Raw genomic sequence first — 144,179 nt, 5'->3', positions numbered from 1 at the left:
TCTTATAAGGGGATTTATGTTTTTAAAGTCAAAATTGGTAAGGATTGTTTTATGTTTTTTGCACCATCTACATATACTTGTTGTATGGATGTTTAGGTATTGTTGCATGATAATCCTAGTTTAGTAAATTATGCTTATTTTCTACTACAACATTGTACTGTATTAACTGTAGTGTCGTATCGGATTGTGACAAATGTTATTTAACAAAGAAATAATGTTTTGTTACTTAAAATATGTTTTTAAATCATGAAATTTGGAATAAATTCATGTCTAATCTCTCAAATTTGGAATTATTTTTTTAGTATTATAATTTCAATATATTTTGTCTCTTAGGGCCACTAGTAGTATAAATGACACTGAGAGATTAAGATAATTATGCTTATACAATATCAATTGAATTTAATATAATATTTTCATTAATAAAGATATCAGTTAGAAATTTTTTTGCAACAAATTTATTAATAAGTGAATTTTATTTCACATATTAACTAATGATATTTTAAGAAAGACTAAAATAACAGTTTTTTTCTTCACATTATTGGACTAAGAAAATTAATTTTAAATTTGAGTGACAAAAAACAAATTTAACTCATATTTGTTGGATTAAAAATATATTTAATTTTTGTTTTATCATACAAGAATGAGAAAATTTTTTGTTATATAAACATCATTCAATTTTTTTTATCCATAAAAATTACAATGACAATAATAAAATTTGAATTTAAGATTCTATTTATATTACTCTCAAACCACTACCAATAGACCAACCCTAGGTGGAGCCAAGGTCGACCCTAAGTGTGAGACCCGCTGTCCTTTTCTCTCTTCCACTCTCTTCTCCCTCACTTCACATTACTTTCTCCTTACTTCTCCTTGCCTCATCCATTGATTTCCTTTACTTCTTGCTGTCTCAAGGTGTTGATTCTCAGAGGTTGAACTTGCTGAGGTGTGGGCGTTTCTCTCCTTCTCTTCCCCCGTTCAAGCCCTTCTCCACTTCTCTTCTCCGTTTCCCTTGCCGGAAGCTCGGATTCTCGCATCGAGGTAAGGGAAGCTAGTAATTTTCTTTCTTTTGTCGCTGTTTTTGGTTGTGGATGAGTTCTAGAAACTCATTAGATGCTTATGGATGGTTGATTCGTGGCTGTGTTGAATGAGAACCTGTTTTTGGGGGTTTCGGGGTTTTTGAGAAAATTTGGGGAAATCCGTGATTTGTTGTTGCATGTTGAAAAAGGTAGTATTTTTGGGTTCTAGGATGGAAATGTGATGCTTTGGACCGATTGCATGTGCCTGGGAAGTTGATTTTGCAGGTTTTTGGGTGAAATTTTCGAACTGGGGAGAGTTGCTGTTCAAATTCGCGCTGAGCGCAGTTCTTCGCGCTGAGCGCGACTTGAAATGGGGACTCACTGGGTGAATCGCGCTGAGTGCGGGGAGAACCGCGCTGGGCGCAATAGACCTCTGTAGGTCTCTGGTTGAGACGCGCTGAGCGCGAACTTGAACGCGCTGAGCTCGCATTTGAAGTTCCGAAATTGACTTCATAGTCTTCATGAAAGTTGTAGCCTTGGATGTTAGCTTTCCAATGGCGCTGGAATCACCCAAAAAGGAGTTTTAGAACTCCAGTTATGGCTGTTTTAGTGAAGAGGGGTCGAGCTGTCAGCTTTGGTTATAGCGGTTGCGGTTTTCATCATTTTTAACAAGGTAGATGAAGGAATTTGGACTTGGTGTCTTAATGAGAGTTGTAGGAAATTTGATTATCTTTCATATGAGATAAGGATGAGCATGGTAGGAGTAGTATAACTCCTGATGCGCTGTTTGCTGTGATGGTTGCCATTTCACATTTAGTGATTTGGTTAAGTTTAAAGTTGTTTTAGGTGCTTAGGTGTATTGGTGTTGTTTGGGTGAGTAAGTTGTCAAGATAGATGAGTTGTAAACAAGATGGTTGGGTCGTATTATGTGTTGAACATGTTGTGCATTGTGAAGTTGTTGATCATGTTGTTTTAAGCTGTTAATGATGAATGTAATTGAGCTGAATGATGATATTGATGTACTGTGCTGAGCGCGACCCTTGTCGCGCTGGGCGTGAGACTCCTTGGGAGTCTCTGCCTCGAGGGTGCTGGGCGAAATTTTGGTTTACGCTGGGCGCGAGACCAAGGGAGTCTCTGCCTGGCCTGCGCTGGGCGCAATTGGGTATTGCGCCAGGCGCGAGAGAGCTTTGGACTCTCTGGCTTAGTCTCGCTGGGCGCAGGCACGCTTGCGCCAGGCGCGCTGGCCCCTGAAGCCCTCTGGTTGTGCCACGCCAGGCGCGACCATGAGCGCGCCGGGCGCGTATAAGGATGTGAAGTTATATGCTGAATTTGTTGATAATATTGTTTCATGCTGAACTAAGCCGAAATCGATGAATATGATGTGATGACTAGCTGAAATTGCTGTTTGATGATGTTGAGCTGTGTTAGGTGTATGTTGCTGTAAGATGCTTAGATGTCTTGTAAGACGCTGAGTTGTGCTATGTGATGCTAATGCTAAACTTTATTGTTTGAGTCGAGCTGAATTAATATATGCTGATAGTTGTTGAATTATGCTGTAATTGCCGAGCTGAGATGTAATTGATAAATATGTTGTGCTGACTAGATGTAAATGCTGAAATATGATGTTAAGTTGTAATAGATGTATATCGCTGTGCTGAGCTGGGCTGTTATTGATGATTTTAAATGCTGATTTATAATATGGCTGTGCTCTAGAATGATGAGCCGAGTTGTGAGTAGTAAGTTGTGTTGAATACTACTTAGCTGTGCTGTATGCTAATTTGTTGAGCTGTTTTGCTGTGCTGTTAGTTGTTGAGCTGTATGCTGTGTTAGCCACTATTGTGGTGCTGTTATAGCCGCTATGTCGGTGCTGTTAGCCACTATTGTGGTGCTGTTATAGCCGCTATGTCGGTGCTGTTAGCCACTATTGTGGTGCTGTTATAGCCGCTAAGTCGATGCTGTGCTCCGTGCTGATAGGAGCTGTTGTAAGCCGTAAGGCTAAGCTGTTGTAGGAGATCTCCGAGCTGATATGCGTGACGACGCATTTTGTGTTTACTACTATCTATCGATGTGTACTGTTGTTATTATTGAATGATGTGAGATGTGTGTTGTTATGTATATATATATATAACTGATGTTGTTAAGCTAATTGATGTTCTAATAGTTGTAGCTGTTTACTATTCTTAAATTTATATATATGTATGTTGTTTCTTTTCACTAGCTTACCCTTATTGTTTCCATGTGGTTTGGACTGCGATGATCATACTATGTATGGGAGCAGAGCAGGGATAGGTTGGTGGCTTGTGGCAGGTCGGTAACTGACAGATAGAGCTTATTTCTTATGGATGTTTTGGTGTTTTAGCTACTTGGTGTAGCAGCTCTGGATGTATTGTTGTACATTTTGAATCTAGTCAGACTTGGACATGTATATATGTATTTTCTAGACACTATATGTATACACTTGTTCTTTTCTGTCCGGTTTCAGGTGTACGGTGTAGTGTGTAGTGACCAGCCGGGTCGTTACACTTTAGTGCTATCAGAGCATTTCAAGTCTAGTGGACACTCTTTGGGGGTGGTTCCTTTAGGCTTTTGTTGTGCTGAGCTCTGTGTTGTGTTGTCTTGCTGTGCTGTCTTGCTGTGTTTTTTTTTGTGCGCTGATTGTTGTGTTATGTTGTTGTGTTGTTGACGGTTGTTTGGTCTAGTTATTGTGTACTGAAGATGTTGTTACTTCTGTAGACAATGACTATAACCAATGAGCTGATAGCCCGTGCCATAGAGATGGTGGCTATGGCTATGCAGCAGCAAATTTTTTATTTTGCTAGGATGGACACTAATAGAGCTGCAGCTGGTGCAGCAAGGCCCTTGGGGTGGTAGGAGAGCCGGGATCTAGCTGAGTTCTGGAAATGTCGTCCTCCTCAGTTCAAGGGAGATGCAGACCCAGAGGTAGCTGACCACTGGATCTGTGAGATGGAGAAGATTTTCACTGTGCAGGGATGTTCTCAAGAGAGGAGGCTGGCATATGCTGTCTACATGCTGGTTGGGGAGGCTGAGCATTGGTGGAGGGGTACAAGGTGAACTTGATCTGTTTACCTTGGGTGGATATTGACATAATCTTAGGGATGGATTGGTTTTCTGCTAATCGCATCCTTATAGATTGTGTCAATAGGCGGTGGATCTTTCCTCAGATGGAGGAGGAGCTGTTGATTTCAGCTGGTCAAGCTGAATCATTGTTGAGGGATGAAGCGGAGTGTTGTCTTCTGCTTGCTGCCATGAGTGTGGAGACCGAGAGGGTCATTGCTGAGATTGATGTGGTGAGGGATTTTGATGAGGTGTTCCTTGATGAGGTGCCTGGGTTGCCTCCTGTTAGGGAGAGGGAGTTGAGCATGGACTTGGTTCCAGGTGTGGGGCCAGTGTCGGTGGCTCCCTATAGGATGGCTCCTGCTGAGCTGGTTGAGCTGAAAGGTCAGTTTGAGGACTTGTTGGAGAAATAGTTGGTGCGGCCGAGTGTTTTGCCGTGGGGTGCTCCCGTGCTGTTGGTGAAGAAGAAAGATGAAGGTAATCGACTTTATGTGGATTACCGGTAGTTGAACACGTTAACCATTAAGAACAAATATCCACTTCCCCGGATAAATGACTTAATGGATTAGCTGAAGGGAGCATCGATTTTCTCGAAGATTGACTTGAAGTCAGATTCTCACCAAATCAGGGTAAAAGAGGGTGACATACCGAAGACTGCTTTCGGGACTACGTATGGTCACTATGAGTATGTTGTGATGTTGTTTGGTGTGATCAACGCCTTAGCCGTGTTCATGGATTGCATGAACAAGATCTTCTGGCCGTTCTTGGATAAGTTTGTTGTGATGTTTATTGACGACATCCTTATTTATTCAAGGACCCCGGAAGAGCAAGGAGAGCACTTGAGGGTGGTGCTGGAGATTTTGAAGGCGAAGCAGCTGTACGCTAAGCTTTCAAAATGTGAGTTTTGGTTGGATGCGGTGAAGTTCTTGGGACATGTGATCTCAGTTGAGGGGATTATTGTTGATCTGGCTAAGGTGGAGTCGGTGTTGCAGTGGGAACTTCCAAGAAACTATCACGAATATAAGAAGTTTTGTGGGTTTAGCGGGTTACTATCGAAAGTTTATTGAGGGATTCTCCCAGATAGTAGCGCCTCTAACCCAGCTGTCAAGGAAGGAGCAACCGTTCATTTGGATTGATGCCTGTGAGCGGAGTTTTGATGAGCTGAAGAGGAGGTTGACTACTTCTCCTGTGCTGGTGTGGCCCGGTTCTGGTAAACCCTTTGATGTGCATTGTGATGCTTCTCACCAGTGTCTGGGGTGCGTGCTGATGCAAAACAGGAAAGTAGTGGCATATGCTTCAAGGCAATTGAAGAATCATGAGAGGAATTATCCCACTCATGACTTGGAGTTAGCAGCTGTAGTGTTTGCCTTGAAGATATGGAAACATTATCTTTATGGTGCTCGGTTCAGCGTCTTCAGTGATCACAAGAGTCTAAAGTACTTGTTTGATCAGAAAAAGCTGAACATGAGGTAGAGGCGGTGGATGGAGATTCTGAAGGATTATGACTTTCAGTTGATGTATCATCCTGGTAAGGCCAATGTTGTGGCGGATGCGCTGAGTAGGAAATCCATCCACATGTCTGGTATGATGGTGAAAGAGCTGGAGCTGGTGGAGAAGTTTAGAGATTTGAATCTCTGTGCGGAGTTAGCTTAGGATCACATTAGTTGTGGGATGATTGCCATAACTAGTGAGTTCTTGAGGCAGGTTAGACCGAAACAGTTGCAAGATGTCGAGCTGGTGAAGATTCTTAGGTTGCTGAGTACCGAGAAGGCTGTTGGTTTTGAGCTGGGCGGAGATGGAATCTTGAGGTGCAAGGGCAGGATTTGCCTACCTCATGATGCTAAGCTGAAGAAAGCTGTGTTGGAGGATTTGCTGAGGGCTGATGTGTTAGACCACTTGGGAAGCTGGGGAGGAGGTCATATCGCTAGTTGAGTTCATGTATACAATAATAACTTTCATGCTAGTATTGAGATGATGCCTTTTGAAGCCATGTATGACAGGAGATGTAGAACTCCTCTGTGCTGGTATCGAGATGGTGAGTCAGTGGTTGTGGGACCGGAGCTGATCTTATAGATTACTGAGAAGGTGAAACTGATTTAGAAGATGATGGAGACTGCTCAGAGTAGGCAGAGATCATATCCTGGTAAAAGGCGTAAGCCTTTGGAGTTGCTGAAGGGTGACATGTAATTCATGTGTTCCTGCTGAGGAAGTACGTTCATGACCCGAGTCATGTGGTGGAGCTGGACGATGTGCAAGGGAAGGAGAATCTGACCTTGAGAAGTTGTCAGTAGCTGTGGTTGATCATAAGTTGAAAAAATGCTGAGGGGCAAGTCCATTGCCCTAGTGAAGGTCCCGTGGGATGCAACTACCGGTGAGGCTACTTGGGAGATGGAACAGCAGTGCCGTGAGCGATACCCGTTTCTTTTCCCAAGTAAGTCTGTTTTCGGGGACGAAAACTCTTGTTGTTGGGGAGATTGTGAGACCCGCTGTCCTTTTCTCTCTTCCACTCTCTTCTCCCTCACTTCACATTACTTTCTCCTTACTTCTCCTTGCCTCATCCATTGATTTCCTTTACTTCTTGCTGTCTCAAGGTGTTGATTCTCAGAGGTTGAACTTGCTGAGGTGTGGGCGTTTCTCTCCTTCTCTTCCCCCGTTCAAGCCCTTCTCCACTTCTCTTCTCCGTTTCCCTTGCCGGAAGCTCGGATTCTCGCATCGAGGTAAGGGAAGCTAGTAATTTTCTTTCTTTTGTCGCTGTTTTTGGTTGTGGATGAGTTCTAGAAACTCATTAGATGCTTATGGATGGTTGATTCGTGGCTGTGTTGAATGAGAACCTGTTTTTGGGGGTTTCGGGGTTTTTGAGAAAATTTGGGGAAATCCGTGATTTGTTGTTGCATGTTGAAAAAGGTAGTATTTTTGGGTTCTAGGATGGAAATGTGATGCTTTGGACCGATTGCATGTGCCTGGGAAGTTGATTTTGCAGGTTTTTGGGTGAAATTTTCGAACTGGGGAGAGTTGCTGTTCGAATTCGCGCTGAGCGCAGTTCTTCGCGCTGAGCGCGACTTGAAATGGGGACTCACTGGGTGAATCGCGCTGAGTGCGGGGAGAACCGCGCTGGGCGCAATAGACCTCTGTAGGTCTCTGGTTGAGACGCGCTGAGCGCGAACTTGAACGCGCTGAGCGCGCATTTGAAGTTCCGAAATTGACTTCATAGTCTTCATGAAAGTTGTAGCCTTGGATGTTAGCTTTCCAATGGCGCTGGAATCACCCAAAAAGGAGTTTTAGAACTCCAGTTATGGCTGTTTTAGTGAAGAGGGGTCGAGCTGTCAGCTTTGGTTATAGCTGTTGCGGTTTTCATCATTTTTAACAAGGTAGATGAAGGAATTTGGACTTGGTGTCTTAATGAGAGTTGTAGGAAATTTGATTATCTTTCATATGAGATAAGGATGAGCATGGTAGGAGTAGTATAACTCCTGATGCGCTGTTTGCTGTGATGGTTGCCATTTCACATTTAGTGATTTGGTTAAGTTTAAAGTTGTTTTAGGTGCTTAGGTGTATTGGTGTTGTTTGGGTGAGTAAGTTGTCAAGATAGATGAGTTGTAAACAAGATGGTTGGGTCGTATTATGTGTTGAACATGTTGTGCATTGTGAAGTTGTTGATCATGTTGTTTTAAGCTGTTAATGATGAATGTAATTGAGCTGAATGATGATATTGATGTACTGTGCTGAGCGCGACCCTTGTCGCGCTGGGCGTGAGACTCCTTGGGAGTCTCTGCCTCGAGGGTGCTGGGCGAAATTTTGGTTTACGCTGGGCGCGAGACCAAGGGAGTCTCTGCCTGGCCTGTGCTGGGCGCAATTGGGTATTGCGCCAGGCGCGAGAGAGCTTTGGACTCTCTGGCTGAGTCTCGCTGGGCGCAGGCACGCTTGCGCCGGGCGCGCTGGCCCCTGAAGCCCTCTGGTTGTGCCACGCCAGGCGCGACCATGAGCGCGCCGGGCGCGTATAAGGATGTGAAGTTATATGCTGAATTTGTTGATAATATTGTTTCATGCTGAACTAAGCCGAAATCGATGAATATGATGTGATGACTAGCTGAAATTGCTGTTTGATGATGTTGAGCTGTGTTAGGTGTATGTTGCTGTAAGATGCTTAGATGTCCTGTAAGACGCTGAGTTGTGCTATGTGATGCTAATGCTAAACTTTATTGTTTGAGTCGAGCTGAATTAATATATGCTGATAGTTGTTGAATTATGCTGTAATTGCCGAGCTGAGATGTAATTGATAAATATGTTGTGCTGACTAGATGTAAATGCTGAAATATGATGTTAAGCTGTAATAGATGTATATCGTTGTGCTGAGCTGGGCTGTTATTGATGATTTTAAATGCTGATTTATAATATGGCTGTGCTCTAGAATGATGAGCCGAGTTGTGAGTAGTAAGTTGTGTTGAATACTACTTAGCTGTGCTGTATGCTAATTTGTTGAGCTGTTTTGCTGTGCTGTTAGTTGTTGAGCTGTATGCTGTGTTAGCCACTATTGTGGTGTTGTTATAGCCGCTATGTCGGTGCTGTTAGCCACTATTGTGGTGCTGTTATAGCCGCTATGTCGGTGCTGTTAGCCACTATTGTGGTGCTGTTATAGCCGCTAAGTCGATGCTGTGCTCCGTGCTGATAGGAGCTGTTGTAAGCCGTAAGGCTAAGCTGTTGTAGGAGATCTCCGAGCTGATATGCGTGACGACGCATTTTGTGTTTACTACTATCTATCGATGTGTACTGTTGTTATTATTGAATGATGTGAGATGTGTGTTGTTATGTATATATATATATAACTGATGTTGTTAAGCTAATTGATGTTCTAATAGTTGTAGCTGTTTACTATTCTTAAATTTATATATATGTATGTTGTTTCTTTTCACTAGCTTACCCTTATTGTTTCCATGTGGTTTGGACTGCGATGATCATACTATGTATGGGAGCAGAGCAGGGATAGGTTGGTGGCTTGTGGCAGGTCGGTAACTGACAGATAGAGCTTATTTCTTATGGATGTTTTGGTGTTTTAGCTACTTGGTGTAGCAGCTCTGGATGTATTGTTGTACATTTTGAATCTAGTCAGACTTGGACATGTATATATGTATATTCTAGACACTATATGTATACACTTGTTCTTTTCTGTCCGGTTTCAGGTGTACGGTGTAGTGTGTAGTGACCAACCGGGTCGTTACACTAAGGAGGGCTAAGAGGGAGAATTGCTCTAGGTCAATGGAGGAACCAAAACCAATTTAAATATAAAGAAAAAATTATTTTTCTACAATAACACTTCAATTTCAACTAATCAAAGTAAAGTTAACAAATTTTCAATTTATACTAAAAAGATCAAACACCTGTTCACATGTAATTTTTTTTATCTACATTTATTTAATTAATTATGGGAGAAAAAATATGAATTAAATATGTTTCTGGTTTCTATAATATACTCATTTTATGTTTTACTTCTTATAATTTTTTTTAGTTTGTTTTGGTCTCTATAAAATATTATTTGTCAATTTTAGTCCTTGATGTTATTTTTTTAAATCTTTATTAAATGTAAAATTTTGATAAGATTTCTATAATATCTTATTTTATAATTTTAGTCATTAATTTTCTCCTATAAATGTTTGTCATGTTATCAATAAATAGCGTCAAGGCTAAAACTATAAAATAAAATTTTACAGGGATCAAAACAGCATTTTTTATAAAAATTAAAATCATAATATATGTATATTATGGTGACTAAAAATATATTTAAATAAAAAGATGTATGTAATAAAATGTGTCATTTTTAATAAAAATAAATATTTAATTTTGAGTCATGATTTGTTGACACTTACACTAAATTTTATGTCTTTAATAAATTTTTTTTGTATAATATCAATTTAACCGACCCAATCATTGAATCATACGATATTATATTTAATATCATGTTTATTAAATTTTTACATGATTTGAACTTGTTTATATATGTTATTAAAAATAATATTTACACATAATTTAAATATCATATTATACGTTAAAATAAAATAATGTAATGAGTTATTAAATAATTTTTGAATCATGCAAAATTTAATATACATAATCTTGATTATAATATCAAATGATTTAACAATTGGATCGATTACATTTACATTATATATAAAAAGTTATTAAAAATATAAAATTTAATGTATGTATTTAAATTTATACTTAGTATCATATATGTATCAAAAATAGAGGGAGAAAAAAAAATCGTTATTCATTAGTTCGTCCTAGACGCGTAAATTGTTAAGAACGGGCTTGGGTGAAGCATTATTTAATTTAAGAGACAAGAACATTGATTTTAAAATATATGATGCCAGCTCGTTGCTCATGGATCTTAGAATTGTAAAAAATTAATTTGAACGTAATACTTTAATATATTAATCAATTTTTTCTCATGCTTAAGAAGGATATATAATTAATTAAGACAAAGATCTCATCACATCATAAATATTATGAATTAAAGCATCAATTGATTTCTCTATTTTTCCTTCTCAAAATATATATCTTGTTACATTATTAAAAAACAATGTAATAATGTGTCGTATAATTAAAGAAATATTATTATCTGGTATAATATCTATTATTTATAACTACATATAAAGAAAATATTGTTTATTTAAGGCACCTTTACACTATAACTAATTTATTTATATTTATTTTAAATACTTTTATTTTATCCTTATTTGTTATCTGTACAACATTTTCTGTAAACACAAAAAATTATAAACCAACACTTTCTATTATAACTGTTGTGATACAGATCTCTTCTAAATTTTATTTTACTTTTTTCTCTTTTACATTTTATTTTTATTTAATAAAATATATTAAAACATGAAATATTAATATTTTTTTATGATTTATAAATATGATCTACATAATATCCTAATTAAAACTAACAACTAAAAACTTATATGCATTGGTGAAATGTAACTTTCATTGACCAAACTAACATAGGCAAAAATCTAACTTAAGAACATCAAATCAATCCCAAAATCTAACAATCCATACAACAAAATAAAAACAATGATTTTATCAGTCATTAAAATGATTTTTAATCGTTTATTACAACGAGAATAAGTCATTACCCCGTGTTGCTGCACTATTATATATAATAAAAACAATGCAACAGTATTGATTAAATTCTAAATAAATTTTTAATCAGTCATAATTAATTTTCATTGACAAATTGAGTCATATATTAAATGATTTTACCATATTAATGATTATTTATTTACTATCTCGTGCCCACGCATGTTTTAAATTAAATGCTAAATTGATTTAAAAACACTAATCAATATCTTGTATCAATATTTATCTTATTAATAATGAATATTTATTAGTTGAGAGTTGAGAAATAATAATTCTTTAATTTTAGATTTAAATTTTAGGTGTCTGGAATTATGATTATTATTATTATTTTATAAATATAATTCACGTTATGTCTCAAAGTTAAACTAATCTATAATTATAAGGGAGTTGTTACAGTACCCTCTAAAATTGAGGAGTTTTAATACATTTTTTTATGTAAACTTATAAAAGATTTAAAAAAATTAATTTAATTATAATTTAGTTTATTCATTGATATTTTCTTAATATTTATTTTAGTCTTATCCTTGACTTTAGTTAGTTTTATTAAGATAGTTTTACCTAATATAACTAAAAAAATAAAGATACTTAAGATAATAAAAAATATTTTAAATTAAAATAATTAAATTATTTTTAGAAGCATAGTTAAGTGACGTAATTACATCACTATAGAAAAGTATCATTTTCCTGCGAATTTTTTTGCAAAAAAATATTCGCAGAAAGTTTTTGTAAATTTTCCTGCAAAAAAATATTCACATAAATTTTTTGCGAATTTTCCAAAAAAAAAAATATTCGCAGAAATTTTTTGCGAATTTATTTGCGAAAAATAATTTATAGATATTTCTTACAAATTTTGCTACAATTTTAATAATCATAAAAAAAATTTCATGGTAAAAATTTGCAGAAAATATTGTAAGAATTTTATTTTCTTTCTTGTAGATTTTCTTGTAAAAATAAATTCGCAAGTAATGTTTACTAAATGGTAGAAAAATTTTGCAGGTAACTTTTCTTGCGGATTTTCCTGCAAATTTTAATCTGCAAGAAAAATAAAAAATATATTTAAATTTATAAGTTTAATATTTTAAAAAAACTTCAAGTCCCACGTCGATTGAAAATAAAACAATTAAAGAGTATATAAGTTGGGGCAATACTTACCTTACAAGTTGATTTGTATGGTTGAGTGTTAAGCTTATAATCTACAATCTTATAATTTAAAAGAATATGTATCACATGTTGGAGGCATGGAAACAAATGTTTCGGATGAATTCATTGTCAGTATTTGAAAGTTGAAGAATTATTTATAGAAATTATAGTAATTTCTTTAATTTTTTCGTAAAAAATATTCCTGCAGAATTTCTTGCGAAAAAATTTGCAGGAAACTTTGTTGCGAATTTTCTTGCGAATTTTTTTTTGTAGGAAACTTTCCTGCAAATTTTTTTTTGCAGCAAACTTTCTTGCAAATTTTTTTCGCAAGAAATTTTCCTGCGAATTTTAAAATTTGTAAAAATATATTATCTACGAAGGTATTACTTGCAGATAAAATTTCGTAGAAAAATTTGTAGGAACAACGTTTCCTACGAATTTTTATGAAAAATTCACAAGAAAAATCGCATGTAATAAGAAAAATTCTAGTAGTGCATGTAATTTATTTTTATTTTTAATATATTTTGAATAGTAAATTTTATTACTTTTTTTATACTTTCCAATTCACTAAATTACTTTTAACATTGTGTCTTTTTAAATATCATAATTTAATTATATTCTTATAATATATTTTTAACGTATTACTTTTGATGTTATTTTTACATTTCTATCAATTATTATTTTACTTATTGCGATATAATTTATTTTTTAATGTTTACAACAAATGATTTTGTCTTTAAAGACTAATATGTATATCTTAAAAGTAAATTGTAAGTGTATAAGTGATTTTTTTTTTGAAAAAAAATATACAATATTAAAATTAAATTAGTGAATTAAAAAATAAGAATAATATGCAATACAATAAAAATTATTGTTCATAATATATATTAAAAATTAATAATATTTTATAGAAGTAAATTATATGTGACTACTTTATTTCCGTAAAATAATAAATACATTACTTAATTAAATTACAAACCTAATTAAAATAATATAATTATTTTAATTTAAAATATTTTTTTATTACTTAGTTGTATTAATTAATATATTTATTTTTTATTTATTACAGCAACAAACTAGCTAGAGATAACATATTAAAATCTAAGAGAAAAAAACACTATAAATCTTAAACCGCAAAACATTAATAATATTTTTGGAATTAAAATATTAACCAATTTAATCCTTTTTAAGAATGAATTGATGTAGAGAAGGATTAAATTCACTATCTTTTAAATTTCAGAGAATAATTAATGTGATTGACCTCAAATCTTTTGTGGATGAAAAAAAGCATTTTATTCTTTTGGAAGAATTTATAATTTATATGGAGTAAAACCAATGAAAAAATTTAAAGGAGTTGAATCACTTGAAATTGAAAATGTAAAACATTTTTTTTCTTCTTATTTCCTCTCTTATCATCGAAGGAGTACGTGTTAGTAATTCTAACAACAACAAAAAAACTAACAAAGGAATAACTATTCACCATTAAAATTCTTTGCTGAGAGATAGGGGAAAGAATAATAAATAATTAAATAAAATCTAACACCTTGCCCATGAATATTAGCATGGTAAGAATTAAGAAATTACTTTAGACGTAGTTCAAATCAACATCAACATCAAATCTTTGGACAGATTATTTTCGTATTAAGCATCTCAATGCAAAAAGAAATGAAGAAAATTATGAATTCAAAATAACTTGATTTTTCTTAAACTCTATCTCTTAAATCTTAATCGACATCTTATTAAGCGGATAAAATCGCCTCCTTTCTTTTCTTAAAGTTAATGTTTCGATCATTCAAAATATTATTTAACATTTGTTAAACCGTCACGCCTTTGTCTTTAAAAAGACGTCTCAACATGTTAAGAAGAGACTACCCTTAATCTCAACTCGTAAGCGATATAGAACATTTTAAATATATTAATGTTTCGACCATCCAAAATATTGTTTGACGCTTGTTGGACCGTCACGCTTTTATCCTTAAAAAAGCGTTTGGTAGGTTAAAAAGAGACTATCCTTAACCTTAACTCGTAAGCGATGTGAAACATTTTAAACATATCCAAACAGTAACAATATCCATATATATATATTACATGTGTAGTAGGATTATTTTGATTTTGCTATCAAAATATATATTTTTTTTTTTTTTGGGGCAAAAGATGGGTGTACGTGCGTCTATGCATGGATCCGAATGTTACCTCTGCGCGTCCATGTCCGCATTTGCATTTGCATGTCCGTGGCCGTGAAACCCAAACAAAGAAAATGAAGCAAATATAATTTTGACACCAAAACAAATCGTTTTTAAAAGCTTAAAACATTATTTCTTAGAAAATTATGTAATACTGTTGCTAAAACAAGCGAAAAATCCATACATTTTAATTTTTTAGTTCGAGACTGTGTATCAATCCCAAACTTTTCACGCACACCAACCACGCACTTTATGGCACCTTTTGCAACCATCACGAAAAGCAAATAAAGTTTCAAAAGCCCGAAAATATTGCACAATGAAAACTGTAGAGACTAAACCCTAGACTATAGAGAATTTGAAAATTTTGCGAATACGCGAAAATGAACAAAACCAATAATTAACAAAAAGTTACCGTTGAATAATAAAACACTTGTTTTTTTTTCATTAAGTTATTAATCAGCCAATTAAAGTTTAATAATAAAATACGTTGCTCTCAAGTCTTAACAGAAACCTAATAAACTATAATTAATAATCCAAATAGCAGTTTTTATAAACTATATATACATTACCTAGCGTCGTGGCACGTAATTCCGTCATCACAATAAAATGCTACCTATTAAGAAAAACAACACTAGCAAGATTAGGAACAAGAACATAAGAACTTGGTTCCACAAAAACTGAAAAAAAGAGATTGGGAACAAGAACTTGGTTCCACAAAAACCGCAAAAAGAGACAAAGCAATGAAACAGTAGAAACCTACAAAACATAAGAACTAAAGTATCAAATGCATTCAAGAAACGAACATGAAATCTAATAGCAAAGTTGAGAAGTTTCACTTTAACTATAAGAAAGAGGGTGTAAGAATAATAGACAATATAATTTTAGATATGTAAAGAGCAAAGACTAACAGGTAACGAGTCAATACCCGAACCACCACAAAGCAAAGCAAGTTGCTCTTTCTTGGTTCGTTCTTGACTCAAACCCTTTTTCTGTCTCAGCCTCTTCCTCTACTCTAGAATGCTCTATACACCCAAATATAAGACCCCCTATTATGCTTTCTTTCAAAAAGAAAAAATAATTGTCTATTTTTTTGTGATCAAGTCTCAAATGAAAAAAAAATGGTTCATTCTTCATGCAACTCCTAGTGCATCTTTGATCTTCTGAATGGTGCATGAGATGAGGTTATGAACAGTTTCAACTGACTCCACAGTGAACTTGGATGTTTGGTTGCCATTCTGCAACATTTGTAGCCCAACTGTAAGAAGGCAACTGCCACCACCATCACTGCCATCGCTGTTGACCGGATGGCCATCTGGCAGAATAGCAAAGCCTGACGGACGGAGAGCAACAAAGGACGAATCTCCACAGCTCATCACCACGTTCAAGGATTGCATGTTGATCGGCGAATACACCACCATCGAGCCGGAGGCATCAGTCCATGACTCTTGCAGATATTGCACATTGCTGTCTGTGCTATTAGCAGTCTACATATGACACAAAAGAAGAGAATGTTAAATGCAATGTGACGATCTTTCTTTTCACACACTAAAGCCATGTTTGGATAAACTTCTCAACAGGATAGGAAAATAAAACGGTAAAATAAATTAAGTTTCTTTACTGATTAAAATCACAAGATAAAACAAACTTCTGGACAAGTAAACTGAAAAAACTTCAATAAATTAGGCTTATTCATTTTACTTTTTTATTTTGTTCTCTTATAATAAGCCCTAAACTCAAAAACATGCTTTCTTAATTCACTCAAAAACATGTCTCAAATAAAATAAAAACAAAACCTTGCAAAGCATGTGATGCAATAGAAAACTTACAAGGATGGAAACACAATTTCCATCTTCCTGTCCCTTGGGAATCCGGATCATCTCCTGCATTGGACCACCGTTGGACAGCATGTCCCACTCACCTCTAAACTGTCCACTACGCAGAAAGTCAAACACCTTTTGGCGTGACACCGGCATCCAAACAGAAGTTGATGCACTCAGCACAATGCCAGGAGCCTCATTAGGGTCGTCCCCATTTTTCCTGGCCATGATCCTCATGTCATCGCCCAGATTACCAATAGGAAGGATGTCCCACTTGCGTGCAGATGAAGCACAGATCCCTGAGCAGAAGTACTCGGCCATGCGCTGCGCAAGCTTCAGCATGCTCCTCCTACCGGCTTGGTTCATGACTGGTAAGAACAACTTCCGTCAAAATGCAAACTTCGCCGCATTCATCAAAGAGAACAAGTGTTCTTAAGGATGTGACAATGTGACATACCTGTGGGGTCGTCAGATGTGCCAGGAGTGGACATGAGGATTGCCAAGCATTCACACTGCCTTAGGAGGGTGGCAATCCATCTGTGAGCACCAAAGCCAATGCCAGAACTAACCAACGGCCGACAAAGTTGGTGTATCACACTCTCATCATATTGGGAATGTTCAACCCAAGTAATCTACAACAGTGTAATTTAGCTTCAGTTAATCTGATGAATAGTATAAATTCAATGCAATATTAAAGAAAAAATTTTAAGATATGCAAACTTGACTAAAATAGGCCTCAAACACTCAAAAGGATACCATTAAAAACCTTAATTAAAAAAAGGTAGAAAAATTAAAAGAATTAAATATAAATGGAATTAGGGAGGTTTATTGCATACAGTAACCATAGCCAACACTGAACAACAAAGGAAATGTAAAACTGCTAGGTTAATAATATTAAATTAATATCCAAAGGATTAAAAAATGAAACAATTTTCAAATGGTATGCACGGGTAAATCACCACAATGAAGGATTGATCATATTAAAAAGCATGAATTATCAAATTAACTGGCAGTGGCACCATATATACTATAATAGTATGGATGCATATCATTATCATACAGAACAAAAAATATATTAATAGAAGGGTAGAAATAAAAGGATTTAACTCTACTAAAGTGTAGACTATGCAGTCCAGAGAGTAAAGTTCAGAGTGATAGTCGTTGATTGAGGAATCAATGGTAGAGATTTTGATCAAACATATGTACATGCACAACAAATTATAAGTTATGAAATTGTTACAATGTCAACTATTAACTTGAAATTGGTAATAGAGTGGAAGCATAGACTATATAAGTATATATATTCTTTACACAATAAAGATTGAAAAGACCTAGGATTTTTTTTTTTGTTTGTACACTTACAAATAGATGCCCCACAAAAGCCTCAACTATTACTAAACTAGATAAACCTTGTTTCATGCGTTTCTATGAGTTGTAGACAATTTAAGTACAGGCAACATGACACTCCAACAAAGTAATTAGGAGATAATAGAATTTAGGGAAACTATAGGGAAAAGTATAGTAAAACAATAGCAAAAAAACTATACATCGAGATTGGGTTCATTCCATGTAGACCAGTCATGGTAAAAAAAAAAAAAAGAGAGAGAGACACCCTTAACCACAAATGAAACTGTAAATATGATGGGGAATCAAGTAAAAGTTCTAGATAAACTAAAATGTCAGCCATAACAAATCATTCAGTTCATGCTAAACTTAATAAAGAACTCCAAAAATGTCTATTAAATGTTGAGCCTCAAGCAAGCATGAGATGATGCAATGCATACAAAAGAAAATAAGTATCTAAAATATATTATTATAGAACTCACCTTGGAGAAACCATTGGGCATATCCTGAATAACACAGCCAGAAGGAAGCCTCCTGCAGCTCACTAGTGGGTGCAAATTGGCAGCATTACGAGCAATGTCCAGTGAAACATCAACCACAGCCCATACACCTTCTGCATGCTGCTTACAAAACCTGAGGAAACTCAATTGACGAGCAGGGACGAGTGGAGAAAGCAATTGTATCTCGGCAAGCATCTGAAAAGCATTGCGTAATTAGTTCCAGCCAAATATAGCAAAGAAACCAAACAAAAAAGCAGAGAAACATAAGCATACCACTTGCAAAGCCCCACTTCTGGTACCACCAGTGCCACTAGATATTACATCAAGAGTGGCAGCACTAGCAACAATAGATGCAAACATCTCCAACCATCGATCCTGTTGACATAAATGATAAATCAAAAAGATATATGCATTCAACTGTGGCCAATTCAAGACCAAATAATCATCATCATATTCAGTCACAAGTTATATCACCATACCAAATTGTTCAACAAGAAAATATCTTCAAACTATGGGCTAAATTTTATGAACTAAAAGATAAATATGGCCTACAATAGAGTGAAGCTTCTTTTGAATCTACTCTTGATTTGTTAATAACTGCTCTAAATTTCTTATAAAATCAATTAAACTTCATTTTAAGACTAAGAAGTTGGGTATCATACCACGTCCATCAATGTTTCCACAAGGGCCAAACCGTTGGCTAATACTACTCCAGTTCCTCTAGTAGCTTCAGTTACATAACCAGCAGGTTTTGGTCCAATATAAGGAGAACACATTCTTGCATACTCCTCATGGTTCAGCACTTCATTCCTGCCATCAGAACTCTTAATCCAAAGAGGGCTATCAGCCTGAGTCATCTTAACCAATTCATCCATAGCACTTAATGCAAGATCTAAAAGCATAGTTCTCTCCATCTGGACATCATTTCCCATCATTCCCATTGGTGATCTAGAACTCATGTTAGCCATCATAGGTGAGGAGCCCAAAACCCCATCTCCCACATCGAGTCCCATTGGCAACGACATCCCAAAATTGCTTGGACCAGCAATTCCATTTCTTCCTATAGCAAGCTCTAGACAAGAATTTGAGGCCGGCAGAGGCATGGGGCTGGCCATTGATGAGAGGGGCCTGCCCAGGAACTTGTTTGCTAATGCGCATATTCGGTTCAATTCATCCTTTAGCCGAGCATTTTCAATTCTAGTCTGGTGTTCCTCCAGTGAAATTTGACCAGGAATGGCTGGACCACCACAGCTGTTACATATCGGATTTGCCAAAGCTTCCTTCATGACACTGTTCTCAGCTCGGAGCTTGTCATTCTCCTGCTTAAGAATCATGTTCTCATGACGTTCCATTTGCGTCTGAATCAACAAAAGCAATTCATTTAATGTAATATCATCAATGCATCAACAAACTGCATACAAGAGAACAAAATACTAATGTATGTAAATTGGAACCAAATCACATCCCCCCCCCACAAAGATTTTAAATTGCTGTCAGTTTTGTTGCGATCCTTTTTGCCAGAAATTAAGGACAAAGCGCCACAATTGTGATCGCGATACCGTTTCAGACAAAATCACCAAATTAAGGAGTAACTTTTCCGCCGAAAAAATAACAACTGAGACCCAAAGGTTTTAATTGCTGTCAGTTTTATTGAGATCCTTTTAGCCATAAAAGGCGGACAATGCGACCAATTGTGAGCACAATAAAATTTCACCCAAAATCGCCAAATTAAGAAGTAGCTTTTCCGCCGAAAAATAACAACAAAGATACAGAATGTTCCTTTTTAACCAATTATGATTTTTTAATTAAGGGGACAAGTAACTGGCAAATGATTTTAATCTGTTCCAACATGCCTTCATTTGGGTTCGTCGGTTCTGAAACCAGAACTTGACTTGCTTATTCTCCAAGCCAAGCCTCTTGCTAAGATCTGTTCTTTGCTTCTCATCAGGATGAGGACACTCCTTGAAGAACCTAAGATGTAAACAGCAAAATACAACATAAAATCAACCCCTAGCAAACAATTCAATAAAGGATAATCACATTTGTAAGAAAAATATAGCAAAACTTTATAAAGCCATACGCTTCAAGCTCCTGAATTTGTTGAGGAGTGTGTCTATGGTATTTCTTCTTCTTTTTCTGTGGCTGATCATCACCACCATCTTGATCATCACCAGATCCACCATCAAAATTATCACTTCCAGAGCGGCTTTCATACTCATCATCCCTCATCCTCCCCAGCAAATTACTAGTATCAAAACTTTCTCCAATTAGACCCATTTCACTATGGCCTTCCATTTTCCTATGCTGCAGATTAATAGTCCCATTAGCAACAATAACAACAACAAAGATGAGAAATAAGATGCACAAATCTAATTCATAACAATCCATACAAAAGCAAACAACAAAACTTGATACACAGGGAGTTCTAAACCAAAGGGGAGATCAATCATACATCAGATAAACACAAGCTAGAGGAATTTTGCTTTGAAATGTTAATGGGTGAAGAAAAAAGAGGTGGCTCAAAAGTGTAAACACTAGCCATGAAAAGGTTAAAAGGAAAAGTATGCACCACAACTCTTGCACCCCCACCAACCACTGTTCTCACTATAGCTGCTAAACAAAACCCTCAAACCCTATAAAAAGTTATGGATCTTTTTCTCTCCCAAACCCAAACTCAAACTACCATTGTTTTTATATACCAAAACAACATGCAAGTACTGTATTCTCTATTTCGTTCTCTGGCCCCTTGTTTTCTCCAGGCTCTTTTCTGAAATTGTCACTATAACTTTTTGTCAAGGCACTTTTTCATTTCCGTGGATTCTTCGCTCAACTTTTTGACCTTAACCCGAAATTGGGTCAAACGTTCACAACATTGGAAAAAGATATACTCATAAACAGAACCCAAAATATAAAAAAACGCTTCCTTGTCAACGCTCCATGCATGAGTTTCACCCCCACTCCTCCCTAGAATTAAGTCATTCCAGATTCAGATGCACGAAAAAACAAGATAAGGAAAAACCCTTTTTTTCTGACTCAATGTTCACACCTGTTTCTCCAATTTGCACAACCCTCCAAATCAGAAAAAATGAAAAGTGACGAACTACAGTAAATGCCCTTGATTTTTTTCTTCCTGTGGTTCACACCTGACCCGGTCAGGCCAATTCTTTGTCACTACTAAAAAAAATTTTCCAAGGAGAAAACCCAAAAAAGAGTCTTGTCCAAAGCCATTGCACAAGCCAAAAACAATGAGCAAGTGAGGATTTTTTATGAAAAAAGACAAAAACAAAACACAAAACACAAAAACAAGATTCACACTGCACCTCACTTTTCAAATGCATGACACCAAATCATAGAAAAAGACCCAGTTGACTCACACCACCACCCCTCCCTCACTGATACAAAGTAAAAAAGTTGAACCACACAGAAACGAAGCCAGGTACGGTGACAAAGTTATACCTTTTAGTTTAGCAGTCCCAAGCAAAATGCAGAAAAACAAATTCTTTCTTATTTGTTTAAATTTTCAGATCCTTCCACTCTCTCTACCTGGGATCTGTAGAAGAGAAAAGGACAGAGAAAGTATCATATCATATGTTATAATGCTATTACATAAATAATAAATAACTTGGAAGAAGAAAAAAAGTATTTTTTTTATTCAACACTAGTAAAAAAATAACATAGCTGACTTACAATGACTCAAAGAATCAGAATTCAGAAAGTCAATGGCTTTCAACTATCTGAAACCCAAATCAAAACCAAGACCCTTTGAAGCAAAACTCAAAACTCAAAACCCAAATCCCATTTTGAATCCAATGTCTGTCTCCTTGGTTGGTTCTCTTCCTTCACTAAATGGCATGCAGAGTTTCTCTCTCTAAATCTTCTGAAATCTGATAGACCCTTTCTCTATTCTTTCTCTCTCTTCATATTCTCAACTTTTACTTTGGACATTTGGCAATATATAGGACCTGAAGAGGGAGAGTGAGAGAGGCGTGTGGGGCCCACTGACAAAAACAGCGGTTCGCAATGTCCGCGAGGCGCGTGAGACACGCGCGCGTGGGATGTTTGTCCTTCGACGCTGTCTGGGTTTTTAGATTGCCCTGTGTTTCCGCGGCAGCGCTACAGTGCGGGCAGGACCACAGAAGAAATTTTATGTTACCCAATGAGAGTACTCGAGGGCAGTTTTGTCTTTTCACAGAAAGAGTATTTCTGGCGTGACCCTCTCCGGGATTGACAAAATCCGAATATTCAATTATCGGATTTTGCTTATTTTCTCCTTTTTTTTGCAAAACGGGAAAAGAATAAAAAAGAAACGAAAAAAATCCTAGTTTGCGTAATTTGAATCCTATTTTTTACTATATTCGACGTTGACTTAGAGAAGAAACAAAATCACAAAATCCTCTCGTGTTTCAAATTTTCTTCAACTTTTTTCTAATAAGGTAAGAAAATGACTTACTTAAATTGTTAGTCAATGCCGACTTCACATGATAAGGAAAGATTTATGACTAGACTGCCACGGATACATTTTGTTTTTTTTTTTAATTTATTTTCATGTCAATGTTTGCACAATACTTTATATTATTATAATTTAATAAAGTTTGACTTAATCGTATTATTAAAAAGTTTGACTAATTAAATAATTATTCACACACTGAAAATTTTTCAACAATACATGTGATACAATATAATTAAATATAAGTAGTATAAAGAAACTATAATTTGATTTGTGAACAAATGAAAAAAAAATTCAAAGTAAGATTATATTTAGTATTTGTTTCCATTAAAATGCGTGACTTTCGTGGCTTTTTTGTTAAAAATACAGACCGGGTGGAAAATGCTTAAGAAAACACATTCTTGGAAGTCATTTTTATAAAATAAAAAAATAAAAATAAAAATGATTCAATGTTGTAAATTTAGCAAATCATTCCAAAAATGACAATCCTATTTATATAGTGTAACATGTTTACTTTTATCATTTGAATCTACTATCTAGTATATGGTTAAAAATTATCTATATATTAACGAAACGTTGTTATCCTTTGTTTATTAATAGTGCATAAGAATCAAATCGTCACTCTTTTTCCAACTATTCCAATCAGGATTTGAAAAACAGAAAAATTCAAGGGTGAGAAAAATCTAATATGTTATAGCCAATCTGCTACAATATATAAAATCAAAAAATAAAGTCTAGTTTTGGACAAAACAAAGTCTAATTTTTGGGGGAAAAATCACATAAATATTAGAGTACTACTAAAAGAATTTCATTTAATAAAGACATTAATTTAGTTTGTTCTTTTTTAGTATTAATTGTGTAACAAAAAAGTTATCAATAAATTTGCACTAATAATATGATATAATGATATTATATATCAGTTTTCAATTTTAATATACTATTATAATTTGATTAAGATAGATGTGGATGGTATCTTTCATTGTTGGATGAGAATGCATCTTATATTTTTGAGGTATATATAATAAAGGGTATGATAAAAATAATATATATAAAAGATAATTCTCATTTTATAATATTATAAGGTTGAGTTAAATATAAATTTATAATTTAAAAAGATGATATAAGCGTTGATGTGATTAGCTAATTAGCTAATCAAATCTTATTGATTAGCTAATCCGTTAATCAAATTTTATTTTTCATTGTAACATCAATTTATATTTCAGTATTTTTTGATATGGTTGTTAAAAATAACTATTCTCACTATTATATAAGATATGTATCACAAGTATTGATAATCAATTCATAAAACTATTATTCTACATATACATGCATATTTGTACATGGTATCAGAGAGCCGGTGTAATTCTAGAGATAGAGAAATAATTAATATCATTTATCACATGGTGAGAGGCTCCTGAGTCAAGAAGCCATGAAGTATCATCTTGATCGCCAGTGACAGATCCAGAAATTTTAGATAGTGGGGATAATATTTATTCATATATCTATAGTATTAAAAATTTTATAACTTTTAAAAACATAAATACATATCATAATTATTTTTTACAAGCTTTTATATCTACGATTACTATTAAAGATGAAAATAAATTAGGTTATACTAAAATTTATTATAATTTAGTAGGTTTGAACCTAACTTTCTTTAAAAATATATATCTTAAGTATGACTTATTTATCTATTATAGATATTTTTTTAAATGTTTGGTTAGAACTACAATCCTAAAGACCTACTTTATAATAATTTAACACTATTAAAAATATATTAAAAAAATATGTTAAATTTTATAAAAATCAAGTTTAATTTATTTATGATATAAACATGTTTTTAATATCTAATATATTTTTAGATAATAATTTATTTTAAGATATATTTTATAATAATAATTCTAAATGGAACATAAATTTTTTTATTTTTCTTATTTTAATTTTTTTAATCAACGTATACAATAAATAGAAAACACAAAAGGTAAACATGTATATTGCAAATTTTATTTTATTAGAAATTAATTTTTTTAAAATATTAATATATGTTAGTATTAATATATATATATATATATATTATAATTAAAAAAAAATTTAAAAAATTATTCATTATTAAGGAGTATATTTTATCGCATAAAAGAATTAACATCCTTCAAAAGTTTGACAGACATCAAATAAATGAATATCTTTTTCAAATCTATATTTTATATATATAATAATTTAAACATATATATTTATTTTATTATAATATAATATTTATTTTTTAAAATATATTATTTTTTTGGATAAAAAAGTATGTATGTGTCAAATAGTAGTGGGGGCAAGTGCCCTCACTTTTCACAACGTGGATCCGTCATTGTTGATCGTTGCAATTGACAACATTGACCTAATGATTAGCTTGATGACAAGGATGATCAGCTGGGTAGCCATGAAGACGATAACATGTTTTGGTTGTGTGGCCTCTACGATCACAATACTGGTAAACAAGAATTGGATATTTGGAACCCTCACTATTGTCATTGAAATGATTTCGACTTGAAGAATTATCAAGGTGAGAGTGATTTTTCTTCTTCCCGTGAAAGGCGCTTTGGGAGTGGGTCGTGTAGTTGGTAGTTACAGGAAATGATTGTTGTTGACGATTATATTAATTAACTTATCTAAATTGTTTTTTAACTTATGCCAAATTCTTGAGAGAGATTTTCTCCATATTGGACAGAAAATATTCTTTGGTAATGAACTAAAACTTATTTTAGTTTATGGATAAACCTTTTTCATTTTTTTAATTTCTTCTCTTATAATTGATTATGAAAAGAAATTATCCAAACAAACATTTAACGATATATAGTTAAATACTAAAGATTTAAACTCAACATCACTACTTGAGTTAAAATAATCCTACACTAGTTAATCCATGTTCTCCATATCAGAACTCATTTTCCTTGATTATAATGAAAACTAGTGATTACCATAATAAAAAATGTAGAGTTGTCAAGCAAGTCACAACAAGAAAACATTGCGGTTACCATAATAAAAAATGTAGAGTTGTCGAACTAACAAAACGTTGATGCTTCTACAAGTTTAGTTCTATGATACTACACTTTTCCACTTATGAAGATGCGTTTTAGAATCTCCTAAAGTTAACATGCATCCTTTTGTTTATGACTTTTCCCTCATGTTTTATCTCGTGGAATTACTTAGTCATCACGGTAAGATAATTAATAGTCATTACCGTTTCTTGGTTTAATTATTGCATGGGAGGAGAAAGTGAATGTGGTGATTTTTATATAATAACTATTTGTTCTATCATTGTTGTATATATGGAGAAACTATAATTAGTTCTCACAAGTGTATCTTTCTTCTTGGGGATGCGCTTCTAAATAATTTAATTAGATAAACACAAAATGAAAGAGAAGGAAAATGATGAAGTACAAGATACTTTCCATTTTAAAGTTTATCCAATCTATAAGCGAAAAATATGGTAGGGTTAATAAAAGTTTAAGTTTCATATATTATCAATATGATGATTTTTGCGCTATTAACCAAACAGAAATTGTCCTGAAAATGAATTTTAATTATTACAAAGTTAATAATATCTTACTATACATAAAATATTAAATTGGATGATGGTGTAAAAAAATATTTAAATTGTGAATTTATTTTAACTAAATTAATAAAAACTAATTTTTTATTTCTTTAAAATAAGTTAGATAAAATATACATAAAATTTTGATAGAAGTATAATATATATATATATATATATTTATATATTTATATATATGGTTTTTTGTTACAAGGAATTGTAAGTTAATACTCATAGGAAACAGATTTTTAATTGAATTTGTGTATTTACTTGAGTCTCCATGATTCGACTATAAATAACAAATTACTCTATTTTTCTTAGTGTATAAATTAATAATTAAAAAATATATGTTTTGCCCACTTTCAACTTCATGTGAGAATAAAAAAAAAAGTGCATAAATGACTTATTTAATTATAAATAAGGTTATTGTTAACTAAGCATCAACCATAAGTTCACTATCTAATCGGTATACAGATACAAGTATAAACATTCATTATCTTTATATGACTCTACCTTAATAATTTTTTTTTATAGAAAGATATTTGATGTAATTTAACTAACCTGAGAATTATATTTGCAAGCAATTACTACTTTATCATAATGACTTAAATTATAATAGGCTAGTAAAAATTTTATTTTTTTAATTATCTTTTTCATTTAACAATAGAAATTAATAATATTGTATAGCAAATGGAGAAAGATGAGAACAGTAAGGGATGAAATATGAATTGTGAGAAAGATTCTTATTTTAGTATTTAAGAAATGATAATAATAATAAAATTAAATTAAAAAATAATAAATAAATAAATAAATAACTAAAAACTCCTTGTGATTTGCAAGGTACGTACGTTGTTAATACTGAAGTAAATATTCTTTGGAGTTATTTTTTTAATCAATTCAATAAAAAAGAAATCTTTGTGTTCTTAATTTGATAAAAGGAAAGGGAAAAATGCTTTAAACTCGTATAAAAATGGAATAATTGGATGAATTTTATTTAAAATATTTATTGATATTATTTTATTAATGTTGGTGTAGAATGTCACTAAAAAAATATTTTTTAACCTAAAAAATAACATTGACTAATAAACTATAATTTTCTTGCATTTTTATGATTTTTTTCTCTACTTAGATTTTTTATTCCTTCTTAGTATCATCAATATTCTTTTAATTAGGTCTGTAACGTGATTTTGTTGGTGTGTAAAGTTAAGGTCAAAAGTAAAGAAAACTTTATACAAAATTATATCTTTCATCTCTTTCAAGCATATTATTATATTAGGGTATTACAAGAAATGTTACATATATATAGTGACATACAAAAAGTGTCACTATAGGTATAATATATGTAGGTATATATTTATTTGACATATAGTTACACACAATTTTAGTGTTGATTTTGGATAAAATTTAACATATTTTGTGTGTCACTATAGTCTATACTCATATTTTTTAATAATATATTAATATATATTGTAGTTATTGTGTGGGTAAAAGTAATTTTTAGTGATATGTATAATGTCACTATAAGGTGTGTGTCACTATATGACAATTTTGTTGTAGTGAAGTTACATTTTTCTTTAATTTATTATAATTAAAACTATACATCTTTGTAATTACTTTACAGTTGAGTTTGATAATATTTATTTGTATATCTAGTTTAACTATAATTAGGTTTTTTAAGTGGTATATTTCTTCATGGAAATGTGTTTATAAGTAATTTAATTAGCTAAAAACATAAGAAGATAATTAGGGCATGTTTGGTGGCAATAATATAAAAGGATAAGATACAATAGTCTTATATTCAGGTGTTCCTTTTGCAAATGTGATACGATAATTTTATCTAATTAACTTTTTATTCAATTTTGTTGATATAATGTATTTCTTATTTTGCGAGGAGAATTGAGTTGAGAAAAAAAAAAGATATGCTCTTTCTCTACACCATATTCTCTCTCTATATTATATATTATTATTATACTAGTTACTATTTTAACATATGTAATACCCATGCTAAATGTTTATCATATATATTAAAATTTATAATAAATTATATAAAAATAAATTTATATTTTAATACATAAATTATATTTAAAATTTAAATAAATAAATATTTTTAAATATATAAATTATATTTCAAATTTATGATAAATAATTTATATTATAGCATAATATTATTTTTATTTATTGATATTTATTTTAAAAATACTAAAATTTAATTTATCAATAATTATAATAAATAAAAATTAAATTAAATATGTAGTTAAATAAATTCTAAAAACTTTTTCATCCAAAAATAACTTCTAAAAGTGTTTTCGCCTAAAATAGTCTTTCAAATTTAATATATGTACAAGTTGATTATATTATGTTATATATTATATTATCTATATAATTTAATATAATATATATAATACAATAAAAATAATATTTATATTATATTATGCAAAATATATATAATACAAGCATGACATATACAATATTATATTAATTTATAATATATATATATATATATATTATTATTATATATATTATATATATTTATTATAATTTATAATATTCATTTATATAGTGATATTATATATTAGTTTATATAACATAAATTTTGCATTCAACATTTTATTTTATACATAATTATGATAATTTTGACATATAAATTTAAAAATTTAATTAATTAAAATATTATTAAAAATACAAATATACAAATACTTTTTAGAGAATAAATATTTGAATAGTAATTATAATTTTAAAATATTATATAATTTGAGGAAAATCAACTACATAAATAAAAAATAATTTTGTGCAATATATTTAAAAATTATATTTTTATTATTTATAAATTTTAAACAATTAAGTTAAATATTAATTTTTTAAAAAAAACTGTAATTTTAAGAGACGGTATCTTTTTAATTTAATTTTATGTTAAATTTAGCATAATACTTTATATTATAATAATCTAACTAAGTTTGACTTATTAAATAACGGTTGACACTTTGAAAACTTTTCAACACTACATGCAGTATAATATAATTAAATAATAGTATAAAAGTAGCATTTAATTTTTTTAACAAATGAAAAATATTTTTTAGAAGTAAAATTATATTTAATATTTGATTCCATTAAAAAATTGTGTGATTCTCATATTTTTTAATTAAAAAAATTATCACTTTGATCAAGCAAAATGATTGCAAAAAAACACATTCTCTGAGGTGATATTTAGGGATTAGAGTAGAATAAGCTTTAAATAACGATATTTATATAGTCTGAGTTATTTAAAGTTTTGTCAATTAAAAGGTCAGGTTAATTTAATTTTTTTCTTGCTTTTGCATGTTCTATGTGGCTCTTCCTCATCAGCAGTGGAGTTTTTTGTGATGAGAGCCATTTCTCGTAAAGCATTGAGAAGTAAAACCTTAAGCGAACAATCATGGTTTTAAATATGGGTTAAATGCATTGGAATGTGGTCGTATAACTCCTACCCTTTGCATTCTAACCAATGATGTCTTGTTAATATTCAAAGCATGAGAAAGAGATCGGAGGGTTGTTCCCTTTGATAATGGGACTTCACGTAGTCTTTGCATGCATGGTTTAACTCAATTCTTTTTCTTCCACAGTTCATTCTTTTGTTATGACAAACATCACCCAATTCCTTAAATTCACTCCAAATGCAGTATATATGTTCAGGTGCCCACGTTAGAGGGAATGCTATTGCTTCCTAAACTTTTCTAAGTGACAGTTTTTCACAACTTACTTATACGTTAATGGTGGTGCTATATGAATTTCAGAAGACGAAACTTCTCTGGATGGTGTCGGTCCAAGAAACAATATTCAAGTCTCTTTCTATTGACATTAGAATGGACAACTTTTTTGTTCTTTCTTGAAGCTAGTTCTAATTTACGGTAAAGTGAATGAAAGTGAAGGCTGCACGTTTTAATGTTTTGGAAACCTTTTCTCCCATATTCAGTTATTATCATGCTTAATGCAAAATACGGGGAAAAATTAATTTCATAAAAACTTTTCTCAAAATATGATTAAAGTTCTCGTATATTTAAAACTTAAATCAATGTTTAGCGATTCAACGCATAAACAATAAATAAGTAGTTGATACTTTAAATGTCATACAAAAGTTTTAAAGTCAAAACAAAACTAACATCTGAAGCAATATTTAAAATAAAAATTTGTATGTCAAGTTTGATTAAAATAAGATATTGTAATGATTCGTTATGATTGTCACATTGCGAAATAACATAACTAAACAATTAGAAATGTATATTCAATAGCATGAATATATATATATATATATATATATATATATATATATATATATATATATATGTGTGTGTGTGTATACACTACTGTGCACTAAAGGTGGCCTAAGTCACCTATGAGATTAACCTACTGACTATCTTTCAAATACTATAACCCTCCGGTACTTGATTAAGAATTAAGTTTTCAACTTCGTACTTTACTCGAATTGGCCGCTTATAATCGGTATAACTCAACCTGACTCTTATACAGTAGTCGCTTTATACACGTGTGCCTCGACCTTGCCAACACACAAGACCAACTAAGTCCTAGAAGAGAACAACACATCATCCACTCCAAGGGACAACTTCCTGAGGAAGATTTTTCAATAAATTGGACTCTCATAACACTACAACACTATCTCAATCTGCACAATGGGATGAATAACTTCGAAAACATCTCCCCTAATCTTAGTGATCAATACAACTCATCTTCACAGCATAACAACACAATTATCATCTCATCATCTCATTCAACTCACAGCTTAAACATCATAGTCATCTCAACAACTTAGATATCATCTCTACACATCTACACAACTAGGGTTCAACATACAACTTTCAACTCATAACTAAGTTTTCTCATCATATACAACAATCATCATTATTCAACATTTTATCATTTATATCAACACACAACATTTTCATCAAATAATACAACTCATATACTACATATTTACAACTCATCTATCATGCCAACTTACACACATAAACAACATAAATCAACCTAAGCACCCAAAACAACTTTAACACAATCACTTATTATGAAATGACAACCTTCACATCAAATAACATATATGAAGTTATACTGTTGCTATCATTCTCATCTTTATCTCATATGAAAGACAAGAAGATTTCCTACAACTCTCATGAAGACATCAAGTCCTAATTATATCATCTACCTTCTTAAAAAATGTAAAAACCGCAACAAGTAGCCTAAATCCTAATAGCTTGACCTTTTCTCACTAAAAATGTCATAACTGGAGTTCTAGACCTCATTTTTGGGTGGTTTCAATGCTATTGGAAAGCTAACATCCAAGACTACAACTTTTATAAAGATCCCAAGACCAAATTCGATCATCTACTCTTGGCACTGCAGTGCTCAATTCAACACTTCAACTCCAACTTTCTACCAACTTCATTTTCTCCTGGGGTTGTAGCACCCAACTTGGAGCTGCAGCTCCAGGTCTCTGCCAAATCAATTTCTCTCAGGGTTTCAGCCCCCAACTTGGAGCTGTAGCACCATATCTCAACCTCCTTGTTTTCTCCCACAGCTACAACGCTGGTTCAGCACTCTAGCGCTAAATGTAGAGCTTTTGCACTTTCATGACTTCTCACCTTCGTTTTTCACTTATAATCCCTCAAAAACCTGCAATCCAAGGAGACCCAGCACATGCAACTACACAAATACCACACTATCATCAATATACAACACATAAAATATCACATAACCCACATGCATCAAGAATCTAACTCAAACCAGCACATTTTCTCACTTCCACTCAACACCTCACTTTCAACTCAAATGCTACACAAATTAATCCCCATTCAGCCAACCCATCAAACAACACCACTTCCATGCAGTGACAGATCTCGGCCCTCCTGTTTTCTCCCACAGCTGTAGTGTTGGTTCAACAATCCAACGCTAAATGCAGAGCTTTTGCACTTTCATGACTTCCCACCTTCACTTTTTACCTATAATCGCTCAAAAACCAACAATTTAAGGAGACCCAGTACATGCAACTACAAAAATACAACACTACCATCAATATACAGCACATAAAATATCACATAACCCACATGCAATAAGAATCTGACTCAAACCACCACATTTTCTCACTCCCACTCAACTCCTCACTTTCAACTCATATGCTACACAAATTAATCTTCATTCAGCCAATCCATCAAATAACACCACTTTCATGCTACAAGCAACTATTAATGGTGAATTTCTAGCTTCCCTTACCTCAGAGGAAGAAGAATTTTGATTCCGAGCTATAAGAAGGAAGAAGAGAAATGGAAGTGAAAACCCGACTCAGGAAATTTGAAGTGTCCTTGCTCTCCTATCTTTAGCAACCTTCAAGAATCACAATAAAGTGAATGGGCTCAACACATTTGGGATTCAAAAGGAAGAGTGAATGAGAAAGAAAGAAAAATGAGAGGGGAAAGGAGCAATAATAGGGGAAAATTGTGTGGGTCTTACAAATATTCTTTTTCTTGAGTCTATGCTAACGTTTACATTTGTAACATTTTTTTTTCATAGTTTTTGCTTTACTTTTTACAATTAATTACAAAATGCCTCTTGATAGACCAAACTAATTTCAATATGGAAAAACATGTAAGTTAATGTGGTTAAGAGCTTTTTTTTTTTTGGTATAATGGAGGACTAAAAGCTCAAAGTAAAAACTTTTATAAAAAAAAAGGTCACAGTTGAAATATCAACATGTGAAGAAACCTGAATTCAAGAGAAGGGAACTGAGACATGTAACGACTCAGCTGGTCACTACACACACCACTGTACACCGGAAACGCCACACAGAAAGGACAAGTATATAAATCATAGGATCTAGAATATAAATATATACAAAGTCCCTATCCGACTAGAGTTAGAGTGTACAAAAACAAAATACATTATCAACGGCTACACCAAGTAGCTGAAAACAACAAAGCATCAACAAGGATCCAACTCCGCCTTCCAGATGCAGACTCACCATTAGCCACCTGCCTAACCCTGCTTTGCTCCCATACATAGTATGATCATCGCAGTCCAAACCACATGGAAACAACAAAGGGTAAGCTAGTGAAAAGAAATAACATACATATATATAAATATATGAATAGTAAACAGCTACCCCTATCAGCACACCAAATCAACCCATCAATCAACTTAACAAAATTCATTTAAAATACCACACCATTTAGCCATAACGGCACACATCTCACACCTTCAACATACAACTCATCGATTTTACAGCATAATCAGCAATAAGCACACAATGCGTCGTCACGCATATCAACTCGGAGATCTCCTACAGTAACTCAACCATTATGGCCTACAACAACTCAGCCTTTCGGCCTACAACAACTCAACCATTATGACCTACAACAACTCAGCCCTTATGGCCTACAACAACTTAACCCTTATGGCCTACAACAACTCAGCCATTATGGCCTACAGCAATCAACATTCAACACAACACAACTTTTACAACTCAACATATCAACTTGCAACACAACACAACTGTACAACTCAACATCAACTTGCAACACAACACAACTATACAACTCAACATCAACTTGCAACACAACACAACTGTACAACTCAACATATCAGCTTGGAATACAACACAACTGTACAACTCAACATATCAACTTGCAACATCATCTACTAGTCATCACATTATATTCATCCATTTCAACTCAACTCAGCATAAAACAACATAAATCAGTACATAATAATTTCTTATCTCCGCACCCGGCGCACTTGTAGTTGCGCCCAGCGCAGTGCAACCTGAGAGCACCAAGGGGCCAGCGCGACCAGCGCAGGAATGTCTGCGCTCGGTGAAACTCAACCAGAGAGCTCAAGGCTCACCCACGCCTGGCGCAATACCAATTGTGCCCAGCGCCTGCCAGACAGAGACTCCAAGGAGTCTCACGCGCCCGGTGTGCCCAAACCCGCGCCCAGCGCGGGGAAGGCAGAGACCTCCCCTTGGTCTCGCGCCCAGCGCAATTCAAATTGCGCCCAGCGCCCACCAGGAAGAGACTCCCAAGGAGCCTCACGCCCAGCGCGACAGGGGCCGCACTCAGCGCAGCACATCAATATCAGCATCCAGCACAGCTAGGTAGTATACAACACAGCTTACTACTCACAACTCAGCTCAACAATCTATAGCACACAAGATTTTAATTCAACATGAAAATCATTTATGACAGCCCAGCTCAGCACGACAATATATATCTATTATAGCGTAGCATTACATCATTAGCAGCATATACAACATACAACATATTCTACACATAATACAGCTCATCCACCTTGTTTACAACTCTTCTATCTTGTCAAATTACCCATCCAAACAACACCAATCAACCTAAGCACCTAAAACAACTTTCAACTTAACCAAATCACTAAATGTGAAATGGCAACCTTCACAGAAAATAGAGCATCAGGAGTTACACTACTCCTACCATACTCATACTTATCTCATATGAAAGATAAGAGGATTTCCTACAACTCTCATGAAGACACCAAGTCCTAATTCCTTCATTTACCATGTTAAAAATGATAAAAACCGCAACAGCTATAAACAAAGCTAGCAGCTCGACCCCTCTTCACTAAAACAGCCATATCTAGAGTTCTATAACTCCTTTTTGAGTGATTCCAGCGCCATTGGAAAGCTAACATCCAAGGCTACAACTTTCATGAAGACTACAAAGTCCAATTCTGAAAATCAAATGCGCGCCCGGCGCATTAAAAGAGCGCCTGGCGCAATTCTCAACCAGAGACCTACAGAGGTATATTGCGCCCGTGTGGTTCACCCCGAGCCCGGCGCGATTCACCCAGAAACTTCCCATTTCAAATCACGCCCAGCGCTAAGAACTGCGCCCGGCGCAAATTCAAACAGAAATCCTTACCCACTTCGAAAATTTCATCAAAACCTGCGAAAAACACCAGGAAAACAACATGCAAACCATCCAAAAGCCAGCATTTTCATCAAGCATCAAGAAAAACACTTCATTTCCAACATGCAACCATCAACAAGTGAAATCCCCAAGATTTGTACCCGAACCCCGGAAACCCGAAAACGAAAATTTTTCTTCAATCACAACCAAGAATCAACCCCTTCAACAACTATTGAGTTACTTGAACTCCATGACATCCAAAAACAGCGAAGAAAGCTAGCTTCCCTTACCTCGACACAAGAATTTCCGAGCTCCGGGAAGAAGACAATGGAGAAGGAGAAGAAATGGAGAAGGAATTCGGCTTCCAGCTAGCTCCGCACGGCTTGCGTTCGAGAATCTCCGTCTCTAGGAGTCCACAACTTCAGCTATAGAGAAAAGAAAGTTGAGAAAATGGGAGAGTGAAGAGAATGAGGGAGGGAAAGTGAAGGAGGAAAAATTAAAGAGAGAAAAGGGGTCTCACAAAACACATAAACATCTTCAGAAAATAAACACTCCTTCTTATCTAAACTATCGACAACTTGATTTGTTTATTGAAAAACATGTTTCCAAGTCATACTGTGATTATTCTCGACAATATTAACCACTTTATTCTCTAAAAAAAAAAAAATAGTGATGATATATGTAACATTCATCATTTAATACAGTCAAGAGTTAGCGACACAAAAAATATGTGAGAAACTACGACGTTATTTTTTTTTTCTTCTCCGTATCAATTTATAAAATGTATATAACTACATATATATTTATTTAACTTCATATATTTATCATGATTCGAATTCATGTTTTGCAGATACACATTTGAATTGAGAAAATGTTATCAATCTTCATGAGACTATTTTCAGTCACTCAAGTTAAAGATATTCTATTAAGCATATGTTGCGATTTTGTTGGGATACGATGCATAATAATTCGACTAGAAGCACTAAATTAATTTTGTAAAATTTTTAAAGATTGTGGAAGAAACACTAATTTGATTGGCCGGTTATAAAAAAAAATATTTTATATATTTTTATTTTAAAATAACATTTTAACTATTTTTAAAATTGCTTAAAAAAAACTATTTTAAAATATTTTTCTGTTTTAAATATTTATAAATAATTTTTTTTGTTTTAATATTTTAAAAAATGTTTTTATTTGTTTTGATTTTTGTTTTAAAAATTCAAATTATTTTCATTTTTAAGAAATTAAAATTATATTACAATTTAAAATAAAAATTATTTAATAAAGATATTCTTAATCTTTTTAAAATAAAACAGTTTAATTTATTTTACTTTTCTATAATCTATATTGTTTTTTTATTTATTTATCTGAAAGATTGATTTGGTAGCCCTTTAATGGTGAAGAGGGCCGGGACACCAAGATATTTCTCATGAGTAGATATTATCTGAAGCAAGTTCTCAAAGCTACTTGTTCCTTACCTGATTATTAACATTATTAGAGAAATAGGCTCTAACTTTCTATGAATTGAACTTTTTGCTCGAGTTAAAAGTGTAAATGATTTGGAATGATTCAAATTTAGATGATTTTATTATTTAATTTGGTTAAAAATTAACGGGTTTGATTGGATTGAATTTGTGTATTTTTTTATTGTAAAATTTAATCTAATCCAATTTAATTACGAATGAATTGCATTAGATTAGGTTAATCGAGTAAACATAATTAAATTTATTTTTTTTTTAAATTTAAATATCTCAAAATTGGTTTGATATATTTTGCTCCAAATGAAATATTATCAATCCAAAAAAAAACTATGATACAAACTAAATTTGTTAATTTGTTACATTATTATCAACTAAAATAACTAACAATATTACAAAATAATTTTTAAAACAAATATGTTTTTATTGTCATAATGTTATCCACCTAAATATAGCAAACACTAATATAATCTTAAATGCAAAGTAAATTTGAAGCTTGTTGGACAATTGCATAGTTGTTCAAGCATTGAGCATCACTAACACTAACTTTAGATTATTATTATTATTACTATTATTATTATTATTATTATTATTATTATTATTTATGATTGGATCGGGTTGGATCATGGATCAACAACACACAACTTGTTGCTCAACCCATATAGTTTCGAAATTTGACTGGGTTGAGTCAATTATAACATGAACCTTTGAAAAACCTGAATTAAACACATTAGGTTGGTTTAGATAAGTTTTGATTGACAGATTACTCATATATCTACTTACACTCTAACCCGAGCTCTCACGTAAAAGGTTCAAAACTTGATTAATGATGTTAGCTTACTCAATACTTGTCTTCATAAATAATAAGAGATATTGTATGCAAAGGCAAGGTAAAATATATTAAGATCATCCCTTAAATTTTGGATGGGTTTCCAGAGCTTTTGGTTAGCAACACCTTTAATCAAATGGAATAGGCCTTCAATGTAGAGCACAAACAAATATAAAGAAATGGAATCTCCTTGTCTAATTCCCCCCTAGATGGAGTGAAGGAGTCAAGCAATTCTTCATTCCATAAAACCCTCATATTAACATAGGAGATGCACCACATGAACAAAACTATTAGACAACCTAATATCTTGAAGGGTATTAGTGATATAATCTCACTTCAGTTTATCATAAGCTTTCTCTAAATCAACTTTGACAACTAACCTACCCCTATTGCTCCTTTTACTTTTCATTCGGTGAATTACTTCCTAGACAATGATAATATTGTCACTACTATGATAATTTAGGTATAAAGCTACATTGGTAAGGATGTATTAAGGAATCCATAATAGGTCTCAACCTCCAAGATAAAATCTTTGTAATGGTCTTATAGAATATATTACAAAAACTAATGGGCTTAAACTATTTCAAATTAACCACACGGTCAACCTTAGAAAAGAAAAAAAATAATGAGAGTTTCACTTAGAGACCCTATAAATTAAAGATCTACTTCAAAATTCACTTTTCATTGAATCCTATATATCGATTTGAAACCATTTACAACTTTAATTAGTTTCATGCACGAAAACTATTTTAGATAATTCATAACAATATTGCGTATTAATATAAGATTTATTTGTATCATATTATCTTAAAAAATATTTTTAAAATCAATATATAAAATTATGATTTTTATTATGATTTTTATTATTCTTAAAAATTTAATTCGTGTATATATGTGTACATGTACTTAAATTATATTTATAATTATAATTTTCTAGAAACCACATGTAAAATATTGAGTGGTCCATTGATGAGAATGCAAGCTAAAGGGAGTGACGTGTCCGAATCAGAGTGCCTCACAAGCAACAGTGGCAACCCAACCAATCATAAAATCAAAAGAAACGCCACGTTGACCAAAATCAAAAGACTAGCGTACACGCATTTGCATGATACATTAAACGTAGCATATTTGCTGGATTTCTTGACGCCATACCAACCTTGCATTTGCTTCATACCACTCTATCCACTTAATATACACTCCTTTCTATCCTTATTAAATATATTAAGACATAGTTTTTTTTTATAAAAATAATAGCATTTTTTAATTAAGCATTTAATAATTTTTATAAATTATTTTTTTTTTATTAAAGATTGCAAAAATATGCAATACATGTTATTGAATATAAGAAAAGAATTTGAAGAATAAATGTTCTTACTCATTTCTTAAACATTTCAATTATCATCTATCAATTTTGATTTGTATCGGTGTATAAACTTTGATATGAAATACCTCTCATAAAAATTTAATACTAAATTACAATTTTAATCTCCATAGATATAAAATCAATAACTTTAGTTCCTCAATTTTAACTTTACAATTTTAGTTCCTTGATTTTATAAAATATATAATTTTAATCTCCTTACTACATGTACATTTGTTAATAATTTAAATTATATCTTCATCGCAATCTAACATTAAATAAATGATAGAATAATTAATATTTAATAATATTTAACTTAAATTACATTTTTTAGTTTTCATTTTCATCTCATTTGACTACTCTTATGTGATTATAATGAGAATTAAAAGTGATATTTATCCCGAATATTATAAAATATTAATTGTTATGTTATTTATTTAATATTAGATCATAGTAACGTCACAATTTTAATAATTAACAGATGAACGTTTAGTTAAGGATCCAAATTTCTAAATTTTATAAAATTGAGAGACTAAAATTACAAAAATAAAAATAAAAGTACCGAAATTGCGAATCTAATATTATAAGAAGACCAAAAGTATAATTTAGATAAAATTTAATGATAAATAAGAAACATAAAATTAGTAATTACATAATAATTTTGTTTTATAAATGTAATAGAATTAATTAATATAATATTGGTTAAAAATATCTTATAATAAAAAATAAAAGAAATATTTATATATATATATATACTTTTTTACTTATATAAAAACTAAATAAATGATTTATTAAAATTAATTAAAATTATAATCTTTATTAGTAATATTATAGATATAAATTTTATTCTAAAAACACTCATTAAAATAAGTAACTAAAATTAAAACATTTTAGATAAAAGATTATCAAAATAACATAACAATGCTCTGTTGACTATCTTCATAGGATAAATTAATATAAAAAAATAATAATAATAAAACGCAGCTGTTAAGTAACGAGAGTTGGCGACCAATTTTTCGTTTACAACAAAACTGTAGAATTGGGTACATGAGTTTGGATTGATAAACAATTTGTTTGACCCTTTGACCAACCCAATTAGGATTAGTTTAAATGTTGACTCATTTAAATATAATTTTTGACTCAGTTTATTTAACATGTAAGTTATACGGACTAGGGTTAGGGAGTTAATGTGTCAATCTTATTTTTATTCAAAAGGGTCAATTTATAGATTTTTTTACAAGATATTAATTGTTTTATGTTTTTATCGTTTAAACGGAGTATTTAGATGATTACAACTTGGTATATGAATAATATGTAAAGATCTCTGTTTTATTATTTTTTTTTTATCAATAAGAATTATCATAACAACATTAGGATTCAAATAAAAAAAATTATATATATATATATATATATATATATATATATATATATATTATCCTAATTTTTTACTATTGTTCCTAGTGATTTTCTATCTTAGTATTTAATTATTTATAATATTTTCATGTAAAAAGTTAAAAATATATAGTTTTTATGTTTGATTGATGTTATAGTAATTATATAATTTTATTTTTTATATTTTACTATTTCACTTACTTATATTCGTATTTTTCTTTATTTTTTTTAAATTTCATTAACTTATATTATTTATTAGAATTTTAGTCAGTATAATATACATGTTTTATATTTATTATATATAACTAAATTTATAATAAATTATATATAGATAGATATTATGTTTAAATAATATATTATATTTAAAATTTGTATAAATAGATATTTTAAAACATATAAACTATATTTTAAATTTGTGATAAATGATTTATATTGTAGTACAAAATCATTGTTATTTATTAATAATTTATTTTTAAAATATTAAAATTTAATTTATAAATAATTATGATAAATAAAATCGAATTAAATAAGAAGTTAAATGAATTTCTAAAAACTCTCTCGTTGAAGAATAAACCCTAAAAACACTCTTGTTTAAAAAAAATTGTTTATATTTAATATATAAGGATTGATCTTTTCAACTATTTTTTTAAGAAAAATAACTTTTTATAAAAAAAAAATAACTTTTTATATCTTTTTATTATTCAACATGTGGACTAAGTGGGCTTGTCAAGAACTTTGTAAAAATAAAGTCCATTTAATTAGTGTTAGTTTAACATGATCAATTCAAAAACATATTAAAATAGACTTTACTCGTGTGAGGATAATATAGCTAGATAAGTCTCTTTACTCCTATTAATTAGGACCTAAGATTGAATATGACTTCCATCATATTTGTTTTATATCTTTTCATACAAACTTGTTTTGGAAATGAGATAAATAATGTGTAATCTCACCTCAAAATTTAGTGATTGACTTTATCCATTACATATAGTCATACATACCCAAATATAAACTTTTTTGTAATTTTTTTTAGAACTAACTAAATAAACCTAACTAACCTATATATGATATCCACCTCCATCTAAAACTTGATTTGATAATTATGTATCATTGATAAACAATTTGTGATCTTGTAGCAAATTCTTGAGGATGATAGTTATTTATCTGAATTTAATACTCAATCCATCTCACATGGTACCAACAAAGTCCTAAAGGAGAAACAACACAAAATTCATTTCAAGGATCAACTTTTCAAAAGGGTTTTCAACAAATTGGGCTCTTGGAGCATCACAACACAATATCCACACAATGAAATATGCAACTTTCAAAAACCTCTCCTCTAGTTCTAAATGGTCAACACAACTAAAAAACATGACAATTTTATGGATTCAACATAACTACAAAATCAACACACAACTTTGCATCTCACAACTCAATCATCATAACTTATACACAACTCTGAAATCAACAAACATTTCAACAACACATTGTATATTCAACTCAACTACACACCTAACATATAATTAACATGGTCAACACACATCTCACTTCACATGTCTACTTTTCATCTAACAACTCATAGCATAATCATCATATACTACGTCATAGAATAACTTAAATCAACAAGCAATCAAAACTTCATCAACCATATAATTTTATTTTTTATATTTTAATATTTCACTTACTTATATTCGTATTTTTCATGTTTTTCTTCAACAACTAACACTCGACACCTTCCAGGCAGGGAGTTATTTGTCTCGTCCACATTCGACACTACACAACCTGCGCCCGACGTGGCTAAAGCAGAGGTCCCTAAGACCTCATGTTTGGTGTGGTAAAATACCATGCCTAGCCCATCTCAAGTAGAGAGTCACTGCTTGACCCTTGCTTGACATCACCATATTGGCGTATGACGAAATCCAAACAAAGAGTTTTGGCTTGGGCACGCTTGGTGCTACTCAACTTTGGACCCGATGTCACCAATCTCAAGGTTCCCATGCTTGGCACCATTCAACTAAGCCTAACACTGTCCCAATTCGAGACAAGTTTCTCTTTTCACGCTAAGCGCTACTAATCCCATGTTCGACATAATTGAGATAGATAGCCTCAAATTAGCATAACACTTGACGCCATGAAGGCACGCTTGACATGGTATCAGAATTCTACATATGCAAAATTTGATTTTGAGCCTAAAACTTGAAAAGCAGCAAAGTTTCAACACATGCTACAAGGAACAATGATTTTACTCAATACAAGCAACTCAAATTCAACTAAAAAACCAACATGCAACAACTTTTCAACTCAAGTCACCACATTCTCCATCAAGAACATAAATCCCCAATTTTCATTACTCAAAATCTTCATTTTAACTCCACCATTTCAAATTTTAGAGAAATTTATGCAACAACCAACCATGCATCAATCAACAAATAGACAACTCCACTCGAGTGCAAAAATCTAGCTTCCTCTTACTTTAACTAACTTGGTCTGAGGTAAAAGAGAAGAACGATCAAGACTTCGCAACAAAATCAACTACTTGATTAAAGGTTTCCACCACCTAAATCACGATAACATAACTTAGAAAATGATTTGAAGAAGGAGAGAAGGAGATTGAGAGAAAAAGAGCTCATAGATCCAGAAACTTTCTCTCTATAACCCTCTCGCTAGAAAGTTGAGAAAAATAAGTTTATGAGACTTTATTCAAAATATAAACCTTATATATTTTTTCCTTTGAGGTCAAACTAGGTCTTTACCCAGAGAATTCCCTTTCACCACCATTGAAGTTCTAAAGGAATCCTCAAACCCTTAAGTCTTTCAACTCTGACAACTCAACTTAATAACATAAGACAATACTAATGGTAATATAATACTATCACAATTTACAATGTTACAAATGTGAAAGTTACAAAACGATAATGTTGTAGTTTATTTTTGAAAATAATAATTTTTATTTAAATTAATTAAGTGTAATTATCGAGTTCTCATCTACTAAAAAAATTGTGCAGTTATCATAATAAATAAATGATAAAAATGTCTTAAAATTTGTGTACATGAAAATGATAAATCCTCTTTATATATTGTTATTGATTATAAATTATAAATTTTTATTACCAAATTTTTTAGAAAAATATTTTTTTATATACATGATATCGGTAAAAAAAAAAAAATATAAAAGATACCAGCTAAAAGTTGAAATATTTCCTTTATCTCTTATCTATACGTAAGAAAAAAACATAACAAAAAAAGGAAAGACGGTACTTTGTTGTCCGAAATTTTATCATTTTTTTTTTATATATTTTAATTACCGATTTCACAAGTGAATAATTCTTTTATTTTTTTTACTGTTACACAAGTGAATAATTCTACCACTGAGCATATCCCCCGATCATTCGTATATATGATTTTTTCAGATAATTTATGACTAGGATGTCATGAATAATTTAATTAAAAAATGTAAAATCACTACATAATTATGGGTTTCGATTTTGAGTTCGGATGAGGAAAAAAAAAAAAAAAAAGAAACACAAGACAAATTTGAAGAAATCGTGGGTTTACCCAAATAACTGGTTTAGTCCATTTTAAAGAAAATCATTCACAAAAATACGTCCTTTGATTAAATTTATTTTGAAATTTTTTTATAAATTTTATGGTGAGAAATTAAAAAAAAAAGACACAATAAATTTATATTATATTAATCAACTATGCTCGATGCATAAGGTCAAATAAGAAGTTTTATTTTTTCAATTTATGTTCCATTTTTGTGTATCATGCTGACATGATAATAAAACTTAAGTTTCATTTTTTTTATAATCAAAAGAGATTCAAATTAAAGAGAGTATAAGGGGTACTCTAACCCGTTACAAGAGACACAGAGACATAATTAGAATCAAAGCTAGAATAGAAATTATGAGAAATACAAACCCGGGTTATAATACCAATTTGTGTAACTAAAAGAACAACCAGGGACAGAACTACTAATTCACTTTCACGAAAGCAATTTAATATTGTCCAACACTTCCTTGCAATCTGGAGTACCTTGCTGAAAGATAATAATATTTTGATGAAGCCATAGTGACCAGATAATAGAAACCCAGACCACCCGCAAAAAGTGAGAACGTTTTTTATATATACCAAGATTCGTCCAATATAAATAAAGAGAAATTAAAGAATTAGGAAAGACCACCGCAACCTCCAACCAATTAGCAACAGCTAACCAAGTATTAAAAGTCATCGAGCACATTAGAAAGAGATGAAGAGGGTCTTCAACAAACAGAGAGTAAAAAGAACAGAAATTGTTATCCAACTCCACACCACGTACTTGTAACAATAATTTGCACGGGAATGCATTCAATAACACCTGCCAACAAAACACCAAGCACTTGATCGGAGCCTTGCAGCCAAAGGTACGCACTTTTCACCGAGAATACACCGTCCTTATCATAAATCCATCTCCAATAATGTTGCCTTGAAGAGATAATCTGCAAGCCCTGAAGCATATCCAACAAGGTATTCACACTCCTAACTTCATGGACAAAAGGTTCTCTTCTCCAATTAACCTGCCACACCCACCTAGATCCCCCCCAAGTTCCATATTTATCTGCCACCACTGACAACGAGTCCAAGGCAAAGGAGTACAAACGAGGAAAGACATCCAACAAGCGCAAACCACCTATCCACTTATCCTCCCAAAATCGGGTTATAGTGTCATCACCAATATAATGTTCAGTCTTTTCGTCCAACCAAAAATTTTCTTATTGTAGCACTCACACTATATCCTTCCACCACCAAGAGGCCCTCCTATCCACATTTGAGCAATTAGAAAAGGACTCAATACGACCATACTTATCATGAAGAACTTTAGCCCACAACATACCCGGAGAGAGCATGCACCTCCACACCCATTTCCCTAGTAGTGTCTAATTGAACAATCTGACATCTTTGATTCCTAGTCCACCCTCAACCTTTGACTTACACACCGTTTCCCATTTTACCCAAGGAATCTTTGAGTCATCCTTGACACCTCTCCACAAGAAATCACGTTAGATGGCCACAATTTCCTTAATTACCGAGTTTGAAACTTTAAAAAAAGAAAGGAAATGGATGGACATAACATTCAAAGCTGAATTAATTAAGGTCACTCTCCCCCCAATGGATAAAACTTAAGTTTCATATATTTGATTCGGCACTTTACATTAAATTAAAAATATGTTTAGATAAATATTTTAAAGAATTTTTTAATTAAAAAATACTCTTTATTTTTAATAAAAAAACTCTAAAAAATATTTATAATTTGTATTTACACATGTTCTAACTCTAATAATTAACTTATGTGTCATTTGTTTTAGGGAAAGTAATAATTTATTTGGAGAAATATATATTATAAGTGTTTTCCATTGTTTTGTTTGTGATATAGAACTCGAAGAATTTTGATGTCATTATTATATATTTGTGGATTTGTTTAGGCTAAAAATCATTGAGTCTACTGTCTCGTCACTATTCCACGTTGTTTCCTATGATTCATCTTTGTCAATCGGTTAAATGTCCATTATTTCATAACCATTAGCCTCCATCAACGACATGATCCCATGAATCTCACCAAAGGCAAGTCTTCTTTTCATAACTCTAGTAAAAAATGTCTGATTAATTTTTCAATTTTAAATACTTATAATAAATTCTCACGATAACACTAATATGATTAAAATTTATTATATCTTTCTAAAAAAAAATACCTATAATAAATTCTAATCCGATCAGTGTTATCGTGCAAGTCTAACTTATTAAACTCATAATTAAAAATTATAATCAAATATTGTTTTAAATTGATTTTTATATATTAAATATGAATTTCTATATTGTATGAAAGTATTTGTAAGAATTTTTTTAATTAGAGAATTTGTAAAAAAATTATTATTTTTTATCTAATTTGATTTTATTTATTATAATTATTTATGAATTAAATAATAATATTGATATAATATAAATTATTTATTGTAAATTTAAAATATAATTTATTAATTTATATTCTTAAAAATATTTATGTATATTAATTTTGATTATAATTTATATATTCAAACATAATATATATTTATATACATAATTGATTATAAATTTTAATTATATATAATAAATATGTTTGTACATTGTACAATATAGAGACTAAAATACTAATATTTATAAATGAAGAAAATACAAAGAGAAAATAAAACAAGTTAATTTATCTAAAAATTAAAATTAGTTTGGATATAAGTCAATTTGTAATTTTATTATATCAGCTTATCTAGTATATATATATATATATATATATAAATTTATAAATAACTTAATTTTAACTTATTTAAAAAAATTATTTTATTTTATTATTATTTATTTTAAAAGGAGTTTATGAAAAAATATTCACATATCCTTACAGGTAGTTTGAATAAAATTGAGTTCAATATTTTTAAAATAGGATCTAAAAATTGAGTTTAGAGAATAGAAAAATATATTTAAATGAAGAGACTTTATAAAATAAAAAAATAGTTGATCAATTTTTTCAATAAAAATTAGTCATAAAAAAATGATATGTCGTATTTTGAAAAGAAAATTGATACTAGTATGATTCTTCTATCTCTGTGGGCGAATTAGGTGATCTTATATGGAATATCACATAACATTTCTAAAAAAAAAAAAAAAAAGTAGATAGCATCACTCAAAGTTAAAACAATGGTCAACAATGGTCAACGGATGAAGAAACAGATGAAATTATCCCAACAACAACGAGGCTTTGCCCGAAAGCGAAACACCGCGTGCCGCGGCCACAATCCACTGTTCCAATTACCACTACAACTACACGATGGAGCCAATTAGAAGGCGCCACGTGATAGGATAAATACCGACAATTATGTAAACATTTTAAAGATCACGTGTTTTTCACGTGATATCCTCACCCGACAAAGACAAAGACTCGTTGGCAGTTTCCGCGTGAAGCGTCATTCCAAGGCTTGTAAGGGTGGGACACAATCTCACGCATTTCTTTTAATTTTCGCTTTCATTCATTTTCACGTAAACACGCAAAATATTGACTTATTTTTACTTCAAAAATATTCTTTTACCTATAATTTTGTTTTTTTTATCATTCAAAATCAAAGATTCTTTCTCTTAATGCTGCCTTTCATCCATTTTGAAACAAACACGCTAAATATTAACTTATTCACTAAAAAATATTTTCTTACCTGTAAATTTGTTTTTTATCATCAAAAATCAAAAAACTATTAATCTGTTTTTTTTTTTTAATTTTATACACACGCGTATTAATTTAATTTTCTAGTTAGACATATTTTAGAAATTTTTTAACATTATTATATGCAACTAATTTTACTGGTTAATCAAATTTTATATATTTTTAACTTATTTAATTTAATTTATTATTTATCATATTTATTTTGAATTAAAATTTAATATTCTTAAAATAAATCATCAATAATTAAAAAATTCTTATGTTACAATATAAATTATTTATCTTAAATTTAAAATATAATTTATATGTTTAAAAATATTTATTTATATAAATATAAAATATAATTTATATATTTCAATATATATATATTTTTATATATATTTTTATTATAAATTTTAGTTATATATAATAAATGTTTAGCCTATAAAATCTACATGCTAAAAATGCTAGTTTAGAATAAATTTTTTAACAAAAAAAAAAGAATAAAATATAATTTCTAAAAATTTAACTAGAAAGTAGGGAATAATACCTTATACAACAACTAGGTAGTAAAAAGCTACCAATCAACTAAATACAACATCAACCCTCCTCCTGAGTCCCAACCAAAAAGAAGATCACTCAGTCCGGCAGAACACCTAATCCTGATCTGCTCGCATACCAAGGTATGGTCATCGTAGTCCTAACCACATAGGGAAAACATGCTAGGGTAAGCTCACAACAATAATCATAAAAAAATAGCATCAACATATAATAAACACCAATAGAATTCTACTTTCAACTTGCAACTTAAAGCAACACAACATCTACAATAATAGATACACAATATCATCTAATAGCAACAACATTTTCAACACATCGCACTTTATTCAAATTGGCCACTTGTAATCGGTATAACTCGGTCTGACCCCTATACCGTGGTCGCTTCATACACGTGTGCCTCGACCTTGCTCACACACGGGAACAACCAAGTCCTAGAGGAGAACAACACATCATCCACTCCAAGGGACAACTTTCCAAGGAGGGTTTTTAAACAAATTGGGCTCTCAAAGCACCACAACTATCTCAATCCGCACAATGGGATGAGTAACTTTGAAAACTTCTCCTCTGATCCTAGTGATCAATAACTCATCATAACACAATCACATAGTATTTATCACAATAGCTCAACTATCAACTCATTCATACAACATTATATACAACTTAAATGCAAAAACTAATGCAACATCAACTAATGCGTCGTCACGCATATACAGCTAGGAGATCTCCAACAACTGAGGTTGAGTAGTCTAGGTGGCATAAACCCTACCGAATCCAACGTTTGACCTATCTCAACCAGGTCAGGTATAGGGCATCGTTAGGAATTCTGAAGAGAACCAGGTATATATAATAATAAGCGATTACTCGGGTGTACCACTTAGACTCGGAGGTCCAGTACTACTGTCAAGACAGAAGGATTTGGGTATGAGCCTACCACGGCCTTGGCTAGCATCACCAATCCACATATAGAGTTAGCCTATCCACTGTTTTTCAAGTACCACGCACCCTATAGTACTTAATCAAAGACTAAATCTCTAACTAGATACCTTACTCAAATTGGTCATTCAACCATGACATGGATCGACTACTTCCATGTTGCCCACATAGTACTAAGGGATTCAACTTTAAAACAACTTTCAAATTATCTCATTAGTACTATGTATCTCAACATAGGACATATATCTTCACCATATGTCCCCAACTTTTCAACTTTACAACAATAGGCAACTTTACAACTTTACGACAATAGACAACTTTACAACTTTACAACTATAGGCATCATAACAACTTTACAACTATAAACATCATAACAACTTTACAACAATAGACATCTTTACAACAATAAGCAACTATAGTTATCAATCTCAACTTTAACAACTTTAAGGCAACTTTCAACTTTACGGCAATAGGCATCTTTATACTACTTAATTAAACAACTAGAACAACTATAATCATTACAATATCAACTTAATGCAACTTAACAACTTTAAACAACTTTACAACAATAATCTACTTCAACTTATACATCTCGAATTATTAATAATTCAACGATAGACAACATGTAAACAACTTAGTTTCATCAACCACATAACCTATAAACAACTTAAGCCAACAACTACTCAACTCATCTTCATCAGGCAACTTAACAACTTTATAAACAACGTCAACAATATACAACATATTTGACACAAATTACAAATCAACCAACATATTTAAAGTTCATCTATCATGCCAACTTACACAATGTAAACAACATAAATCAACTTAAGCACCCAACAACTCAACCATTTCAACAAAAAAACACAATGCATAAAGCTTCCCTAACCTGAATATTGGCTCCAAACAGCTAAGAATTCGGGAATAAGAAAAACTTTCCTCCGAGTTTGACTCCCGAACTTCAATCCTTCAAAATCAAGCTTCCTAGCGGACAAGTCCTTCTCTCTAAACTTCTCTCTCTTCCTTTCCCTTTCTCTCCCTCCTTAGCGCCTATTTATAAAGGTCAGGAGTGGCCAGAATGACCTGTTTTGAATCTGGAACGGCCCGTTCTGGGATCCTTCATCATGAGTAAAATTCACATGCAGAACAACTCGTTCTAAAACCAGAATGGCTCGTTCTGGCACGTCTAGAACGACTCGTTCTGGAGTTGAATTTAACTCACAACAACCACGTTTAGAATGACCTGTTCCAGTCTAGGATTTATAGGTGAATTTAATAGTTTGGAACAGCTCATTCCAGTTTGGAAACGACCCGTTCTAGACTATAAAATCACTCATGACCTTCTAAAATACTTACTACGTTATACTTAACTAATAAGTTATTGGTGTAAGTAATGCTACTTCAAATAAAATATATTTAAAATGATCTTATTACATAGATCGATCATAAATTTTCTTATTTTCGGTTGTTTAAAAGAACCGAGCCATACTGATACTTCATTTTCTCATTATTTTATATCTCAAAATGAATTGTTGATTTGAGAAGAGTCAAAACAATTTTTTAACTTAAAATAATTTTTTAACTACCCAATTACATATAGACTGTAATAATAAATCTATAAATTGTATAATAATAATAATATTTTTTTTGTAAAAATAATAATAGCTTTAAAACTTACATTAAATACAATTTTAATTAATCAATAATATGTGTTAAACTCTTAATTTAATTTTCAAGTTAATAATATTCATCATAAAAAAATTTAATTTAATGTACCAATATAACATATTTCATAGTGATAATGAGTTTAAATCCATAAACAAAGTTTTAAATTAAACTTTTATAAATAAAAACATATAATTAAATTGAAGTGTTTATTTGAGTAAAAAAAATCGTAATTAAAATTAGAAATTCTATTAAAGATAGTGAACAATTTATTTTTTGAGCATACTATCCTAATTAATTCCACCTTTGAAGTATTTTTAACATAGCGATGAGATTAGTCACGACGATGGATATTCCTGGAAAAAAAAATGTAAAAAAAAGATGATTAAAAGGAATTAAGGTTGGTAATAATGCTGTAGCGAGAGTTACGAAGTTGTAACGTCTCCTTCCACCACTTGGTGACATCCACCTTCCAATTACTTTCCTTTCTCAATTCTCAGATTTAAGCCCTCTTTGCCTTTGCCTTTGCCTTTGTGTAGAAAGAAAACTTGAGACTTCTCACCTCCCAAGTCAGAGTCTTTCAAACGATGTCGTCGCGGAGAGATCTAGAAAGTGGTGGCGCAACCAAGAACAGCAACATCACCTACTCTGCTGCTCCCACGTCCTACGTTTTCGATTCTCAAGTCCATTGGACATCGTGGCTCGTGCCTCTCTTTGTGGCAGTTAACGTTGTCGTTTTCGTTGCGGCCATGTATGTCAACAATTGTCCCAGCAAAAATTTCAACTTTCAAGGGGACTGTGTTGCCACCTTCCTGGGTCGCTTCTCCTTCCAGCCCCTTAGGGAGAATCCCTTGTTTGGGCCTTCTTCGTGGACGTAAGACCCTAATTCCTCACTTTTCTTATGTCTTTCTTTCATTTACTTCTTCTTCTTCTTCTTCTTCTTCATTTTGCCTCCAATTAGGTTAATTTCATGAATCGGGTGTTGATGTCTTGTGATCTGCTTATGTTAATTCTCTAGCACTTGGAGCTTCTTCTTTTGTGGATACTGGGTGGTGCTAAGTGAGATCAAATTTTCTTTTTTGATATATCAACATACACAAATTAAAGGGTAAAATGTATTTTAGCTCCTTCAATTTTTTTTTTCATCTAAATTGGTCTTGGGGCCTATTTGGATTGGACTTCCGAAGGAAAATCAAAATAAATTTATTTATAAGTTAATTAATTTATAATTTTAGAAAAATTAATAAAAGAATTTTAAATTAATTAATTTATGAATTTGGAGAAGTTAATAAAATAGAGTTTTTACAAATTAGTTCATGGATAAATGCTTCTACAAACAGGCCATTAGTCTCTACATTTTCAAAATTAAGGAACTTTGGATACTAGGTTGAGGGGCCGAATTCAGCTATCTTCAAAATTATGAAGACCAAACTAATCGATGTTACTAAAATTAATTTTGACTAACCTAAGGTATATTTTATTCTATGTATAAATGAATAATTAGATTTGCCTTTTATTGAACAATCATAAATGTTTTATTTGTCTGGGTGTTTTTTGCTGGTAATAAATTAAATTCTTCCTTATTATCCTTCTACCCTTGAGTGCAAAAGATCAAATAAATAAAACACCCATTTTCTAGCCGTGAAGGGCTAGTTTTTTCAATCGTTTAAGTCGATGTTCTTTGTGCAAACTCTTGTCAAATATGTTGTTCTAGAGTTTTCCAAAAAAATAAAAATGAATTATGTATTGATTTAATTTTTGGATCATTGTTGTAGCTTAATAAAGATGGGAGCACTTCAATGGGATGATGTCGTGAATCATCATCAAGGATGGAGACTTGTCACTTGCATTTGGTTACATGCTGGAGTTGTTCATTTGGCAGCAAACATGTTGAGTCTGGTTTTCATTGGCATTCGCCTTGAACAACAATTCGGGTTTGGTATGTTTTTCTTTTTTCTACTAAACTCACCTGTGTCAGTTGAAGAAATGTCATGTGTGTGTGATTCACAAAATTAGGAATAAAAACATTCGAGTTTCAGTTTTATACCTGTGGACCTGGTCATGCATTTGGAACTGGAAGTGTTGTTCTTTGAGTTCTGTTATCTGTGTTCTTCAAATTTTGGTTTTAAATGGTTATGGCCTGACATTTTGTAAAAATATTGGCAGTGAGGATAGGAATCATTTACCTATTGTCTGGATTTGGAGGGAGTGTACTGTCTTCTCTATTTATTAGAAACAACATCTCTGTTGGTGCTTCTGGTGCTCTTTTTGGACTTCTTGGAGCAATGCTTTCAGAACTTATTACTAATTGGAGTATTTATACCAATAAGGTGAGTATAGTGTCATCAGTTCCCATCCTATTTTTGATTAGTATGCTCGTTCATTCCTTAACATGAAGTGGAAAATGATTAATGTTACAAAACTTTTTTGACAAATTATTGCAAGAATCATCATGAACAGTTGATAGGTTTCTTTTTTTTTTTTGTTCGCTTGCTATAACGCTGAATTCAGAAAACATCCTGATTGTTTAATTTTAAGATTCACAACTTTTTGCACACACTAATTAATCACTTTCAGTCTTTTCTTCTTTTCCCATCTATTAGGCTGGTTAATACTTATATAATATATTTGACATTCATTTATAAGTTTCTAACTCCCTTTCTCTGCATTTTGTAGGCAGCTGCTTTGTTCACACTCCTGTTTATTATTGTCATCAATCTCGCCATTGGAATGTTGCCACATGTTGATAACTTTGCTCATATTGGGGGATTCCTCACAGGATTTCTTCTTGGTTTTATTTTGCTGCTCCGCCCTCAATTTGGGTGGTTAGAGCAGCGGCGTCTCCCAGCCGGTGTTCGCCTCAAGTCAAAATACAAGGCTTACCAATATGTTCTGTGGATTGTTTCTATTGTTTTATTGATTGTTGGGTGAGTTCCTCTGAAAATTCTCACAAGCAATATTATTGTTATGATTCAGATGTTTGGTATAGGAGAGGAAATTATATTAATTTGCTATATGATAATTTTGTAAACTAAGTTTGTTTGGAAGTCTTTTCCAAAAGTATTTTTGAAGGAAAAAAATGAAAAAAAGTTTTCCAATAGACTAAAACTAACTTATACATAAGTTAAAAGTAAGATTTTGGAGAAGTTAACAAGAGAAAATTTTTATATATTAACTTATACATAAGCCACTTTTAACTTATGAAAAAGTTTATTTCATTTTTTTTCTCCTTATTTTTTCTCTTAGAATTGCTTTTAAAGAAGTGTATTGGTTGAGTTTGTAGTTTGGCTTCAACTTACGCATTTATCTAGTTATCACAATGAAGCTGATCTCAGTTCTCTAATCAATGAATTCATTTGTTGAATTGCAGGTTATGCATTGCTCTTGTGATGCTATTTAGGGGTGAGAGTGGGTATGATCACTGCCATTGGTGTCACTATCTAACGTGTGTTCCAACTTCTAAATGGAAATGCAATGACAATTAAACAAAAGAGGCACGAGCTATATTCCTTGTTATATGTATAGCAATAGCTCTTACAATCTGCGTTTGTTCTGTTAATTTTTTTTTGTTAATTTCTGTCTAAAATCAGTCGTTGATTTGACTGTGGATTTATGTGTATTATGCATATATAAAGAAATTTATTTTGTACATGAAAATTCATTTACATTATCCATTCATATTGTGCGTTGAATAACTGTTGCCTAGTTCATTTTGGACTTCAAATTTATCTATTCCCCGTGATCTTTGTGATCATGCAACTTCTGTTCTGGCAGTACCAACAGGTAAATTTGGTAAATGGGAGACAAAAAAATATGAAAAAAAAGGATAACAAATCTAACGGTGTAATAGAAGTTTCTCACGTCTTGAATAAATTGTGCTTGTTCCTTTGATTCTCTTTCACCTTGGTAACATGGGCATATTGAATTAAACACGGTCCAAAATCCAAATTATTGTCTTTAAAAGACTATTACTGGAGGGTAACTCGGTACTCAAACTTCTTGTATACATAATAATTTTAAGAGTAACTGATTTTAATTTCTCAAATTTAAGATAAATTTATTTTTAATTTTTTAAATTTAAAATTATTATTTTTAGTTCTTATAATTTTTAAAAATTTTATTTTAGTTTCTCTTGTCATTAATAATATATTTGAAAATTTATATATAATCAGTTGAGCTTAATGAAATATTTTAAATATCAGAGATATCAGTAAATATATTTTATGTAACAATATTTGACAAATTTTTTAACAAAATTTGAATAATAAAGACAAAAATAAGTTTTTTTTTTTTTTTAATTACATGAACAAAAAATATCTATTTTAAATTTGAGAGAATAAAAATAAATTGATCTTAAATTTAAGAGACTAAAAACATATTTAAACCTAATTTTAATCAAGTAGTGTTTCAACTTTGAATAAACAACATATCGTATATTTATAGAAAAAAAGAAATTAATTTTTTAAAATAGTTAAAATTAAATTATACACAAATTAAAATATCTTTTTATAGAGAAATATGAAGAAAAACAAATTTATTTTGGTTTTTGTAATTTAGATTATATATTAGTTAGTTTTAATTTATGAAAATTTATATACCAAAACAAATTTATGAAAATTTAATTATTTTATTAGTTTTTCAGGCCTATAAATATTTATCCCAAAATTTAGTCAAACAATATCTTAAATTTATTCGTATAATTCTGCACTGCACAAATAGACATTTTGTCGTTACTAACTGCAAGATAAGTTATGGATGGTATCATTCTTTCACAATTGTTCTCAATTTTACAATTTAATTTTTTCAATTTTGTTTGAAGTTAAAAACATCCTATAAAGTTAGAGGTGAGTATTGTCAAGGTTCATGAATTATTCTAAGTAAAAAATTGAAATGAATAATAATTATATTTTTAACTACTCTAACCAACTCAAGAAGAAGAGTTTTTAACGGTGTAATGTTGAAAAGATTAGAAAAAGTTAAAAAAAAAAAAAGGGTTCCTCACAAAACTGAATTTGAATCAAATTAATCTTATAAAAACAGTTTAAAAGATAAAGATTAGTTTTACTTATATACACATTTATATTATTAGTTGATATGAGATATTTCATAAATAATGAGTTGTTGAGTAAGAATTATTTGAGAGGAGAAAAAAGGGCCATTAAAAATGTTCTTTATTGTGCAATCTTCAATGAAAAGGCAACAAAGGCTTTTGCCAACTTATGTATGGGTGAAAGTGGCCATGTTTATAGCCACCATGTGCATGAAATGATTATCCTTTATCATCCAAATGTTGAGGCCTTGAAGATGACCCCACAAGAAAGTTTTGGAGTTGATTTTTGTTCCCAACTCCTTCACGGGCTCTTCTATGAACTTCAATAATTCTTTTACCACTTTCATTTGATGTACTTACATGTTCGGTTTTAATCATTTAAACGATTATATTCTTTGAAGATTAAGAAAGATGAGAGTTTTTCGATGGGACCGTCAACCATCCATAGTCACTTGCATATGGTTATAAGTTGCGATTATTCATTTGGCAACAAACATTTGGTTTTCACATATTTAATTTGAGTTTTCACATTAACTAAGAACTTAATTGAAAATGATTAAATATGTTTATAATTTTTTAATTTATTTTTATTTTCAGTTATAGTGCTTAAATAAAACTTTTACTTGTTTTACTTTTTAAAATTTTCTTCTTTTAACATTTTTAGTGCATGTTTAGATATCCATTTGCACATTTGCAAATTGAAATTCCCTCTTTCCAATGCACTAAAATAGGAAGTAACATTTTGTAACTTCTCCGTTCAACGTAAGTTTGGTGAGTTTAAACAATAAACCAAACACACTGTTAGTCTTTATTATTAAGTAATTTCATTAAACGAAGACATAATAATTATGTCGACAATCAAATCACCTTTCACCTCATTAAATTTTCGCTACAATTCTTATTTTTTAATGTTGAAAAACTACAATCAAAATAAATTCATCACAAAAAAAATAGTGAGCAACTAATTTAATAATGAATGATGTGACACTTCGAGTTTCATTTCTAGAAAATTTTGAACTTGACAAATAAATAAAAAAAAATATATATATATATATATATATATTTCTGTGGCAAATATTATTTGTAAAATTTGATTGAAGAAATCTAGGAATTAGGATAATATTATTAATAGTATTAAAAAAATATAATTACTCAGTATTAAATAGTATATTTTAAAATCTAGAATCATATTTTTTTTTATTACTGGGCTATGCCCAAATTTTGTTTTCTTAAGAGTATAGAATCATATTTGGGCTTGTAAAAAGTAGAGCCCAAATTATTGCATGGAGCTTTGAGTCTTGGTTGATGATATATACACCTCCATTTTTTTATACATACACCCCTTTTTTTTAAGAAAATATTAAATTCCTAAATCATCCTTAATATTATTTGGAATAAAAAAAATTATTCTGGAAAGTGTTTTTCAAAGGTTGATGATATATACATTTCCTTTTTTCTATAAGTACACCTCCTTTTCAAAAAAAAATAATTAAAATTTTAAAATATTCTTAATTTTTTGCTTTTTTTTTTAATTTTACATTCACAACATTTAATTTAGTACTTTTTTTTACGGATCTTTCTTTTTTCTTCTTTCTTTCTTTTTTCAATTTTTACATGCACCCCGTTATCTTTCCTTCACCCTACCTATTTTGGTAGCATGTAAAAATTGAAAGAGAAAAAAAAAAAGTGTGTGAAAAAAAAGAAAAAAGTAGAAAATTGAAAGTTAAAAGTATAAAATTAAAAAATATATATATAATATTTTATAATTTTTTTAAAAAAATAAAGAAGGTGTACTTATAAAAAAAAACAAGAGGTGTATATATCATGAGCCTTCCGAAAAGAACTTTCCGTCAGAATAACGGAAAGTACTTTCCAGAATACTAAAATTACTATTCCAGAAATAACTTTTTGTCAAAATAATTATGGAAAATACTTTCCGTAACACTAGAATTACTATTGTGAAAAATTCTTTTCGGAATATTAACAGTGTGTGTATTTGTTACCATAATTCCGGAAAGAACTTTCCGCAATAGTAATTTTAGTGTTACGGAAAGTACTTTCCAGAATTATTCCGACTGAAAGTTATTTCCGAATAGTAATTTTAGTATTCGAGAAAGAACTTTCCATAATTATGTACAAATACACCTCCAAAAAAAATTTTCCAGGATAATTTTTTTTTATTTCAAATAATATTAAAGATAATTTAGGATTTTAATATTTTTCTTTAAAAGGAAGTGTATGTATAAAAAAATGGAGGTATATATATCATCAGCCTTGAGTCTTTGGGGGGGGGGGGGGGTTAATACTTTGCTTTCCATTGTGCAGCCCATTACTAGCGTACATGCATCAGAAGGGTAGTCAAGGGCCTCTTTTCCATATCTTAAGAATATAGGCGACCTTCATTATCTTGATTAAATTAATAAACATGGTGATTTAATAAATTAATTTAATCAGGATACATTTGTTATAATTATCTTGATTGTTATAATTTTTCTTTAATAAACTTTATTACTATAATTAATATACTAATATATTTTTGAGATTTAAGAAATGAAAAATAAACTATAGATTTAGGGTAAGAAAAAATAATATGTATGTGACAACAACCTTCTTTTCTATAATAATACTTTTTTTTTCTCTTCAAAAGTTAAGATATTTATTTTTATAATTCTTCTCAATTAATTAAGGCAACTTTGACACTGTTATTATTTTATATAAAGCGCATATAAATTTATATCCTCTTTATCTACTATAGTAAAACTCACCTTTTTTATCCTTTTTCTCTATGACTTTAGAGTCTCTTTTGACTTTTTACTCTTTATTTGTCAATATTGTGTAATATCAAAATGAAATACTAACAACTTTTAGGGGTGCATTGAATTTAAATTATATATAAAAAAAAATAGCACAAAATGATTTTAATTTGTAGATTTTAAAAAACTTTATTGAAATTTAATGACTTTTAAGATCTTTTTCAAAACACTTTGTAAAAATGTAGTGATTTTGAAGATTTTTTTCATCAAGATTTTGTGAGATAGATTTTAACAAATTTGTATTTCAAGAAATAACAAGAATTTATAAAATCTGAAAGGATTTTATTAAATTTCACATCACAAGACGATATGATATTTTTTTAAAAAAAATAAGATTAATAAAAAAATATAAATGACAATATTTGAGTAAAGAAAATAAAGTCAATAAATTTTCAATCTTCTAATAAATAATTAATTCTAACTAGAAGAAGAAAGAGAAGGAAAAGAAAAAGATAAAAAAAATGTAAATGTACCAAAAAAGAAGAAGAAGAAGAAGAATAAATAAACAATAGATGAAAAAAAGAAAAGAGAATATGAGATAAAAAAAACATGAGAGGGGGGAGTAAGAGAAAGAAAAATCATGCTAAATTTCAAAGGTTTTAGTAAAATAATTGGATGAGTGAATTATATGTAAACTCTGAAAAAAAAAATAACTCACAAAATTTATCCTTCAAAATAATTCCTTAAAATTTCTCTGTTTTTGAATATCAACAATTTTTTAAACTAAAAAAACAAAATTTAAATAAATAAATAAATATATATATATATATATATATATATATATATATAAATATGTCTATTTTTGTTATTTTATATTTTCCAGTTATTTTAACAAATAAGTTTTCGAATACTTATAACTCAATAAGTTAGCTTAATAGATATAATCCTTTAACTTTTTTTTGTTTTTTTGGCTTTCAACTAGTTTATCAACTAAATTTTTGCAAAATATATCCATATCATGAAATTAAGAGCTACTATTGGTCGTGTGATCTCATGCTTTTTTGTGCTTCATTATTCATTGAATTTAGAGGTTATCGACACCTGCGCAATTGAGGAATTTATATCCACTTGGTTTAAGTATAAGAGTTAGAGTAGAGAAAAAGAGGACAACCGTTTTTAATGCCAAAAAGTTCTATATATTTTGAGTTTCAAAAGTTTGCATATTCTTTATGACACATTCAATTCCAGTTCAAACCCATTTTTACTTTTCTTGAGAGTTGATGGACAACAATTAATCATTCGATAAACTGCCATGTTTAAATCATCTGACAAGTAGCCACACATTAAAATTCTAAGCACCAAACTCAACCATCAACTCTATTCCATTTTATTTGTCATATGACAATATTCTGTTTAATACTTTTATAATTATAGATCGAAATTTATTAGATTTAATATGTTTAAAAATCTCTTATATCATTTAATGAATCACTCTTAATTTAGTAGTAAAATTTATTAAATCTATAATTTTAAATTAATAATAAAAAGAATATTCACAAAAATGGTGGCTAACATTTCTCATATCCTACAAATTATTCCAAAACCCCTCAATTCATCTTGGCACTACAATGGCCCACTTTTGTACTTAATTATTATGTTTGGTGGTTGTTGGATCGGTAAACTATGATCTTACCCATCCTTGAATGCCCCTCGTGCATGCACGTAGATTTTTGACGAGGTATGTGTATCATTTAATCAAATTATTAATGATGACGCCATGAAACTTTCCAAATGTTTGTACCTCTTTTATTTTTTTAGGTACATGTATATGTCACACCATCAATAGTACTATATATTATATGATCCACCTATCCTCTTTGATCGTTTATACTGCTGCTTTCTCGTGGTACTACATGTTCACGACAGGTGAAAAAACAAATCAGCTAATTCATGATTAAATGACCCCATCATAAACTTTTTTCTTTTTCTTTTCTACTGTTACTTTTATGCGTTGATCTGTATTTTTCATTTCAGGTGAATAATTATGCTCAGACAAGATCTAGTTTGTGACACCTTTTTCTGGTTGTTAAACTATTAGTTTAACGGTTCATTTCAAAGTGATTCAAGTCTTTGGTGTGATTGATAAAAGCTAATGATTTTGGCATAATGAAAGACACCATATATACTTTAGAAAAGTAGTGAGATAGAAAAGTTGATTTTTAAGTTGCCATTTGACACAAAGGTGATATCAGAAAGAGAAAAAGTGTGTCTGGGTTGGAATGGTGTGGTCCAAAACTGGATCACAGAGAGAGAACCGGATCTAATGGGAGTAACTACTGCTTCTGAATCATTCTCATTATCGATTGTCTTCAACTGCATGGCCTACGGTGAGCATCCAAGGCCCTTTCATAGTCACAAGAGAAACAAAAGACACAACACAACAAAGCAAAACTGAACAGAACAAAACAAAGGAAGGAGGGGAGTCATGCTGTCTCATATGTCACTTCGTGTGTGCAATCTTTTGTCCTTTTCTTTGGTGTCCATATCTTTAAAAAAGGACCACCGAAAGGCTAAACTATAAAGAAAGATAAGATATATATAGTTTCCCTGAATTCACGTGGGAAAAATATAACGGGGGTGAACTCGCAACAATGGATAAATAAAAAATAAAAATACTAAGCAAAACATATCATATCATCTCTTACTATAAACAACATGTATTTTCCCTCGAAGTAATCATGTTCAAGTTAGGTAGGATCATTATGGAGAATAAAGTTTTCTCTCATAGTATTTGACACATTGTATATTCAAGACTCAAATTCAAACTATACCACATATTTACCAGTTATTTATGGTATTTTTATGTGAATTAAAAATATTATTTGACAATGATGAATGACTAATCACTCGAATTACTAGGATTTATTTAAATAATTAATCTTTTTTAATTGATATTTTTCTATACATACAAACATAAGGATTAAACCCTTAATCATATGCTACAAAGTTATCTATTAATCATGTTACAAGTTATCTATTAATCATGTTACATTATGTTTTAAATCTATCAAGTTGGTCATGATCATTTTTGGCAATCAAAATCTCTTTTTGAGTATTTAATATAATTTTATACTCAGAACTCAAAATCAAAATTACTAATTAAGTGGAACAACCTCACACCTCATATTTACTAAATGTTTATATATAGTATTTTTGTGTAAAATTAGATATTCTTTGACTTTGAGCGAATGACTAATCACTCAAACTAACAAGTTCTATTTAAATGATTGATCTCACAATAGATATTTTTCTATACACATATATGTAAAGATCAAACTTTTAACTATATGTTGTAGAGTTATCTAACAACCATGGTACACCATGTTGTATATATATCAGCTCACAATATCTTCACACATGATTTTTTGTTCACACAAAAATAATGTACTTTTATGCACCAATATTGCTTATTTTGATACGAGAACGGATACAAACATGTACATTTAATGGCAGTGGGAGGTCAAATCGGAGAAAATGACTGCAGCTATTTGAGGAAAATTCTCCGAACTCCTTTATGCAGTTCATTTGGAAGGAAAGATTACTGGTTGGCATAGACTAATCAAGAAAAATCAAAGCAAAAAATCCAAACAATTTTACGATAGTGGAGTTCTCTAATGAATAAGACTGGCCCTATTGAAAATGAAAGTTTCATTAATATGGTTTTGTCTCTTTTCTTTATTCAACAAGATTGTTCTTGCAAGAAAATTAACAGGACATGAGCACAAGATATAAATTCAGGATTTGGTAGTTCACCTGTCCCAAATTAAAAGCTTTCATGAATACGACAGGTTCATCATTGTTTAACCACCTTATCATTTGGCAAGTAATAGCTATCATTAGATTAGCAGGCTACAAAAAATTGCAGAGATCTGCAACACACTACAGGTAAAAGTGGATAGTGTTTATTAACACGCATGTTAAGTGGGAATTTCGAAATGAATTTGAAAAGATCATTTTGCTAAAACTTGCAGTTCTTCACCACATTGGATTAATGCTTTATTGCTAAACGATAAAAATATTGATTGAAAAAATACATAGTTTTATCGAGTTTTTATGTAGAAGAAACCCGCATAGTAGTTTGCTTATATTTTAGTTATTAAAAGAATTTGGAACTTTGTAATATAAACATCACTTGTGCGTACAAAATTCTTCTAACTATGCACATCATTGTTAATACATGTCAAGCATGTATCTTATTTTACAATTCTGTTCATATAACATTATCCTTATTTTATAATCATCGATATTTCCGAGGGAAGGGACTAGTTTAATGTTAAGTAGCTTGTGATGTGATGAATCCCAATCATAACCAGCTTTGAATTAATGAAAACATTCAAAACATTATATTTCAACATAACAAAAATAAGTAAAAACATTCAAAACATGTAATATTTAAACATAATAACAAAATTAAGTGAAACCCAATCATGAGTCAACAAGGTGGCCTTTGATCGTGTGGGGACAAAGACTATATAGTAATACAGGTCAAATACTTACATCCTAAAACTGCTGTCATACACAGAAAAACCAAGCAAAGGAAGCCAATGCGTCTTCATTTTTTCTTTTCCTTTTCTTTTTTGGGAAAATAAAAGGGACCTCAATTGTCTTCATTCACAAATCTTGTGATGTCACCTTAAATTGGCACTACCATTTCTGTTCAAGCTGCTTGTGGTGGCATAGGCCTTGCTCTTAAAATCAGAATCCCTATCTGAACTAGGCCCTACTTCCCAAAGACCCTGAAGAGACCTTCTTGTGGAACCGTATCTCTCAAACTCCATTCTTTGCCTTGGAGCACTATGTGACCTAGCCTTGGCTCTTGAAGATTCAGTATTTGCCATGTAATTGGGATGACCAGAGTAGCCACTGAACAAACTCCATCCACACTCACTCTTTGTTGGTGTGAATGGACCTCTCCTTGAATCACTTCCAAGCCTAGATGAGGCAGAAAATGTTTGAGGACTATCCTCAACATTTCTCAAAGCTTCTTCTTTTCCTTTGTGAAGTTTCAGAGTGCCAAAGGGTAGAACCTCCCTAGAAGAGAGGCTTGGATTTAGAGCCTTGGAAGAACGTTTTGATGGAGACTCATATGCCAAAAAATTGTCATTGTTGTAATCTGAAGACAAATGATGATGTGATGTTGTCTGAAATGAGGAGCCACTACTATGGTGTGAGTTCAAGTGTGGCTTCCAAGTATCTACTTCAAGAATCTTGTCACTCTTCTCATCATCAGCGTGCCCTTTTTTCAGTGATGCATCTCTAGCTTGGCTCCAAGAATTTTCTTCCATCCAACTGTCTAACCAATGAGAACCAAACCGGCTTTTCTCCAAGTCAATGTCCCTAAAATTTGCATTGGAACTACATCTCTGCAAGTTGAAAATCCAAGGGTCATAACTAAGCAGCATAACAAGCTTGTTTTGTTTGGAGTAATACGGTTGAAGACAATGAAAATGTTTCAAAGCACATATATACTATTTTCATTCAAATCATATTTAGTTCCTTTAATCTAATTTATGGTGAAGAACTGTGCGTACCTTGAGAATAGAAGATCCATCATATTTCGTACTATAGGCACGAAGTGAGTGCTCATAATCTTCAGGGACCTACAATCATTCCAAAAAAAGTTCAAAGAAAAGATTAATGGTTATTATGATCCATTCTTTTGATGGTAATAAACAAAATACCGATCATCACCAATCTTTTAAGGCACGCTAATTGATATGTCACATCTTTAATGATTACCACAATGGCATGACCCAACCTAAATACTATCTAAGGAAGAATGCTTAATTTGAAACAAGCTGTTTTGTACAGGGTGGAAAGTTATTGTGTAGCAGATTACTAATTTCAACATTTGGTGGGGTGATAGAATCATAGAAAAAGGAAAAGTACATTAATAAAGATAACACGTTTAAAGAAAGTGAGATGCTCATGCCATCGCATAGTTAACATAAATACACAGTGTATATACATATATATATGTTCGCTTTGCTTACAGGGTAATGAGAAAGTGAAGACTTGAAAGAATGCATGTTATCTGACAAGTTCACACGAGTTGCACGTGCCCGGGACTGCAGTCGCACCAAAGTTTGCATGCGCCTTAGCATATCCGCAGTTTGCTTTCTTACAATGTGCCCCCTTACCAATGCTTGCAACTTCACCAATGCTTTAAGTGCTCTCAATGCCCTCCTTGCCTTCCAAATTCATATAAAAAAAAATATCACTAAAAATTAAAAATCCATATAAAATTCGACATTCAATTTGGAAAAACCTAAAAGTAAAATATCAAATGACTTGGTGGTTATAACATTTAACTAGAATTAGATTTTCACTTTATATTAAACGTAAATGTATATTATTAAAAGTTTATATCAAATATAAATATACATTAGATGAAACTCTGACCATATTAAACTTAATTATTACTTTAAAATGATGTTTTAATTAAACTTGTAATAAAATAAGCATACCCTTAAGAGGATAGCATAAAAATGGGAAGTAGATAAGTATGGAATGTCAGAAAGGTGCAGAATATTAAAGACATGAGAAAGAGGGGGAGGGGGTTGAGGTTGATGGGCGTAATCATTAGTAAACATAAATACACAGTGGAAAGCCATCCATTATTGATGCTCCTTTATATTCATTGAAGCTTCCTATGTCGCATGCCCCACCATGGTAGGACGGCAAAAGGTGAAAATTTTAAGTTCAACGAATATTGTAGCCTTAATGTCCCACAAACAAAACCTTACAGCTTATAACTGCTGCTTCGTGTGCTCTTAACAAAAGTAGCTTCCCCTCACGTGAAGGTGTAAAAATTCACTTTTAACTTTAACCCCACGAAAGCATGGCCTTTCACTTTCGGCTTTGCATTTGTCAAACCCACGGAAACACAAGTTTAACACATATCGATGAATGCACCCCCATACCAAGAAACTATGACATGATCCATGATATCATGATCCTATTGATCTCCATGTAATACATAGCTCAGTTTTTCAATTCTAAAAAAATGACATTAATTATTCTATAACGTATGTTCTCTCCCATCATACTATGACAATTTAGCAAAAACAGTTGTTACCAACTTGCGCGTGACTACTGTTACTCGCATTAAGTGATATATAGGAAGCCTAACGAATAGGGATGATGACTATAATGTTAGAAATTTGTTTGATTTAATAAAAAATATTTTATGCGATCATATATACATATATATATATATATATAAAAGTATGAGTAATATTTAATTTATTGAATCAGATACAAAATAATATGTATATATATATATATATATTCATTTAGTATTCATATTTATATTTATTTTAAATATTTATAAATTTTATTTTATTTTTAAAAAAAATTATTTGACATTTACATAATTTTTATTCTATTTTAAATAAAACTTAATGTAACATATTAAAAATTTAACGAAAATCTAGAAACTTATATCCACCCCATTGTCATTCTTACTAACGATCAAAACTTAGGTCCATGATCTATGAAACATGTTTGATTATGGGTTGGCGCAGGGCCACTTCATCTTTGGTGTTATTTTTGGGTACAAAGGGACATTCTACTTTGGTCACCAGAAAGGAAAGTATCGTAACTCACCAAATGTGTGGGGCTCACTTATATTCACACTCCCAAAAATTACCCTTTTCCACTACTCAGAAGTCAGAAACTTTCTTGCCCTTAGCCTTTGTGTTGTCACACACTAAAATCCCAAAACAAGGTTACTAGACATTAAAATTCCACTAATGACATGACTTTAACAGTGTATATAAATAAGAGTGATCATCTTCTTAGAATTTAGTTTTATAAGATTTAATTACACTGAAACCTTTTTTTATATTTAAATACTATGAATTAAATTGTTTAAATGATATATATATATAGCTTCTTTTCATGATGTCAGGTTGTTAAGATATAAAGTGATTCTTTCAGTTGAGATTTTATATCTAAACTTGGATCAAACCTCATTATTTAATTAAAGAACATAAATAAGTGTTTACTTGAGCTAAAACTTTGGTACCATGCTACCACTCTAGTCTCACTGCAACATTTTCTTGAGGATCCAAATCACACATAAGCATACAACACAACCAAAGTACACGACAGAAAGCAGAACAGAACACACCCCACAACACAAAAGTGACTCAACACAAGAAAATTGCAGCGACCACGTGATGTGAATGTGAATACATATGGCAGTCAACACTCAACAGCCATAACATTAAAATAGATAATAGTATAAAATAAAATCTCGTGTTAATTTTTATCTTTCAGAACAAAATAATTTTAAGATTAAAATGATATTTCACACTTCTAAAAATTCCAAAAGAATATTTACATAGAGAGAGGATTTTACAAGTTACAATTTTTATTTTTTAATTTTATATTCCTATCCAGTCTTGCTAACGTTTACAATTGGGATCCTGCAGAGATTAGTCGGCGGAACCCAAAATTGCCGAGTTCTTAATAACATGTACCAAAGTTTTAACACAAACTAAAAAGAAAGAAAATAATAAAATTTTTATTTTTATTATTAAAAATTAAAAAATAATGTTAAATATGAGAATAAATACATAAATGATATTTTAAGGAAAAAAATGTTTCAGTTTTGAGTTGTTAGACATGATCTAAACGATGGAATTAACTTTCATTGGAAAGAGGCAGGGCAAGGGTGTTGTGTGTTGTGACAGGGAACAGGATGCTTTGGATAGGTGAAAAATTTAAGAAAAAAAGAAACAGCGTTGAAAATGAAGCAATAATATTTGACTAGGGTTTGTTTCCCCAGAAAACCAGTGTGGGGGAAATTCCATTTCTATGAGAAATTAAAATTAAAATTAACATTATTAGTACTTCATTGAAAAGCATGCACAGATGGTCAGACTCAGAGAGTCAACAAATTTGAAATTATCTGACGCGCTGGGAACGTGGGAGAAAATTCAAAAAATAAAATCTATTTCTTAAAGTAATTAGTTTTACAAGAAAACAAATTGCCGTACAGTAAAACAAGTGATACAATAAATAAATTGATTAAAAAAATATTACCGTGAAAAACATACGCGTTAAAAACTTTTAACCATCTTTATTCTAAAATTAACGAGTAACCAAAGTATCTTAAATACTCAAATTTAATATAGTTTCGTTAAGTATTTTCAACACTTTTCTTAAGTGTTACTAAACATCAACATTTAAAACGTTAATTAATCAAACATCGTAAAATGGCACTTAGATTAGAAGTAGCGATTTCACTTCCCGAGACATATTTAGAAGACTGAATTTGTTTTTGTTTAACTACTTAAAAAAACAAAATTTTAATCATATTATATATATATATATATATATATATATTTTTAGTAATATTATGTTATTTATTTATTTAATTAAATAAAAATAAAATAAAATAATTAAAAAAAATGATTTGTAAAATTTTTTATATATGTATGGATAATTAACTCGTTAAAAAAAAAAACAGAATTTTCACGTACCAAGTATCCTCGGAACGCCGACTGAATCTTGACGGCGGCGCAAGTTTCCTCCGCCGAGCGGCGGTCCTGCGGCGCCGTGGCAGGGCGGCTAGCGGGAGCAGCGGTGGCGGTGGTGAGCCTGACGACCTCGGCGGCGGCGTGTGCGGCAGCGAGAGCGGCCTCGGCGACTGCTGCGGTGGCGGCGGCGACGGCGATGGCATGCTTGTTGGCGTTGAAAGAGTGGGTGAAGGGAGCAGAAGAGGTGGTGGGGTTGTGGGTTGCGGTGTGCTTAGAGAAGGGCCAAGTTTTTTTGGGCTTGGGAGCGGTGGTGTCGGGGTTTGGCGGATTGCGGTGTTTTTTGGCGCCGAAGAGTCGACGGAGAAAGGCCATGAAGATTGAAGGGAGTTTAAGGCATTGGAAAGTGAAAGAGAGATAAGAGAAGGAGTTGGAAGAAGGGAAGACTTAAATGGACTTCGGATTTGGAAATGTTTTTACTGTTTTATGCTACCTTCCCACCTTATCACGCGCTGCCTCTTTCATTTCTAAATTCTAAATTAGGGATTATATTATTATTATTATTATTATTATTATTATTATTATTATTATTATTATTATTATTATTTGAATCATAATTTATTTAAAATAATACTTATTATCATTATTATTTAATAATAAATTTAAACTTTATATTTATAACATTATAATAATATAATATATTTATTTTGAATTTATTTTATATTAATTAATGTTTATTTTTTGAGTTTATAATAATATAATATATTTATTTATTTATTTTAGAATTTAATTTGTATTATTTTTTATTTTCTAGGTTGATAGTATTGTATTTATAATAACTAGCAGGAAAAAGGCATTCCGTGCTTATATTGTATTGAAAAAAAAAATTACTCATAAAAAAGTAGTTATTAAAAATAAATAAAAGATAAAATGATCCATATAAAAATAAAAATTAAAAGTAATTATTGAAAGTGAAATCCTTTTATATATTAGTATAAATTCATTATTTTCAAGATTTTAAATTTGATTAAAAATATTTTTTTCTAATTTTTTAAAATAAAAGGGTATAATAGTCCAAAAAAAGTGAAGACCAAGGTGGTTACCAAAAAGTGTATCTCCTTTATATATTAGTATAGATATATTAAATTATTAATATTTATTTTAAAATATTTATTTTTTTAAAAAAAATAAATAAATTTAATTATGTTGATCTAATTAATTTAATTCAATCTATTTGTGATTAAGTTCAGTTAGATTTTTTAAAAAAAAATTGTACATACTTGATTCAATTCAACTCATTAAATTTTAATCGAATTAGATAATGAATTTATCTAAACTCAACTTAATCTAACCTGTTTACACCTCTATTCAAAATTATAAATATATACTCATTATCAAGACAATGTTATATATTTTTTTTTTTTGTAAAGATAAGAAAGATTATAAAGATAATCGCAATAAGGATTAAACCTAGATCCTCATGCTTCTAACGACCTCAACCCCTCCCCACTCAACCACCAGGCTAATCCTAGTGATTTTTCAAGACAATGTCATATGGTATTATAAAAAAAAATTATTTATTTATATTAACATAAATATTAGCAATTAAAATTAATTATTTAAATTTTTTAACAAGTTAAATTATTTTTTTTATAAAAATTTAAATTAAAACATGTTTATTTTATATAAGATTTTTTTTTCTATCTAGTCATTCTAAAGTACTAAAACATATTTTTTACATTGCGTTATATATATATATATATATATATATATAAGCTATTGCGTTATTATATTTTTATTATGATTAAAATTAATTAAATAATTGCGTTTATATGTCAGTGCACCATGGATTCAACTCACATGAATCATAAACCAAGTGAATTGAATTAAATTTAGCCTACAGTCCATTTATGTGAGCTAATTTTTCCAACTCAGCCCAATTCAAACTTATGTTAAAAGAGTGTGGCTCATCTGCAAGAACCTTTATTGATAGTTATATTATAACGTTGGAATTTAAACTTGAGCATTAATTACGTTGAAATAATCTCACGTTAATTCATCCATTTGGTCGCAAACAACTGAGAATGAATAGAATAATAAAAACTAATACATGAAAATATTCATATTTTTAATTAAAGGAGGATAATAAAAGAAATAAAATTAAAACTAAAAAAATATAAATAACTCTTATGCAAAACAATAATAAAAATAGAAGTTTTAAATATCCATTTGATTCTTATAATTTTATGAATTTTTTCCTTTTATTTAATATAGATAAAACATTTCATTTTATTCTCTATACTTGTGATTTTTGCTTTTGTTTAATCATTATAATTTTATCTTTTAATTTCTATAATTAGAAATGAATCAAAGACTCTATCAAGTGGACAATTTTTATTAATAGTAGATTTAAATTAACATTAAACTATATTCATTAAATACATCATACCATTTTATCTAATTTATGAGTATCATTTTTTAAATCATAAAATTCACAATATAAAATATGGGAATGTTTGTTAATAATAGTTTATAAGTTAGTTGAAAACTTATAAACTATAAGGCATAGTTTTAAAAACCGGACCGGTCATCGAACCGGTTAAGGTATTGGGTCAGTGGGTCAAAGGTTGAACCGGTGGGTCACTGGTTGAACCGCATGACTCGATTTTTATTAACAAATATTCATATTAAATATATTTATACTTATAAATTTTAATAAATTCATATCTTATTTTAAATTTAAATTTTTCTATCTTATTTAAAATTATTTTTATTTTTATTTTGTAAAAAAATACATAAAAAAATTACATGTTAAACGGTATATTAATACAAATTAAAAATATAAATAATATGTACATATATAATATGCTTGCAATTAATATCACAAAATAATATATGTAATATTTACATAGATATTGAATTATTAAATATATAATTTAAAATTAATAATATATTATAAAAGTTATTTAAGTTGTATATATTGCAAACAAATATATTAGAACAAGTAGTCATTGTTATATTTAATAAGACTCCTTGCTTTTTCATTAAGAGATTTAATTTTCATTATTATTTTTGTGATTTATGGTCCCTTAAAAAAATTAAAAAAAAAAAGTGGTTGAACCGGTTTGACCCACTGGTTCACCGGTTGAACCGGAAAATTGACCGGTTCAATCCGATTTGAAACGGGTCGACTGCATAACCGATCCAACTTCAGATTCGGACCGGCTGGACCACCGGTTCCCGGTCCAACCGGTCCGACCGGCCGGGTCGGTCCGGGTTTTAAAACACTGCTATAAGGTGTGAATGTAAAATAAAATAAATGAATTTATAATAAGAGCAAGAGAATGATATAATAAACAAAATAGTTTTTAAATCAAAAAAGATGAAAATGATTTAAAATAAATTAATGTGAATTAAAAGAGACAAAAAAAAAGTTAAGGACTTATAAATTATAAACTACTTAACTAGCTTATGAAAACGAGTTATAAGCTCATATAAACTCTAGTGCTAAAAAAGTTTATTTTAGTCATATTAGTTTATAAACTAATGAAAAGAGTTTATAAACTTCTTAAATGTCTTGTCAAACATATTCTATACATCAACTTTTAATAAATCACTAAATATAAGATCAAACAATTAATTAAACATTAATCTTTCATCTCATTTTTAAGTTTATTTTCATGATCTATACTTACCTAAAAGTGATCTATCAATTATAACAATTAAACCAATAAGAGTTAACCTCAAACAAATTAAAAGATCGATTAAAGAACTAGTTAATTTTTTTATAAATAATTTATATATTTATTATAATAAATATATTTTATCATAATTTATTTTCTCAAAGAGTCAAGGAAAAGGGGGAGTCAAGGTCTATGTTTACCCCTTGATCCATCTTCTATTTAACAAATAGACAATAGAGACTAAGAGCGTTTAGTAGAAGGAAAATTTTTTCTTTATTGTGGGAATTGCTATATATGATGGTACATTGGTATAAAAGTAGATTAGGATTAACAGGATTTGTTGAATGCCTCGGTGGCGAGTCATACTAATGGTGACTCATTCTGTAGAGGTCACCCAACAATAGCTAGGTCTTGTATAGTCAGTTGACCGACGAGTAGAGTTTATTTTGTGTACAATTATGTAGTGATGTAGATTGTATATGTGTACATGACATGTATATAACATAGTTTTAAAAACCGGACCGGTCATCGAACCGGTTAAGGTACTGGGTCAGTGGGTCAAAGGTTGAACCGGTGGGTCACTAGTTGAACCGCATGACTCGATTTTTATTAAAAAATATTTATATTAAATATATTTTATACTTATAAATTTTAATAAATTCATATCTTATTTTAAATTTCAATTTTTCTATCTTATTTAAAATTATTTTTATTTTTATTTTGTAAAAAAATACATAAAAAAATTACATGTTAAACGGTATATTAATACAAATTAAAAATATAAATAATATGTACATATATAATATGCTTGCAATTAATGTCACAAAATAATATATGTAATATTTACATAGATATTGCATTATTAAATATATAATTTAAAATTAATAATATACTATAAAAGTTATTTAAGTTGTATATATTGCAAACAAATATATTAGAACAAGTAGTCATTGTTATATTTAATAAGACTCCTTGCTTTTTCATTAAGAGATTCAATTTTCATTATTATTCTTGTGATTTATGGTCCCTTAAAAAAATTTTAAAAAAAATAAAAAAAAGTGGTTGAACCGGTTTGACCCACCGGTTCACCGGTTGAACCGGAAAATTGACCGGTTCAATCCGGTTTGAAACGGGTCGACTGCATAACCGATCCAACTTCAAATTCGAACCGGCTAGACTACCGGTTCCCGGTCCAACCGGCCGGGTCGGTCCGGGTTTTAAAACACTGGTATATAACCATAAGGGTTTTTATATTTATCAGTTTATTTTCTACCCTATACATGTATAGTTTATATGATTTCCTATATAGTTGTTGCATATAATAATCCTATGCAAGTTGTTGTCTATTTCACTACATAATAACTGAACCGTATTAAGTGTAGTGATCTGATAGATCGTCACATTATTTGAGAGTATGTTTTTATCTCATTAACTATGCAAATTAAGCTAGTGTAATATTTTTATGGTAGTAAATCATTTTCTTTACTCAAGAATGTTAGATTTCCATCTACCCTCATAAAAACAATTTGATGAAAAATTTATATAAAAAACATTTTCACCAAACTATATTTCTTAAGAATATTTTTTTTAATGACAAACCAAACAAGAGAAATTAATCTTTCCAATTTCAAATTTATGAAAAAGTAAAACTATTTTGCTCACAAAAGTTCTTAAAAGAAAAAAAAATGATATATACAAAAGATTAAAATGAAAGAAACAAAAACAATATATAAAAAATTAAAATGGAATGTTTTTATCTAAAGGACAAATTTATGAAAGAATATTTAAATCAAAGTAGATTTCCCCCGTCGTGATAAAGCCTTTTTTTTCTTTCTTGGTTTGATTTCTACTTAAAAAAAAACCTTTCATTTTTAGTTTCTATCATATATCAAATGAATGAAGTGAACTATTTGTACCCAATTTTTATTTCCTTTATCCTATATATCCTACATTCTTTATTTACCTAAACAAACATAGGGTTTGCGAATTTAGATTGATGCAGCTTTTGGTTAGCCGTTCGTACGCTATGAAAAGTAGTAAAATAGTACTAACGTGTATCTCATTTCACTCCTTTCGATTTTCATTCAAACCTCAAAGTGAACATGGGCCTATACTATAGATTCTTTAAATAACCTTTAAGATACTCACAAGAAGGAACAAAAAAACAACAACACATTCTTTTATTAAGGTATTTTTTTTTATAGATATGCACTGAAATATACGAATTGGGTATGGGTATTAACTTTTTTATACCAACTTGTTTTTGGTCCATTATAAAAATAAAATAAAAATAGGTGATTACTTTTTAATGAAAAAGTAGATAGTTTAGGTGAGCATGACTGAAACATAAACACGTATTGGTACAGTCTCAATTATAATTCAACTAAACTGTTCACCCATTTCAGACTAGGAAATGAAAAGGTACAACAATTTTGCTAGAAAGAAAAAATACACTACTATAAAAAAAATCAAATAAACCGCTTTGGGATATTAATAAATATGTTTGATACAGCATTTGTTTTTCAAGGTACAATATTTTGTCTTACCTAGCTCATTGTATGTTCTAATTAATTTTCGTCTACCATGAGAGGATGATAGCATTAATCTCTAGTTATTGCATAATTTAAATTTTCAACAAACACTCTTCATTAAATTTGAAGAATGTTGAACCCATAATATTTTAAATTTGAAGAATGTCTAACATATATATAAATCCCACTATCTTATATAAATGAATTCCTCTATGATCATTGTTAATGATAGAGATGTTTATGGGGCATGATGAAATGAATTTACCTATATAAATATTATGTTACGTTAATTAAAACAATATTTATAAAGTCAAAAAATTATATTATTATAATACATAATTATTTTAAAATACATTTCTAAAAAATATATAATATTAGAACGGATTCAAACGGGCAAAAGTATAATTCGAATTTATATATATTCTTGAAATATATTAAATATAATTTCTTAAATTCGAAACCGTAAAAAATATATTTGGATCGAGCCAGATTAGTGAACGCGACAGATCATAAACATCCTTAGACAATGAATAGAAAGTGTTTTCTTAGAATGAAAAAGTTTGGTAAAGATTTATGTCACTAGTGCGTCTATATCGTAGAAATTAATGCGAATATTCCAAATGGAGGTTCAAACATTAGTATTCAAGGGTGGAAAGAAGGTGAAAACATTTATTTGAAAAGAGTGGACTTTAATGACAAACTAGCCACTCAGAATTAGTAAAATTTTACTATTTTCATGGAACTCAATTCACTGCACTTCTCAATTGTCATAGGGGCTGTTGGCCTAGGTGAACAGTTGGACCCACATATCATAAGTAATCCAAACTACGCATAAATAAAAGATATTCAAAATTAACCAATTGTTAAATAATACTATATTCCATTTCTTTAAGTAAAATTTTGTACTCAAATTTTATGAATAAAAAAAATATATAATTAAAAAACTCTATTAAAAATGACCAGTGAAATTCAATATAAGAATTAATTACCAACGAAATCTATAAATAATAAAGTAATTGAAAAAAAATTAGACTCTAGTAATAGTCCTGGTGCACAACTTTGGAATTTGGATGAAATACGTAGAGCTCCCTAATTTCCGCAAGCAAATGGTCAATTAATGACCGCAATAGGATAAATATGAGGAAACATGTTTCACTTGATTTTTTTTATCATTTTTGTTTTTTGTTTTTCTAAGTGTAAAATACGATAATATTTTAAAAATAATTAAATTATGTTTGCCCTCTTTATTTTAAATTATACACTCTTTACTCTATAATGAGATATAAATTCATTTTAATATAAATGAGCTTTTTAGATATATTGAGATTTTCAATATAATTCACAGTTAATTTTAAACATTTAATATCAGTTTTGTTAAATTACATGTATGTTGAAAATCATATCACTACTACTTTTACCTACGCAATAAATATAATATATGTTGGTATATTGTTAAAAAGTGTGGGTATAAACTATAATGACACATAAAATATGTTATTAAATCTAATTTAAATTCAACACTAAAATAATGTGTGACTATATAACAAATAGATATATACTTATATATATTATATTTATATATTATAATAATGACACTCTTTGTATATTGTAGTGTATTCAAATGAAATAAGACTATTATTGATGTTCAAACAAGTTCCCTTTTTTTTTTTAATAACATTTCCTTCATTCTTATTTCTTTTAACTACATGTGGCCTATAGTTTTAACCTTTCCTATATACTAGTATGTAGAGTAGTTCAAGAATGTAAGGATGCTCAAGTCATAGCTTAGCTGAACTTCACGTTAATCAAATCCAACATTTTGGTCGGTCCATTTGTTTGGAATACTCAGACTTTATCTGGTCATGATCTAACTAATGATCAAGTTAAAATTGGACAAAACTAAGTATTTAAGACAAAATTCACGAGTTTAAACAGGAGTACGTTAATTTGAATAAGCTTCTTTATATACTTTTAAGGAAAAAAAATGAAATATTTTTCATAAACTAAAATTAACATATACAAGTTATAAAATATATTTTAAAGAAACTAATAAAAGAAAACATTTACAAATTAGTTTGTGTATTATGAGTTAATTTTAGCTTTTAGAAAAATTTATTTAATTTTCTTTCTTATTTTTTAATTCTTAATATACTTTTAAAAAAGTTTATCTACGCATATTCAAAGTCTTTAAAATTTTTAGAGAACACTAAAATTAAGAAACGCTTTTTATTTTCTAGACTTTGGATATTTGAGAATCATATTTGATCTTGAGTCAACTCATGATAAACCCACACTAAGAATGACTCCTTTTTCATTCACTAATTATGAAATGTTAGTAAATTTGCAGAATACGTTCCAAAAAGAAAAGTTTTCGGATAGTGATCGATATTTTACAATTTATTTCTATTGTGTCTAATTAATTTGACGGCAACAAAATATATGTTTCTCTTTTCTTTTGAGAAAAAAAACTGTTGTATGATAATCAAACGAATCTTATTAAGCTACTCATAAATTATAACACAGAAAATACCCATTTTCTTTTGGTATATAAAATACATTTGGGGGCAAGACTTAATCACAGCATCACCCTGTATTGGCCAAAGTTTTCATCTACCGGGCTCAAAAATGTACTCCTTCACTTGGCCCAACACAAAGGCAGGCTGACACAGTGACACTACATTATGTCCAAATTCAAATTGGACCAAATACTCCTTGCAAGTAGGGGTGTGCAAAAAATCCAAATTGATCCGAAGCGCTCCATAACCGATCCGATCCATATTGAAAAATCTGATCTATTTTAAAAAAAAATCCGAACCGAACCATTTTATAAAACCGGTTTAGTTATCCGATCCATTTTTACAAAGTGGATCGGTTCGGTTCAGTTAGGTTTTCTAAAAAACCCGATCCATATATGAGTAAAAAAGTGGATAACTGCACCGCACCGAACCGATCCAATTTCAAAAAAACTGATCCATATTTTAAAAAAACCAAACCGATCCACTTTATAAAAAATGGATCGGTTAACCGATCCATTTTTATAAAACAGTTCAGTTCGGTTTGGATCGGTTTTTTTTGAAAAAACCGATCCATGAACACCCCTACTTGCAAGCTCTTAATGAGTAGTTAAATATTGAATCATAATATATATATATATATATATATATATATATATATATAATAAAATTATCAGCTATGAAAAATTGTATAATTAGTTTGGCACAAAAATATATTTTTCTTATATATCCAATATCAAATTCACTATATAATTAACCACTAAGATTATTTGTCTAATGATTGAGAGGAATGAATTAGAATAGTTAGAAGCATAAAGGCTAAGTTTGATCTACATTGCATTACAAGAAATGTTACATACAGTGACATATAAAAAAGTGTCACTACAGATACAATATATGTAGATATATCTATTTGACACATAATTACATATAATTTTAGTATTAATTTTAAATGAAATTTAATAACATATTGTATGTGTAATATGTCACTATAACATATACATACACTTTATAGCAATATATCAATATATATATTATATCTATTATGTAGATAAAAGTAATTTTTAATGACAAATATTATGTCACTATAAAGTACATGTCATTATATGATAATAATTTTTTTATATTAATAATTATTTTTATAATCTTTTCTATCTTTAAAAAAATTGTTATATAATTCATAGAATTACTCAAATAATAAGTTCACCTAAGATGGTAATATTAAAATTCAATACAAGTATGAAACCCAAAGGTAATCACACAAATGGTTGCTACCCTGTACATGTAACGTTGTTACCATAAAAAAGGAAAAAATATATACTTTCATTTTCCTCCCTCATTAATGTTCTACATGTGAAACCTGCAAATTTTGTACATTATAATTCATTTTTTAATTTAAAAATTCGTTTCATTTTATTTCATTAGCTTAAAACTATAAGTCCACAACACATGTATCATTTGTCCATTCACTTAGGTAAAACAATAAATTAAAATAAGACATTTATTTATTTGATTAAGATGCTTTAATTTTTTCACTGAAAAGAGGATATTTTGACCAAAGATATTTAACCATAAATTAGTTTAAATAATTAACTATTAATAACCAAAAACGAATAGTAAAAGTAAAACTTAATTATTAGAGAACACTAAATACATATGCCTTTCCAAAAACAAAGGAAACTTCCATCTTTATTTCACTCGCATTCACTTCCTTTTGTCATACATAACATTGTATGGTTTCTTCAAAGACATAGAAACCAAGTGACAAAGTCAAATTAAAAGCAAAACAAAAGAGAAACCAAGAGGATGGTTTCAACATTATTCATGATCTTGTAGCATCCACTTCATAACAAGCATTAATTTGTGCCTGTAAAACAAGATTCATGAGTAATCATGTTCAACAAGATTAAAATTAAGAAAGAAAGAAGAAAAAAAACTTGGTAGACAATGTAAAAGAAAAAAAGTTCAACTAATTATCTAATCATAAACTCCACCATCTTTCATTTTAGTCTTTATATCTATACATTTACACTACTAAAACATAAAGTTTGTTCGTGTAAAATCTAAAACCTAAATTTTTTAAGTATAGAAACTAAAAGTCTATTTAAATGCAAATTTAGAAGAATTTCAATAAACTCTCAAAAATTCAACTATTCTTATTTAAATAGATTCTAAAACAAAAGTTGAGACGCAAACATATAAGAAACAAATGAGTAATTAAACCGAGGATCAATGAAGCGAGAAACTTACCACAAGCAAGTGGTGGTAGTTGACACTGAGAAGGGAGTTGAGAAGCGACCCTAATGGTGTTGCATAGGCAATCACGGTCCACGGAATGAAGTGCATTGCAGCATGCAGCATTAGGGTTTGTGTTGGCTGCACCAGGCACCACAAAGGGTGCACAAACATTCAGGTTAGCTAGCTCGTTTGAGCAGGCACCGCTCTGTGCCCTAGCCATGTGGGTCCCATGTGCCACAACCAAGACCAGCAACACTGCAGAAACTAAGAGAGACTTTCCTGATGAAGCCATTTATGACTTTAGTTAATTCAAACAACTTGTCGTTATAATTTGTTTACTATACTCTTGCTGTGTATGGTTTGGATGTGTAGTGTCCCTATTTATATGATGAAGTTTGGTAGTGATCAATGCATGGCTCGTTCATTTCGTGAGTCACCTACTATGAGTTTTTAGGTCACAACTTTGGTGTTGGATGCAAACTGTTACATGAGGATGATCATGTGAGTTCAATCGTTTTTCCTCTCTTCCTTGGCATAATGCTTATCTTCACTTTCTTTGAAGTCTGATATTATGAGGTGATATGAGTGCACACATTTGCTCTTATACTTTGGGTATGAGTGTATAAAACATAGGTTTGAATAAAGTTTATGCAAAGTTATGCTCGAATGATTTTTTTTAAAATAAATATATATAGAAAAAAAGAAGATATAAAAGAATTTAATTTCTTCTAAGTTATGATTAATTTATGTTTAAGCCAAAATCAATTTTTGAAAAAGTTAAATGATAACTATTATAAATTAATTTATATATCAATTAATTTAACTTAAGGGAGAAACTTAATTATTTTATCTTTTTTGTATTTTACTAAATATGTATTAAAAATTATTCAAACATAATTTGTGACCAAGCAATATATTTTTCTTCCTTAAAATTTTCACAATAATTTTTATAATAATCAAATAGAAAGAGAAGAGATCGAGAAATATAAAATAGCATAAGTTATATGAAATTAAAGGAGAGAGATGGAGTGTATTTTAAAAATATTACAAAAAAAATCATATATTAATAATTTGGTATTAGATTCCCATTTTTTTTGTCATAACTTCTTTCTATCTAATAATATCTTTGATTTTTATATTTTAGAAACAAATAAGAGTGTTACTTTTAATTATAAAATTATAATCTGTATTCTTAACCGTACTAATTATTTTTAAATATATTAATTAATATTTTTGTATTTTTAATTTATTATGAGTCTGAGTTATTTACTACTTTTCATGAAAATAAATATATTTATTACATTACTAACACTATAGTCATACTAATTAATTGAAAATTAAATATAATATTATTTAATTTAAAAATATTTTTAAAATAATATTTCAAATTATGACGTTATTTTTGTTACTTAAAATTAATTAATTTAATTACTTATGTGAATTAAATATTTATTTTTGGTAGTAATAATTAAACTATCTATTATTATTTGAACCATTAAAATCAACTTATTAATGAAAAATTCAAACAATGTGTTCATTGTAATTCCGACAAACAGAAAAATTTGCCGACATATAACATTTTATCCTTGGACTATCTTGTAATTAGGGATGATAAATAAACTCGTACATGTGGGTAATACCTGAACCTGTCCCGACTTTGACGGGGAATATCCGGTTTGACTGGGTACGGGTACGGTAAAACCTGATAAATTAAACCGGATACGGGTACGGTATGGGTATATACATACCCGCCCCGTACCCGTACTCGTACCTGATTTAATTATATTAAAAAATTTTAATATTTTATTATGTGTAATTATTTATTATAATGTAAAATATTTATAGTTGTATAATTATTAAGAAATTTCTTGATTAAAATATGAGATAAAAAAATAATCTAATTATAATTATAATATAATAAAAAAAAATTTAAAAATATTATATATTTAAAAAAAATTTTTACGGATACGAGTACGGGTACAGGTATACCCGATACCCTACGAGAACGGGAATGAGGATGAAAATCACATACCCGGTAAGTACAGGTACAGATATGACGAGGACGAAGACGACTATCATAAAACCTGTACTCGACCCGCCCCGTTGCCATCCTACTTGTAATATTAAAAATAATCCTAGTTAAACTTTTCATTGTCATTAAAGGCAACCAGTCCAAACCATTTATTATGATATGCATATATTTAAAGGTTCAAAATATGCTTTTGTAGGATACTGGATTTTTAGCCTTGAATGCATTACAGTAGGCAAATGGAAATATGATTGATTTACCTCTTTTGAGATCATATGTCCCCACAATTCGGATTGAGTGACATAATTAAAGACATGCAATTTATAGGTCCTTAGAATCAGAAAATATTACAGACTTTACCCCAAGAAAACTTGCTTATTGGTTTGGATAATGAAATCAATAGCTCCTTAGAATCAGAAAATATTACAGACTTTCCTGCACAATTGAGAAGAACATGGTTGGAAGATAACCAGTCCATACCTAAAATCACATCTAATTGTGATAAAGGTAAGCAGATCAAACTTACAAGAAATTTTTTATCACCAATAAAAATAGGACAGTCTGAACAAACTCTATTGGCAATTACAGATTTGTTTGTAGGGGTTGAAACAATTAGATTATTCTTTAAAGAAGAAATTGGTAATTGGAGGTGTTGAACACAATCATTAGAGATAAAAGAATGAGTTGCGCCTGAATCATACAGTACATTTAAAGTTTTGCCTTTAATGAAACATGTACCTTGTATTAGATTGTTGTTTTGAGCAGCTTCAGTTCCAGTTATGGTATAAACTCTCCCAGTTGTAGGAAGTCTCGGTTTGGTTCCAGAGGTATTCGTGTGCGCCTTTGATTGTCCACACTCCGAAAACACATGACCCGGCTTTCCATACTTGAAACAAACAGGTCCTTTGAGATGACAGTCTTTAGTATAATGACCCTGTCCACACTTAAGACACTTAGCTTGATTATTCATGGGTCTACTGGAATTTCCTGTAAATTGAGAAGATTGGGTTTTCCATTGAGGTCGATCATAAGGTTTTCCTTCATTATTCCTTTTTTTATTAAACTGAGGGCCAAAGGATTTTGGTCTATTGTCCTTATTATGATCAAAACCTTCCAGAAATCGACACTTGTATATTAATGTGGGAAAATCAGAGATTTCTAATATCCCTACTTCCTTTCTTAATTCTGGTCTAAGTCCATCCTCAAATTTAATACACTTCATTCTCTCATCAGGGTGATAAAAGAAAGTAGAGTATTTTCCCAATTTCTCAAACTTAGAAGCATATTCTCCCACTGTCATGTTCCCTTGTTTTAATTGCATAAATTCTATTTCCTTAGCCCTCCTAACATCATTAGGAAAATATTTTTCAAAAAATTTAGCTCTGAATACTTCCCATGTAATAATTATTCCTCCTCCTTCTAATAGTCTCCTAGTACTATCCCACCAATATTCTGCTTCTCCTACTAACATAAATACTGCATAATTTACTTTTTGGTTATCAAGACAGTTCATGGCTCGAAATATCTTTTCTATTTCTTTAATCCATAATTCAGCCTTTTCAGGATTATACCCTCTGTCAAATTGGGAAGGTTTATTACTTCTAAATTCTACCAGTCCTTGTGACTCCCCCATTCCTTCCGATCGTTGATTCCTTAATAAGGCGGCAGCCATGTCTCTAATAGCCTGCACAGCCTCAGTCAGTTCTGTATTTCTCCTTTCGACCATCTGAAATTTATAGATTAGTTTATTATACTAGAAACATGGTTAGCACATTTCCCCAAGTTACACATGGAACGTTGCTCTAATACCATTAAAATGTAACGTCTAGTCGTGTTAATAATAACTTTAATATAATTATAATATACTTTATATAATTAATATCATTATACATAAACCAAAATTTTATTTTTCATACCCTGGCTTACATATAGTTTTTTTTATTTTTTTATATATGCATCATATTTTGTACAAAAGAAAAAGGAAAAAAAATAATGGACATTCTTATAATCTACTTAATTCCTAACTAATTATATAATGTCTACATATCAGGTTGATATAAGTTCACTATTGGGTTAACATGATTGGTTGGAGGAAGATAAAAGGTGACTACAATTTGTCCATCTATGATAACGGGGTTTTGTTGGGTTGGTGAAAACATAAAAGATGATAATCCTATTCCTTGGAAGGTAACTGCATTGGCAGATGCGTCCATGGCCCAACTGGTACACGGAAAAACTGCTGTGATAACGGAAGAGAAAGGACCCGGTAGAATTGGTAGATCCATCTATTTATTTAATTATTATATTACATAAAAAACATAAGGAGTGAGAACATTTTTCAAAGAAATATTTATAATCATAAAGCGCGTAGCAATAGTTAATATTAAACAATATATATAAAATTTGAATTACATTTGCAGTGACTAGTCATGATAAATGAGCATTATAATATCAACCAGTGCAAGAATTTTTAATCATAACTTCTTACTCATTTAAATTCCCAAGGTCAAACCTCCAGCTACAAATAATTCAAATTTTATCTTCTATGGCCATAGAGTAATATTTTTCTTTAAAATGAGTCAAAGACATTTTAACAAAATTATATTATAATTAATCATAAAAACAATCACGCTAAATAAATTTGAGAATTTATCATCATTTAAGCTTTAATTAAATAACATATACTTAAATAAAATATATTAAGAGTACCAGTTAATTAAATGACAATGATAATTATTATAAAATAATTAAACAATATAAAATATGAACATATTAATAATTATTATGGATAAAAATAATCATAGAATAAGAAAATAAGTGAGGTTAGGGGCACCTCACTAGATAAAAATAACATAAATAAATAAACATAGGAGTATATAAAATTAAAGAGTTCCCCCTTACATTCTTATCCCCGTAATTGTGATTCTTATCTCGACACATTCACATTCCCTTTTTCCTAATTGCTTATATATATATATATATATATATATATTCGCTGCACCTGCACATTACTTTTTTTTTTAATTATTTATATAAAAATATATAAGGCCATGGTAGGATTTGAACCCAGGACCCAGCGCATGTTGTCCTTAAGCACAACTACTGAAATCACTGAACTATTTTATTTTATATGTCTATAATATCATGCAAATTTATAATAAGTTATTTTTAGTAGGTAATATTTATAATATAATTAGTTAGCGCATACACACACACACACACACACACATATATATATATATATGTATGTATATATATATATATATATATTTTACTGAACATAAAATTTAATAAAATAAAACACTATTTTATTTATTTATTTTATTAATTGAATCATAATAATTATAAATATTTTATAATTTTATTTCACTAAAAATGTTATAATAAAACTTTTATATATATATATTTATAGTGAAAATATTATACTTATTCTCTTATATATATATATATATCTATATCTATATATATATATATATATATATATTATCATAACTAAAATTTCAGTACACTTAATAATAATGTTGAGAATATTGTTATCTAAAAACATTAGGATATTACATCTATTAATAGATAGCGCTTCTAAAACAATGCTATCTATGTATATGCAAATAGAAAGCACTTCCTTTTAAGTGCGCTATCTATGTTTAAGTACTTAGATGACGCTTTTAAAAAGAAGTGCTCTCTATCTTTGAATGTATAGACAACACTTTATGTTAAAGCGTTGTCTTTGGTTTATCTTATAGAAAGTGTCTGTAGCAAAAACGTTTTCTATATTCTAGCCAATAGAAAGCGCTTCCTTATATAAATGCTATCTATATGTTTAATTTTTTTTTAATAATTTTTTTTCATCATTGACACTTGTTGATTTTGCTATGCATGCAAAAATAAATCCCAAGACATAGAACTATAACAATCAATCAACAATGTAGCCAAATTTGATTCAAAAATATAATGTATAATGTATACATTAAAATTAAAAGATTAGTTTATATAAACCAAACATGTATTACATTTAGTTTGTTGCAATAATAGTTACATATATTTAAACACAATCAATGCTTGTTTATTACCATGCAACTCCTAGTCTTAGACTCAAATAAAAAAAAGGAAATGTATATAGACCTAACATATTACATTTAGTTATTTGATGACATTAACTTGAAAGTAACATATAATCAATGCTTGTCCAATATCATGTAGTTCTCGCTCTTAGAATATTCCACAGCCCATTAGTTCTGCAAAGAAAAGAAAAATTATAAGTCACCAACTAGATACAATATAAAAGAAAATGTATAAAGATTAAAAAAATAGCATAAAAGAAAAGTGGCATGGCCTAAAAATGCTATAGCAGAACATACTAACCTACAAGCATTTTTTAATGACATATAAACACCAATCTTCTCTAACTTCTGTGATTTGATCATTAGAAAATCGTTGCACGCTGCATCTAGGGAAGTACTGAAAAAAAATAAAATAAAATAAAATAAACCAACTGAGGTTATACATAAAAGGAATTATAAGAAACTAATATATTTTATACATCTTTTGGAATTGCCCCCCTTCACAATAGGTGATAATTTCCTTCATATACCGACAAATGTAATATCCACAATCGTTGCCATTTGATTGCTTCGGACACTATAACCAAAAGGCAAAAATATCAATATAATTAAAATAACATATTTTTTCATAAATAAAATAATACAAAGATAGCATTTTTTAATAAGCGCTCTCTATATAAAACCTTATTATGACGCTTATTTAATTAAACGTTCTTTTAATGTTTTATGTTTTAAAACACAACACTTATTAATTAAGCGCTATCTAAATAGTGCTATCTATTGCCACTTTTGGTGTAGTGAATTTTCATAATAATTTTTATAATAATCAAAGAGAAAGAGAAGAGATAGAGAAATATAAAATAGCATAAGTTATATGAAATTAAAGGAGAGAGATGGAGTGTATTTTAAAAATTACAAAAAAAAATTATATATTAATAATTTGGTATTAGATTCCCATTTTTTTTTTGTCATAACTTCTTTCTATCTAATAATATCTTTGATTTTTATATTTTAGAAACAAATAAGAGTGTTACTTTTAATTATAAAATTATAATCTGTATTCTTAACCGTACTAATTATTTTTAAATATATTAATTAATATTTTTGTATTTTTAATTTATTATGAGTCTGAGTTATTTACTACTTTTCATGAAAATAAATATATTTATTACATTACTAACACTATAGTCATACTAATTAATTGAAAATTAAATATAACTATCATTTATATTATTTAATTTAAAAATATTTTTAAAATAGCATTTCAAATTATGATGTCATTTTTATTACTTAAAATTAATTAATTTAATTACTTATGTGAATTAAATATTTATTTTTGGTAGTAATAATTAAACTATCTATTATTATTTGAACCATTAAAATCAACTTATTAATGAAAAATTAATTGAAATAATGTGTTCATTGTAATTCCGACAAACAAAAAACTATAAACTGTTTGCCGACATATAACATTTTATCCTAGGACTGTCTTGTAATATTAAAAATAATCCTAGTTAAACTTTTCATTGTCATTAAAGGCAACCAGTCCAAACCATTTATTATGATATGCATATATTTAAAGGTTCAAAATATGCTTTTGTATGATACTGGATTTTTAGCCTTGAATGCATTACAGTAGGCAAATGGAAATATGATTGATTTACCTCTTTTGAGATCATATGTCCCCACAATTTGGATTGAGTGACATAATTGAAGACATGCAAAATGAGTTAGAACTAATTATATTTAGTATTTGTTATATGTAAATTATAATTTTAACAGTAGTTAGATACTCCCTCATTTTTTTTTTAATTTCTTGGCTGATTTTAGAATTTGTTTTCATTTATTTGTTTTTTTTAATTTAAGATAATACTAATACTTATCAATTATACTCTTATTTTTTTTACCCAACTTAATTTTTTTATGGACATAGTATACATAATGTCTCAAAACTGATAACTATAGTCAAGAAACGTGACTTTCACTGGACACCTAACTTTTATTTAATTCACACATTTAACTTATGTATTTATTATAAAATAAAAATGAAAAAATATATAATAAAAAACTTCAAAAGACAAAAAAATTATTGCATTTCTCAATTCATATATAAAAACCTTAAACTTATGTTTAAAAGAACTGAGATAGTATGACAATGCCAATGAAAAGCACTTCGATAACCCATAATTTTTTAGCAGTTAAAACTGAATTTGCAATCAACAAAATTTGCTTGTACTAGCCCCAAAAGAAAAAATAATGAAAGTAAAAATACAAAAGAATAACAATTAACAAACTAAAAAAAAAAAAAAAAAAAAACTAAAGTAGCAAAAGAGAAAAAACTTAAATAAAGGGGCCTCTAAAAGACTAAAAGTGTATTTAACTATTATTGTCGGAAGTGGCTGGAGATGTCCAATAATTCTTCACAGCAAATAAAAGTTTCTCTCTTTCAAGAGGCCCATCTTCATGATCCACGATTTGACTCTCCCAATCCATGCCATTGACTATACTCTTAACCTTCACCAATATATCAACATCATCTCGTATGATCACACTTCCTTCAGGTCTAAGAATCCTATCCATTTCTAACAAAATGTCTTCCAATTCACATCTACAACGCATGAGCAGATTTATAAGATTCTAATGAATCAGAATACTTTAAACAACATAATCTTAGATTTCAAATCATGAAATGCACTTCTAAGATTGTAACTATCACCATAGTATATAGAAAAGTCTACTTTTGCTTATATCTAATGTATATGAAACTTTTGACAATAAACCCCTACTTTATAGTACGAGATTGTAAACATTTAATTACTTTAATTCACAAAACCCTCACTTTAATCTTAACTTTACAAAACATCTTTCAATATAGCTTTTTTTTATTACACTTTCTTTCTTTCTTTCCCCACAAGTGTCCTTTTAAGTAATCATGTTTGAGACACTGTAGGACATGTGAATACTTTTTTTTTTCTTTTTCTTTTTTTTGCAGAAATTTAATCTTTGATTTGCTACGCTGTGGGGAGACTAAACCCGTATACTAAAACAAACCTTATTGAAATCCTTTTCATTCAGAAAATTAGGATTACATTGGAGTTTACTAAAACATTCAAGTTTGACTTGATAGCTGAAACAAATCTAAATATTCAAATTTTGTTGGAAATAATCTTGCAAACTAAAACATGCAACATAAAATAAATGTATACCTGTCATTGTAGAGGCTGAAAACTGAATCACCATGAATTAAGTCATATGTTCTAGGATAAGTAGACATTGCTTCACACCTGAAACATAATCGATGACCACAAACATTTTAACTTCAGAGTTAAAAAAAAGAGGGAGATAATTTAATCAAACAAAGACCACAAGAGAATACTGAGCTAACCAATTATGGTATGTTCCAATCAACCCCCTTTCATATATTGCACCAAGTGTGTCAACCTTGGCCTGCACAGGAACCACATTCATGACCCAAACAGGAGAATCTATTAGTGCAGCAGCAAATCCACCCAAGTAAGCATTCATGTCCAAAAGGTTGCGGTATCTCCCAGCTTTTCCTAGTTGATTATTAACCTTCTTGTAATATGATATCCTTTTCTTCCACAGCTCATTATCTGTTGAGAAAGTTTCGGAAGTGACCCCCTTTATGGTCCCCTTAGAAATCCTTGGTGGTGTTGCTTTTAGTCTGGCAGGCCATTTTTTCAATGCCCCACCTGCAGTTTCTTCTTTGTTGGACACTTCAGGCAGAGGACTCAAACATGTTTGCATATCTGTGTACCTGAAAAGCGAACAAAATTAATAAGTAAAGTTAAATAGCTCAATAAGTTGCAATAATTTCATTCAGTATTATCAAAAGGCCTTATAGTTTAAAACTATGCATTTTAAAGAATTTAATATTTATGGATTCTCCGTGTTAAACTTTTTAGAATGTCATCAATTAATTCAAATTTATGGTAAGTATGACCCTTAAAGTAGTTATTAACTTATCATAAGAGTTAACAAATTTATCATACAAGTCAAATATAAAATTCTCTATTTAAACAAATTCATGTAATTGATAAAAAGTATTTATTTCTTTCTGGGTGAGTGACTAGATCTCTCTTTTTAATCACATTTTTTTTTATTCAGAAGACTCAATTTTGAGACATTATTTAAAAGGATATTATTATCTTTCAGATCAACAACTTATTGGTATAAAAACTCTTAATCTATGTGTGAACATGGACTATTTTTTCTAAGCTTAAATATATTTAATATTAAATTTATAAAATAAATTTGTTAATCATTCTTCAAATTTAAAATTAATCTTTTAAGTCTCCTAATTTCAAAAAAGTTTATTAGTCCCTCAATATCACTAATAAAATTACTAACATGGGCTGATAATCACTAATAAAATTATTTTAATATGATATTTTTACTAACAATAATAATTAGAATAATTAGAAAATAATTTTGTGTAACATGTTAAGAGATAATTGATTTTTGATGGGAAGATTCTCAAATTTAAGGAAAAATACTAAACAAATGGAAATATTTACTTGAAAAAGAATGGCAAGGATAATGGGAAAATGAAGCACATACCAGGCTTTGTCAGGGTTACTCTGTGGCTTGCAGAAAGGTCTGTTTTGAGTGAGCTTAGATTTGGCTTTGCAATCCAAATGGTTTTTTGCTTTCTGCCAAATGGCTATGTCATCTTTCTCCACTAGCTTGTTCCAGCACAGGCTTTTAGCTACATTCTCAATTTTGGTCTGCTCTGCATTCAAATCCTCCTGTGTTCTTTCCCATCCTTTCCAATGTTTTCTCCACCGGATTGGTGGCCCAGATAGAATCCAATACCCACCAGGCCGTAGAATTCGATCAATTTCATTTAAATAAAGCCCATCTAAATCAACAAAACAAGTGAAAATTATAAAATAAGCAAGTTAATGATGAATCATCAAGCTTCATTCATTATAGCTTTAAATATAGAGTGAATTACACAACACCCACACCCTTGAGCTTTCATCAAATTTCCTTTCATACCTTTTCCTTTTACTTCTACATTAAAAGAAGAACTCTTAGTTCTTTGAATATTTTTTAAAATAATGTCTATCACCATTTAATGATTAAGTGACAAATATTTAAGAATAAATTACACCATACAACTTATTTATTTTTTAAGGATTATAGCAACTTTAATAAAAAGGTCTGGGTGCAATATTCTTTAAACAATTAAGGATTGTTAATATAATGTCTAGGGGTATCAAGATAATGTTTCTCATACAATTAAAGAATTAGTGTAAGGGTAAAAAAAGTAAGAAGTGTAAGTACACTTAAAAAAAAAACAAAACTCTAGAGGTGTTTATATTATTTACTATGTATTTTAAATTTAAATATGTAACATTCGTGACATAACATAACATACTTAGAAAGTTGTGACATAATGAAAATTTATAAACTCAAAAACCTATTAAACTAAACCTTCTTTTTATTCAATTTTTCTTATGATGAAAGTAAAGTATTACCATATTCAGCCCATGGAATGAGGCAGCGAGAACAGTGTGCCATGTCAAAAGCTCTTGAAGGGAAAGGCAACCTCTTAGAGGCTAGGACCCCAATAATTGCAGGAACCCCTCTTTCAAGAGCAAACTGAACTTGTGCTTCGTGGGTGTCCCTTGGTGCAATTGACATTGTTATGATCTCACGTGACAGAAGATACGCACCCCAACTAGCAACCTGCATCACCAAACTTTAACTAAGATAACTTTCAAGATTTCCCTACTATTGCACAATTCATCAATCAAATCTAGTAAGTAATCTTCCCAAGATGTCATCGGGACATCACATTTAATGTAATCTACCAACAATAACATGGAAGGATAGCATAATCAAACATTATTATGTATCATTCTATACATTAATCGAAAAGCTACATTAAGAAAATCACAGGTTGTTTGTGACCGACCAGACAAATGCCTCGTTAGGGGGGAAAGACAAAAAAAGTAAACTAGTATATTACAAATAATCAACCATAGGTTTAGGCCATTCCTTTATGTTATTTAATTCCCTTTCCCACCAAAGTATAGTTAAACGGGATGAAAGATCACAATCACAATCACAAATAACAATATATATAATATATACTTTGGAATCTAGTTGTAGTACAAATGCTGTTTGTAAACATTTTACCCCGGGAAGCACATTCCAACTGGCCCGGTTCATTTCTTCATTTCAATATGGACTTTGGTTCTTTCTTTATTTTTTTATTTTTGAATTTAGACATTACAGAAAGAGAAAAAAAAATTATGGATGGAATCTCGAGTACCCTTTCTATATTTAATCCATAGACATGGTCATGTCATGATACCATATGGTTGTATGGGTTGCGTCGCAGATTTCTAGGCGCCGCTCAAATGCAAAGACAAATGCAGTGTCAGGAGAAAGCCTTCCATGCTTTTGTAATTTTCATATTCTATTTTAATCGATGCACCGAATTAAGCAAAAGAAACAAACATAGACCACGGATCAATGTATTCATGATAAAACGAACACGGACAATGTATTGAACTATTTTTAAGACATGTTATAATTTAACTTTTATTTCTAACAACAATAAATTGATTTTCTTACTGCAACAAATCTGATGGCTAAAAACCTAATTAGTACAATTCTAGCATCATATTAAAAATTAAATATTCTAAAATTTAAACTATCAAATGAACGTCCATTTGGTATGTTTATAAAAATTACAAGTTAAATTTTTATATCTAGTATGAGAATTTTAAAAGTCCTTTGAAGAATTTAACTGTCTCAAGAACACGAATTGTTTTTAATTTAATTTTTGACATAAATATTCCTAAATTTAATAGATAAAACTTGGGTATGTAGTTGGTTGCAACTAAGATTTGACTTCATTAATACACACATTTATGTATATTATGTGAAAATTTAATTGATTCTGACATGGGTCCCGAGGATTTTGATAGAGAAAATCCATGAGAGAATCATTACTCTTTTGGGTGAAGGGCAGACAGGCATTTTCACTTGGTTTGGATCCATTTGAAAGAATTAAAGACGAAAGTTTGGCATGAGAGAAACGAACAAATTAGAGGCCTCGTTACCAAAAACCCGTCCCCAGACCAAGACAAACTCTCTCTTTCAATCTCAATTTTCGAATCTAAACCATTTCCACCATTCTCTTCCTCACTTAATCACTCACACTCACTCCTCTACTTAACCATCTTCTAAAGTTACGAACAACAGCTCCTAAAGACCTTTTCATCAAGACTTAAAACAATTAACACGAATGTGAAATTGAATAAATTACTTAACCGTTTAGTAATGTCAAAAGATAAAGAACCCATTTTATTATAGCTTAACATATCGTCAAGTCATGACGTGATGTGGCATAGGATAAATCCCAATAAATATTATCATGTGTAACAATAACTTTTGTAAAAAAATAAGTCACATAAAAGTAATATATTATTATCTAAAAGTGTAAAAATTTGACCATAGAAAAAGCTTAAAAATTTTATACTAAAGTTCCATACAAATTAAACTTTACATTAACTTACTATAAAAAAAAAAAAAAAAACTTTTGAAAAGTGGGGCCCGACACGGTGGAAACAGCATGATTATTGTACCAAAAGTAAAAACAGGAAGAAGGACAAAGACGCTCAAGAGTGAAGAGACCCCTTCATTTTCCAAATAAAAACGATTTTTGTGTTTTTTGTTTTACATTAGTAATAAGAAGTAATAAGAATAATGTGGGTTGCTGTGGTGTAGTGGTTATCACGTTAGTCTTACACACTAAAGGTCCCCAGATCGATCCTGGGCAGCAACATTAATATTAACACACAAAATCCATTTTCATCTCCTTTTTTTTTAATTTAAAATTAAAACTGAAAACAAAAATATTAAAAAAGGAAAAGAAAAGCGTAGGTACCCCACAGCCAGTATCCACCGCGGTACGGACGGAACCGTCTCGGAGGTTAACCAAGCGAGCAATGTCGTCGATGTAGTTATCGGCGCCGTCGGGGAACATGGTTCCGCCGCCGGGGAAGTGGAAGCGGTCGCCGTCGTAGCGGATCCAGTTCTGGACGGCCTTCTCGACGGTGAGCTGGCGGTGGGGGACGTTGGCGTACCAGGCGACGTCCCTGCTGGCCGGCCACGGGAAGGGGTTGCGGTAGCCGTGGGGCGCGGGGACGCGGCACTTCAGGGCCTCCGCCGTCCCCGGGCAGTGGCGCTCGCGGTACACCATTCTGTGGCGCGAGTAGCGGAGGGAGCGCGCGTGGTCCTCGCAGGGCGTGTACTCGGTGAGCGAGGCGCGGCAGGGGGGGAAGCGGGGGCTGGCGGCGGAGGGAGGGAGGTTGGCGGCGGTGGCGTTGTGGTGAGAGGAGAAGTCTAGGTGGGTGGTGAGCGTGGGGTTGTGAGGGCATGGTGTGGGTGTGGTTTTGGTGGTGGTGGTGGGTTGTTGGTATGCGCCGAGGAGGTAGGAGAGGGTGCAGAGGAGGGCGAGGAGGGTGTAGAGGTTTGTCTTTTTGCAGGGCTTGGTGGGTTTGGCGGCGGCAGGCATGGTGGTGGTGGTGGTGGTGGTGGTGTCAGACTGAGAGTGTGAGGGGATTGGTGGAGAAAGGGGTTTAAGTGTTAGAATTTGTAAGAAAGGGAGTGGTCGTGTGTGTCATATACTACATACTTACACAACACTGGGACCCCCTTTCCACACCCACCAATCGCAACTCACTACTACATACATACATATAATACTTCTTCATCATCTTACTCCTAATCCTAAATCTTAATCAATCATTATATAATATATATTCATAATATTTAATTTACTTTTTAAAAATTAATGATACTTAATTATATATATTATATGAAAACTGGTTAGACATCGTATTCTTCAAAACTACCGGATTATTTTTCGAAACCAGGTTGTGTTTTTCTAACGCCGGATTCACTGCTATCCCTGGAAATTGGAAAATGCTAAGTGCCAACTACACTCAATTCTCTTGGTTCAAATTTATGAATTAAAAAATATAAAGAAAAAACATTTTTTTCTTCTAAAAATACTCATTCAAATTCTTTAACAAAATTATATAATCGATAATTTCATATTAATAATATAGTTATAAAAAAAACTTTGACATTTTCATCTTCTTTATAATAACTATTTATTTGGATAAGAATTGAAATAAAAAAAAATAAAGAGAAAAAAAAAAGAGAGAATAAAATTTAAAAGCATTAAATATATGTTTTTTTTTTTATCAACATACATTAGTTTAATTGGTATTATAGTTGATCTTCAAACTTTAAAAATTCTAAGTGTGAGACCTGTAGCCTTCTCCCCCCTCTCATTTTTCCTTTCTTTCTCATTCCCTCTCTTTTTTCCATTTCCTTCTTCCAAACCTCTTTCATTTCTTGTTGATTCTTAAGGTTACTGAGCAATTGGTGCGCTAAGGAGCTTTGAAGCTCGGAGTCAGATTCTCATTCCATCTTTTTCTTCTTCTTCAACATCGGAGTAGCTCGAAGTTCATTGTTCACTCCTTTTCGAGATAAGGGAAGCTAGAACTCGAATTTGTTGTACCTTTTGGGTTGCATGTGGTTGGATCATCATCTAAGGTGTGATTTGGGAGCTGAGTAGTTGAGTTGGGTGGGTTGCATGTTGTTGGGCTATGGTGTTCTTGAATGTGTTGGGTAAAAATGGGAGATCATGAATGTTGATGCATGCATGTCAAAGTTTTCGTGGTTTCTGGGTTGCTTGAACGAGTGTAGTAGTAATCATGGGTGTAGATCATGTTTAGGGGGAAGATTGGTGAAGATAAGGAGAGGATCGAAGGTGAAAACCATAGAATTTCAGAAATTCTGAGACTTACAGCCATGACCGTGGAGGAAAAATGAACTAGTAGAAACTCATAGCCATGGCCGTGAATTCACAGCCATGGCCATGGGGAAAAATGTGGAGGCAAAAACTCACAACCATGGCCGTGGGGAAAAATGTGGAGGCAAAAACTCACAACCATGGTCGTGGATTCACAGCCATGGCCATGCTGGAAAATGGAGTGACAGAAACTTGCAGCCATGGCCGTGGAAAGGAAACTAAGCTGGCAAAAATCTAGTGCTGATTTGAGTGCTGCAGCGGTGAGGGTAGATGACCGAATTTGGTCTTAAGGTCTTCATGAAAGTTGTAGCCTTGGATGTTAGCTTTCTAATGGCGCTGGAATCACCCAAAAAGGAGGTCTAGAGCTCCCGTTATGACCTTTTTAGTGAGAAAAGGTCAAATTGTCAGCATTAACGGTTGCGGTTTTTATAAGTTTTAACGTGATAGATGAGGGAGTTAGAAACTGAGTTCTTCATGAAAGTTGTAGAAAATGTTTTTTTATTTCATATGAGATAAGGATGAGAGTGATTGTAGTAGAACTCCCTATAGGTTGTTTTATGTGAAGGTTGTTAGTATAAAAATATGTGATTTTGATAAATTACATGTGACACATGTTGTATGATGGGTGAAATTGGTCAACATGAATAGAATGATTGTGTCTATTGCATGTTGTATGTTATAGGATGATGATAATAAGCATTGTAATGTTATCCTTGTGCACTTGAAATGGTGAGAGCATTGATATGCTATTATTGTATAAATTGTTAAGCATTGATATGTTGTTCTTCGTTGAGATGTTAAGCATTGATATGTTATTATTGTATAAATTGTTAGGCATTGGTATTCTATTCTTGGTTAAGATGTTAAGCATTGGTATGTTGCACATGATTGATGGTATTGATCTCTTTATGCATTGACTGGATGTAATGTATATAGTAGATGTATGGTGGGGTGTGGATGCTAAGAATGCGGTGTAACATTATAGCATGATGGGCGTAACTTAGGGTTTGAGGAGAGAAAATTATTTTGAAAATTGAAGATCTCACATAGGATATCTTGGAGTGGTGCTCGGGTAGGCCACTGTTTGGAAAACCCTCCTTGAGTAGTTGTGTCTATTGGAGTAGGTTTCGAGGTGTGTTGAGTCTCCTCCAAATCCTTAGTTAGTGGTTGAGTAAGGTAGGAGGTCGAGGGCTACAACCCTTAACCAAGTACCTAGAAAAGTTGCATGGTTCCTTGAGGATAATCAATGGGCGAATTCCATATCTGACTTGGTAATGCATGTTAAGATTGTGGTAAGTCTATACCCAGCTGTATTACTCCTAACGGTGGAACCATAATTTTCTAGTGTAAGTGATGAAACCTGAGAAACCAGAGGAGAGATTGGTATCCCATTTTGTTGTGATCGAGCTGACGCTTTGGGTGTGAAAACGATTGGGTTGGTTCAATAAGATGGAAATCACTTAGACTGCTCATGTTGTTAGGAGATCTCTGAGTTGAAATGCGTGACAACGCATGTGTTGATGAGTTGATATTATGATGATATGAGTTGTTAAAGTGTTGTGCGTTGTATGTTAAACAAGTTGATGATCATGCTAGCATTGCTAGATTACCTATGTTGTATGTTGCTTTTAAATATGTGTTGTTAAGAGGTGTGTAATATACGTGTTGTTGTTGTTGTGTTGAATTTGATAAGTTGTATAATAGTTATGTTGAGATGTTGATACTTTGTTGATCAGTGTTGATATGTTGAATTAAGTTGAAATGATGTTAAGATGTGTAGTATATGTGTTGTTTGTTATTTGTGTTGGATGTGAAGATGATTATATAGTTGTTATGTTACATATTTAATTATTATGAGTTGTTTATTTTCTCTAGCTTACCCTTGCATGTTTCCATGTGGTTTGGACTGCGATGATCATACGATGTATGAGAACAGGACATGGTAGGTTGGGAGATAGCTGCTAGAGGCCACAGGAGGTCCCTAGAGTAGATGTTCCTTTTGCAGGCTACTTTATAGTAGCAACTTTTGCTATTTATAATTGGATGTTTTTGGTTGCTTGCCTAGCAACTTATATTATAAATATTTTATTTTATTATTTTAGTATATATTATAATAGTATGTTATATTGTTCCGTAATATAACGATCATGGCGGGTTGTTACATTAGGTTTAAGATTTGATTAAACAAATAATCATGAGAAAAATAATCTTAATGTAATTAAGATTTTAAAGGAGACTAAGTTTTGAACAAAAGTCAATAAATGCTCCTACTAAAACTATGACAAAAAATAATTAGTAACGATAAACTCCCATTTGACATAGGTGAAACTTTTACAAAAAAAAATTATTTTATATGAAAAAATTCATTTATGTTTGTTCTTTCCCAAAAACAAAATTAAATATTAAAAGTATCATTTAATTATTCTTAATTAGATTTTTACAATATATTAAATTATTATTAAAAATTATTAATAATTTTAAATCAACAAATAAATATAAAATAATACTCTAATATAAATTATTCTTGGATCATTTTCAATTATTCTTATGGTTTAGGGTTTATTGTGCTTTATTTTTTAATTTTTGTTATTTTTAATTATTTTTATTTTTCAAAAATTAAAATTACAGTATTTCGGAGTGAGGGAAGTAATTTTTTTTAGTTCTTATTCTTATATTTAAAAATTATGGTACTAGTTTTAATCTTTGTTGGAGCCAAACTTTTATATTTTAATTTTGTCATCAAATATGATTTAAGATTGTTAATCAGTGACAATTATATGATATTGATGAGATGATGATTTTTTTAACAATGATCTCAACAATGACATCTGTGATGTAATTTTTTATGTATAATTTGAAGTAATAAATATTAAATTTTATGTAAATCAAATATTTAGACGTGAAGAAAAAAGAAAAATTTGTGTTTAAAAATCGATACCAAACATACACCTCAACGTATTTAAGAGTTGTTATAAAAAATATTCTTACAAAATCACTTTTAGAATAATAATTTTTGGTACTTATGGGTTAAATTTTCACTAACTTTTCTTCTATCACTTTATTTATTTTTATTTGATGATCTTTTCTTTTCTTTATTATTTCTCTCTTAAAGTATAAATATCATCGAATGCTAAATTATATTTTTAATCTTTTATCTTATTTATTATATTTATTTTAATTATTTATTTTTTAAATATTTATTTTGATATTTTATTTCTCAAATTTGAATCAATTTGATTTTTTTTTTGAAACGACTATTTACTATTTTGATATATGATTTTGAATTATATTTTTTAACTGATTTAAAATTTGAAATTTATTTTATTAAACTCATTTATATAAAAATTATTAAATGTAACTAAAATTCGAACAAAAAAATATAATAAACATGATAAAATTGTATAAAAATAAGTTCAAAAATAATTCTAAAAATATAATATCATACAATTTTCTAGTTACTTGTAAGATATATTTTTCACACAATTTTTGATAAGTTTATAGTTCTTTTGAATTTAAAATGTCAATTAAATTTGATAATTTTTATATAGATAAATCTAATATTATAATTTTCACATTTTGAATTATTTAAAAATTAATTTAAAATTATATCATAAAATTAAAATTATTATTACTATAAAAGGATAAAATCAATTCAAATATAAAAATAAAGAATAAAATAAATATTTTAACACGTAAAGAATTAAAAGAAATATAAAATATAAAATAAAGACAAAAAAAATAACTTAATGTAAATAATATGAATCTTAAAAACTAGGCACGAGTATGTAAATGATAAAACAATACATTACCGAGTAAACCGGTCTAGTAGCTATTGTCCTAAGACTATAAAGCCTCAGAAGAACCTCAAAGTCTAACGTTCAACAAACCAAATCATGAACACGTTCTTCTCTGACTCTCTGTAATGGAGAGTTGATTTAGCATCCAGGAGAAATTCTATGGTACCCATTTTATTTGAGAGGGTACCAGTATAATTTTTTATATTTATATCTTAAATAATTTATTTAAATAATATTTATGATATTTTATTCTTTCAAATTTTAAATTATTTATTCATTTTATTTTTATTTTATATATTCTAATTTATTTGTAATAATATTATTATATATTTAAATAGTTTAATTTTAATAATTTTTCAAGTATATTTTTATCTTTTCATTTAAATTTTTTGAATTTTTATATTTTAATTTTAATAATTTGTTAAGTATATTTTTTTGTCTTAAATTTTTCAATTTTTATATTATAATTTTAATAATTTTTTATTTCTACTATTTATTAAATTTTTTTTAATATTTTATAATATTATTGAAATCTTATAATTTTAATTTCTATAATTTTGTCTTACTTTTTATTTTATAAGTATAATTTAGATTATTCATTTTATAATTAAATTAATTATTTTTAAATTTTTTTTTATAAATTTACATAAAAAAATGTATTGAAACTCCTCGATCTTTGAGGATATTGTAGCAATAGAGGAGGTGGATTAACAAAGATCTAAAAATAAAATGTGTAATTAGGAGAGAAGAATTGATTAGATTAGAAAGGATTTAAATAGCGTCGGGTTTAATTTCCTTCTCCAAATGTCAAATTTGTGTGGATTTTGCAACAAAATCTTTCAAGACAAGATAGCCCTCACTTCGATTATGAGTAGTGCATTGACCAAATCAAATGACTTGCTGCCTGATTGGTTTTGTATCAAGCATGTCAAGATGGGGATTGCTAAGAAGTTAATATTACTTTGCTTCGTCGTCAAATTGACATGAATTTATTAAAAAATGTGGATTGATGATACATATCTAAATATGCACTTACACAGAGGCAGGAGATTTACTTATTTTAAAAATAAGTTTACTTAAACTTATTTTATTTAATAATTTATATTTATTATTAAATTTTAATAATTTAATGATTAAATTAAAAGTTTTTAAAGTATATATCTAAGTTTGTAAAATTTTATAAAATTTAAAAAATATTTAATATTTTGTTTCATTAATTTAAATAGACGAGTAATTATAAAAATGTAATTAAGTAATAAAAATATGTTGGTTCATCTAATACTACAATTAATAAAAGAAGTATCTCCTTTATATATTAGTATATATATATATATAATATTGATTATATATTATTACATATATTTATTTTTCATAAATAGTTTAAATATAAAACAAAAATAATAATAAATAGGTTATTATTATAAATCAAATAAATAAACAGTAATAATTTGTTTAAAATTGATTAATTATTTTTAAAAATATTTTTAAAAGTTCTAATATTTCTCTATTTTTCAAATAAAAAAACACACACACACTAATATATAAAGGTAAAATTATAAAATATAATTTAAAATTCTATTCTTCTTTTCTCTAATCACACACACATATAAAGGTAAATTTATAAAATATAATTTAAACTTCTAATTTTTTTTCTATCTTTTTATATAGTGTACTATCTGTACCGCTATGCTGAGCTTGAGCTTGGCTTCACAGCGCAGGACGACCTCGGACACGTGCTAAGCTACGTCAGCTCGACATCCAAATAAATCATAACAGATCTCGGGCCCAAGGCCCAGAAAACTACCGGTGGCATAGTGCAAGCCGAGGTAAGCCAGGAAATAGGGTCAGCTCCCCTACGGGGAGTAATCAACACAATTGCAGGTGGCTTTGCAGGGGGAGGATCCAGCAGCTCGGCCTGAAAAAGACACCTGCGCAATATCAACAACGTCCACTCCACTACCTTGACCTCGCACCAAAGCTCACCGCCGATCACCTTCACCGACGACGACTACATTAACGTCTGCCCCAACCAGGACAACCCAATGGTCATCGCCGTGGAGGTCGCTAATTGGGAGGTCCACAAGACGTTGATTGACCAAGGAAGCTCGGCTGACGTCCTATATTGGCCGACATTCCTCAGGTTAAATATCCCTCACTCCCTTATCCAACCTCACACAGAACCACTAGTTGGATTTGTAGGAGAGCGAGTAAACACTCGAGGATACGTGGACCTGTTGACAACCTTCGGAACCTCTCCCGAAACAAGGAGAATTATGGTCCGATATCTCCTCGTGGAAGCCAACACGTCCTACAACATAATCATTGGGAGGCTGACATTGAACCAACTCGGAGCAATGGTGTCTACCCCGCACCTCACCATGAAATTCCCAGGGAGCGATGGAAATATTATTTCTGTTAAGGCAAACCAGAAGATAGCTCGGCAGTGCTACGCCGAAAGTCTGAAAATCTCTCCATCCGGCGAGCGTTACAAGAGTGATCCCCCCACAGTGGCTCACATCACCCACGTGGATATCACTGACCTCGATCCGAGGTCCGACTCCCATGATGAATGACTAAGTCCCATCGACGAGCTCGACGATCTCCAGATCAGGAAGCTTCCTGGGCAGTGCACAAAAATTAGAAGGTAGTTGAACCCGGAGTTACGACAACAACTCGAGGATGAAATCTCCAAAAACGCCGACCTCTTTGCATGGTCCAGCGCTGACATGCCAGGTATAGATGCTAACTTCATCTGTCACAGGTTTGCAATTCACAAGGAGGCGAAGCCAGTGGCCTAGAGGAAGAGGAAAGTCGGTGGTGAAAGGCGGGAGGCCATCATCACCGAGACACAAAAGTTACTGAACGCCGGCTTCATCCGTGAGGTCAAGTACACCACATGGCTGGCAAATGTGGTGCTGGTAAAAAAGAGCTCGGGGAAGTGGCGAATGTGCGTCAACTATACCTACTTGAACAAAGCATGCCCCAAGGACTCATACCCCTTGCCGAGCATCGACAGGCTGGTTGATGGAGCATCCGGGCACACCCTCCTCAGTTTCCTTGATGCTTACTTCGGGTACAACCAGATCATGATGTACCCACCAGACGAGGTGCACACATCATTTGTAACGACCCGCCACGGTCTCTACACTTAGTGGAATCGCACTACAACTAGTTAACTAAGAGAATATTAAACTGGATAACACATACATACAGGCATAAATATAAAGATCGAAATAATTAAGTTTCTGTATATAAAATATAGCACCATATATGTACAGTCATCCCAAAATAAGCTTTCTAATCTGAAATTCAAGAAAAGACAGAAGGAGTTATTGATCTAGAGGAGAAAAGGAGTTAAACAGAGAAATTTGGGAGAGAAAGGAGCTCACTGACCCAGAGACCTTCTCTCTAAAACTTCTCTCTAGAACCATAACTCCTCACGGCCCCCCCTTCACCCCTATTTATAGGCAATCCGGAGTGGCCAGAACGGCCCGTACCGATACCGGAACGGCCAGTTCTGAACTTCCAGATCACGCACAAAATCCACGCCCAGAACGGCCCGTTCTGAAAACAGAACGGCCCGTTCCGGGACTCATCCAGAACGGCTCGTTCTCCCTCAGGAACAGCCCGTTCTCCCTCCGGAACGGCCCATTCTCCCTCCGGAACGGCCCGTTCTCCTTCCTAGAACGGCCCGTTCTCCTTGCCGGAACGGCCCGTTCTCAACTACAATATGTAGTTCAATTCAGTAGTGTGGAACGGCCCGTTTCAGTTTGGGAACGGCCCGTTCTGGGCTACTGAATCAGCCTTTTTTTTTTTTTTTTTACAATGTTACAATACTCCCCAACAAATAAGAATTTTCGTCCCCGAAAATAGGCTTACCTGAAAAGAGGAATGGATACTGTTCCTTGAACCGACTCTCTTCTTCCCAGGTTGCCTCACTAGTAGCTGCATCCCAAAGAATCTTCACTAAGCTAATAGACTTGCCTCGAAGCTCTTTCAACTTGTGATCAATTACAGCTACCGGTCTCTTCTCGTAAGTCAAGTTTTCTCTAACTTGCACCTCATCCATCTCTATCACGTGACTCGGGTCTCTGATGTACTTCCTCAACTGTGAAACGTGAAACACATCATGCAGGTTGGACAGAATCGGAGGTAACGCCAACTGATAAGCTACTGGACCTACACGACGAAGGATCTGATAAGGACCAATGAACTTCGGTGTGAGTTTCTTGGCCCTTACAGCCCTTCCCACTCCAGTAGTGGGTGTCACCCTGAGAAACACATGCTCTCCCTCCTCAAACTCTAGAGGTCTCCTCCTCTTATCAGCATAAGACTTTTGTCGATTCTGAGTAGCTCTCAACCTCTCCTGAATCTGTCTCACCATCTCAGTAGTCTGAAGAACTAACTCTGGACCAACCACTACTGACTCACCCTCCTGATACCAACATAATGGAGTCCTACACCTCCTGCCATATAGAGCCTCAAAAGGTGCCATGCCAATACTCGCATGATAACTATTATTATAGGTAAACTCTACCAATGGCAACACCTCCTCCCAGCTACCCAGATGGTCCAACACACAAGCTCTCAGAAGATCCTCTAGTGACTGAATTGTCCTTTCCGACTGACCATCTGTCTGTGGATGATAGGCGGAACTCAACCTCAATCTCGTTCCCAACGCCTGATGTAGAGTCTGCCAAAACCTTGAAGTAAACCTTGGATCTCTGTCAGAAATAATACTGGAAGGCACTCCATGCAGCCGTACTATCTCTCGGATATATAACTGTGCAAGCCTCTCCAAGGACCACCTCTTGTTGACAGGAAGAAAATGAGCACACTTTGTCAACCTATCAAATATCACCCAGATAGAGTCACTGTTCCTAGTTGTCCTAGGCAATCCAACCACAAAGTCCATAGTGACACTATCCCACTTCCACTCAGGAATCTCCATCAACTGTAAAACCCCTCCGGGCCTCTGATGCTCAATCTTCGCCTTCTGACAAGTCAAACAAGCGGCTACAAACTCTGCTATCTCCTTCTTCATACCAGGCCACCAAAAACTTTTCTTGATGTCTTGATACATCTTAGTCATACCAGGATGTATGCTAAGACGACTCATGTGTCCCTCCTCTAGAACAACTCTCCTCAACTCTGAATCACAAGGCAGACAAATTCGACCTCTGAATCTTAGAATCCCATCAGTACCAAGCTCAAAACCAGCTGCCCTCTCAGTACCAAGTAATCCCAAAGTCCTTAACAACTCTGGATCCTGTAACTGTTTAGTTCCCACCTGCTTCAAGAACTCATTAGTTATGGTGATCATACCACAGCTAATGTGATCCTGAACAACCTCCACCTCTAGTCTCAAATCTCGGAACTGTTCAATCAACTCCAACTCCCTAATCATCGTAGCCGACATGTGAATGGATTTCCTACTCAATGCATCAGCTACCACATTCGCCTTTCCAGGATGATACATCAACTGGAAATCGAAGTCCTTTAGAAATTCCATCCACCTCCTCTGCCTCATATTCAACTCTTTCTGATCAAACAGATATTTCAAACTCTTGTGATCACTGTATACACTGAATCTCGCACCATACAGATAGTGCCTCCACGACTTCAAGGCAAATACCACAGCTGCAAGCTCCAAATCATGAGTAGGATAATTTCTCTCATGGGTCTTCAGTTGCCTCGAAGCATATGCCACTACTCTCCCTCCCTGCATCAACACACAACCTAACCCCTGGTGAGAAGCATCACAGAACACATCAAAATGCTCACCAGTGTTAGGTAACACCAAAACTGGAGAAGTGGTTAACCGTCTCTTTAGTTCCTGAAAACTCTGCTCACAAGCGTCCGTCCAAACAAAAGGTTGATCTTTTCGAGTCAGTTGAGTCAAAGGCATTACTATTCGAGAAAAACCCTCAATGAACCTCCGATAGTAACCCGCCAACCCAAGAAAACTCCTAATCTCTGTAGCAGTCATCGGACGCTCCCACTGAATCACAGCCTCCACCTTGGCTGGATCTACTGCAATCCCCTCTGCCGATATCACATGCCCCAAAAATCTCACCTCGGACAACCAAAACTCACACTTGGACAGTTTGGCATACAACTGTCTCTCTCTTAACACCTCCAAAACCGACCTCAAATGCTCACGGTGTTCCTCCAATGATCTAGAATACACCAAAATATCATCAATGAAGACCACCACAAATCTGTCCAAGAACGGTCTAAAGATCCTGTTCATGTAATCCATGAACACTGCTGGAGCATTAGTGACACCAAAAGGCATCACCACATACTCATAGTGACCATACCTAGTCCTAAAGGCAGTCTTCGGTATGTCACTCTCCTTCACCCTAATCTGGTGATATCCGGATCTCAAATCAATCTTTGAAAACACTGAAGCTCCCCTCAGCTGATCCATCAAATCATCAATCCTTGGAAGGGGATATTTATTCTTTATCGTTAATTTATTCAGCTGCCGATAATCAACACACAAACGGGCCCCACCATCTTTCTTCTTCACTAACAGTACCGGAGCACCCCAAGGAGAAACACTGGGCCTCACCATCTGTTTCTCCAACAAATCCTCAATTTGTGTCTTCAGCTCTACCAACTCAGCTGGAGCCATCCTATAAGGAGCCACTGATACCGGTCCTGCACCTGGTACCAGATCAATGCTAAACTCAACATCACGCCTGGGTGGCAATCCTGGCACATCATCTGGAAACACCTCAGGAAATTCACTGACAATCTCGATCCCAGCGATAGCTCTCTCTGTCTCAATACTCAAAGTTGCAAACAACATGAAGCACTCAGCTCCATCCCTCATCAACTGCTCAGCCTGACCCGCTGATACCAACACCTCATCCTCCAACTGAGGAAACATCAACTCTCTCCGAGCACAATCTATAAGGATGTGATGGGCAGATAACCAATCCATCCCTAAGATTATGTCGATATCCACCATGGGCAACACAATCAGGTTCACTCGGAACCTCCTACCAGACACCTCTATCGGGCATCTCACACACATCTCCGACGTCACCACAGAAACTGAAGCCGGAGTAGACACAAACAAATCAACATGCAAGGAAGATACTGACAAACCCAATCTCTTCACACAATCAACAGAAATAAAAGAATGCGTGGCTCCAGAATCGAATAAAAATAAAACATCCTCACCTGCTGCCTTCCCCTTTCCCTTCACTAAGTCTGATGAAGTAGAAGCCTCTGCACCTGACAATGCAAACACTCTCCCCGCAGCTGTAGGTCTGGGTGGCCTCGGGGCACTCCCAGATGAAGTCGCCGGTGTATGACAATCTCTAGAGATGTGGCTTGGCCTACCACATCTGAAGCAAACATTCCCCGGAAGGGAACAATCTCTCACCATACTACAAGAATTCAAACATCCTATTAGTAACATAATACCCCCACAATTCACCAAAGGCTAACACATATCAGAGATATGACACAACAGAAACCTAGAAGGATCACTCCCCACATAGTATCCTAAAAGACTCGACCGGCTCTGATACCATAAAAGTGTAACGACCCGCCACGGTCTCTACACTTAGTGGAATCGCACTACAACTAGTTAACTAAGAGAATATTAAACTGGATAACACATACATACAGGCATAAATATAAAGATCGAAATAATTAAGTTTCTGTATATAAAATATAGCACCATATATGTACAGTCATCCCAAAATAAGCTTTCTAATCTGAAATTCAAGAAAAGACAGAAGGAGTTATTGATCTAGAGGAGAAAAGGAGTTAAACAGAGAAATTTGGGAGAGAAAGGAGCTCACTGACCCAGAGACCTTCTCTCTAAAACTTCTCTCTAGAACCATAACTCCTCACGGCCCCCCCTTCACCCCTATTTATAGGCAATCCGGAGTGGCCAGAACGGCCCGTACCGATACCGGAACGGCCCGTTCTGAACTTCCAGATCACGCACAAAATCCACGCCCAGAACGGCCCGTTCTGAAAATAGAACGGCCCGTTCCGGGACTCATCCAGAACGGCCGTTCTCCCTCAGGAACAGCCCGTTCTCCCTCCGGAACGGCCCATTCTCCCTCCGGAACGGCCCGTTCTCCTTCCTAGAATGGCCCGTTCTCCTTGCCGGAACGGCCCGTTCTCAACTACAATATGTAGTTCAATTCAGTAGTGTGGAACGGCCCGTTCCAGTTTGGGAACGGCCCGTTCTGGGCTACTGAATCAGCCTTTTTTTTTTTTTTTTTACAATGTTACAATACTCCCCAACAAATAAGAATTTTCGTCCCCGAAAATAGGCTTACCTGAAAAGAGGAATGGATACTGTTCCTTGAACCGACTCTCTTCTTCCCAGGTTGCCTCACTAGTAGCTGCATCCCAAAGAATCTTCACTAAGCTAATAGACTTGCCTCGAAGCTCTTTCAACTTGTGATCAATTACAGCTACCGGTCTCTTCTCGTAAGTCAAGTTTTCTCTAACTTGCACCTCATCCATCTCTATCACGTGACTCGGGTCTCTGATGTACTTCCTCAACTGTGAAACGTGAAACACATCATGCAGGTTGGACAGAATCGGAGGTAACGCCAACTGATAAGCTACTGGACCTACACGACGAAGGATCTGATAAGGACCAATGAACTTCGGTGTGAGTTTCTTGGCCCTTACAGCCCTTCCCACTCCAGTAGTGGGTGTCACCCTGAGAAACACATGCTCTCCCTCCTCAAACTCTAGAGGTCTCCTCCTCTTATCAGCATAAGACTTTTGTCGATTCTGAGTAGCTCTCAACCTCTCCTGAATCTGTCTCACCATCTCAGTAGTCTGAAGAACTAACTCTGGACCAACCACTACTGACTCACCCTCCTGATACCAACATAATGGAGTCCTACACCTCCTGCCATATAGAGCCTCAAAAGGTGCCATGCCAATACTCGCATGATAACTATTATTATAGGTAAACTCTACCAATGGCAACACCTCCTCCCAGCTACCCAGATGGTCCAACACACAAGCTCTCAGAAGATCCTCTAGTGACTGAATTGTCCTTTCCGACTGACCATCTGTCTGTGGATGATAGGCGGAACTCAACCTCAATCTCGTTCCCAACGCCTGATGTAGAGTCTGCCAAAACCTTGAAGTAAACCTTGGATCTCTGTCAGAAATAATACTGGAAGGCACTCCATGCAGCCGTACTATCTCTCGGATATATAACTGTGCAAGCCTCTCCAAGGACCACCTCTTGTTGACAGGAAGAAAATGAGCACACTTTGTCAACCTATCAAATATCACCCAGATAGAGTCACTGTTCCTAGTTGTCCTAGGCAATCCAACCACAAAGTCCATAGTGACACTATCCCACTTCCACTCAGGAATCTCCATCAACTGTAAAACCCCTCCGGGCCTCTGATGCTCAATCTTCGCCTTCTGACAAGTCAAACAAGCGGCTACAAACTCTGCTATCTCCTTCTTCATACCAGGCCACCAAAAACTTTTCTTGATGTCTTGATACATCTTAGTCATACCAGGATGTATGCTAAGACGACTCATGTGTCCCTCCTCTAGAACAACTCTCCTCAACTCTGAATCACAAGGCAGACAAATTCGACCTCTGAATCTTAGAATCCCATCAGTACCAAGCTCAAAACCAGCTGCCCTCTCAGTACCAAGTAATCCCAAAGTCCTTAACAACTCTGGATCCTGTAACTGTTTAGTTCCCACCTGCTTCAAGAACTCATTAGTTATGGTGATCATACCACAACTAATGTGATCCTGAACAACCTCCACCTCTAGTCTCAAATCTCGGAACTGTTCAATCAACTCCAACTCCCTAATCATCATAGCCGACATGTGAATGGATTTCCTACTCAATGCATCAGCTACCACATTCGCCTTTCCAGGATGATACATCAACTGGAAATCGAAGTCCTTTAGAAATTCCATCCACCTCCTCTGCCTCATATTCAACTCTTTCTGATCAAACAGATATTTCAAACTCTTGTGATCACTGTATACACTGAATCTCGCACCATACAGATAGTGCCTCCACGACTTCAAGGCAAATACCACAGCTGCAAGCTCCAAATCATGAGTAGGATAATTTCTCTCATGGGTCTTCAGTTGCCTCGAAGCATATGCCACTACTCTCCCTCCCTGCATCAACACACAACCTAACCCCTGGTGAGAAGCATCACAGAACACATCAAAATGCTCACCAGTGTTAGGTAACACCAAAACTGGAGAAGTGGTTAACCGTCTCTTTAGTTCCTGAAAACTCTGCTCACAAGCGTCCGTCCAAACAAAAGGTTGATCTTTTCGAGTCAGTTGAGTCAAAGGCATTACTATTCGAGAAAAACCCTCAATGAACCTCCGATAGTAACCCGCCAACCCAAGAAAACTCCTAATCTCTGTAGCAGTCATCGGACGCTCCCACTGAATCACAGCCTCCACCTTGGCTGGATCTACTGCAATCCCCTCTGCCGATATCACATGCCCCAAAAATCTCACCTCGGACAACCAAAACTCACACTTGGACAGTTTGGCATACAACTGTCTCTCTCTTAACACCTCCAAAACCGACCTCAAATGCTCACGGTGTTCCTCCAATGATCTAGAATACACCAAAATATCATCAATGAAGACCACCACAAATCTGTCCAAGAACGGTCTAAAGATCCTGTTCATGTAATCCATGAACACTGCTGGAGCATTAGTGACACCAAAAGGCATCACCACATACTCATAGTGACCATACCTAGTCCTAAAGGCAGTCTTCGGTATGTCACTCTCCTTCACCCTAATCTGGTGATATCCGGATCTCAAATCAATCTTTGAAAACACTGAAGCTCCCCTCAGCTGATCCATCAAATCATCAATCCTTGGAAGGGGATATTTATTCTTTATCGTTAATTTATTCAGCTGCCGATAATCAACACACAAACGGGCCCCACCATCTTTCTTCTTCACTAACAGTACCGGAGCACCCCAAGGAGAAACACTGGGCCTCACCATCTGTTTCTCCAACAAATCCTCAATTTGTGTCTTCAGCTCTACCAACTCAGCTGGAGCCATCCTATAAGGAGCCACTGATACCGGTCCTGCACCTGGTACCAGATCAATGCTAAACTCAACATCACGCCTGGGTGGCAATCCTGGCACATCATCTGGAAACACCTCAGGAAATTCACTGACAATCTCGATCCCAGCGATAGCTCTCTCTGTCTCAATACTCAAAGTTGCAAACAACATGAAGCACTCAGCTCCATCCCTCATCAACTGCTCAGCCTGACCCGCTGATACCAACACCTCATCCTCCAACTGAGGAAACATCAACTCTCTCCGAGCACAATCTATAAGGATGTGATGGGCAGATAACCAATCCATCCCTAAGATTATGTCGATATCCACCATGGGCAACACAATCAGGTTCACTCGGAACCTCCTACCAGACACCTCTATCGGGCATCTCACACACATCTCCGACGTCACCACAGAAACTGAAGCCGGAGTAGACACAAACAAATCAACATGCAAGGAAGATACTGACAAACCCAATCTCTTCACACAATCAACAGAAATAAAAGAATGCGTGGCTCCAGAATCGAATAAAAATAAAACATCCTCACCTGCTGCCTTCCCCTTTCCCTTCACTAAGTCTGATGAAGTAGAAGCCTCTGCACCTGACAATGCAAACACTCTCCCCGCAGCTGTAGGTCTGGGTGGCCTCGGGGCACTCCCAGATGAAGTCGCCGGTGTATGACAATCTCTAGAGATGTGGCTTGGCCTACCACATCTGAAGCAAACATTCCCCGGAAGGGAACAATCTCTCACCATACTACAAGAATTCAAACATCCTATTAGTAACATAATACCCCCACAATTCACCAAAGGCTAACACATATCAGAGATATGACACAACAGAAACCTAGAAGGATCACTCCCCACATAGTATCCTAAAAGACTCGACCGGCTCTGATACCATAAAAGTGTAACGACCCGCCACGGTCTCTACACTTAGTGGAATCGCACTACAACTAGTTAACTAAGAGAATATTAAACTGGATAACACATACATACAGGCATAAATATAAAGATCGAAATAATTAAGTTTCTGTATATAAAATATAGCACCATATATGTACAGTCATCCCAAAATAAGCTTTCTAATCTGAAATTCAAGAAAAGACAGAAGGAGTTATTGATCTAGAGGAGAAAAGGAGTTAAACAGAGAAATTTGGGAGAGAAAGGAGCTCACTGACCCAGAGACCTTCTCTCTAAAACTTCTCTCTAGAACCATAACTCCTCACGGCCCCCCCTTCACCCCTATTTATAGGCAATCCGGAGTGGCCAGAACGGCCCGTACCGATACCGGAACGGCCCGTTCTGAACTTCCAGATCACGCACAAAATCCACGCCCAGAACGGCCCGTTCTGAAAACAGAACGGCTCGTTCCGGGACTCATCCAGAACGGCCCGTTCTCCCTCAGGAACAACCCGTTCTCCCTCCGGAACGGCCCATTCTCCCTCCGGAACGGCCCGTTCTCCTTCCTAGAACGGCCCGTTCTCCTTGCCGGAACGGCCCGTTCTCAACTACAATATGTAGTTCAATTCAGTAGTGTGGAACGGCCCGTTCCAGTTTGGGAACGGCCCGTTCTGGGCTACTGAATCAGCCTTTTTTTTTTTTTTTTTTTTTTTTTTTACAATGTTACATCATTCATCACCGATCACGCCAATTACTGCTACCGAGTGATGCCCTTCGGTCTCAAGAACGTAGGGGCCACTTACCAGCGACTGAGGACAAGGTTTTCCACTAGCAGATCGGGCGAAACATGGAAGTCTATGTTGACGACATGGTGGTCAAAACCACCTCGGCCGAGGACCATGCTGCCGACCTGGCCGAGGTGTTCAGCCAGATCCGGAGACACAACATGCGTCTCAACCCAGAGAAGTGCGTCTTCAGCGTCCAGGGAGGTAAATTCCTTGGTTTTATGATCACTGGCAAGGGGATTGAGGCCAACCCGGAGAAGTGCAAAACCATCATTCAGATGCAGAGCCCCCAGACCGTGAAAGATGTCCAGTGTCTGGTATGAAGGTTGGTCTCCCTTTCCCGTTTTATCCCCGGGTTGGCAAACAAGGCAGGGCCCATCTTCACCCTGCTGCGGAAGCCAAAGAACTTCAAATGGACGGACCAATGTGAGGAGGCTTTCAAAAGTTTCAAAACCTTCCTCGCGACTCCGCCAATCCTTCAGAGGCCAGATCACCAAGCCGACCTCCTCCTCTATCTGGCCGTGGCAAAAAGCGCAATCAGCGCGGTTATAGTGCAAGAGCACCAAAAAACACAGACGCCGATCTATTTTATCAGCTGAGTCCTCCAAGACACGGAGAAACGGTATCAAACGATTGAAAAGCTCGCACTGGCGCTTGTCACGGCAGCCCGACGTCTCCGACCTTACGTCTAAAGCCACCAATTGGTCGTCAAGACCGACTACCCAATCAAGCAGATCCTGAGAAAGCCGGAGCTTGCCAGGCGGATGATAGCCTTGTCGGTAGAATTGTCCGAGTTTGGCATCCAGTACGAAAGTCCCGACGCCCTGAAAGCTCAATGCCTGACTGACTTCGTAGCCGAACTCACGCCAACCTTATTCGATGAACCACAAGTATGAACTTTACATGTTGACGGGTCCTCCAACTCTAAGGGTGGTGGTGCAGGTATCACATCTTGGAAGGACCGAATCAAGTCACTTTGGAGCAATCCCTCAAGTTTGGCTTCAAGGTGACCAACAACCAGGCGGAATATGAGGCGCTTCTCATAGAGCTAAGGCTAGCTCATGACCTCGGGGCTCGGAGAGTGAGTTGCAACAGCGACTCAAAACTCATGGTAGAGCAACTCAGCGGGACATACCAGGCCAAGGACATTCTTCTACAGCGGTATTTCCACATGGCATCACACCAGATCTCGTCCTTCGACGAGTTCACTATACAACATGTACCACGAGAGCAAAATACCAGAGCCGACCTCCTATCAAAGCTCGCCAGTACCAAACTCCCTGGACAACATCGGACCATTATCCAAGAAACCTTGCATTCGCCCAACTTGGACGACAAGGTCGTCAACACCAGCGACAGCGAAGAACAAGGGTGGATGACAGTGTTGGTCCCTACGGTTAGAATCTAGAAGGGGGGGTTGAATAGATTCTATGTTATTTTTCCTTTTCTTCTTTGCTTTCTAAATCTTTACCAAACAAATCTTGATTTAAAACAAACCTTTAAACATAAAAGGTAATTCAGAGTTATAAATGCACAGCTTATCCAACAAGATTTGAATAACAAGATATGTAAAGATTGAATTTATCAATTACCAAGAATCTTTAAAGTTCAGTTTCTGCAGATAATGTTTTTCTTCATACAACATTAATCAAGAAACTTATACAGAATGTAAAGAGTGTAAGAGTTAAGAAAATCATGCACCAAGATATATACTGGTTCAGCCATCCAAAGGCCTACATCCAGTTTCAGATTTAGATACACCTCTAAATCCAGTCAAATCCACTATTGATATTCTTTACATGCACCCTGCACAAGCAATATCCAATCAATGAATTTAACAAGCAAATCTTGACACCTACAAGATTAACAAACCATTTCTTGACTCCACAAGAAACATATAACCCAAGAATATTGATCCCACAATATCCTACTTGAGAAAAACCTATCTCAAGATTTCTCTTTACACAACTCTTCCAGAGATTCTCTAATCTCAAGAGTTAAAACCATTCAAACAATAACAAAAGATCAGAAACGAGTACACCTGTTCGTGTAGATATGATCTTCAACAACGTAAACCAGTTTAGAATGAATTTTCTATATGAACTTCATCTTCTTGAATTGATCTTGCACACTTCTTTTTCCAAAAGTTGATTTTCAGCAGATATGTTCTTTCTTTCTTTTTCAGAAAATCTTTTTCTCTTTTGCAGTAATGTCTGTGTGTGAAAATTCTTTTTTTTTCTCTTCTTTTAAAAAAAACTTCAGTTTTAATCTTATTTAAAGACAATTTTCATGTGCAAGGAAACAGTTATTTCAGTTATATTCATAACAGAGATAATCTATTACCTGTGATGGTAATCTATTACCACGAGTTAGAATAACTGAACTAATTGTTTCAGCTCCTGTTTTAATCTATTACCTAACATGGTAGTCGATTAACATGATGCCAAAATAACACAAAACTCACATTTGGAACAGAGGTAATCGATTACTTTAAAGAGGTAATCGATTAACACGATCCTTTTTCCTCTTGAAATCATCAGAATCAGTTTGGTAATCTATTACCACACATGGTAATCGATTATTCCAGTATCAATCAGTTTTTCAACATGAGTCAGGTAATCTATTACCAGTTCAGGTAATCTATTCCTTAACTCAGAAAATTTCTGATGTTTTCAAGTTTTCATTTAAAGTCTCAAACACTCAGTAAATTAATACTTCATGTTCTCAACAATGAATGAAATAAGAAAAATGAGTATTATGATATTTTCACCTTCATGTTAATTACTAATTTTTAACACATAACAAACAAACACATACAAGCCTAATCTTTTAAACAATCAATACATTATCCTTTTGACATAGGCTTAAAATAAAAAGCAACATGAGCAAAACATCAAAACTAAAACTTCTAGGGAACATCTTCCAGATGTAGATTCTTCAATCTTCAACAATCTCCCCCTTTTTGGTTTTGATGAGCCAAACTCTTCATGTTGACTTTCACGATCATCATGTTGTTTTGTTTCACTTGTTTGTTTGAAATTTGAACTTGAATTTGAACCTGCATATGTCTAGAACAAAAACTTCCATACAAAGCATTATGCAGTTCTATTTCCATTTCTTTCTTATACAATACATAAACAACCATATAAACATTTAATCAGTTTCTCATGAATTTCTCCCCCTGTTTGGCTTAACCAAACCAAAAAAAACAGAGTAAACAGAGAAATAACATGATACTTATGCAACAAAAACAACAAGCACTTAATAAGACTTTCATCATATAAGCATTAAAAATGTTCAGAAGCATACAAATACTACAACTATTACAAACTTTAAGTCTGAAATATAAATCAAAGTATTTATGCAGAACAAATTAAAATGCAGTGCCTAAAATGTAATGCATAACTAAAGTTCTTCAGGGTAGGGTATGTTCATCGCATCCAGTCGTTCAGATATAGATTCAAAACAAGCCTTCAGCTCTTGATAATCTCTTCTCTGAGTTTCTCTGATGTCATCTAGCTTTGCCAGAACAGATAGCTCAAAAGTAGAAAGAGGCTTGGGCTCTTCAGCACCTTCCTCTTCTTCAGTTTGAACTTCAGGTTGAGACGGCTCTGTAGTCTCAGCAGTAGGAACATCTTCCTTTGCTATCCAACCAGCATCTGTTTTCACTAGCTTCATCATTTTCAGAGCTCTATCCTTGATATCATGAACATCTCTGGTGACCTCTCTTGCTTCACCAGTTAAGGGAACTTTATAGAACACCAATACCTTGCTTATGAACACAGCATATGGACACTTGCAGTCCATTAACCTCCTTGTCTTTAGCATTATGTCTTCTACCACATATACCCAATCAACTTGAATGTTGTTCTTAAAAGCTGCGAGCAGTGCCATATCTTCTTCACTGATTTGTGCGTGATTGCTCCCCCTTGCTGCCAGAATCCAGACAATTACATAATGTAGGAGTCTATCTTCCATTCGTAGACCTCCAGCATTATATGTAATTTTCCTCTTTTCTTTTCTTTTGTATTCTTTATTAGCCTCCCAGGCTGAAACATCCCTCAGCATACTCATAAAAAACGTATCTTTATCTATTGAGAAATTTTTCATCTTTAATTCATTGAAGGTAGGTTTAATACCATTTCTGGTTAATCCACCAATCTTCAAAAATACATCAGCAGATAGAGTAACTTTTATTCCTTTAACTTCTGAAACCAAAGCACCATTTTCATCTTTTCCCAAATTTGAGTAAAAGACCCTAACAAGATCAGGGTAGTACAGTCCACTTAACCCAACAAATTTGCTAACTCCTTGACTAGATAACAGAGTAGGAAATGTAAAACCTTGCTCTATAAGCCAAGACGAGTAGAGTACCTTTGGAGCCACAATGTCTTTGCAAGCAAAAGACTCATTGAAAGTTTCCTCTTGAGACTTCCTTGTGAACCACGAATGAGAATATTCTTCTTCAGGTTCTGGACGAGAGGACTCTTGTTTCTTCTTTTTAGATGTACCTTGACCTTGAGTAGTAGGACGAGGGTAATCTCTGTTGGCTATGTGCTTTACACGCTTTCCTTTGCCAAGACTTTCCATGAATGGGGCTTAGGGTTAGGTTTTGAAATAGATTTTGAGATAGAAAAGGGAACCAGGGGTTTCGTTCGTTTTAGTTTGAAGCAAAAATGGAGAGAGTTTTGAATTAATTTGAATTCGAAACAGATTTAAAGAGGGTTTTTGAGTACAAAAAAAACAGGGGTTCGCGTCAGGTAATCGATTAACCCAGTTGGTAATCGATTATCTCGCAACTGAAACAGGGTAATTATGCAAGTGAGTGAGTGGTAATCGATTAACCCGATAGGTAATCGATTATCACAGTGAAATGTGTGCAGATACAGGGCATACTGTGTTTTGTGTGATTTCCTATTATGAGTGCACATACATCAAGTTTAAACCTATAAGTGCTTAGCAATTTCATGCATATTCACACAATCATACTTTAATTATGAGATTTAGGATAGATTGGACTCACTAATGATACCAAGATTGGTTCTTAGCTTGAAAAATCTTTCCTTTGGTAGAGGCTTTGTAAAGATGTCAGCAAGTTGATCTTCTGACATTATGAATTTGATGTCACAGTCTCCTTTCTCTACATGATCTCTGATAAAGTGATGTCTAACTTCAATGTGCTTAGTTCTTGAGTGTAGAATAGGATTCCTTGAAATGTTAATTGCACTTGTGTTGTCACACTTCAGTGGTATGTGATCAATCTTCAAACCAAAGTCTTGAAGTTGATGTTTAAACCAAATTGACTGAGCACAGCAGCTTCCAGCAGCTATATACTCAGCTTCAACAGTTGAGAGTGCTACACAAGCTTGTTTCTTGCTCTGCCACGATATGAGACATTCTCCAAACGTGTGGCACGTTCCACTTGTACTTTTCCTATCCAATTTACAACCAGCAAAATCGGAGTCAGAGTAACCAGTTAAAGATGGAGAAGTACCTTTAGGATACCACAATCCAACATTGATTGTGCCTTTCAAATACTTCAGTATTTTCTTTACAGCCTTCAGATGTGATTCCTTTGGTTTTGATTGGAATCTAGCACATACACATACACTGTACATGATGTCAGGTCTGCTAGCTGTTAGATACAGAAGAGATCCAATGATCCCTCTATACATTGATTCTTCAACATCTTTTCCTGCAATATCACTATCTAGATAACAATTAGTAGACATAGGAGTATTTGATATCTTACAATTCTCCATATCAAATTTCTTTAACAGTTCTTTGCTATATTTAGTTTGATGTAGAAAAATTCCATTTTCCATTTGTTTGACTTGTAGTCCTAGGAAGAAGCTTAATTCTCCCATCATAGACATATCAAACTCCTTCTGCATATTGGAAACAAATTCTCCACAAAGAGATTGGTTAGTTGATCCAAATATTATATCATCAACATAAATCTGAATCAGCAGAATATCTTTTGATTTTCTCTTTATGAAAAGAGTTTTATCAACATTACCTCTTTGAAAGTCATGAGTTAGTAGAAACTTACTCAGCCTTTCATACCATTTCCTTGGAGCTTGTTTCAGTCCATACAAAGCTTTCTTGAGCTTCTAAACATGCTTAGGTAATTTGCAGTCAACAAAACCAGGTGGTTGAGCTACATAAACTTCTTCATCAATTAAACCATTTAAAAATGCACTTTTCACATCCATTTGATATAGTTTGAAATCAAACACACAAGCAAATGCAAGTAAAAGCCTAACAGCTTCTAATCTAGCAACTGGAGCATATGTTTCACCAAAGTCTATACCTTCCTGTTGATTGTATCCTTTGGCTACTAATCTAGCTTTATTTTTAACTATAACACCTTCTTCATTTAGTTTGTTTCTGAAAACCCATTTTGTACCAATGACATTCATATTCTTATTGAAAGGAACTAAAATCCAAACATCATTTCTTTTGAATTGATTCAGTTTATCATGCATGGCCATTATCCAGAATTCATCTTTTAATGCATGTTCCACACATAATGGTTCAATTTGAGAAACAAATGCCATATCATCACTTAGAAGATTAAAAGAGTGTCTAGTAGAAACTCCCTTATTTATATCTCCAAGAATGTTATCCAGAGATAGATCTTTGGGTTTCCTCCATTCTTTGGGTAGTGATGTGTCTTCAGATGGTGTTTTCTGCTGTAGTTCCAGTTTTTCTTCTTCTTGTGTAATACTGTCACCTATCTCATCTTCATCATTAAGAGATTTTCCTTTTTCAAGGATGTTAGTTTCATCAAAGGTAACATGTATAGATTCTTCAACAGATAAGGTACTTTTGTTAAAGACTCTATATGCTTTGCTAATTGCAGAATATCCAATAAAAACTCCTTCATCAGCCTTAGCATCAAATTTTCCAAGAGTGTCTTTTCCATTATTCAGAACAAAACACTTACAGCCAAACACTTTAAAATGTGAAATGTCAGGCTTTCTTCCTTTGTAAAGCTCATATGGTGTTTTCTTTAAAATAGGTCTAATCAAGATTCTATTTAGAACATAGCATGCAGTGTTTACTGCATCAGCCCAAAAGTATTTTGGTAAACCATTTTCATTTAACATGGCTCTTGCTAGCTCTATTAGAGATCTATTTTTCCTCTCTACAACTCCATTTTGTTGAGGAGTTCTAGGGACAGAAAAATTGTGATTAATACCATTTTCTTCACAAAAAGTTTGAAAAGATTCATTTTGAAATTCACCACCATGATCACTTCGCAAAGATTTAATTTTCAAGTCCTTTTCATTCTGAATTCTTTTTGAAATGATTCTAAAGGCTTTAAAAGCATTGTCTTTATGGGATATAAATGCAACCCATGTGAATCTGGAGTAGTCATCAATGAGAACTAAAGCATAAGTGTTTCCACCTAGACTTTTGGTTCTTGATGGTCCAAAGAGATCCATGTGCAAAAGTTCCAGCGGTCTAGAGGTTGACATAACTTTCTTTGATTTAAAAGAAGCTCTAGTCTGCTTTCCCTTTTGACATGCATCACAAAGTCCTTGTTTAGAGAACTTGATCTTTGGAAGACCACTAACAAGATCTTTAGATGCAAGTCTATTTAACTGATCTGCATTTATATGTGCAATGCGTCTATGCCATAACCATGTTACATTATCATGTGATGTGAGACAAGAATTGGATGATGAATGCTCTAAGTCTAAGATGTATATGTTATTGACTCTTTTTCCTATAAGCAGGACTTCATTTGATTCCTTATCACAAACCATACAGCATTGATTATTAAAAGAGATATTGTAATTTTTGTCACAAAGCTGGCTAATACTAAGCAGGTTATATTTGAGACCTTCTACATACAGGACATTTTCAATGAGAGTATTGGAATTGTTACCAACACTGCCTGAGCCTAGTATTCTGCCTTTGTTGTTATCTCCATATGTTACAGATCCTCCTTCTTTTTCCTGTAATGAGATAAATTTGCTTTTATCTCCTGTCATGTGTCTTGAGCAGCCGCTGTCTAAGTACCACATTGATTGCTTTGCTCTCAAGCACACCTGCAGCACAAGTTATTCAATTTGATTTTGGTACCCAATGGATCTTGGGTCCTGGAGAATCAGTGAGTACATAATCTACTTTCTTAATCCATTTATATTTTCCACTAGGAATGCCAAATTTCCTTATCATGCATCTGTAGTAGTTATGACCAGATTTCATACAATAGTTACATGAGTGGGAATTAATGGATTTCATAACATTAACATTCTGTTTTTCTTTATCCTTTGCTTTTAATGCAGCATACAATGTTTCACAGTTCTCACATGGTGACTTTAGTTTAGAGATATCTGAAAGTAGTTTCCTGTTATCATTCTCTAAATCAGAAATTTTATCTCTCATGTGTGTCATTTTCTTTTTGTAAACATTATTTGATTTTTCTAATTTCTTTGCTTCAGCATACAGTTCAGCAAATGCATTTTGCAATTCATCATATGAGTCAATAGATGAGTCAGAATCATATACCTCATAATCTGAATTATGTTTGGTCATGAGACAGAGATTTGCTTCCTGATCCTCATCACTATCACTTGAAGTTGTTGAGGCATTCTCTTCCCATGCTATGTATGCTTTCTTTTTCTTTGATCTGAACTTTTGTTTCGTCTCCTCATTCTTTTTCAGGCTTGGACAGTCAGCTCTCATGTGTCCAGCTTTTCCACATTCAAAACATTTGAACTTTGGAGATGAGTTTTCATTCTTCTTGAAGGATTTCTTCTGACTGGAGAATCTCTTATTGTTGTTCTTCCTTCTCATGAATTTTCTGAAATTCTTCACCATTAGATTTAATTCTTCTTGTTCAGAACTTTCATTGCTGCTATCCTCTTCATCACTTGAGGATTCTTTTACCTTTAAGGCCAGACCTTTTGCCTTTTTATCTTTTTGTTCTTCATCAGCAATCCTTGACAGATCCATCTCATATTCTCTTAGCTTTCCAAATAACTCAGCACTTGTCATCTGAGCTAAGTTCTTTGACTCTGTAATTGCTGTGACAGTTGGTTGCCATCTTCTGTTTAGTGACTTCAGGATTTTGACATTTACTTCTTCTTCCACGAAGTCTTTCCCTAATCCTTTTAGGTGATTTATTATGTGAATGAACATCTTTTGCATATCCATGACAGTTTCACCTTGATTCATTCTGAAGGTTTCATATTCCTGAATGAGTGTGTTCTTTCTAGCTCTTCTCACTTCTGGAGTTCCTTCATGTGTTACTTGGATTAAATCCCAAGCTTCCTTTGCTGTAGAACAAGCTGAAATTCTAAAAAATTCATCAGAATTTAGTGCAGAATGTATGATATTTAAAGCTTTTGCATCATTCTCTGCTCTTCTAATTTCACTTTGATCCCAGCTATCATATGGTTTCTCAATTTCTTTTCCTCCTCTATCTTAGTGGGTATTTTGTAATCTGTGATTACAGCCTGCCAAATATTTCTATGAACAGATTCCATGAAAATTTTCATTCTAACTTTCCAAAAGGGATAGTTATCTCCACAAAACAATGGGGGTCTGTTTATAGAAGCACCTTCAGCAAACGGTAATTGATTACCAGCCATCTAACCTTTCTAAAGATCTAGTCTTGAATGTTTTACAAGATACAGCTCTGGTACCAATTGTTGGTCCCTACGGTTAGAATCTAGAAGGGGGGGTTGAATAGATTCTATGTTATTTTTCCTTTTCTTCTTTGCTTTCTAAATCTTTACCAAACAAATCTTGATTTAAAACAAACCTTTAAACATAAAAGGTAATTCAGAGTTATAAATGCACAGCTTATCCAACAAGATTTGAATAACAAGATATGTAAAGATTGGATTTATCAATTACCAAGAATCTTTAAAGTTCAGTTTCTGCAGATAATGTTTTTCTTCATACAACATTAATCAAGAAACTTATACAGAATGTAAAGAGTGTAAGAGTTAAGAAAATCATGCACCAAGATATATACTGGTTCAGCCATCCAAAGGCCTACATCCAGTTTCAGATTTAGATACACCTCTAAATCCAGTCAAATCCACTATTGATATTCTTTACATGCACCCTGCACAAGCAATATCCAATCAATGAATTTAACAAGCAAATCTTGACACCTACAAGATTAACAAACCATTTCTTGACTCCACAAGAAACATATAACCCAAGAATATTGATCCCACAATATCCTACTTGAGAAAAACCTATCTCAAGATTTCTCTTTACACAACTCTTCCAGAGATTCTCTAATCTCAAGAGTTAAAACCATTCAAACAATAACAAAAGATCAGAAACGAGTACACCTGTTCGTGTAGATATGATCTTCAACAACGTAAACCAGTTTAGAATGAATTTTCTATATGAACTTCATCTTCTTGAATTGATCTTGCACACTTCTTTTTCCAAAAGTTGATTTTCAGCAGATATGTTCTTTCTTTCTTTTTCAGAAAATCTTTTTCTCTTTTGCAGTAATGTCTGTGTGTGAAAATTCTTTTTTTTTTCTCTTCTTTTAAAAAAAACTTCAGTTTTAATCTTATTTAAAGACAATTTTCATGTGCAAGGAAACAGTTATTTCAGTTATATTCATAACAGAGATAATCTATTACCTGTGATGGTAATCTATTACCACGAGTTAGAATAACTGAACTAATTGTTTCAGCTCCTGTTTTAATCTATTACCTAACATGGTAATCGATTAACACGATGCCAAAATAACACAAAACTCACATTTGGAACAGAGGTAATCGATTACTTTAAAGAGGTAATCGATTAACACGATCCTTTTTCCTCTTGAAATCATCAGAATCAGTTTGGTAATCTATTACCACACATGGTAATCGATTATTCCAGTATCAATCAGTTTTTCAACATGAGTCAGGTAATCTATTACCAGTTCAGGTAATCTATTCCTTAACTCAGAAAATTTCTGATGTTTTCAAGTTTTCATTTAAAGTCTCAAACACTCAGTAAATTAATACTTCATGTTCTCAACAATGAATGAAATAAGAAAAATGAGTATTATGATATTTTCACCTTCATGTTAATTACTAATTTTTAACACATAACAAACAAACACATACAAGCCTAATCTTTTAAACAATCAATACATTATCCTTTTGACATAGGCTTAAAATAAAAAGCAACATGAGCAAAACATCAAAACTAAAACTTCTAGGGAACATCTTCCAGATGTAGATTCTTCAATCTTCAACAGACAGGTATTTGAAACTACTTGAAGTCAGGAACTTTACCCGAGGATAAAGATGAAGCTCGGAAGATGAGGGTAAAATCGACTAAGTTCGTAATTGTCGAAGACGAACTGTTCAAGTGCGCATCTCCACCCCTTTGCTCAAATGCTTGACCACACCTCAAGCCGCTTATGTCATCGAAGAAATCCACCGAGGTATATGTGGCATGCATTCCGGAGCGCGCTCGATGGCGACCAGGGTACTCCGAGCTGGATACTACTGGCCCACCTTGAAGTCAGATTGTCAAGCCTACGTGCAAAAATGTAAAGAGTGTCAACAGTTCGACAACAAAAATCGACAGCCACCCGAAGCTCTCCACTAGATAATGTCTCCGTGGCCTTTCACCCAATGGGGAATGGATATCCTGGGACAGTTTCCCCTCGCGAAAGGTCAGCTCAAATTTCTCCTGGTGGCAATTGATTATTTCACCAAGTGGATCAAGGCATGCCCACTCGCCAAGATCACCACCGACAATGTCCAAAAATTCACTTGGAAAAGCATCATATGCAGGTTCGACATCCCTCATTCCCTTGTCACCGATAACGGCAGACAGTTCATTGCAGAAAGCTTTGAGGACTTTCTCCGGGAGCTCGGTATCAAACACCTCCCAACCTCGATGGAGCACCCACAGACCAATGGCCAGGCTGAAGCCACCAACAAGAGGATCTTAAGAAGAGGCTAGGGAACACTAAAGGACAATGAGACGACGAACTCCCTAGTATCCTCTGGGTATACCATTGCTCCCCCCAGTCAACAACGCAAGAACGCCTTACAGGCTGACTTACGGAGCTAACGCAATGATCCCTGTGGAAATCGGAGAAACATCTCACTGACGCCAGGTCTTCAACAACGAGCAGAACGCCCAAGAGATAGCAACCGATCTCGACCTGATCGATGAGCTCAGAGACGAAGCTCGGATTCACGAAGAAGCTTGTAAACTCCGAGCTTCCAGAAGATATAATAGCGAGTGCGACCTCGCTCTTTCCGAGTTGGCGACTTGGTATGGAGGCTGTTAGCTGACGCACGAAAAGACACGTCAGAAGGAAAGCTTGCACCCAACTGGGGTGGCCCATTCCGAGTTATAGAAGACTTAGAAAATGGGGCATACAGCCTAGAAGAACTCAGCGGCAAAGTCATCCCGCGGACTTGGAACGCCACGCACCTTAAGTTCTATTTCAGCTAAACCTTTAAGAATGAGTTGTGCACTCTTTTCCCGCCTCAGTTTTTTGTCCCAAAAAATAGAAAAATGGGTTTTGGCTGAGAGGGTTTTTAACGAGGCACATATATACAATCAATAAAATAACTCATTCTTTTCCATTCATATTCTCTTAATTTTGCATCATTTTACCATAAGATGCTTTATGCTAAACCGAGGTCGAGTTCGAACCTTAGCATGATTTATTTTACTTTACGCCGAGGTCGAGTTCGAACCTTGGTCCAACTTATCTCGCTCTTAGTCAAGGTCGAGTACGAACCTTGATACATTTTCCTTTACTTAAATACAAGGTCGCGTTCGAACCTTGATACAATCCACTTTACTCCAATTCAAGGTCGAATTCGAACCTTCATATGGTTCATTCTACTCTAACCCGAGGTCGAGTTTGAACCTTGGTATGATCCATTCAAGGTCAAGTTCGAACCTCCGTATGATTCATTTTACTCTAAACCGAGGTCGAGTCCGAACTTCGGCATGATTACTTTAATATGAGGTCGAGTTCGAACCCCACTGCAAAAATATCTCGCTTTCACCGAAGGTCGAATTCGAACCTTGGTACAAATCACCTTGCCCTATGCCGAGTTCGAGCACCAAAGCGCAAAATACAAAGCAAATTCCGAACGTGTTTTCGAACCACACAAACAGGCAAAAACTAAGCCTAAAGCATAAACGCAAAACCAAAGGTCCAAATAAACTCATCAAAAGCGCAAGTTGAAAAGCTCAAAGAAAATGATATATACAGAGCAAGTTCGTAGGTTCAAAACATGAATCCAAACAAAAATAAGCATAGCAAAATAAACTAAACTATTACAAAGATGGCCTAGGCAGAGGCATTGTCGCTCAAGCTATCTTGAAGGTCGTCCTCTTTCACCAGCTTCCCAAAACACACCTCCCTCTCCACGTGCATGGTGGAGAGGTCGACCCCCGATGCAAGTAGCCTCGCCTGACGAGCTGCCGTCAGGAATCCCCTCTTGTTCTCAAACAAGACAGCTCGCTCAGTTCCCTCGAGCTTATTCTCCAGCTCCGCCTTCTCCACAGCCATCTTCGCGAGGTCCACTTTAAGCGCGACGACCTCCTCTTCTTTTCCACTAAGAAGCACCTCATCACAAAGGCGCTTCTCGGCCTTCGCCACCAAATCAGCCTTGAGGGAGGTTACCTCGTCTTCTAGGGAACGAACTCGACTCCAGGAAGAATTGGCGAGCTCCTGCAGCTCACTCACTTGGGCAGCGTGAGTCTCATTGGACCTTAGAGCAATCTCTAAGGACTTCTGAACTTTCTCCAGCTCCCTTCTGGTGGCTTGAAGCTCGGCCTCATTCTGCAGCTTAGCATCCCCGAGAGCGCCCACCAAGGCCCGGTTCTCCTCCGTCAAGGCCTTGTTCTCTTCCCTCAAAGGCTGGACTCGGCCCTTCAGCTTCGCCAGGTCCTCCTGCTGCTTGGACCACTTGTGCTTCCAGTGATCCACTTGTTTGAACTCTTCGGGAATCCGATGATCGCTTTTTTTAAAATTTATAAATATTAATTTTAATATTATAAAATGAATAAATTTTAATTTTAATTTTTAAAAAATATTTTTCTTTAATTTTATCTTTTTTAAAATGACTTAAATATGCCTTTAATCTTTATAAAATTAATAAGTTTTGATTTTAGTTTCTGTAAAAAAAATTATTTTTCATTTTCTAAAATTGGAATTTTTATTTTTAATTCTTATTTTTTATTAATCATTTTTAACTATTTTTTTAAAAAAAATGATAAATAATTATCTTATGTGTCACCTACAACAATTACTATTATCATATTGATATTTAACACCTCTAATTTTTTTTTAGTTTTTTAAAATAAATATTATTTATCTACCTTAAAATAATCAAACTAGTGAATTTATATTTTAGAGGGAAGAAAAGCAAAGAAAAATATTTTACAATGATTAAAATCAAAATTTACTCATTTTACAAGTACGAAACAATCTTTGTAAATCTTACAAGGAAAAAATCAAAATCACCCATCTTATAGGGACTAAAATATATTTAAACCTTCTAAAGTTAATATCTTCAATCTTAACAATTATTTTCTATAAATAATATTTATTTTTAAAGATTTATAAAATACTTAGAGATGTTAGTATATTGTCTTTAAAATTATAGTAAGCAAGTTCAAGTGTGAATATTTTCTTATTTGTGTGTTTCATGAGTTTTCTATTAAATAATTTGTAACGACCCGTCTGGTCACTACACCCGGCATAACACACTAGAAACACCAGTAAGTATATAAATATAGGATCTAGAATATATAGATATACAAGGTTCCAGTCTGACTAGAGTTAAAGTGTACTAAAGAAAATTACAACCAAATGCTACTATCCCAAGTAGCCACAAGCAAAACAACATCACCATGCAAAACAGCTGCAAGGTCCGCCAGAGACTCACCACAAGACACCCATCTATTCCTGCCCTGCTCCCATACATAGTATGATCATCGCAGTCCAATAACATGGAAAACAACAAAAGGGTAAGCTAGTGAAATTAAAATTCAACATACAATTATATAAATATCAATATAAATAATAACAGATACAGTTATCAGCACACTTGTACAGCTTATACCACTCAACAATATCAGCACCGCAATGCGGCAATATCAGCACTGCTTAGCAGCAACAACAGCACCATTCTAGTGGCTATAACGGCACCGCAAAGCGACAACAACAACACCACTCTAGTGGCTATAACGGCACCGCAAAGCGGCAACAACAGCACCACTCTAGTGGCTAGAATCAACACCACATGTGTGGCTAACAACAACACCGACTTAGCGGCTATAATGTCACCCAACCCAGCATATCTCAGCACAGCACAGCACAACACAGCACAACAATTCAACAAAATTATTACTTTCCGCAATTCAGCCCAACGGTCTATAATTCCGTTATACTATATAATTTCTCTTATTAATCCATTGATTCCAGCTCAACAATACACCTCTAATACAACTAACATATTTATCTCAGCTTTATCCCCTAATCATCACAGCATATTCATCAAATTCGCTTGGCTCAGCATATAACATCATATAAATCATCATCTCCTTACGCGCCCGGCGCACTCGAGGTCGCGCCCAGCGCGGCTCAACCCGAGAGCACCAAGGCTCTCCCGCGCCTGGCACAATTCCAAATTGCGCCCAGCGCCTGCCTGGCAGAGACTCAAGGAGTCTCGTGCGCCCAGTGGGGCCTAACCCGCGCCCCGCGTGGGGAAGGCAGAGACCTACCAGGGTCTCGCGCCCAGCGCAATTCACAATTGCGCCCAACATGCTCTTGGCAGAGACTCCCAAGGAGCCTCCGCGCCCAGCGAGTCCAAAAGTGCGCCTAGCGCGGTCCAAGTATCCCAAAAACATGTTACTCTTGATATCGCGCCCAGCGCAGCTCGAGTCACGCCCGACGCGGGCCAACCAGAGACTCCCATTTGCAAGCTCGCCCAGCGCACACAGCCTTGCGCCCAGCGGGCTTGCCTAAACAGAGTCTCCTGGTGGTCGCGCGCCCGGCGCGAAGAACAGCGCCCAGCGCGAACTCATCAGTAACTTCCCCAAGTTTGAAAAATTGCTCAAAACCTGCAAATCTTAACAGCAAACAAGCATGCAATCCAGCCAAAATGCCACATTCTCATCAAACAACAAGAAAAATACCTCATTTTCCACATGCAACCACAATCCAAGAATTTCCTCAAAATTTCTCAAAAATCCCGAAAACCCCAAAAGCTTAACTTTAGAAGTTCTCAATCACAATCATGAGTTCTCAGCCGGTTAAATGAGTCCCCAGACCCTCCTTTAACCAAAACACAGCATAAAACTAACTTCCCTTACCTTGAATCCAGAAATTCGAGCTCCAGGCACTTGAATGAAGAAGGAGAACGAAAGGGAGCTTGAACAAAGAGGAAGAACAAGCTTGGGGACTCAGCTCTCGGACAAAGAATCAGTTCTCCTACCACTTGCACCTAGAGTCACCAAGATTCACCACAAGGAATTTTGAGAGAAAAGAAATGAGTAAGGGTTGAGGAGAAGAAAAATGAGTGAAGGAGGAGGTGGGTGAGAGAGAGAGAACGGGGGTCTCACATCCTCCCCAACAACGCGAGCTTTCGTCCCCGAAAACAGACTTACTTGGGAAAAGAAAGGGATACTGATCTCGGCACTGCTGCTCAACTTCCCAAGTAGCCTCACCAGTAGTTGCATCCCACAGCAACTTTACCAGAGGAATGGATTTGCCCCTCAGTTCCTTCAGTTTATGATCAACCACCGCCACCGGCAACTTCTCAAATGTCAGATTTCCCTTCACTTGAACATCGTCCAGCTCCACCACATGACTCGGTTCATGAATGTACTTCCTCAGTTGAGACACATGAAATACATCGTGTAGGTTTGAAAGAGACGGTGGCAAAGCCAACCGATAAGCAACCGGACCCACACGCTGTGTTATCTGATAGGGACCCACGAATCTTGGTGTTAACTTCCGAGCCTTCAGCGCTCTACCCACACCAGAAGTCGGAGTCACCTTCAGAAACACATGTTCCCCCTCAGCAAACTCCAAAGGCTTACGCCTTTTGTCAGCATATGATTTCTGCCTACTCTAGGCAGTCCTCATTTTCTCCTGAATCATCTTCACCTTCTCAGTAGTCTGTAGGATCAACTCCGGTCCCACAACCACTGACTCACCATCCTGATACTAGCACAGAGGAGTCCTACATCTCCTGCCATATAAGGCTTCGAACGGCGCCATCCCAATACTAGCATGGAAACTGTTGTTGTAAGTAAACTCCACAAGCGGTAATACATCCTCCCAACTACCCAAATGATCTAACACACAAGCCCTCAGCAGATCCTCCAAGGACTGGATTGTCCTCTTCGACTGACCATCCGTCTGCGGATAATAAGCAGAACTCAGCTTCAGTTTTGTGCCTAGAGCTTGGTGTAGACTCTGCCAAAATCTGCAAGTGAACCTCGGATCTCGGTCGGAAATAATACTGGAAGGCACCCCATGCAACCGTACTATCTCCCACACATACAACTGTGTCAGCTTCTCCAAGGACCACTTCATGTTGACATGCAAGAAATGCGCACACTTGGTCAACCGATCAACAATTACCCAGATAGCATCACTATTCCTAGCGGACCTAGGCAACCCCACAATGAAATCCATAGTAATGTTATCCCACTTCCATTCCGAAATTTCCATCAGCTGCATTAACCCACTTGGCTTCTGATGCTCAACCTTTGCCTTCTGACAGGTCAAACAGGCCGCCACATACTCAACTATCTCCCTCTTCATACCAGACCACCAGAAAGTCTTCTTGAGGTCTTGGTACATCTTAGTCATACCTGGGTGTATGCTAAGTCTACTTTGTGGCCCTCCTCCAGCACAACTCTCTTCAGCTCAGCATCTTGAGGTAGGCAAATCCTGCCCCTAAACCTCAAGATCCCATCTTCTCCCAGCTCAAAACCAGCAGCTTTCTCGGTACCCAATAAACCAAGAAGTCTCACCAATTCCTCATCCTGCAACTGCTTGAGTCCAACCTGCCTCAAGAACTCATTAGTTATGGTAACTGCCCCACAACTAATGTGATCCTGAGCTAACTTCACACAGAGATTCAAATCTATGAACTTCTCAACCAGCTCCAGCTCCCTCATCATCATGTTCGACATGTGGATGGATTTCCTACTTAGTGCATCTGCCACCACATTGGCCTTGCCCGGATGATACATCAACTGAAAATCATAATCCTTCAGAAACTCCATCCACCGCCTCTGCCTCATGTTCAGCTCTTTCTGATCAAATAAGTACTTCAGACTCTTGTGATCACTAAAAACGTTGAATCGAGCACCATATAAATAATGCCTCCAAATTTTCAAGGCAAACACCACAGCTGCTAACTCTAAGTCATGAGTGGGATAGTTCCTCTCATGAATCTTCAGTTGCCTTGAAGCATATGCCACCACTCTCCCGTTTTACATCAGCACACACCCCAGACCCTGATGAGAAGCATCACAGTACACGTCAAAAGGCTCACTAGAATCCGGCAACACCAGCACAGGAGAAGTGGTTAGCCTCCTCTTCAGCTCAACAAAACTTTGCTCACAGGCATCAATCCAAATGAATGGCTGCTCCTTCCTAGTCAGCTGGGTCAGAGGCGCTACTATCTTAGAGAACCCTTCAATGAACCTCCGATAGTAACCCGCTAAGCCCACAAAGCTCCGTATATCAGTGACAGTCCTCGGGCGCTCCCACTGCAACACCGACTCCACCTTAGCCGGATCAACAGCAATCCCCTCAGCTGAAATCATGTGACCCAAGAACTTCACCTCATCCAACCAGAACTCACATTTTGAAAGCTTAGCATACAACTGCTTCGCTTTCAAAATCTCCAACACTGTCCTCAAGTGCTCTCCATGTTCCTCCGGGGTCCTTGAATAGATTAAGATATCATCAATAAACACTACCACGAATTTATCCAAGAACGGCCGGAAGATCCTGTTCATGTAGTCCATGAACACTGCGGGGGCGTTGGTCACACCGAACGGCATCACAACATATTCATAGTGACCATACCTAGTCCTGAAAGCAGTCTTCGGTATGTCACCCTCCTTCACCCTAATCTGGTGATATCCTGACCTCAAGTCAATCTTAGAAAACACCGACGCGCCCCTCAGTTGATCCATTAAGTCATCTATCCGGGTAAGTGGATATTTGTTCTTAATGGTCAATTTGTTCAGCTGCCGGTAATCAACACACAGTCGACTACCCCCATCCTTCTTCTTCACCAGCAACACAGGGGCACCCCACGGCGAAACACTCGGTCGCACCAACTGCTTTTCCAATAAGTCCTCCAACTTACCTTTCAGCTCAGCCAGCTCAGCAGAAGCCATCCTATAGGGAGCTACTGACACTGGTCCCGCACCTGGAACCAAGTCAATGCTAAACTCCATCTCCCTAAATGGAGGCAACCCAGGCACCTCGTCAGGGAACACCTCGGCATACTCCCTCACCACATCGATACCAGCTAAGATCCTCTCGGTCTCCACACTCGTGGCAGCAAGCAGAAGACAACACTCTGCCCCATCCCTCAGCAAGGACTCAGCTTGGACAGCTGAGATCAACAGCTCATTCTCCTCTTGAGGGAAGATTAACCGCCTATTGGCACAGTCTATAAGGATGCGATTGGCAGACAACCAATCCATCCCTAAGATTATGTCAATATCCACCAAAGGTAAACAAATCAAGTTCACCTTGTACTTCTTCTCATTCACCACAACTGGACAACCCACGCATAATTCAGAAGCAATCACAGAAGCAGAAGCGGGCGTCGACACAAGTAGTCTCAACCCCAACTCACACACAGGCACACCCAACAAAGCAGCACATGCATATGATATAAATGAATGCGTAGCACCAGAGTCAAATAGAATCATCACATCCTTACCAGCGGCCTTGCCCTTCCCCTTCACAAGATCAGAAGAAGTCGAAGCCTCAGCACCCGTCAAAGCAAATACCCTACCAGCAGTAGTAGGTCTGTCACCCCTCTGTGTATCAGCTCTCGGTGCACTACTCCTCTGAGTATCAGCCCTGTGTACATTACTCCTCTGAGTGCCCCTCTCTGGTCTATCCCTCGTAGGACAATTGGCCGACTCGTGGCCCATCTGATGACATCTGAAGCAACGGCTCTCCGTGTGCGGACAGTCCCTGATAAAGTGGGGCCCAGCACACCTGAAACATCTCAGAGTGGCACCTCCACTCTGTCTACCTCCACTAGCAGCACTGGAAGATTGCCTAGAAACAGAACCCCCTTGCTGTGGTTGGGGCCTGTCATATGGTTTCCTCTGACTCTCACCCTTCTTGGACCCAGATGGTCTCCCAATAGTCCTCACAGCACGGTTGCCATCTTCCAACTGCTCAACCACCTTCGCCTTCTCCACTAAGGCTGGGAACTCCGTGATGGCCATAGGCACCACCATCCTCTTCAGCTCATATTTGAATCCATCTGCAAATTTCCTGCATTTCTAAGCCTCAGGCTTACCCTGCGAATAAAAACGGGCTAGGTGCTCGAATTTTATCGCATACTCTGATACTGTCATCCCACCCTGATGCAATCGCATAAACTCTGCCTCCTTGGCATGCCTCACGCTTTCCGGAAAGTACTTCTCCATAAACACTGTCCGGAAGCACTCCCAATCAACTGTAACTCCCATAGCAGCAAGCATCTGATAGGTGCCTCTCCACCAATGTTCAGCCTCCCCAACAAGCATGTATACAACATATGCTAACCTCCTCTCTGGAGGACATCCCAGTACTGTAAAGATCTTCTCTAGTTCACGGATCCAGCGGTCAGCCACTTCTGGATTCGCATCTCCTGCAAACTGTGGAGGATTACACTTCCGGAACTCAGCAAGATCCCGGCTCTCCTGTGACCCTGCAGGTCTTGCTGCACCAGCTGCAGCTCTTTCAGCCTCCATCCTAGCAAAATAGGCATTTTGTTGTTGCATAGCCATGGCCAACATCTCTAGGGCACGGGCTATCTGCTCATTTGTCCTAGTCATCTTCTACAAAGGTAACAACATCTTTAGTAAACAATAACTAAACCACACAAAAATCAACAGCACAACAAATCATCACAGCAATTTCAGCACAGTAATTTTCAGCACAGCAGACATCACAGCAAAACAACACAGCACAGAGCTAACACAACAAAAAGCCTAAAGGGACCACCCCCAAAGAGTGTCCACTAGGCTCGAACTGCTCTGATACCACTAAAGTGTAACGACCCGTCTGGTCACTACACCCGGCATAGCACACTAGAAACACCAGACAGATAGAACAAGTATATAAATATAGGATCAAGAATATATAGATATACAAGGTTCCAGTCTGACTAGAGTTAAAGTGTACTAAAGAAAATTACAACCAAATGCTACTATCCCAAGTAGCCACAAGCAAAACAACATCACCAAGCAAAACAGTTGCAAGGTCCGCCAGAGACTCACCACAAGACGCCCATCTATTCCTGCCCTGCTCCCATACATAGTATGATCATCGCAGTCCAATAACATGGAAAACAACAAAAGGGTAAGCTAGTGAAATTAAAATTCAACATACAATTATATAAATATCAATATAAATAATAACAGATACAGTTATCAGCACACTTGTACAGCTTATACCACTCAACAATATCAGCACCGCAATGCTGCAATATCAGCACTGCTTAGCAGCAACAATAGCACCACTCTAGTGGCTATAACGGCACCGCAAAGCGGCAACAACAGCACCACTTTAGTGGCTAGAATCAACACCACATGTGTGGCTAACAACAACACCGACTTAGCGGCTATAATGTCACCCAACCCAGCATATCTCAGCACAACACAGCACAGCACAGCACAGCACAACAATTCAACAAAATTATTACTTTCCGCAATTCAGCCCAACGGTCTATAATTCCGTTATACTATATAATTTCTCTTATTAATCCATTGATTCCAGCTCAACAATACACCTCTAATACAACTAACATATTTATCTCAGCTTTATCCCCTAATCATCACAGCATATTCATCAAATTCGCTTGGCTCAACATATAACATCATATAAATCATCATCTCCTTACACGCCCGGGGCACTCGAGGTCGCGCCCAGCGCGGCTCAACCCGAGAGCACCAAGGCTCTCCCGCGCCTGGCGCAATTCCAAATTGCGCCCAGCGCCTGCCTGGCAGAGACTCAAGGAGTCTCATGCGCCCAGTGGGGCCTAACCCGCGCCCCGCGTGGGGAAGGCAGAGACCTACCAGGGTCTCGCGCCCAGCGCAATTCACAATTGCGCCCGGCATGCTCTTGGCAGAGACTCCCAAGGAGCCTCCGCGCCCAGCGAGTCCAAAAGTGCGCCTAGCGCGGTCCAAGTATCCCAAAAACATGTTACTCTTGATATCGCGCCCAGCGCAGCTCGAGTCACGCCCGGCGCGGGCCAACCTGAGACTCCCATTTGCAAGCTCGCCCAGCGCACACAGCCTTGCGCCCGGCGGGCTTGCCTAAACAGAGTCTCCTGGTGGTCGCGCGCCCGGCGCGAAGAACAGCACCCAGCGCGAACTCATCAGTAACTTCCCCAAGTTCGAAAAATTGCTCAAAACCTGCAAATCTTAACAGCAAACAAGCATGCAATCCAGCCAAAATGCCACATTCTCATCAAACAACAAGAAAAATACCTCATTTTCCACATGCAACCACAATCCAAGAATTTCCTCAAAATTTCTCAAAAATCCCGAAAACCCCAAAAGCTTAACTTTAGAAGTTCTCAATCACAATCATCAGTTCTCAGCCGGTTAAATGAGTTCCCAGACCCTCCTTTAACCAAAACACAGCATAAAACTAACTTCCCTTACCTTGAATCCAGAAATTCGAGCTCCAGGCACTTGAATGAAGAAGGAGAACGAAAGGGAGCTTGAACAAAGAGGAAGAACAAGCTTGGGGACTCAGCTCTCGGACAAAGAATCAGTTCTCCTACCACTTGCACCTAGAGTCACCAAGATTCACCACAAGGAATTTTGAGAGAAAAGAAATGAGTAAGGGTTGAGGAGAAGAAAAATGAGTGAAGGAGGAGGTGGGTGAGAGAGAGAGAACGGGGGTCTCACATAATTAGTGCATATATTAGTTTATTTAACATAAAAAGTAGTTTTATATTTTAGAAGAAAAAACATAAATTTTTTATTTTCTAGAAGTAATAAGCTTAAAATTACATATATATAATATATATATATATATATATATATATATATATATATAGGGGGTTATAATTATACCGGTGTAACTTTTACTAAGTATTACACCGCTTAATAACTTTATATTAAATGTGAATTTTGTAAATCCAACCATTAAATTGAAAGTTCATATCACTTTATACGTGTATATCAAATTTTGTTAAAATTGAACAACAACCGGAAGGTAATCAAAGTGTTCATATTTTAGTGTATTTTGAAATAAATATATTACATCAATTTTGTTTTATAAAAATGAAGTATCAAAACAAGGATAAATACATTTTTTGAATTTTATATGTTTGATTTAAGATAACTTACAAAATAACTCTTGGTAAAGTTATTCCACTCAACAACTCATGGTGTGTGTTGAATTTCATCGATCCAATTAATTGTTAAATTAGAAGTTATTAAATTTTACTAATAATTAATATATAAAATTAATTAGCTTTGGAATAAATTATTTGCTCATTAACAATATAATTGAAACATTAATTATTTTAAATTATTTAACTAAAATCTTATTGATAATTTACTATATGATCTTAATATTTTTGTATAACTAGTATCTGGTTTTAAATTTGATATGAGAATATTATGATATAATTAGATAATATTTTAAGTTAGTATTTTATTAATGGTTGATAATTAGAAAATAATACAAGGATAAATATATTTTTTGAATTTTATATGTTTGATTTAAGGTAAATAAATATATTAAATTAATTAATAATTTATTTAAAATGTTAAAATTTAATTTATAAGTATGTAATAAATAAATATTTATAATTTTATAAATTATATTATCATTATAAATTATAAAATTAAATAATTTAAATTATAATTTTCAGTAGAAATAAGTAGATTGTTAACTATAAAAGTAAGTACATATAAATAAAGAATAATTAAATATATTATTACTATTATTATTCGTAATATAAAATTATTATATATTATTATTGTAGTACAAGTACGATATTATATATTTGAGAATGACTTAAATGAATTAATTTATAGAAGTTATACTGACAACATACATATACATTTTGGTAGCTTACTTTTCACAGTTAAGCGTGCTTGACCTGGAGTAATATAGGGATGGGTGATTTTCTGGGAAGTTTCCCAGAAATTGCGCAAGTAAAGATAAAACACGCTAAAAAGTGAAATATCGTGAAATAGAACCCTTGTATTAGTATTTTTCTTGTAGTGAAAGTATAAAAATCATTGAATACGAAATGATATTTTGAGTCTTTTTATCTTATTTATTAAATTTATTTTTGGTTATTTATTTTTAAAAATATTTATTTTGATCCTTTATTTATTAAATTTGAATCAATTTGATAACAATGACAATTTACTATTTTAATATATAATTTTGAATTATTTTTTTACTGATTTAAGACTTAAAATTTATTATATAAAAATTATTAAATGCAACTGAAGTTTGACAAAAATAATATAATAAACATGTTGAAATGGTATAAAAATAAGTTCAAAAAAATAATTAAAAAAATGAAGTTTCATAAAATTTTCTAGTTACTTGTAAAATATATTTTTACACAATATTTTCTCTCTTTTTCTTAAGTAACAGAATTTCTACAAATAACTTTGTTAAAATTTAAATAATCTATTTTAATAGTTAAATAATTAAAAGAGGTAATGTGTCACGCTAAAGATGGCCTAAATAATAAAATAATACATTCCCGAGTAAACCGGTCTAGTACCTATTGTCCTAAGAGTATAAAGCCTCAGAAAAAACCTCAAAGTCTAACCTTCAACAAACAAAATCATGAACACGTGCTTCTCTAACTCTGTGAAATGGAGAGTTGATTTAGCATGGATTTGAGAGCAGGTTACGGAAAGGGATTAACAAAGACCTAAAAATAAAATGTGTTATTAGCAGGGAAGAATTGAGTAGATATTAGAAAGGATTTAAATAGCGTCGCAATTTAAACCTTAAACATTAATAATTTATTTAAAATTGATTAGTTATTTTTGAAAATATTTTTAAAAATTCTAATATTTCTCTATTTTTCAGATAAAAACACACACATGCACACTAATATATAAAGGTAAAATTATAATTAAAATATAATTTAAAATTCTATTTTTCTTTTCTCTAACACACACATATAAAGGTAAATTCATGAAATATAATTTAAACTTCTATTTTTTTTCTATCTTTTTACATTATATCGTTTATTTAATTATAATTTCTACCTTATTTCTTAATTATTTATCATCAAATATTTTTTTAACCTATTTTTTTTCTCTCTTTTCTTTCTAATCTTTCCACTTTTTCCGATACATAATTTCATCCTACCAAATAATTATAACTTTTACTTTATTCTTTAATTATTTATTATCAATTTTTGTTTTTACCTATTCCCTTCCTTTTCTTTCTGACCTTTCCTCTCTTCCAAACAAACGTAAGACTGTAACTACACCCTTCAAAAAAAAAAAAATATAAAACTATAATTTTTAGATATCATATGTACTAGCAATATAGATGTTAATTAATAATTGGCCTTGTGCATAGGATCTGGAGTCAAGCTTGCACTAGATCTTTTATATATATATATTTAAAATAGTTTATATCATTTATTTTTTAAAAAGAAAACAGCTTCGGATTTCAAAGAAACGTACGTTGATCTTAATTAATGATAACTGTGTCAAAATGATTTGGACTTGGTATCTAGAAATACCTTCAATACAGTACTGTTATGGTGGTTTCCAAAAAGTCTACACGAATTGATCATTTGACCAATTAGGTGACTAGTAATTAACCATCCGGGTAGGGGAGTGCATTGTTATTTTTCAATAATTCAAACATCAGTTGGTACAATTTTGTGACCAATTTTGTGTAACATTTAACACTCTTTCGTTATTTAGTATATATATATATATATATATATATATATATATATATATTATTTTCCTTTCATTTTTATTCTTGGACCTAATTCTTCTTAGATCAAACTCTCAAAAACTTCTTATCAGGCTCAATCCTTTTTCATAATATATGGAAATGAAGAGAAAAAAAACATCAACGCACTATATGCATGTGTTCGATCTATACATGTTCTTTGCTTGCACATTTTGAAGAGATATATTATTATATATCTGAGCCAACAAAGTTCAAGGGATATCGATCTTACGAGTGATCATGCATGTTTTACGTACTCTTAATCTTGGATCCAAGTCACTTTATCTTCCTTTTCTGTTTTCGTTCAATTAATTAGCGCCTCTAATAAAATATATTAATTGTCTATATATAGTGATTTAGGTATATATTATGAGGCCAATGTATGATCAGTACGTGACTGACGTACATGTTGGTGATGTATTTATTGTTACGATGACTTTTTTTTTTTTTTTTTTTTTGGTCATGTGATGCATGGTTTCTTTGATCAATTACGCATAATGGATTGGAAGAGATGGATTGGTAATTAAGTATATCAAACGAGATGCGTGTGGGAGAACACACTAGGCAATATATAGGTGGACACTGGAGAACGACAAATTTTGACCAATAAATTAATTAAATTGTAATATAATTAAAGAGCTAGAGAACTAGCTTACTAAAATAATACTGTAACGTATATGGCGGCCAATAAATTTAAATTAATACTAATAATAATTAGTTGTTCTTTGTTTGACGGTGGTGGTATATATTATTAAAAAGTTTACGATAATGTAAGACACAATTGTAGAAGTTAATTATTAATATTTTTTGAGGATTTATAGTTGGACTATGAATATCTATCTGATCTTTGGTGTAAGTTTACATAAAAAAATATAAAATATGAAAAAAATTTAATTTGATCTCAATTGTGACGGTACCTATATTACGATGTAACAATTGATACTAGTGAAAAATTAGGATACTATGTCACCTATTTTACGTCAGACATACAAATACCTGACGTAATAAAAACGCGGTGACATGTTTCGTAATTTTAGTTAAATTATTTACGTCGGACCTCCTAAGATCCGACGTAAATTTTAACATCTACGTCGGCTATCCATTGTGTCTGATGTAGATGTTAAAATTTATGTCGGACCCTACTAGGGCCGACGTAAATAATCCACGCCCATTAAAAGAAGGTTTACACGCAATGGAGATTTTAAAAACTTCCTTCTCCCGCGCGTTGTGCAATGGAGGCCACATGCGAGAACATTGACGGATGCATGTAGAAGAGAGTGGGGGCACATGCCCCACTATCATTTTACACATATATATTTTTATCTAAAAAAATAATATATTTAAAAAAAAAATTATATTTTAATAAAATATACATATATATTTAAATTATTATATTATAAAATAAATTTTAAAGTCATTTATTTGATATTTATCAAACTTTCGAAGAAGATTAATTCTCATATATGATAAAAAAAAATTCCGTAATAAGGAAATAATTTTTTAAAAAGTTTAATTTTTGATAAAATAAATTTTGCAGCATATATATTTACCTTTTGTGTTTTTTTTATTTATGTATACATTAATTAAAAAAATCAAAATAGTAAAGATTGTAAGATTGTATATGTTGATTAAAAAAATCAGAATGGAAAAGATTGAAAGATTTATATTCTATTTAAAATTTTTATTGTAAAATATGTGTTGAAATAAATTATCATCTAAAATATTATATTAGATATTAAAAACATATTTATATTATAAAATTAAACTTGATTTTTATACAATTTAATATATTTATTTGTATGCTTTTATTAGTATTAAATTATTATAAAGTATATTTTTAGGATTGCAGTTCTAACTAAATATTTAAAAAATGTCTATGATAGATAAATAAGTTATATTTAGGACATGTATTTTAATATAAAAAAAAAGTTAGGTTCAAACCTCCTAAATTATAATATAACATAATCTGACCTAACTTATTTTCATCCTTAATCATAAGTATAGATATAAAAGTTTGTAAAAAATATTTATGTTATATATTTATACTTTTGAAAGTTATATGTAAATTTTTTAATACTATAAATATATAAATAATTATTGCCCCCACTATCTAAAATTTCTGGATCCGTCACTGCACGAGAAATCCCTCCGCCTCCTCCTCAAATCGTGGCTGCCCTCCACCTCGACAAGTTCTACCTCCTCTAGAGCTTAGGAAGGTTGAGAAGAGGTTGATTTCGCGTGATGATGTTCTTCTTCGGACGGTTGCGTTGGTCATGGGTTTTTCTGGGAGGTTCTATGAGGTGGTGTCTTCTGCTGAGTGTGTTCACGGGAATAAGAAGGTAATGTTTTCATTGCATTCTGAGTTTTTGAAGCTGGAGAAGGAAGTGGCCAAGTACGGGTTGCAGAACGGGCCGTTCTCCATGCAAAACGGGCCGTTCTGCTTGGACAACGGGCCATTCTCCAACCAGAACGACCCGTTCTGCTTGCAGTCATTTTTCTTTTCTTTTTTTTTTAAATTTTTTTACAACTTTTTACGTCGGACCTTGTAATGTCCGACGTAAATTTACGTTGGTTTTCGCATCCGACGTAAATTTACGTCTCCCGCTTCGACGTCGGAGGTTTTTCTAACATAAAACCCCTAAAATAACCGACGTAGAATGTATATTCTGTACTAGTGTGATATACAATTTGAATGTGTTGTTATTTTGTTTGTTTGTTAAGTTTTAGGTTAAATTAAATTTATATGTAAAATTTTTAAATATATTACAAAATGCGTTGACATGTTTATTATTTTCTCTTATATTCAAAGGAAGAATTAACTTTTTATGGATTTGCGTGAAACTCTCTCTCTGCGCCACACCAACGGTGATCTACCTCCGAAGCCTCCTGATGGGATTAGGATTGGCGAGACGTCTTTTCGAGACAAAGATATTGGAAAACAGACGAAGCCGAAGGCGATCAAGGACCTGCTTAAGGAGGGCGATATGCAGGTAGAATGGGATAATGGGAATTGACTCCTTCCGAAATTCAAGATCAATGATTCTATGTTTGATAGGCTATGCCAGCCATGGAAAAAGTGCCTTGTTGTGAAATTATTAGGGAAGAAACTGGGATATTTTACGTTACGGGAGAAGATTAAGCAGTTATAGAAACTCACGGGAGGATTCAAATTGATGGACGTGGATCACGAATATTTTCTAGCCAGCTTTGACCTCGATGATGACAGGGAAAAAGCCATTAATGGCGGACCGTGGATGATCTTCGATCACTATCTCACGGTACGCCCATGGTCGCCAAATTTTTCAGCCCAAGACGACTCCATCAACAAGACCTTAGTGTGGGTGCGTTTCCTAAACTTGAATATGATGTTCTACGTCGAGAGCGTATTATTAACTATAGCCTCCGTTATTGGGAAACCGTTAAAGGTGGACCTGCACACTGCCAACATGCTGCGCGAAAGATTTGCACGCGTTTGCGTGGAGGTTGATTTGAATACCCCTGTTGTGGGTAAGTTTAATTTGAATGGAAAGTGGTATAACATCGAATACGAAGGCCTACATTTACTATGTTCTAATTGCGGCTGCTATGGTCATGTTAATTGGAACTGCTCATTGAAGACGACGGAGGAACAAGGGCCAACTCCAGCAGGCGAGGCTACTGCTTTAGGGAATGATTCTGTTTCTAGGAATAATGCAAAATCTATCTCATGCAATATCTCTGCCACAAATCAAGATAAGTCTGTTATCTCCGCTCATGGTGATTGGCTCGTTGTTAGGAGGAAAAAGAAATCAAATATTCAGAAATCTTCCAAAGATTTTGTTCAAAATAACTCAAATTCGAACAAAGGCTTCACTTTCCAATCTAGTGCGGGTCGGAGCACCGCTAATAACCCTAAAGCTACACCCATGCATGCAACCCCCAAATCCACCTCGTCACGTGGGATTAAACAAACCTCGTCACGTGGGTTCATTAAGAAGATTGACCCCACCACCTTAATGGGGTCCACTCGTCAAACTTCCACACAACAAGGGAGTCAAGAAAAAAAGCGTCATCGTATGGATTCAAGTCCAATTTCTACTGGGCCTACTTTACCTAAACAAATGACGTCAACTGCTGGGCCCCCTCTACTCACTCAAATAACGTCGACTTTCTCCTCTACTCAAGTCATGCATGATGATGAGGTCCAGGTCATGTTAGATGGGGGGACAATGCATGCTTTAACACATGTTGAAGGTAATCGATATTCAATGAAGTTGGATGATGTTGACACTGCAGATGAGCGCAAAGGTATCCCTGATTCTAGCTGTAATGAGGTCCATGGGCCAGATATTATGGTGGTCTAATCTGGGTTTCCCACTTACTCCCTTCTATGTCATAATGAATACTTTAGCTAATTTAAATATTTTAGCTTGGAACATTCGTGGTGTTGTCAACGCTAAAGGTAGACGACGCACAAAGGAGCTTCTTCATGGGTTTCAACCTGAAATTGTCATCCTAGTTGAAACACATTGTAATTTTTCTGCTGCTAAAACATTCTGGACTAGCATGGGGTACGAGTTATGTGGGGTATCTGAAGCCCAGGGGCATGCTGGCGGCATCTGGATTCTTGCTAAGTGTCTTCGTAACTTTCAAATTGAACCCTTGGAATGCTTTCATCAAGCAGTCTCTGTTACAATTCGTAAAGGCCTGTCATCCTTTGTTTGCACTGCGATATATGCGAGTCCTGTACCCCGCAATAGGGAAGCCCTCTGGTCATATCTACGTGAGATTCGCATTCGTATTTCCACACCATGGCTCTTGATTGGTGACTTTAATGAAGTCCTATCACCCAATGAGGTTCGTGGCGGCTCCTTTTCATTAAGACGTGCTGATCGCCTTCTTGATACGATGGAAGCTTGTCATTTATTGGACATGGGTTCTTCAGGATATAAATATACCTGGTATAGAGGCCACACTCACACTCGAACTGCCAAGAAGCTTGACAGGGGCCTTTGTGACGATTCTTGGCGTCTCCTCTTTCCGGAAGCTTATGTTGAAAACCTTCATCGTGCTTACTCCGATCACTCACCCTTATTGTTGCGTTGTGGGGGCCTTCCAGAATCCAAAGGGGATCGCCCTTTTCGATTTCAAGCAGCATGGACTACACATAAATACTATTCTAATGTTGTCTCTACTGCATGGTCCAAAGGTTCACATAGGGTTGCCGAAAGTTTGAAGAATGTAATGAATGATTCTATCCGTTTCAATAAACAAGTGTTCGGTAACATCAAACAAAGGAAGCATCGTATTCAGAAACGTCTTCAAGGCATTCAACGTAGCCTGGAGTTGCATACTACGGAGGCTTCCATCAGACTAGAAAGAGATCTCCAACAACAATACGACGATGTTCTTGTCCAAGAAGAGTTTTTCTGGTTCCAAAAATCTCATGAAAAATGGGTCAAATTTGGTGATAGGAATACGAAATTCTTTCACGCACAAACCATGATCCATAGGAATCGGAACAAGATACACGGCTTATTCCTTGAGGATGGATCATGGAGCACTGACCCCACTATTCTTCAAAGGGAAACGCAACGCTTTTACATGTCTCTCTTTTCAGCTGATGTTCAACAACAACCTTCCTCATTATTGCTAGACCAGTTTCCCCAGCTCGATAGTCTAGCTATTCCAACTTTATAGGCACCTGTTTCCTTGGATGAAGTGCGCAAAGCAGTAATGGCCATGAAATCATTTAAGGCCCCTGGACCTGATGGTTTTCAACCATTTTTTTTCAAACAGTTCTGGCACATTGTGGGCACTGATTTGTGGAAAATGGTGAATGAGGCATTTCAACATGGTAAGGGGGACTCTAAACTACTCGACATTCTTATCACGTTGATTCCCAAAACCAGTAATCCTACATGTTGGAAGGAATTACGTCCTATTAGTTTATGCAATGTTAGCTACAAAATTATCAGCAAGGTATTGGTTAACCGCCTCCGTCCCTTACTTCAGGACCTCATCAACCCCTTACAAGGTAGCTTCCTCCCTGGACGGGGCCCTCGCGATAACTCTATCATTGCCCAAGAGGTTCTCCATCATATTAACCACCACAGGGGGAAGAAGGGTTTACTAGCCATTAAGATAGACTTGGAGAAAGCCTATGATCGTCTTAGTTGGGATTTCCTACAACAAACACTGTTAGAGTTTGGGTTTCCTGGCAGGATTGTAAGCCTTATTATGTGGGGGGTTTGCGAGACCTCTCTGTCTATACTATGGAATGGTTCAAAACTGGACCCTTTCACTCCTTCTCGAGGCTTGCGCCAAGGTGATCCCCTGGCTCCTTATCTGTTCCTTCTTTGTATGGAGAAGTTGGGCCTGCTTATTCATCAACAAATTCGGGACGGTAATTGGATTCCAGTCACAATCTCAAAATGAGGTCCCTCTCTTTCCCATCTTTTTTTTGCTGATGATATTCTTCTATTTTGTCAAGCTTCCAGGCAACAATTGTAAGTGATCTCATCTACTCTTGATGCCTTCTGTGCTGCTTATGGGCTAAAAGTTAGCCTGGAAAAGTCTAGGTTTGTGTGTTCGAAAGGTGTAAATGGACCTCTTA

The 144,179-nt window shown here is 33.3% G+C and overlaps 7 protein-coding genes and 1 non-coding gene across 13 annotated transcripts; 4 read left to right on the top strand and 4 right to left on the bottom strand.

Moving 5' to 3' along the window:
* Window positions 1–15,319: 15,319 nt before the first annotated feature.
* Window positions 15,320–22,133, bottom strand: LOC109804314 (homeobox-leucine zipper protein ROC5). Of its 6 annotated transcripts, XM_020366131.3 has the most exons (10): window positions 21,900–22,133; window positions 21,669–21,762; window positions 20,293–20,516; window positions 20,066–20,183; window positions 18,875–19,570; window positions 18,486–18,587; window positions 18,195–18,407; window positions 16,826–17,000; window positions 16,378–16,736; window positions 15,320–16,035 (listed from the first exon to the last, which is right to left on the bottom strand). In XM_020366131.3, the coding sequence occupies exons 3-10, from the start codon at window positions 20,505–20,507 to the stop codon at window positions 15,682–15,684; spliced, it is 2,232 nt and encodes a 743-aa protein (XP_020221720.1). In that variant the 5' UTR covers window positions 20,508–20,516; window positions 21,669–21,762; window positions 21,900–22,133; the 3' UTR covers window positions 15,320–15,681. The 6 variants fall into 6 exon arrangements, with proteins under 6 accessions (XP_020221720.1, XP_082931395.1, XP_082931401.1 ...); XM_083075269.1 differs by lacking the exon at window positions 21,669–21,762; XM_083075275.1 differs by lacking the exons at window positions 21,669–21,762; window positions 21,900–22,133 and adding an exon at window positions 21,259–21,605.
* Window positions 22,134–50,992: 28,859 nt separating this feature from the next.
* LOC109804205 (RHOMBOID-like protein 3) lies at window positions 50,993–54,210 on the top strand. The gene is made up of 5 exons (XM_020365997.3): window positions 50,993–51,435; window positions 52,337–52,500; window positions 52,728–52,891; window positions 53,238–53,488; window positions 53,932–54,210. Exons 1-5 carry the CDS (start codon window positions 51,149–51,151, stop codon window positions 54,044–54,046), a joined length of 981 nt encoding a protein of 326 aa, XP_020221586.1. The 5' UTR covers window positions 50,993–51,148; the 3' UTR covers window positions 54,047–54,210.
* Window positions 54,211–62,787: 8,577 nt separating this feature from the next.
* Window positions 62,788–68,376, bottom strand: LOC109803661 (protein IQ-DOMAIN 23). Its single transcript, XM_083075253.1, has 4 exons — window positions 67,916–68,376; window positions 64,418–64,615; window positions 63,956–64,024; window positions 62,788–63,787 (listed from the first exon to the last, which is right to left on the bottom strand). Exons 1-4 carry the CDS (start codon window positions 68,282–68,284, stop codon window positions 63,053–63,055), a joined length of 1,371 nt encoding a protein of 456 aa, XP_082931379.1. The 5' UTR covers window positions 68,285–68,376; the 3' UTR covers window positions 62,788–63,052.
* A 9,921-nt stretch (window positions 68,377–78,297) lies between these two features.
* Window positions 78,298–79,238, bottom strand: LOC109803725 (stamen-specific protein FIL1). The gene is made up of 2 exons (XM_020365409.3): window positions 78,887–79,238; window positions 78,298–78,503 (listed from the first exon to the last, which is right to left on the bottom strand). The coding sequence occupies exons 1-2, from the start codon at window positions 79,164–79,166 to the stop codon at window positions 78,493–78,495; spliced, it is 291 nt and encodes a 96-aa protein (XP_020220998.1). The 5' UTR covers window positions 79,167–79,238; the 3' UTR covers window positions 78,298–78,492.
* A 7,876-nt stretch (window positions 79,239–87,114) lies between these two features.
* On the bottom strand, window positions 87,115–93,652 carry LOC109804566 (putative methyltransferase PMT16). Its single transcript, XM_020366420.3, has 6 exons — window positions 92,892–93,652; window positions 90,469–90,679; window positions 89,546–89,846; window positions 88,350–88,742; window positions 88,171–88,248; window positions 87,115–87,572 (listed from the first exon to the last, which is right to left on the bottom strand). The coding sequence occupies exons 1-6, from the start codon at window positions 93,519–93,521 to the stop codon at window positions 87,341–87,343; spliced, it is 1,845 nt and encodes a 614-aa protein (XP_020222009.2). The 5' UTR covers window positions 93,522–93,652; the 3' UTR covers window positions 87,115–87,340.
* Window positions 92,717–92,789, top strand: TRNAV-UAC (transfer RNA valine (anticodon UAC)). The gene has a single exon. It is a non-coding gene; the product is annotated as a tRNA-Val (tRNA).
* Window positions 93,653–100,668: 7,016 nt separating the features above from the next.
* LOC145958966 (uncharacterized) lies at window positions 100,669–101,199 on the top strand. Its single transcript, XM_083076768.1, has one exon. It carries the CDS (start codon window positions 100,669–100,671, stop codon window positions 101,197–101,199), a length of 531 nt encoding a protein of 176 aa, XP_082932894.1.
* A 40,762-nt stretch (window positions 101,200–141,961) lies between these two features.
* On the top strand, window positions 141,962–143,263 carry LOC145958954 (uncharacterized). The gene has a single exon (XM_083076725.1). The coding sequence runs from the start codon at window positions 141,962–141,964 to the stop codon at window positions 143,261–143,263; it is 1,302 nt and encodes a 433-aa protein (XP_082932851.1).
* Window positions 143,264–144,179: the final 916 nt, after the last annotated feature.

The sequence above is a fragment of the Cajanus cajan genome, chromosome 1 (genome assembly GCF_000230855.2).
Source record: "Cajanus cajan strain Asha chromosome 1, NIPB_CcT2T_4, whole genome shotgun sequence".
NCBI lineage: Eukaryota > Viridiplantae > Streptophyta > Magnoliopsida > Fabales > Fabaceae > Cajanus > Cajanus cajan.
This window is presented reverse-complemented; position numbering and strand designations above follow the sequence as displayed.

Coding starts and splice junctions, on each gene's coding strand:
- LOC145958954 (XM_083076725.1), top strand. CDS start 141,962: ATGAATACTTTAGCTAATTTAAATATTTTAGCTTGGAACATTCGTGGT.
- LOC109804205 (XM_020365997.3), top strand. CDS start 51,149: ATGTCGTCGCGGAGAGATCTAGAAAGTGGTGGCGCAACCAAGAACAGC. Junction 51,436..52,336: donor TTTGGGCCTTCTTCGTGGAC/GTAAGACCCTAA, acceptor TCATTGTTGTAG/CTTAATAAAGATGGGAGCAC. Junction 52,501..52,727: donor TGAACAACAATTCGGGTTTG/GTATGTTTTTCT, acceptor AAATATTGGCAG/TGAGGATAGGAATCATTTAC.
- LOC109804314 (XM_083075261.1), bottom strand. CDS start 20,754: ATGGCTAGTGTTTACACTTTTGAGCCACCTCTTTTTTCTTCACCCATT. Junction 18,588..18,874: donor TGGAAACATTGATGGACGTG/GTATGATACCCA, acceptor TTATGTCAACAG/GATCGATGGTTGGAGATGTT. Junction 16,737..16,825: donor CACATCTGACGACCCCACAG/GTATGTCACATT, acceptor TGTTCTTACCAG/TCATGAACCAAGCCGGTAGG.
- LOC145958966 (XM_083076768.1), top strand. CDS start 100,669: ATGGTCATCGCCGTGGAGGTCGCTAATTGGGAGGTCCACAAGACGTTG.
- LOC109804566 (XM_020366420.3), bottom strand. CDS start 93,521: ATGCCTGCCGCCGCCAAACCCACCAAGCCCTGCAAAAAGACAAACCTC. Junction 89,847..90,468: donor CATTCCATGGGCTGAATATG/GTAATACTTTAC, acceptor TTGTTGATTTAG/ATGGGCTTTATTTAAATGAA. Junction 88,743..89,545: donor AGTAACCCTGACAAAGCCTG/GTATGTGCTTCA, acceptor TTCGCTTTTCAG/GTACACAGATATGCAAACAT.
- LOC109803661 (XM_083075253.1), bottom strand. CDS start 68,284: ATGGCCTTTCTCCGTCGACTCTTCGGCGCCAAAAAACACCGCAATCCG. Junction 64,616..67,915: donor CGGCGTTCCGAGGATACTTG/GTACGTGAAAAT, acceptor TGAATTTGGAAG/GCAAGGAGGGCATTGAGAGC. Junction 63,788..63,955: donor ATGGATCTTCTATTCTCAAG/GTACGCACAGTT, acceptor TTCAACTTGCAG/AGATGTAGTTCCAATGCAAA.
- LOC109803725 (XM_020365409.3), bottom strand. CDS start 79,166: ATGGCTTCATCAGGAAAGTCTCTCTTAGTTTCTGCAGTGTTGCTGGTC.